This window comes from Corythoichthys intestinalis, chromosome 3 (assembly GCF_030265065.1).
Source record: "Corythoichthys intestinalis isolate RoL2023-P3 chromosome 3, ASM3026506v1, whole genome shotgun sequence".
In the NCBI taxonomy this organism is placed as follows: Eukaryota; Metazoa; Chordata; class Actinopteri; order Syngnathiformes; family Syngnathidae; genus Corythoichthys; species Corythoichthys intestinalis.
In genome coordinates, this window is record NC_080397.1 from 62795281 (window position 1) to 62937368 (window position 142088).

Sequence of the window (142088 nt, forward strand, 5' to 3'; positions counted from 1 at the left end):
CAGAGAAGATATATCCATTGGTAGAACGACGCACGGTCATGGTTCCACTTCCCATCATGGTTCCACTTCCCATCATGCATTGGGGCATGGCTGCAGTATCACTTCCTGAAAGCTCAACAAATAGACCCTACCCACGTGACGTCACAACTCCTTCCTCCTGACTGGTGCCGCCCACTTGTCCGTCAACATATCATGTTTCCCTGTTACGGCTACGTACATTCCTCCTATTTACGACGTGTTTTTCTGCTCGTTAACATTAATAATCAAAATGGTGAAGGCGTGTGTGGCGGTCGGTTGCAATAACAGAGAAGATAGACGGAGAGACTTGAAGTTCTACCGGATTCCGAGAGACCCGGAGAGAAGAGAGCGAGATGGGCTGCTGCAATTCGACGAGAAAACTGGGCTCCAAACGATTACCACAGATTATGTAGTAGTCATTTTATATCTGGTAAGATGCATTTAATATATATTTAGAGGGTTTTGGGCTGACAACCACAATTAAGATCATTGCTAGGCTAATCGCCGACAACATACACGTATGTATGTAGTGAGAGTGCTATCGCTAAACCATATAAACATTAAAAGCCCTAACTCCATTGACAAACGACATGAAATACATTAGACTTGACAGTGGATGTTAGCAATAACAAAAGATTTTGAATTGAAAATTTCGTAACTCACCTTTCCAAGCACAAGATAGATTCCTGCCGAATTTTCGTGGACGAGGACCTGTTTCACCCAACCGGCAACAAAGTATTTATAAGCCTCCAAGCTCTTAAAGTTTTTCAAACTTTCGTGAGAATAGGCTGATTTTGTGTGGACAAGATAGTTGTACAGTTCAGGGTAGCTAGCAGATGTCAGGCAAATACGGCGGAGACAGCGGGTGGAAAAACATCGATTTAGGCATCAAATATGGATCTGGCGAATGGATAAACTGAAGCTTTTCCACATATCGCCTTTTAAGCAACGCATCAAGTGAGTTTACGGCATCCGAAAGCACCGGGGCTTCCACGAAATGCATTATAAATTGCTCGATCAATTGAGACCATTGATAATACAGACACAAAATGATGGACATGTGGGCGGAACCATACAGCGAGCACGTGATTTTGTGACGTCGGTGGGTAGGGTCTATACACTAGATGGCAATATTTAGTCACAATACACAAAATCACAAGTCTTTCTATCCGTGGATACCTCTCACAGAAATAATGTTAATAATGTAAATGCCATCTTGAGGATTTATTGTCATAATTAACAAATACAGTACTTATGTACTGTATGTTGAATGTATATATTCGTCCAAGTTTTATTCATTTTTTTCTTAATGCATTGCCAAAATGTATATGATTGGGAAGAATTATCGGGAATGATTGGAATTGAATTGGGAGCAAAAAAAAGCAATTGGATCGGGAAATATCGGGATCGGCACATACTCAAACTAAAACGATCGGGATCGGATCGGGAGCAAAAAAACATGATCGGAACAACCCTAGTTATAGCCCTTATCTGCTCATTGTCTTGGCGCTGCAAATTCCAATCACTTGAAGTCCAACTACTCATACTTCAAATATATTCTACATGTTTTCTTAAACTATGATTTAAATGCTATTTATGTTATATTGGGTGTGTTAGAGAGATAAAAACAGTCAAACATTAAATATGGAAAAAGGTACTTTTCCCTTCAGACAAAAAAAACCCAAAAAACGACTCAAGACAAAATGGTGGACGCAACTGCGGCGGCGTGAATTCGAAATCGCGTAAGTCAAGAACGTCGTAACTACCTGTACTTCAACCTCCACTGTTCCTAGATTGCGTTGTTATTAATTTACTGTGAAGACGTGGGAAGTGACATTGAGGAAACCCTGACTTTAAAAAGGAGCTGAGAGGAATGCGGACAGGTTGAGTTCTTTAAAAAAAGGAGAATACATGGCTCAATCGGTCATGCGTACGGCGAAGCGGTCATTTCGTAAATGTGTGCCAGAGCAAGAAAGATCATCCCCGGTTTAATTCCCGTTTGACGGCTGTGAGAACAAATTCTTCTAATCACCTGGCAGGCAACCGGTTCAGCTTGCCCTCCTTCATCTCATCCCTCTTCCTTTCATCCCCTCTAACTCAGCACTGTAAAAACGTCTCTTTTTTCCCCCCCGAATCGGGGTGACGTTTCAACCGAGACGGATCCCAGAAGGTTCTGCGGCGGTGAGGGAAGAACCTTGCGGGGAGCGCGCGAGTGCCGCGGTCTGTTGTTTGTTTATTTTGAAGTTCAAACATTCAATAGGGGAGTCGGAAGGAAAACACTGCGGTTCTGCGGCCTTCTTAAAGGATCGTGCCTCCTGCGCCGCTAAATGCCGTGCAATTTAAAAACGGAAAAAAGAAGCCGTGTTGTAAAAACAAAGTCAAAATTTTGATATTATGAATGAGAGTCAAGGCTTCGGTGAACTCATTCGATGCCTTTGACGGCGTTGGACGTCCGAATCTTGTGTACTGGGAGGTAGCGGTGTGACAATATATAAAACAGGTGATATATCGCGATGCTTTGTAGCCCAAAAGGTTATCGATAGGCTATGACGGAATCCGACCAGATTGCCGGAATCACGCTAGCTGAACCGCCGGACCCGCGCTGGCACAGCTCCAACAAAACTGACAACCCGGCCAAAAGGCCAAACTCCGCGTGTTCACCTTAGTCTTAACTCCTTGTACTGACTCTATTTTGAAAGCTGGAAAAATGCTATAACAAAAACACTTACAATGAGTGTTTTTGGATAGTTTAAAAAAATTTTTTTTTTTTTTAGAGGGTGTTTAGAGGAATTTAAAGGGTTACTTCTGACACACGCAGAAATTCAGGTTGCATCCCCAACGAAGGAACGGAACTCACTATCCCTCCTGCTGCTTTTCTTGCTCACCACGCAGCTGCTGGTTAAAGTTAATGATGAGTGACAGCTTTGAAGCTTTGATCTTGCCAGAGGAGCTTAGGAGCGCTACCTTGAAAGGCGCCGAATTTATAAGCTCGTTGAGATTGCTGTGGCAACTCATTGTGTTAGTGAGGTTTTCTCAGCAACATGAATGAATGTGAGTGGATTCAGTCAATGAAGCTAAATAAAGACCAGCATTTTTCTGAGTTATAAGTAAGTATATATACTACAGACGTACCAATAGCAAAATTCTTGGCCGAAACCGAAAACCCCCCTCAAAAAAGACAGTCGCTAGCATTGTAGTACTTCAGCTAGTAAAAAAGTAACAGCCTGCAGTGTCTTAGAGGAGAAAGGACAGCAGGACCTAGGAGTAGGAACCTCTTGGTACCTCACAATACCATACGATTTGCGATACAAACGATATCTGAAGATGAAGATGATCTGAAGATATAGCGATACAACGATTATCGATACATTGGTCAGGAAATCATTCTAGGATATTCTACAATCAACTAATAAGCAGAAAAACAAGCTTTTGCTGTGAATTGGAATGAGTTTATCACTAGTAGACGTCCATTCGTTTGAATCCGTTTGAAGTGGGAGGGTTCGCTGCCACCCTCCCACTTCAAACGGATTGAACGTCTGTGGCCGGTAGTGGCAGCCAATGCCAGGCAATGAGGTAATTTTGGGCCATTTAAGGTCATTTACCTGGTGATTTTCAGTTACTTCCTGTTGCTTTTGGGGTCTTTTATGGGTCACTTCCTGTTTATTTTGAGTTACAGAACAGGAAGTGACCTGTAAATGCCCTAAAATGAACAGCAAGTGACCTGTAAATGTCCTGAAAATCAGACAGAATGACTGTGAATCAGGGGTGAAAGTGAGCCAGAACGGTCAGGAACGCAGTATTAGATTCAGGGCCAGAACGCAGTTCCGGTATAAGATTCAAGGCTGGAATGCTGTTCCGGTACATGGTGCTTTCCGAAAATATGACGGCAACTATCAAAACGCTATGTAAAAAAGAAAAATGTTAAGCTGCCACACATGCATTTCATCTCCAAGAAGAAAACAATCCACCAACATCAGATTTACATACACAAGTGTTAACAACAAGCATGATAAAGTGTTTGTGTAGCTTAATCAGGTTCCACCAATATTTATTATTTATTTTATTCCACGGACGGCATGGAGGTTTCCCCAGCTGCTGCAGTTGTATGAGTCTGACGATGATGAGTCTGTCACACCGTGGTGAGGTTTGTCGTGTCATGGTCATTTCCTGCTTTATTTTGTAAGTCTTTCCCTCCTTGTTTCAGAGCACTTGCCCTTCCTCATGTCCTCCCTAATCACTAATAGGTTCCACCTGTCCCCGATTACCTTCTGTGTGTATATATAGTCACTCTCCCCTTTGTTTTGTGCCAGAGTGTCTTCGTCCGCTGACGTGTCACCCAAGCCTGCTATAGTCCACAGCCAAAGGTCACCACGTGAATCAAGTCCTGAAGAATTTAGTAAGGCTTTTGAGTTCGTTTGCTACTTTGTTTTTGATGGTATTTTTACCTTCCTTGTGAAGTGAATTTTTGTTGGAGAACCTGATTGTGAATATTTTGTAAGCATTTCTGAGTTTGTTTGGTACTTTGTGTTTCTGATAACGTTTTTGCCTTCCTTGATGAAGTGAATTTTTGTTGAAGAACCTGCCTTGTTTGTTTTCACCTTAAGAGAGACTGTTAAATAAATCCTTTTTGTTAACCAAGATAACTCTGCATTTGGGTCCTCCTTTGAGCCCAGTTCTGACAGTCACGTCAATGTGCGAATGCACGCAGCAAAGCAAAACGCCTCGACTTATTTATCCGTTCAATTGGCTGACATACTGACATGTAATCAGCAGATAGTTTGCTCTGATTGGTTCAAATGTCCATGTTTTCTGGAACAGCAAAAAAAAAAAAAAAAAAAGGGCAATGCAACACAATGTGGATCAAATCTTTAAGAGCAATGAAAGAGTTGAGTTGAGTTGAGGAGGCTTATTTATTATTTATCATTTCCTTATGATTTTAAAAGTCAATGCGCGATCTTAAAAATATATTCCATTTCTCGCTGCATAGTAGAAGTCATTTGTACCTATTTTTCTGAATGTATGTTACTTACAGTATATCTTTATTATTTAAAAAAAAAAAAAAAAGTTAAAATTAATTTCAATTTCAATATACATCTTATGTTCTTAAGTAGTTAAAACTGAAATTTGGCATTTAGTTTGTGAGAAAATGGGGGGAAAATAAAAATTAGGAGATGGAGGTTGGGGTTATTTTATTTTCGAATCATTGAAAAAATGCAATTTTGAATGAAAATCAGTTGTTGTATGTGTTGTAGAAATAACTTGGCTGAAAGTTTTCTTTGCATTATAGTAGTTTAAGCAGTTTGACACCCATCCACCCCCCACAAAAAATGAAAGGAAATTATATATATATACATTTTATATATATATTAGGGCTGTCAAACGATTGAAATTTTTAATCAAGTTAATTACAGCTTAAAAATTAATTAATCGTAATTAATCGCAATTCAAACCATCTATAAAATATGCCATATTTTTCTGTAAATTATTGTTGGAATGGAAAGATAAGACACAAGACGGATATATACATTCAACATACGGTACATAAGGACTGTATTTGTTTATTATAACAATAAATCAACAAGATGGCATTAACATTATTATCATTCTGTTAAGGCGATCCATGGATAGAAAGACTTGTAGATCTTAAAAGTAAAATGTTAGTACAATTTATAGAAATGTTATATTAAAACCCCTCTTAATGTTTTCGTTTTAATGAAATTTGTAAAATTTTCAATCAAAAAATAGACTAATAGCCCGCCATTGTTGATGTCAATAATTACTTACACAATGCTCATGGTTGCTGAAGCCTATAAAATCAGTCGCACCCAAGCGCCAGCAGAGGGTGGCAAAACTCCATATAAAACACAATTAGCAAGTGAGCGTTTCACTGTACCGTCATTTAAATTTGTCTGAGCGGGGCATTTGCGTTAATTGCGTCAAATATTTTAACGTGATTAATTTTAAAAGATTAATTAACGCCCGTTAACGCGATAATTTTGACAGCCCTAATATATATATATATATATATATATATATATTTCATGCTCCGTGGCGACCTTCACGTCGAGGAGTTTCGGTAAGAAATTCTAGCCACTTTCACCCCTGCTGTGAATGCTCTGGTTTCGAATGAACGAACATTCCCAGTCTGAATGGATTGGGTGTTGAGCACAGTCAATGTAGCCTTAAGCCTGAGTTAAGCTCCTGCATTGCGGTGACGGCGAAGTGACTACGGCGTCAATGAGCATTCGATAGTTCTGCGGTGAGGGAACGCGTTGCTCTGTAATTCACCGCCAAGCCACTAGAGGTGTGTGGCGTAATGTTTTACGGTTTTAGGGCATGTTTGTGGACTTCCTCTAGTCTAGTTTAATGGAGAAAAGAATAAACAATGCAAGATAGAACACTTGAATGTGGATCTTCAGCTCATCAACATTGAATAAATGTTGAACATACAAATGTTGAGAAACAGGTTTCGAGGCGGTCTGTCCGACGTTTGATGTCGCATAGAGAGTTCTAGTCTCGGGTGGAAACCAGCAAGCTGTGGCGGCTAGCTTCAAACTGGCGTCGAGCACTGCGTCCAGCGTTTTGTTCGGTATCTGCAAAGCCCTCTAGCGCCATTTTTGTTTGCCATGTCCTACAGCCAGCCAGTGGGAAGCCATAGCCATACAGGGGAGGGTCGGAAATCTGGTCTTCCTTGACGGCGCAGTTCTGACGCTGAAGCATAACTGGGCCTTTGGAGTTAACTGAGACACTATTATGGTGGAAGATTTTGGTAGCAACTTGTTGGATAATTTGTTTTTTGTTTTTAGTAGGGCTGTCAAAATTATCGTTTTAACGGACAGTAATTAATTTTTTTAATTCATCACGTTAAAATATTTGACGCAATTAACGCACATGCCCCGCTCAAACAGATTAAAATGACAGCACAGTGACATGTCCATTTGTTACTTGTGTTCTTTGTCTCCCTCTGTTGGCGCTTTGGTGCGACTGAATTTATGGGTTTAAGCATAATGAGCATTGTGTAATTATTGACATCAACAATGGTGAGCTACTAGTTTATTTTTTGATTGAAAATTTTACAAATTCTTTTTAAACGAAAACATTAAGAGGGGTTTTAATATAAAATTTCTATAACTTGGACTAACATTTATCCTTTAAGAACTACAAGTCTTTCTATCCATGGATCGCTTTAACAGAATGTTAATGTTAAAGCCATCTTGTTGATTTATTGTTATAATAAACAAATACAGTACTTATGTACAGTATGTTTAATGCACTGTATATATCCGTCTCGTGTCTTTCCATTCCAACAATAATTTACAGAAAAATATGGCATGTTTTAGAGATGGTTTGAATTGCGATTAATTACGATTAATTAATTTTTAAGCTGTGATTAACTCGATAAAAATTTTTAATTGTTTGACAGCTCTAGTTTTTAGACATTGACACCTTTTCAAAACAATATCTTGTTTCTTGGCAGGAGCATATCGATAACCTTTTAGGATACAAAGTATCACGATATATCACCATTCCGATATTTTGTCACCCCCTGTTTTCTGAGATTTCCAGGTTCGCGGTGAATCAGTAACAGGCACAGTTTTGCTCAAAAGACTATGTTTATTGATTAGAAAATGCAGAATAAATGAGATTTATCGATTACAATCCCACAAGAGCAAGCAAACAAGTATCAACAAGTGTCAACGATGACGCTACACTTGAGCTTGTCAACCCCAGAATCCCCGCGTTACCGTTACAGCAAAACAAAATGTCCCTTTAGCAATGAAAATCGCTTACCGTGGCAAGTGAGTGGGAAGCCAGCAACACTCCAGTAACGCGGCAAAGGGACAAAGTCAGGCGATCCGTACGTGACCCGCTGGCAGACCTCATGGGTCGCCCGGAAATGTCCGGTTTTGTAAGGACGCATCCCTCGGAGGGGGAGAGGCCAACTTTCGCCCCTGAGCGGCGTGGCCTCGTCCAATCACAAACATTTAAGCTACTTTTGGTTCAGACCCCTTGAAAAAGGGCTTTTCACATGGGACAAATGAGCTGTGCTGCAACAGATGCCAACAAATGGTAAATATTATGGGTGCAAAACAAGTTATCTCTATGGGACCCAGGCATGTAACTATGGGACCCAGGCGTGTAGTAAAACAATACTATGGTGCAAAACAAGTTACAGTATCTCGTGAGATTCGCAAGCGCGTCTCCTAACTATGGGAACAAGGTGAAAAACAATAGAAGTTGTTACAATCTATGTCACAGAAGCAATCATACATCACAAAAGCATAATGTAATATTTTCCCCAATCACCCCCCTAGCAGGACCTCCAACATGGTTTCACATTTACGTGAACATCATCCGTCACTTTACACAAAATTTAAGGTAAGTAAACGCTGTCATGAGTTTCCCACCAGCTACGAGAGTCCACTCCAGCGTGTTTAGTGTGTCTAGCGATGGTAAAACAAATACTACAACGAAAGCTTGTTAACGAGGCAGTTAACTTAGCTAGTTAGCATGCTAGGACGGCTAAATAGTTTTCTCTCTACCATTAGCCTACTTTTGTAAAGTCTTTTGCCATTGTCAACATCTGTTCAAAATGACATTTTCATAATAAAGCCTCTGGTTTTTCTCCCTGGCGACTGTCTGTGTTGAGGGAAGGTGTGTGTGTGTGTATAATGTATAAATAATGTTACGAGTCATACACAACAACAACAATCAACAGGAAGTGATCCCCAAGGGGTTTACCTGCTAAAGCCATGCTAACACCGCAATTCCTCCAGAATGTGCATTTTCTAGTTTATTTTAAGGTTTTGCTCTAATGCCGGCTACTATTTTCAAGTGTTCATAATCCTTTCCACTTTTTCTAAGGCTGTCGACCCAAGGTGTGGCAGGATTATGATAATACTGTACAGTAGCTGACAATAGTCCACTGTGTGTTCTTGTGTAAAAATGTTTATTTCAAAACGTGTCATAATGAGCTGCCTGCGTTTTGGTAACGTACTTAAGTGGGATCATGTTAATCTCTACACATTCAGACAGATACTTTAAATAACAGTACAGGTTAAAGCCATTTTTATTTATGAAAGCATGACGGCGGAGGTTGCTAAGCCTGACAAGTCAGTTTGGTAAATTTTCAGTCCTGTAGTAAATGGCTTCACAATTGCGAGGAAATAGCTGCCATTGACGGTGATGGACGTCCAAGCCATTTGAACTGGAAGGGTTGGCAGCAATCATTCAAAGTCATTCTTATCAGTGAATATGGTGCCTTTCTTCTCCCCCCCGCCCCCCCCCCCCCCCCATGAACGCATATTACACTTATTTAGTGCTGCAACGATGAATCGATTAAATCGGGTACCGTAATTTTCGGACTATAAGCCACTACTTTTTTCCTTCATTTTGAATGCTGCAGCTAATAGTCCAGTGCGGCTTATTCGTTGATTTATTTGGGTTAATACAGAGGGGCAAATAAGTATTTAGTCAACCACTAATTGTGCAAGTTCTCCACTTGGAAATATTAGAGAGGCCTGTAATTGTCAATATGGGTAAACCTCAACCATGAGAGACAGAATGTGGGGAAAAGAAACAGAAAATCACATTATTTGATTTGTAAAGAATTTATTTGCAAATCATGGTGGAAAATAAGTATTTGGTCTATACCAAAAGTTCATCTCAATACTTTGTTATGTACCCTTTATAAGCAATAACGGAGGCCAACCATTTTCTGTAACTCTTCACAAGCTTTTCACACACTGTTGCTGATATTTTGGCCCATTCCTCCATGCAGATCTCCTCTAGAGCAGTGATGTTTTGGGGCTGTCGTTGGGCAACATGGACTTTCAACTCCCCCCTCACCCCGTGGCGTCAAAATGGTAACAAGAACGGGGAGCAAAAATCCAAGAACCTAGTGAATGACCTACAGAGAGCTGGCACCACAGTAACAAAGGCTACTATCAGTAACACAATGCGCCGCCAGAGGCTCAAATCCTGCACTGCCAGACGTGTCCCCCTGCTGAAGAAAGTACACGTCCAGGCCCGTCTGCGGTTCACTAGAGAGCGTTTGGATGATCCAGAAGAGGACTGGGAGAATGTGTTATGGTCAGATGAAACCAAAATAGAACTTTTTGGTAGAAACACAGGTTCTCTTGTTTGGAGGAAAAAGAATACTGAATTGCACCATAGCCACTGTGAAGCATGTGGGTGGAAACATCATGCTTTGGGGCTGTTTTTCTGCAAAGGGACCAGGAAGACTGCTCTGTGTAAAAGAAAGCATGAACGGGGCCATGTATCAAGAGATTTTGAGTGAAAATCTCTTTCCATCAGCAAGGGCATTGAAGATGAGACGTGGCTGGGTCTTTCAGCATGACAATAATCCTAAACACACAGCCAGGGCAACAAAGGAGTGGCTATGTAAGAAGGATTTCAAGGTCCTGGAGTGGCGTAGCCAGTCTCCAGATCTCAAACCCATAGAAAATCTGTGGAAGGAGTTGAAAGTCCGTGTTGCCCAACGACAGCCCCAATACATCACTGCTCTAGAGGAGATCTGCATGGAGGAATGGGCCAAAATACCAGCAACAGTGTGAGAATGAATGCTTGTGAAGAGTTACAGAAAACATTTGGCCTCCGTTATTGCCAACAAAGGGTACATAACAAAGTATTGAGATGAACTTTTGGTATTGACCAAATACTTATTTTCCACCATGATTTGCAAATAAATTCTTTAAAATCAAACAATTAGTGGTTGACTATATACTTATTTGCCCCACTGTAGGTAACACTTCATTTGACAGCGCGTCATAAGACCGTCATAATTATGAGATGGCACTTTCATGGGCATTACTGAATTCTTATGACAGATGTCATTTAGTGTCATCCGGCAGATGATGTCACTATCTCCATTTATGTCCAGCTCGGCTCTTTTACATCCATTCAAAAGTAAGATCATTTGCTGGATAACACAAAATGACATCTGTTATAAGCATTCATTAATGCTCATTACAGTGTAATGTCATAATTATGATTGTCTTATGGCACCACTGTCAAATAAAGTGTTACCACATACGATAACTAGCAATTAATGAAACAACTGGAACAATAACTGAAGAAATAATTGGCACAGAACATGAATTTTGATTGTTATTTATATCTGTAGCGCTGCAATGCATGCTAGGAGGCATGTTGGGTAACAGCAGTGTTGACAGCAGGTGGCAGCAGAGGTTGACTGTCTCCGTCAAGGGGAGCGGTAATGGCCAAATGAAGCTTCTTGAAGCAATGAAGCTTTGCAGCCAATTGGTTCAAAGCTTCGTGGTGGTTCATTTGGTCTTTAAAGTGTTACCGGTTAATATCTTTGGTGTAAATATCACATATTACAGTGAGGACAGCTGCGGTTTATAGTCCTATGTCCTATAGTAGCTATGAACAAATGTCGTATCGTATCGAGTTTATCACTAATAGACGTCTAATAGATGCCATTTGAATTTGGAACGTTCGTTTGCTGCCATCCCTCCCATTTTGAATGGATTAGACATCTAATTTCGTCAGTGACAGACAATGAGTTAAGCAGTGTCTGACAAAGTCATGATCACAATTACTTTACAGTCAATTGAAGGAATCTGACCTTTTAGCCAGATTGCCGGAATCACGCCAGCCGAACCGGTGGACCCACGCTGGCACAGTTCCGGCGACCCCACAACCCGGCCAAAATGCCAAACTCTGCGCGTTCACCAAAGTCTTAACTAGTGCTGCAACAATTAATCGATTAACTCGAGTATTCGATTAGAAAAAAAGGATTCGAATTAAATTTTGCTGCTTCGAGTATTCGTTTGATTAAAGTGGCAATGTAATGGTTTGTTTTGAAAGTGTTTTTAGTTTCTTTTTATTTGGGTGGATACAGTGCCCTCTAGTCTGCCTCATTTCACGTGACTGAATCCAGCGCCTACCTGTTAAGACCAACATATGCCGAGTTTTTGTTTGGGTTGTTTTTTTTTAATGCATTCGTGAAGTAGTTTATTTGTATATTTAGCAGTTTTTTGTGGAAATATGTGTCTGAACCATTTGTTAAGAGCATTGTAAAAAAAAAAAAAAAAAAAAATTTTTACGATAGCGGTTTATAGCATTTAAGCTAGCGGACTTTTGCTATGCAGGTTAGCTAATTTTTGTTGTTGTTGTACATCAGTGTTGTTAATCTTACTGAAAAAAAATCTTACTGAAAAAAAGTAATTAATTATAGTTACAAATTACTTCTCCCAAAAAGTAATTGCGTTAGTAACTCAATTACCTGAATGTAAGAGTAATTAGTTACTTGGCAAAGTAACTGGTGATAATTACTTCCCCCCCCCAAAAAAAAAAAAACATTGGCCACACTATGTGAAGTTTTTTGTGAAGGTTTTTGGTACAATTGGCCCGAGCCCAATTCTTTACCCTAATTTACCCTTTACCCTGAATCAACTGTTAAAAGTTGTTAAAATTGCTCCCATTATTGCATTAGTTCCCTTCTCTCTACTTTCGACATATGAAAGTTTTAAAACTTTTTCATCATTTAAAGATAGATTCAAGTCAAGATTTTGAGATAAAAAGTTACTTAGGTTTGCTAGGAAGGTTCTCTACAACAGAGCCGTCCTAAAAAGTCTACTGCTTTAAGATGGCGGCTGTCTACTAACTCATTTAGTGCCATATCTGTCATTTTGCATCTAGTTATATCTATGTACAGTACATGTGATATCTACCATATCTACCATAACATGCGGGTGTAGTTTGTAGGCTATCGGCTACAACATGTATTATTGGAGCTACCTAGCATCGCGTTTGCTCGGCGTCACAACTTTCTTGCCTCCTCCCTACTCCTGCTCTGCTCTGTCATCTCGGTGAGTCCGTCTCCCTCAGACTTTTCGACCAATATAGTAACGCATAGTAACGCATGCCTTTCCATCCTCAGTAACGGTAACGGCGTTGCCAAGATGAGAAAAGTAATTAATTAGATTACCCACTACTGAAAAAAATAACGCCGTTAGTTACGCCGTTATATTGTAACGCCGTTATTAACAACACTGTTGTACATACATCCTCATTTAAATTTTTTTTTTATATAGATAAATTTGCCTTGCCTTACTAAAATAATCGATAGCTGCAGCCCTAGTCTTAACCCTTTGAACTGACTCCATTTTGAAAGCTGGAAAAAATGCTTTGAAGCACAAGTTGGCAATTTATTCAGGTTGACAGCGATCATACAGCAAAGAGGGTCCTAGGCGAGGATTCAGGGTCACCATATCACAAGTCAACAAAAGGTTCCCGAGAAAAAATGACAACAATTATGTCACGGGGGGCATACACGGCTGGACTCAAATGCAAGAGACGATGAGAGAAATGCAGTTTCCAATGAGTTTTATTTTACTGGCATGTAACACAGGCCAACTTCAAAGTACAAAATAAATCAAAGTAACAACATAAGATCTTCGGCAATGTAAACTTGGGACAAAAACAATCAAAGTAACAACATAAGATCTTCGGCAATGTAGACTTGGGACAAAAACATGACAACAACAAACTTACTGAAGACAGCGTATTAAACACCTGCAGGTGTTCTCACAAGAAAGACGCAGTGGCACAAGACAAGGTAAAAGAGGGGAATTTAAGGCCTAGGGCTAATGATACACAGGTGTGGGCACTCAGGTGATTAAGGGGAAGGCAAGACAAGACTGACAAAGGTGAACACTGAGCAACAAAAGGGAACCCACCAAAATAAAACAGGATATGAACTGACATGATTCAACGCTTCCGACAGCGGCGTGTAACAGATTAGATAAACATTCAGTCTTTTTGAAGGCTCTTGCGAGGCGGGCTGTGGGCAGAAGAGGGGTGTGTTTGGGCGTTGTTTAGGATTATTGTCTGTTTGTGGATTGGACATGAAGATTCCGGAGTTACTGTTGTCAGGGCAATAAGGGTTGTGGATTTTGCCACCTCACCGTCAAAGGGGCTCTTGGAGTCTTGTCAGTCGCGTTATCTGTTGGATATCAGGTGTTCTCTGGAGTTCCTTAAGCAGGACGTCCCGCCATTTGTTCTGGACTGTCCGTAAGAACTGATTGCGGGACTTTGTGCATCAATCTTGCTCAGTCAGTTGCATGAGGCACGCGTTGGGCTTCCGTGATAAGAAGGCATCATGTATCTCTCATGCCCTATATTCTGCTTGTTTTCCTTAAACTATTGTATAAGTGCTATTTATTTTATATTAGGTGTGTTAGAGTCATACAAACAGTAACAGTATTATTCCCTGATTGATTATATTAAGTGTGTTAGATTAATACAAACAGTTAGACGGTGAATACGAGAAAAGGTACTTCTTCACAAGTGAATACCGTAATTTCTGGACTACAAGGCACACCTGACTATAAGCCGCCAGCCACCAAATTTGACATGAAAACGGCATTTGTTCATAGATAAGCCGCACTGGACTATAAGCCGCATTTGTCCTCATTGTATTATAGAATATTTACACCAAAAGATATTAACTGGTAACACTTCATTTGACAAAGGCATTTTAGGACTGTCATGAAACCAAATGAACCACCATGAAGCTTTGAACCAATTAGCAGCAAAGCCTTATTGTTTCAAAAATCTTCATTTGGCCATCACTGCTCCCTTGGGGAGACAGTCAACCTCTGCTGCCACCTGGTGCCAACACGGTTGCCATCCAACATTCCTCCTAGCATGCATTGCGGCACTACAGATGTAAATAACAATCAAAATTCATGTTCTTTGTTAATTATTTCTTCAGTTACTGTTCCAGTTGTTTCATTAATTGCTATCTATTGTATTTGGTAACATTTTCTTGGATAGTGGTGCCATAATACTGTCATAATTATTACATGACACTGTCATAAGCATTATCGAATGCTTATAATAGATGTCGGTGAGTGTCATCCAGCAAATTATCTCACTTTTGAATGAACGTAAAAGATCTGAGCTGGACATAAATGGAGTTAGTGAAATAATATGCCACATGACACATATTGACATCTGTCATAAGCATTCAGTAATACCCATGATAGTGTCATGTCATAATTATGACGTTCTTATGACAGTCGTATGATGCCACTGTCAAATAAAGTGTTACCTATTAACCCAAATAAATCATCAAATAAGCCGCACTGGACTATAAGCCGCAGGATTCAAAATGAGGGAAAAAAGTAGCGGCTTATAGTCCGAAAATTAGGGTATATAGTATTTATGTACAGTACTGTGCAAAAGTTTTAGGCACGACACCTGCCTAAAACTTTTGCACGGTACTGTATATTTTTATCATATTATGTATATACAGGATATACTGTATGTATATATTTTCCCCAAGTGGAAGCTTCCATGATCCTAATAAATGTAATAATTACAAAAATATATATACAGTACTGTGCAAAAGTTTTGGGCAGGTGTCCTGCCTAAAACTTTTGCACAGTACTGTATATTTATTTATATATTTGTATATAGCATTGGTGTAGTGTCAGAATCTGTATTGGCATGGCAAAAAAAAAACAATTTTATTCATCTTACATGTTTACAAACATCTCATAACCACAAATGACAATTTGATAGAAACCTACAGATGCATACAATACAAAACATTAGCAATACAAAATAAAAGACAGTCATAAAAATAATAAACACAGCATAACATATTTCTATGTTATGGATTTTTTTGGTTTGCATTTGCATTCAAATCAACAAATACTACTACGACATCAACCGGATGCGGTTACACATCCTGAACATCACCTGAGCCAAAACCCCAATGGCACACCGGTTCACACCGCAGGCCACGCCCCTTTCTCACCCTTCCCAAACATCCCCTCTGATAAGTCCAAGTCAAACCTGTTCCTCTCGTGAAGAAAAAAAAATCCCAAATGTCATAGGAGACACCGGCAAAGGGCCTAGCATTGTTCGCCTCGACGGCGTATATCAAAGCGTACAGCACGGGCGGGAACCCTATTCTCCTCACAAAGGTTTTTGTTACCACAGTGTCTTGTTAAGAATTTGGGCAGGGAACAAAGGCAGAGTCTGATTCAGCATAGATACTGTAGACATATTTATTACCGTATATTTTTGGTCATTGAAGGTTGAACGTACAGTTAAACAAAAATTTGCCAGAAACATACCCATTCATTTCTCATGGCCAAATTTGCCAATCATTTCCAATGCCCTAATTGCCCATCATTCATTTCAGTAGCACAAAAAACTTCACTCGTTTAGCTTTCCAACCCAAATGACCCCATATAAACAGGAAGTAAATGTAGGGTTTCCCGTTCATATAAGAGATAGCTTATAAAAGTCCAAGGGGAAACCCTGGTATGGTAAATGTTGATACACTTGTATAGAGCCTTTCCACCTTTAAAGTGCCTCCGACAGGATGAAAAAAAGTCTTGAATGGCATTATTATGTGAATTAGAATCATATTTTGAGACGATTCGACCATATGCAACAACTTGGCAAAGGGCAGATGACGAGAAATTACTGCAAAAAGTATCTTTAAGGCAATGAAAAACTAAATAAAAATAAAAATAGTGAGTACTCGTTGCCTAGAATTGATAAAGGTCAACTTACTGGGTGACTTTATGAGGTACCGTAATTTCTGGACTATAAAGCGCACCTGACTATAAGCCGCCACCCACCAAATTTGACATGAAAACGGCATTTGTTCATAGATAAGATGCACTGGATTATAAGCCGCAGTTGTCCTCATTATATTATGGGATATTTACACCAAAAGATATGAACTGGTAACACTTCATTTGACATTGGTATCATAAGACTGTCATGAGACCAAATGAATCACCATGAAGCTCTGAACCAATTGGCTGCAAAGCCTTATTGTTTCTAAAAACTTCATTTGGACATCACTGCTCCCTTGGGGGAGACAGTCAACCTCTGCTGCCACCTGCTGTCAACACTGTTGTCATCCAACATTCCTCCTAGCATGCATTGCGGTTCTACAGATGTAAATAACAATCATGTTCTGTGCTAATTATTTCTTCAGTTACTGTTCCGGTTGTTTCATTAATTGCTAGTTATGGTATTTGGTAACATTTTCTTGGATTGTGGTGCCATAATAATGTCATAAGACAGTCATAATTATTACATGACACTGTCATAAGCATTAATTAATGCTTATAATATATCGGTTAGTGTCATCCAGCAAATTATCTCACTTTTGAATGGCCGTAAAAGATCTGAGCTGGACATAAATGAAGTTAGTGACACAATATGCAACATGACACATATTGACATCCGTCATAAGCATTCATTACTGCCCATGATAGTGTCATGTCATAATTATGATGTCCTTATGACAGTCTTATGATGCCGCTGTCAAATAAAGTGAGTGCTGTCAGCATTGCTGCAGTGATTGAAGAGGTGGGGGGTCAGCCTGTTAGTGCTCAGACCAAACTCCGCACTCTACATCAAATTGGTGTGCATGGCTGTCACCCCAGAAGGAAGCCTCTTCTGAAGACGGTACACAAGAAAGCCAGCAAACAGTTCGCTGAAGACATGTCAACAAAGCACATGGATTACTGGAACCATGTTCTATGGTCTGATGAAACGGGCGGGGTGGGGAACACATGACTAATTTTGCTACTGAAAGTCCGCCCTGCATCAGAGTTAGCATAACATGAAACTGTGTGAACTTACTAACCTGCAAAACTCGAGTTTTCAAAATGTTTCTTTAGTAGTTTTTGAAACGAAGGTTTGAATCGAACGGTATATCACCTGGACCAATACACACGAAAGTTAGTAAAGGTCAATACAGATTTTTTTTGCATTGATCATATAGCCTATCAATTAATTAGGTTCATATTCTTGAGAAATGTAGCCCTGACCCCCGTTCACCCAAACTGTTTGTTTTATTACTGTCCCCTCCCCAGCAAGAACCATGCAGGTTATGCTGTAATATCATCCCTACCAATGTTGAGACCAAACCTACGCCCTTGAATTTAAATGATCATTGCTTTCTTTTTTTCCCTAATTGTGTGTAGTCATCTCCTGTTCATTAAGAGAATTAAAGAACCAATGAAAAGAGAAAATCAGCTTCTTCAAGAACGAGCCAGAAAATAGTGAGGTGAAGGTTTAACCATTATTTATGCTGGAATTACACACAAATTCTTCCTGTGGAATCTACTAAATACATTGGATTTCTGAAAAACAAAAGAGCATTTATGTATGCAAGATACAGTATGGAGTATTCGATACCGCTAAACTGTGGAAAGAATGTTAGCCGCGGACGCCGCTCGCTCAGAGCTGTAAAGCAAACAAAAGGTGCTGAATTGAAAAATTCGTATGCCATTTTACAGTGGTTTGGAGCGTGCCATGCCTTCAAAAAATAATCCCTTTGTTTTACACACCCATGTGATGGACAGATGTGCATTTCACGATTTTCCTTATCCTGACGTTACAACATCACATTAAGGCAAAAAAAGCTGCCAAAATGATAAAAATACATAAATGAATGAATAAATAAATACAAGTTAAACAAAAAAATATGTATACAAAATCAAAAATAAGATTAAAAGTTTATGTGGAAAAAAAGTGCACAAACTAATCAAAGTAAAAAAAAAATAATATGAGAAAAAGATTTTTAAAAAATAAATAAATAAATCCAAAATTAAATTAAATATCTGTTTTAAAAAATTCTCATGTTTACTTATTTTCCTATGTGCGCCTTAGGTTGAACTGTTCACCTATTATTTGGTTATGTACAGCGGGGCAAACAAGTATTTAGTCAACCACCAATTGTGCAAGTCCTCCTACTAAAGATTAGAGAGGCCTGTAAACCTCAGCCATGAGAGAGAATATGGGAAAAAAAAAAACAAAGTCACATTGTTTGATTTTTAAATAATTTATTTCCAAATTAAAATGGAAAATAAGTATTTGGTCACCTACAAACAAGCAAGATTTCTGGCTGTCATAGAGGTCTAACTTCTTCTAACGAGGTCTAACGAGGATCCACTCGTTACCTGTATTAATGGCACCTCTTTTAACTCGTTATCGGTATAAAATACACCTGTCCACAACCCTCAGACAGTCACACTCCAAACTCCACTATGGCCAAGACCAAAGAGCTGTCGAAGGACACCAGAGACAAAATTGTAGACCTGCACCAGGCTGGGAAGACTGAATCTGCAATAGGTAAAACGTTTGGTGTAAAGAAATCAAGCTCGGGAGCAATTATGAGAAAATGGAAGACACACAAGACCACTGATAATCTCCCTCGATCTGGGGCTCCATGCAAGATCTCACCCCGTGGCGTCAAAATGATAACAAGAACGGTGAGCAAAAATTCCAGAACCACACGGGGGACCTAGTGAATGACCTACAGAGAGCTGGAACCACAGTAACAAAGGCTACTATCAGTAACACAATGCGCCGCCAGGGACTCAAATCCCGCACTGCCAGACGTATCCCCCCTGCTGAAGAAAGTACACGTCCAGGCCCGTCTGCGGTTCGCTAGAGAGCATTTGGATGATCCAGAAGAGGACTGGGAGAATGTGTTATGGTCAGATGAAACCAAAATAGATATTTTTGGTAGAAACACAGGTTCTCGTGTTTGGGGGAGAAAGAATACTGAATTGCATCCGAAGAACACCATACCCACTGTGAAGCATAGTGGTGGAAACATCATGCTTTGGGGCTGTTTTTCTGCTAAGGGACCGGGACGACTGATCTGTGTAAAGGAAAGAATGAATGGGGCCATGTATCGAGAGATTTTGAGTGAAAATCTTCTGTCAGCAAGGGCATTGAAGATGAGACGTGGCTGGGTCTTTCAGCATGACAATGATCCCAAACGCACAGCCATGGCAACAAAGGAGTGGCTTCGTAAGAAGCATTTCAAGGTCCTGGAGTGGCCTAGCCACTCTCCAGATCTCAACCCCATAGAAAATCTGTGGAGGGAGTCGAAGGTCCGTGTTGCCCAACGCCAGCCCCAAAACATCACTGCTCTAGAGGAGATCTACATGGAGGAATGGGCCAAAAGCCAGCAACAGTGTGTGAAAAGCTTGTGAAGAGTTACAGAAAACGTTTGGCCTCCGTTATTGCCAACAAAAGGTACATAACAACGTATTGAGATGAACTTTTGGTATTGACCAAATACTTATTTTCCATCATGATTTGCGAATAAATTCTTTAAAAATCAAACAATGTGATTTTTCGTTTTTTTTTTTTTTCACATTCTGTCTTTCATGGTTGAGGTTTACCCATATTGACAAATACAGGCATCCGTAATATTTTCAAGTGGGAAAACTTACACAATTAGTGGTTGACTAAATACTTATTTGCCCCACTGTCGATGGTAATGCTACATAGATGCTAACAGCTAGCGCATAACCCTAACCCAGCCGATAGCTGCTACAAACTACTGCCATGTGATGCTACGTTGCTACAAGCTACGCCCACATGATACATACATCTGATGCGTCTCATAGATATCACATGTATACAGAACTAGATGCGAAATGACAGAGTCGGCAACATTAGTAAACACTTGCCATCTTAAAGCAGCTTCATTTATTTTGCTTGCAATGGAAAAACACAAAAGAGAACGAAAAAAAAATCATAATTTTACACAAAACTCAGGCCGGACAAAAGTATTGGCACCCTCAGCCTAATACTTGGGAGCACAACCTTGAGACAAAATAACTGCTAACAACCATCTATGAGTTTCCTACAATGCTCTGCTGGAATTTTAGACCATTCTTCTTTGATCAACTGCTCCAGGTCACTGAGATTCGAAGAAGGCCTTCTCCAAACTGCCATTTTCAGATCTCTGCACGGGTGTTCTTTGGGATTCAGGTCTGGACTCATTGCTGGCCACTTTAAGAGTCTCCAGTGCTTTCTCTCAGGCCATTTTCTAGTGTGTTTTGGGTCATTGTCCTGCTGAAAGACCCATGACCTCGAAGGAGACCCAGCTTTCTCACACATTATGCTGCAAAATTTGTTGGTCGTCTTCAGACTTCACAATGCCATGCACACCGTCAAGCAGTCCAGTGCCAGAGGCAGCAAAGCAAACCCCAAAACATCAGGGAAGCTCCGCCATGTTTGACTGCAGGGACAGTGTTCTTTTCTTTGAAGGCCTCGTTTTTTTCCTGTAAACTCTATGTTCATGCCTTTTCCCAAAAAGCTCAACTTTTGTCTCATCTGACCAGAGAACATTCTTCTAAAACATTTTTGGCTTTCTCAGATAAGTTTTGGCAAACTCCAGCCTGGTTTTTTTATGTCTATGGGTATCCTACCATAGAGTCCCTTTTCATTCACACGCCGACGGATAGTACGTGTTGACACTGTTGTACCCTCAGACTGCAGGACAGCTTGAACTTATTTGGATGTTAGTCGAGGTTCTTTATCCATCAATTTTTCTTTTCTGTCCACATCTAGGGAGGTTAGTTCCAGTGCCATGGGCTTTACACTTCCTGATGACACTGCGCACGGTAGACACAGGAACAGTCAGATCTTTGGAGATGGACTTGTAGTCTTCAGATTGCCCATGCTTCCTCACAATTTTGCTTCTCAAGTCCTCAGACAGTTCTTTGGTTTTCTTTTCTCCAAGCTCAATGTGGTACACACAAGGACACAGGACAACGGTTGAGTCCACTTTAATCCATTTTAACTGGCTGCAAATGTGATTTAGTTATTGCCACCGTCTGTTATGTGCCACAGGTAAGTAACAAGTGTTGTTAATTACACAAATTAGAGAATCTTCACATGATTTTTCAAAGGGTGCCAATAGTTTTGTACGGCCCATTTTTGGAGTTTTGTGTTAAATGATTTGTTTTTTTTTTTTCATTCTCTTTTGTGTTTTTTCTTTGCAAGCAAAATCAATAAAGATATTACTCCCAAAGCATTTGTAATTGCAATCATTTTGTGGGAGAAATTCAGCATTATCTGACAGAATTGCAGGGGTGCCAATACTTTTGGCCAGCAGTGTATCCGGTGACCAGCCTAGCGCCCTCTACTGACATGCCACCACTGATCTCTTTATTTAGTCTGAGTCCTCTGCAGGTATAGAATTGCAGTGCGTCATGTCTCTTTCCAGTGGGTCAAATGATGTCTCCGTCCAATGGGATGCCCTCCTTTAAAATGTACTGATGCATGACTGCAACTCGTGAGATAAACGACACCCTATCTGTGCGTGCAAACTCAACACCAGAGGTGTCACCGTCATTTTGGTTGGCGGACCAAATTTATGGCAATTCGAAGGACAAGTTTATTTTTGGCCAAATAAGTGAACTCACTGGCTGCCATTGACGTCACTCGACTTATCCCACTCGGATGGTACCGGTTGCGACCTCAAAGTTTTCCGAGCAGATGTAAACAGCAAAGATGGTTGATCGCGACAAGTTTTTTTTTTTTTTGTGGCCGTAAAGACATTTTGACCTTCGGCAAACCCTCCATCTCGTAAGCGATCCAATAGTGAAGGAAAAATGACGGCTGAGTTAAACAGCGCGCACACTGTAAACTGAGTTATAATAAATACAGATAAAAATACGGGTAGTCTCACGTGTTACGAACGAGTTCCATTCCTACGCTGGCGACGTAACCCAAATTTCTGCGTGAGTTGGGATTAGCCCTTTAACCCTTTATTGCCAGCAATATGAAGCAATTATCAGAGAATCCCAAAAATTTGAAAAATAAGGTCCTAATGAAACCTTTTTTTTCAAATTTTAAAAAGAAAAGTCGAAATGAATATGTAATAAGCGCTCAGATATCTATAACTCTTGCTAAATCCTGTTTGTTTTTCTCATGGAACCTGCAGATGCATGCGTTGACTTGCATCCATCATTTTTTTTTTTTTTTTTTTAAAAAGAAATGTCAAAATTTTGAATTAGTCTCATAATCATGAAATTTTAGGTGTATCAAATGTGATACATTTGGCAATATAGGGTTAAGTACCCCTGAATACCTCCTAAATCTCAAAGTCACTGTTTGCTTGAAAGTACTATATTGTATTTCATTTTCAAATGTAAGATACACTGCCCTCTGGTGGCAGCGTTGGGTCTGGCTGGACTGTCGCCTTGTACTGACTGAGGAGTAGACTCATCTGTCATTGCTTATAGACTTCATAACCTATTGACATGACACGGGAAATGGGGCCGATTCGTATGGGGCCTATTTTCAAAAACTTCAAATTTTAAAAACCAAAGCTGCTACAGACCTAAAACCAAAACAGGCACCTACCTAAGCCATATATGAGTCTCCATTAGCAGCGGCTTCAAAAAATTCCCTTATAAAATCCCAATTAATTATTTTTTATATAAGTATAATATAACTTAAAACGGCTGTAAAAGTCTCAGATTTTACACTGGATGCACAAAACTCACCAAATGCAAAGATAATCACCAATATTTTCAGGATCAATAGCAATATTTAACATATATGGCGGAAAACCAGGGCCATTTGGGGGCCCTAAGCAAAATAATGCAAAAGGGCCCATATTTTTGGCCCACCATTTCGTCACAGTGTACTGTGAAACCCATTCATGCAATCCAAGCCATACGTCCATATTTTTTTTAATTAATCAGATTATGTTGCACTGCACCCCATTTCTCACCCCAAATGATTGTCAGTACTTACAGTAGATAGCGCCAAACCTTTTTCTAAAAGAGGAAAGAAAGAAGTTAAGGAAGAACTTACATTTTTTAAAGCTTGTAATCATGTATCAAAACTCACAAAAGTCAAATAAAGCAAACTGTAGTAAACAAAATAGAATATAAATTAAACAATTGCCCGATTGGGGGCCCCTTAGTGGTCAGGGGCCCTAAGCAGCTCCATAGTCTGCATATAGGCTGGGCCGGCCCTGCGGAAAACACAGACAAGACTAAAAAAGAAGTTTCTGCTCTTGCACTCCTCTTTAAAAGAAACTGCTGTATTTTAAGCCAAAACTGTTGTGTTTGATAGAACAATATGTCTATATGCTTCCATAGAAGATTCATGGCACATTAAGCCCCTGAACTGTTTTTAATTTGTCCGTTTTACACTAGAAACCCCCGTTTACAGACGTCGCGCAACCGGTTTTGTTTCAACCCAGCCATAGAACGAAGGTAATTAATTGTATTTATTATTCAAAATGTCTGTCATTTTTAAATTAGAATCATTCAGTGATGTCTAATATTTCGTTTTAAAAAAAACTTAAAATTATTCTCTGGCATATTTTAAACTTTTAAACAAATTACGTCACCATGAAAACAATGGTCTGTAAAAAAAGTCACGGATATCTACCTCATAACTATCGCTTAATTGTATTTTTTTTGTTACTGTCGCATTTTCCCCCAATATTTTAGATGATAAATAACTGATCTAGACAAAAAATAATTTGAAAAAAAAAAACATTTAAAAGGGTAAATATTAGAAAAAAAATCTCAACCACTCCTTGATGTCTACGATTTCTGCATTGCAACCCATGTTATATTCCCATGTTTCACCCATAAAATCCTCCAAAAATTCAGCTGCGGCCATTCACAGCTGTGTCTTCACACTCATTGATACATGGAGTTTTTGGATCGAAACAAGTGATAATATCTCGTTAAAATCATGGCGTATTTAATTCTGCTCTCGCGTGCTCTCACCTCCAGATAGGGTTTTGCTGTTTAAAATTTTTTTTTTTTTTTTTAAAAAGCCCTCCTGCTCAAAATTTTTATTACTCCTGAAAATTGAGATTTTAAGCTTTCCGATGATGTATCACACATGCATATCTGACCATTTTGAAAGTTGGCCAAATTGGGTGTCTCAGAGCGGAACTTCAATTCACCTGAGTGTTTTCTGCCATATACGACGGATATTCAAAAAGTAATGCATCCAACTTTATTATGTACAAACAAAATATAATAGTAACATGTATTATACATCAAAAGAAAGGTACAAGTGTGAGGATTACATTTTTACTTCCCCACATAGTCTCCACCTCTCTCAAGAGCTACAGTCCACCTATGAACGAGGGCATGTATACCAGTGTTGTAGAACTTAGCCGGTTGATCTCTAAGCCAATTCTTGACAGCAGTCTTCACTTCATCATCATTGCCATATCGCTTGCCCCGGAGTCTTTCCTTCATTGGATGAAAGAGGAGGTAGTCTGACGGTGCCAAATCAGTAGAATATGGCTGATGTGGTATCAGTCCATCCAAGTGATGACCTCCATGGTCCTGATGCTTGTGTGAGGACGTGCATTCACATACTGGAGGAGCACATTTGCCATGTCCAAGTTGGGCCCAACAAGTCGAATTCCTGCTTTGAACTTCCTAAGAGTCTCAATGTATACCTCAGAGTTAATTGTTTCCCCCTTCGGCAAAAAATTGAGAATCCCAAAAAACAGTGGCCATAATTTTGCCAACTGACTTTTGCGCCTTGAACTTTTTGGTCCTTGGTGAATTTGGGTGACGCCATTCCACTGATTTTTTCGGGTTGAAAATGATATACCCATGTTTCATCTCCAGGAATGAGGGATCAGGGGTGAGAGGGGTTTCTCCCTCTGCAACAATGACTTCGATCACAGCTCTGTTTCTGATGAGCTTCAAGAGGGGCAGCCATTTTGGAAGCTAGTTTAAGTGTCAAGTTCCTGCTTTAAGTCCCCGTGCAGCTCCCAACTTGAAAAAGGTATTTGGCGTTAACCCAGAGTAGAGTGGGATTCACTCGAATGAATGAACAGTTTTTCTTTTCTCTTTTTTTTATTGAGCATTGTGGAAACCATTTCCATTAGGTGAAAAACCTTAAACAATCAAAAGAAAACATCAATAGTTGCCTTTTACTTTAACAATTCAACAATAAAATTTTATATTTTATATCTAACACAAACTACAACTATTTAGAACAGTCAATTACCTCTTATTTTAAATTACACAGTCAGTTAACTCTCACTTCTAAATAATTAAACTTTTATACTATACTTTTGGACTTTTATACCAAAAGACAAATTCATTAAATTACATTTTTCCAATCAACAAAAATGATAACAGTGAAACCTATAATACTTCAAATGTCAATACTAGACCAGTGACTCAAACTCAAATGACCCCCTAAACAAAACTACAAGAGTCCAAACATTTCAACTGGTGAGTCGTGCCATGTGCTAATGGCCACCGCTGGCACATTGCAACTTAAAGTTTTGCTGCTTACCGGCTGCCTCTCTGGTTAGTTTTTTGCCAACGCCGCCAGCTGCACGGGACTGCAAGTGTCACTAGCCAAAACCAGGCTGGCATCTTCTTCCCAGCTTTTATAGCTTTGGATTACTCACCTGGTTGATTGGCCAATCTGTTCCAGCTGTGAGCCGTTGCCATGTTGCTTGGCTGGTGATTTTCCAGTTCTAGGCCTGGTTGCCAGCTCACTGCTTTTTGCTGATGTTTCTCAGAGTTTGACTTGACATTAAGCGTTAAAAATCTGAAAATAAGAAAAAAACATATAAAAATCGCAAGAAGGTGTGTCCTATCATGTTTGTGCCAAATATAAACAAGATTGGTAAAATCCTGTATGATCAATGCACTTGAGTGCATTACTTTTTGAATGCCCCTCTCTCAGGGTGCAGACAATTAAAAAAAAAAAAAAAAAACGTGGCATTTGGCAAGGCCCACAGCCTGTCAAAAGGATGGCCGCTGAAAAATTGGCAAAAGGTGGATTTTTCAGATGAATCTTCCATTGAATTACACCACAGTTGCCGCAAATATTGCAGGAGACCTACTGGAGCCCGCATGGATCTGACATTCACTCAGAAAACAGTGGAAGTTTGGTGGTGGCAAAATCACGGTCTGGGGTTACATCCACAATGGGGGTGTGCGAGAGATCTGCAGGGTGGAGGGCAACATAGATAGTCTGAAATATCAACAAATCTTAGCTGCCTCTTACATTCCTAACCATAAAAAGGGACACATTCTGCAGCAAGATGGTGCTCCATCGCATACTTCAATCTCTACCTCAAGGCAAAGAAGATCAAGATCCTCCAGGACGGGCCAGCCCAGTCACCAGACATGAACATGATTGAGCATGTCTGGGGTAGGATGAAAGAGGAAGCATGGAAGACGAAACTCAAGAATGTTGATGAACTCTGGGAGGCACGCAAGACTGCTTTCTTTGATGTTCCTGATGACTTCATCAATAAATTGTATGAATCCTTGCCGAAGCCCATGGAAGTCATACAAAATATTAAATTTGGATCTGACAGCACCACTACTTAATTCGCTTATGTTATGTAACATATTTTTGTATTTGAAGTACATTTTTGCTCAATTTTCATACTACTTTCTGTAGGCGACAAAACAAAAATTGACCTTTATGTCTTCATTAAATGATCAATCTTTTTTTCAGTGAAACAAATATATTTTTCTACATTCAACATCATTTGAGAGGGTCTTAGCTTTCATATGAGCCATTTTTGAAACCAATTGAATCATTAAAAGTCAGGTTATTAGCAATTGTTTTTACAAAATAGATAAGACTTGTCAGGGACTGTACACAAGAAGGTGAAGGGTGCCTTTTTGCTTATTTTTGCATGGACACCCAACCATTCCTAAAGGAAGAGGCTAATGTGACAGGTTATTAATAGAATAAAACAGAGGCTCCGTCTATATTAGGTGACGTGATCATGACTCCTTACCTAAACAGAACAGGTCTTCTTTGTGCACTCACTCGGCTCTGACGTTAAGGAAGAAATGTGGATTCCCGCCTATTATGAATATTCAAAACAATGGTCATTGGAAATATCGCGCCAGTCAAATTCTCATGAAAATACAGCCTTTGTTCATTGAGTTTCAGGCCGACCACCAGCGCGAGCAGACGGGAATTTTATAGACGTATGAGAATTTGCCATCATCTCCGCTTTACAGGCATGACCGGTCCTGTGCGGCAGCTGAACTTGTTTCTCTTTTTATGTCGTTTAACTGGTCGCCTGCCATTTACTACAACGACGTCCGATTTATTAATCGAATTAATTGAACGGGGAGGACTGGCTTTGAATGCTCATGTTTCAGAGCTATTGACGTCCAATCTGTTTCAACTGTGAGGGTGCGAATGAACATGAAAGACCGTAAAACACACACACACAGAAACATTTGGGCTGTCAAATTTATCGCGTTAACGGGCGGTAATTATATTTTTTAAATTAATCACGTTAAAATATTTGACGCAATTAACGCACGCGCGGAATGACCCGTTCATGCGTTGCCTCAAACAGTTTACAATGGCGCCGTTTTAGCACACTGAGAGCAAAAAGGCAGAGAACTGCGAGTGGACACAGGCGTTCATTGGACCGCACCTTTTATTGGCTTAAGCTTTGACAGCCACTGCTAACAGTCATGGTTGCCCAACTTCCCATCATGCATTTGGGCGGAGCAAGAGACAATCGTCTTCTTAACACGTTTAATTGAACACAACACAGAACACATTGTATACCACTGGCAGCCACTGCTAACAGTCATGGTTGCCCAACTTCCCATCATGCATTTGGGCGGAGCAGGAGATGATCTTTCTCTTAACACACCTAATTGAACACAACACAGAACATACTGTATACCATTTGCAGCCCCCACTGACAGTCATGGTTGCCCAACTTCCCAGCATGCATTTGGGCGGAGTAGGAGACATTCTTTTGCTTAACACGACTAATTGAACAGAACACAGAACATACTGAATACCATTTGCAGCCACCACTGACAGTCATGGTTGCCCAACTTCCCATCATGCATTTGGGCGGCGCAAGAGACGTTCTTTTTCTTAATATAAATTTACTATAACTTGTTCTCAAATGTATCTTTTAAGAGCTACAAGTCTTTCTATCCGTGGATCCCTTTAACAGAAAGAATGTTAATAATGTTAATGCCATCTTGTGGATTTATTGTTATTATAAACAAATACATTACTTATGTACAGTATGTTGAATGTTCATGTCCGTCTAGTGTCTTATCTTTCCATTCCAACAATAATTTACAGAAAAATATGGCATATTTTAGAGATGGTTTGAATTGCGATTAATTAATTTCTAAGCTGTGATTAACTCGATTAAAAAATTTTATCGTTTGACAGCCCTAAAAAAAATTAGGACTAAAAATAAATGAATAAAAGTCTAAATGAAAATACTTGTAAATACATGAATAAGAAAAGAGATTCGAAGATTAAAAATGACTAGAAAATGGTAGCTTTGCTGTGAGGCTTGGTAGATCGGGTTAGCTCCAGTTTATTTTGGGGTATTACAGGTTCACTTCCTGTTCATGTTGTCATTTCCTGTTGATTTGGAGGAAATATCAAGAGCACTTCCTGGTACTTTGGGGGGCAATCGAATTTCTGTCGAACTTCCTGTAAATATTGGGTCACTTCCTGTCAATTTGGGGGGAATTTCAAGGGGACATCCTGGTGCTTTTGGGGGCATTTCAGGGCGACATCGTGTAAATATTGGATCACTTCCTGTTGACTTTGAGGCATTTCAGGGTCACTTCCTGTTGATTTTCAGGCATCTCTGACTTCCTGTTAATATCGGGTCACTTCGTGTCAATTTTAGGGCAGTTCAGGGTCGCTTACTGTTTATATTGGGTCACTTTCTGTTGATTTTGAGGCATCCTGGACTTCCTGTAGATATGGGATCACTTCCTGTCAATTTTGGGGCACTTACAGTACTGTTCATATGGGGTCACTTCCTGTTGATATTGGGGAATTTCAGGGGCACTTCCTGTACATATTTGGGCACTTCCTGATGATTTTGAGGAAATTTCAGGATCACTTTCTGTTGATAATGAGGCATCTCAGACTTTCTGTAGATATCAGGTCACTTCCTGTCAATTTTGGGGCACTTCAGGGTCACTTCCTGTACATATTGGATCACTTGCTGTTGATTTTGAGGCATTTCAGGTTCACTTCCTATAGCTGTAGGGTCACTTCCGGTCAATTTTGGGGCACTTCAGGATCACTTCTTGTTCTTATTGGGTCACTTCCTCTTGATTTTGAGTTCTCTCTGACTTCCTGTAGATATGGGGTTACTTCCTGTCAATTTTGGGGCACTTCAGGGTCACTTCCTGTTCATATGGGGTCACTTTCTGTTGATTTGAGGGGAATTACGGGGTCACTTCCTGTTGATTTTGGGGCATCTCAGACTTCCTGTAGATATGGGGTCACTTACTGTCAATATTGCGGCACTTCCTGTCGACTTTGGGGAATTTCAGGGTCACTTGCTGTCAATTTGGGGGGAATTTCGGGGTCACGTCCTGTCCATATTGGGTCACATCCTGTTGTGTATGAGGGAATTTTAGTGTCACTTTTTGTTGATTTTGAGGCATTTCAGGGTCCCTTCCTGTTGATTTTGGGGGAACTTTGGGTTTGCTTCTTGCACATACTGAGGCACCTCCCGGTGATTTTGAGGGAATTTTAGTATCGGCAGATTCTCAAAATCAGGTGACTCGTGTGCAAAAATACACGGTTGACACATCCCTAATAGTTATAGTAATAGTAAATGGTAAATGGAGTTACACATGTATAGCATTTTGACACTATATCCTCATTCACCTACCGATGACACAGCACCAGGAGAAACGTGATCACTAACATGTAAAAACGTGATACGGAATTTTTTTGTGTATGGCAGACTTTAAAAAAATAATTTTTCAAAAAACTATCGGACAACTGGACATTCATGGGAGAATCCTTCAGGATTATAGACATGATCCCCTCCCAGCTGTGACTCACCTTGAGTGTTGAACAGATACTTCCAAGAAAGGTGTGTATGAGATCCTTTAGATTAAATAAAATGGGTGCCACCAATAGCAAAGAGATGACTCATATATAAACATAACAGAAGTTGGCATGTCTAGAGTTGCAGGACAGGAAGAATTGTATAATTCTGAAGTTATGTTATCAGGCCTTCTCTCAGGACTTCTTATGTGTGTTCTCTTCAGTCTTAACCCCTTATAGGGCGTAAACTTAACTCATTGGCTGGCATGGACGGCGCTCGACGTCCAATCCATTTGGACCGGTACGGGCAAATTAATGTTCATTATTTTTGGTACAAGTGGAAGATGAGCATTCACAGCTAATTCTTCCAGTATAAGTGAATTGGACGTCTATCATTGTCAATAGCAGGCAATTGGTTCATTTTGCGTCAATTCCATGTTATTTCAAGATATTTGTGGGTCACTTTCGTATTGATTTTGTTGTTAAGATCGAAATAATATGTTTTTCTTTGAGCTAATATGTTTTTTATGGATTTTTTTGCTTAGTTTATAGGTATATTTAGCCGTTTTTTTGCGGGAATATGTGTTTGAACGATTTGTTCAGAGCATTGTAAACAAACTAGGGCTGTCAAATGATTAAAATTTTTAATCGGGTTAATTACAGCTTTAAAATTAATTAATCGTAATTAATCACAATTCAAACCATCTATAAAATATGCCATATTTTTCTGTAAATTATTGTTGGAATGGAAAGATAAGACACAAGACGGATATATACATTCAACATACGGTACATAAGTACTGTATTTGTTTATTATAACAATAAATCAACAAGATGGCATTAACATTATTAACAGTCTCTTATAGCGATCCATGGATAGAAAGAGTTGTAGTTCTTAAAAGATAAATGTTATTACAAGTTATAGAAATTTTATACTAAAACCTCTCTTAATGTTTTCGTTTGAATAAAATTTGTAAAATTTTCAATCAAAAAATAAACTAGTGGCTCGCCATTGTTGATGTCAATAATTACACCATGCTCACTCATGGTACTAACCCATAAAATCAGTTGGACCCAAGCGCCAGCAGAAGGCGCCAAACACCAAAAAACAAGTAACAAACGGACATTACACTGTACTGTCATTTTAATCTGTTGAGCGCGGCATGTGCGTTAATTGCGTCAAATATTTTAACGTGATTAATTATAAAAATTCATTACCGCCCGTTAACGCGATATTTTGGCAGCCCTAAAACAAACAATTTTTTTTAGCACTTTATAGCATTTAAGCTAGCGGACTTTTGCTCTGCAAGTTAACAAGTTCTTTTGTTGTACTAAGATCCTCATAACTCATTTCACATGGCTGAATTCAGCTGCTCCCCGTTAAGACCGAAATAAGCTAAGTTTTTGTTTGGGCTAATATGTTTTTGTTTATGCGTTTTTAATTTAGTTTATAAGTACATTTAGCCCTTTTTGTGGGAATATGTGTTTGAACGATTTGTTAAGAGCATTGTAAAAAAAAAAAAAAATTGTTAGCATTTTATAGCATTTAAGGTAGCAGACTTTTGCTATGCAAGTTAGCCAATTTTTCTGTTCTTGTGCTTATATCCTCATAACTCATTTAACATGGACGAATCCAGTTGCTCCCTGTTAAGACCAAAATAGGCTAAGTTTTTGTTTGAGCTGATATGTTTTTTATGCATTTTTAATTTAGTTTATAGGTATATGTAGCCATTTTTGTGGGAATATGTGGTTGAACCATTTCTTAAGAGCATTGTAAAAAAAAAAAGTTTTTAGCATTTTATAGCATTTAAGCCAGGGGTCAGCAACCCTGGTCCTCGAGTACCACTATCCAGCTTGTTTTCCATGTCTCCCTCCTTTAACACACCTGAATCAAATAATCACAATTGTTATCAGGCTCCTGCAGAGCTTGTTGATGAGTTGATCATTTGATTCAGGTGTGTAAAAGGAGGGAGACATGGAAAACAAGCTGGATAATGGCACTCGAGGACCAGGGTTGCTGACCCCTGATTTAGGCTAGCGGACTTTTGCTATGCAAGTTAGTCAATTTTTCTCTTGTTGTACTTATATTCTATTAACTTATTTAACATGGTTGAATCCAGCTGCTCCCTGTGAAAACCAAAATAAGCTACGTTTATGTTTGAGCTAATATGTTTTTGTTTATGCATTTTTAATTTAGTTTACGGGTATATTGAGCCATTTTTTGCGGGAATATGTGTTTGCATTGTAAAAAAAAAAAAGTTAGCAGTTTATAGCATTTAAGCTAGCGGACATTTGCTATGCAAGTTAGCCAATTTTTCTCTCGTTGTACTTACACATAACTCATTTCACATGGCTGAATCCAGCTGCTCCCCGTTCAGACCGAAATAAGCAAAGTTTTTGTTTGGGCTAATATGTTTTTGTTTATGCGTTTTTAATTTAGTTTATAGGTACATTTAGCCCTTTTTGTTGGAATATGTGTTTGAACGATTTGTTAAGAGCATTGTGAAAAAAAAAAAAAAGTTAGCATTTTATAGCATTTAAGGTAGCGGACTTTTGCTATGCAAGTTAACCAGTTATTTTGTCATACTTCGATCCTCATAACTCATTTAACATGGCTGAATCCAGCTGCTCCCCGTTAAGACCGAAATAAGCTAATGGTTTTTTTAAATGCTTTTTTTTTTTTTTTTTTTTAGTTTATAGCTATGTTTAGCTGTTTTTTGTGGGAATATGTGTTTGAACCATTTCTTAAGAGCATTTTTTTTTTAAGTTAGCTACCGGACTTTTGCTATGCAAGTTAGCCAATTCTTCTCTTGTACTTATATCCTCATAACTTATTGCGACACACCGGCGTCCAGCAAGCAACCTGCGCCCTGGAGGAATTAATGAGTGTGTAGGTGCCAGGGTGAAAGGTATTTACAGTGCAAAGTGAGGAGTGCGTGGATTAAGAGGCAGGCTTCCGCAGGCGTGGCCCCGTCCGCCAGAACCACCGGCCGCAGGGTAGTGGAAGCGCCAGGGCCCCGAGCAACCCCCGCCCCAGACCATCCCCAGCGCCCCCGCATCCACGCATCCCTCTCCCTGCCGCCCGAGCACCCTCTCCCACACCAAGCTCCAGAGACCAAGGGATATCCACCTCACTGGCGGGGGACAACAAGACCCACCCAATGCCCCACCGACCAGAGGCGTCGCGTCCCATTAAGCAAACCAGGCAATTGCCTAGGGCCCCCAGCCAGCAGGGGCCCCCAGAGGGCCAACAGATTTAGCACACGCAGCTTTACTGCAGTACGACAGTGCCAGTGAAAGCCTTGTGTCTGCGTTCCCTGAAGGGGCCCCTTCACTCACTCTACACCGCCCCCTCTTCCCCCCCGCCTCACGTGACTCAGAGTGAGAGTGAGCGGTGATTTAGCTTTTTTAAATTGGCGTATAACCAAAATGAAGAGAAGTTATCCTTCTGGAAGCGACAAAAGAAAGAAAAAAAAGCAGAAAAAGAGAAAAGGAAGCAAGACAGCAGTGAGTGTACTATGTTACTGTACTTTTATGTCCTAATGTAGTAGAAGCCGGGCACTTTGAGTGTCCTAAAAAGCGCTTTATGAGACCGAGGTGTTATTATACTTGTCAGGAATTGCTGGGCGGGTAGGTGTGTGTGGACCCAAACGCAGGAAAAGTCAAGCGAGGCAAAAAAGGCGGTGCAAAAAATGATTTAATTAAGGCCGACAGAAAAAACAAAGTACAAACCAAAACTGAGGTGATCCCAAAAAACACAGTGGCAAACAAAAACCCTAACAAAACCCTAACCCTAACAAAAGGCTAGGTATCAAAAAACTTACTTGGAACACAAGGGCTTGGATAGACATCGACTTTGACACTGACAAAGACATTGACGATGACGCAGCAAGGACTGAAAAGAACCTGGGAGCTTATATACACACGCAGACAAAGGGTAACGAGACAATGAGGAACAGATGGGTGACACAGGTGGGCGCAGATTGGAGGATACACAAGGAGCGGTACACCAGGTGAAATCAATGGCAATTACAAGGACACACTAGGAGGGAATCAACACAAAACCTAACAATACTTTTATTAAATATGCTATTGCTCCAAGTCCAACTGTCCCCCTTACTTGCACACGTTCGAAGGGCCCCATGTTGCTTGTTGCCTGGGGCCCCCGGGGACCCTTGCTACGCCTCTGCCGCCGCCGACCCCTCTGACAGAAGGACAGCGGCAGCCGGCGTGGTCCCAGGGAGGCAGACAGGGCCGGAGACAGACCAAGGGGACGGAGGCGCGACCTCCAACCCCGCCCCCGGGCTGGGAGGGTTGCGCAGTATGACACCAGGGAGCACCTCCCCGGTACCCGGTATGACCCGGTACAGCTCAGGCTGGGCCGACCCGGGACGGAACCGTGACAGTGGTCAATTGGCTGCCTTTAACGGCGCCATTTTGACTGGGAGGGGACAAATAAACGAATGTAACTGCAGACATGAAAGTGAGCCATGTAGCGCACGCACTCGGATCACAAGGCGCCGATGTCAAAATAAAAGCATGTGATTTAATATGTACGGCATGAATAAGCTACAACGTGCCTGTCAGGTAGAATATATAGTATATAGTATATTTGACACCCCATCTAGAAACGATTAATCAATCGATCAACCACCATCCCTAGATTACCCTTAACATCGTTAATGACAGGTTATAATTTGTACGCACTGGTGTGTTTACTTCCTGCCGCAAACTGTGACCTACTCCCCCAAGCTCTTAACCGCCGCATGGCGCCGAGCCAAGTACTGAGAAACGTCGCTTCTGTGTTTCCTCTTCCACCCGGCACAACTCGAGCTGGCCTCGTAGTGTAAAGCGGCTGTCAGTGGGCCCGAGACCACCGGGATACAGAGCCATCTTTTCACGCGAGCTTCGCAAACACACACTAGACTCAGAGAGGAGCTCCCTTTGATTCTTGGGGGGGATACCATGGAAACTGGCAATGACCGCAAGGCCCGGTTTCTAGGCATCCCGATGCCCGGAATCGCACCCAGACGGAGTAGTTGTGAGGGTAATGCGGTTTTTCATGGGGGCCCTGTGATTGATTCAAGGGAGACAGAGATGCCATTGAGATGTACAGGGTGAATACCAACAAGCCGGTGAGGATGTTCAAGCGCGCAGGAGAAAGGAGGGGACTCCGATAAGAGAGTCGGTGGGAAAAGGGCTTGAGCAAATACAGAAAAATGATGACTCAATGGTTTTGCAGGTTCGTATGGACCTCGTTTTACTGCATTGTTGTTGACGAAAATATTTCGTCGACGTATAATTCTTCATAACTGTGACATGACGATGAGCTAAATATGTGTCTTGGGAGAATAATACTGTTCTGATTAAGCCCTGTCCACAGTCAACATTTTATCCAAATAAAATAAACCCAAAAAATATCCACAATGGAACAAACAAAATGAGCACATTCCTTTCGTGCACACTGCACTAAGCCAAAGTCAAAAACTGTTTTTGCCCTCTAACCACCAGCACCTGTGTTGTGATTAGCTGTCATTTGATGCCTGGGATGAGTCCAGGTCAGTTAAAGACATGATTTACAACCCCTAGTGGCAAGGTATAAAATTACAAATAGTAACACAAATCAGGAATATGGTTCATCCAAATACACAGGGAGGTCACCAGGCTTTAAGAACAGGTGGGGCTTAGCCCCCAGGAGTTGCACAGGATGTCAGTGAATGTAGCATACAAGCAGAGGACACAGGACAGAGTCAACTTTAATCCATTTTAACAGGCTGCAAGTGTGATTTAGGCTACGTTCATACTACAGGTCTTAATGCACGAATCCGATTTTTTCGTGTTTTTCCGACTCGAGTGAGGCATTAACTTGACGGTCTGAACGTGACAAGTCGCATAGAACTGGACCATTTCAAATCCGATCTGGGTCACTTTCGTATGTGGTTCAAATCCGATGTGGGCCACATTTTTCCAGACTGTCGCGGCGGCCTGTACTGTCCATTCTCCGGAATCGGAATTCATGCACTAATTACGTCAGCAAACAGCAAGAGGCACGAAGGACGGCAGCGATGCAGGCATTAGCGCCTAGCTTGAACTCTGCTGTTAAGCACGAAGCGGGCTTGAGCACAGTCATAAAAAAATAAAATGAAGAAAAGGATAACCCTGTCAATTTTCGATTTTAATTCTGTGCGCCGAATGAGCAATATTTCATTATTGAACACATTGCTGAGTCGGGGCAAACTGACGCACCCACGTCATTTCACGCACACACGTCAAGGCTTATGTGTGTGCGTGTATGCGTTCTATCAGTCCATATAAACTTTGAAAATAAAACTAAACGTGGATAATAAATGTCTGTTATTTGTATCCTCTTTTTAACAAGAAAAATATGATAATCCCTGGAATGACAGCCAACATGTGTGGTCATTTGTTTTGATGCTTCTGCGCTTGCTCAGCGTGTGTCGGACTGCAAATTAGTGCGCATGCGTAATACTTGAATGGTCTCAATGGACAAAGTCAGTCTGAACGGGCACGCCAAAAAAACGGATATGACAAAAAATCGGATTCGTGCATTAAGACCTGTAGTATGAACGTAGCCTTTGTTATCGCCACCACCTGTTATGTGCCACAGGTAAGTAACAGGTGCCGTTAATTACACAACCCTAACCCTAGTTACAGTGGGGAGAACAAGTATTTGATACACTGAAGCAGTGTATCAAATACTTGTTCTCCCCACTGTATTAGTAGTGTTGCACCGATACCATTTTTTGGCCCCAATACCGATACCTGGCTGTGCAGTATCGGCCGATACGATACCATACCGATACCACCCAGTTTATATATATACAGTGCCTTGCAAAAGTATTCGGCCCCCTTGAATCTTGCAACCTTTCGCCACATTTCAGGCTTCAAACATAAAGATATGAAATTTAATTTTTTTGTCAAGAATCAACAACAAGTGGGACACAATCGTGAAGTGGAACAACATTTATTGGATAATTTCAACTTTTTTAACAAATAAAAAACAGAAAATTGGGGCGTGCAATATTATTCGGCCCCTTTACTTTCAGTGCAGCAAACTCACTCCAGAAGTTCAGTGAGGATCTCTGAATGATCCAATGTTGTCCTAAATGACCGATGATGATAAATAGAATCCACCTGTGTGTAATCAAGTCTCCGTATAAATGCACCTGCTCTGTGATAGTCTCAGGGTTCTGTTTAAAGTGCAGAGAGCATTATGAAAACCAAGGAACACACCAGGCAGGTCCGAGATACTGTTGTGGAGAAGTTTAAAGCCGGATTTGGATACAAAAAGATTTCGCAAGATTTAAACATCTCAAGGAGCACTGTGCAAGCCATCATATTGAAATGGAAGGAGCATCAGACCACTGCAAATCTACCAAGACCCGGCCGTCCTTCCAAACTTTCTTCTCAAACAAGAAGAAAACTGATCAGAGATGCAGCCAAGAGGCCCATGATCACTCTGGATGAACTGCAGAGATCTACAGCTGAGGTGGGAGAGTCTGTCCATAGGACAACAATCAGTCGTACACTGCACAAATCTGGCCTCTATGGAAGAGTGGCAAGAAGAAAGCCATTTCTCAAAGATATCCATAAAAAGTCTCGGTTAAAGTTTGCCACAAGCCACCTGGGAGACACACCAAACATGTGGAAGAAGGTGCTCTGGTCAGATGAAACCAAAATTGAACTTTTTGGCCACAATGCAAAACGATATGTTTGGCGTAAAAGCAACACAGCTCATCACCCTGAACACACCATCCCCACTGTCAAACATGGTGGTGGCAGCATCATGGTTTGGGCCTGCTTTTCTTCAGCAGGGACAGGGAAGATGGTTAAAATTGACAGGAAGATGGATGCAACCAAATACAGGAACATTCTGGAAGAAAACCTGTTGGTATCTGCATAAGACCTGAGACTGGGACGGAGATTTATCTTCCAACAGGACAATGATCCAAAACATAAAGCCAAATCTACAATGGAATGGTTCAAAAATAAATGTATCCAGGTGTTAGAATGGCCAAGTCAAAGTCCAGACCTGAATCCAATCGAGAATCTGTGGAAAGAGCTGAAGACTGCTGTTCACAAACACTCTCCATCCAACCTCACTGAACTCGAGCTGTTTTGCAAGGAAGAATGGGCAAGAATGTCAGTCTCTCGATGTGCAAAACTGATAGAAACATACCCCAAGCGACTTGCAGCTGTAATTGGAGCAAAAGATATTAATATACTGTATAATAATATTGCACGCCACACTTTTCAGTTTTTTATTTGTTAAAAAAGTTGAAATTATCCAATAAATTTTGTTCCACTTCACGATTGTGTCCCACTTGTTGTTGATTCTTGACAAAAAATTAAAATTTTATATCTTTATGTTTGAAGCCTGAAATGTGGCGAAAGGTTGCAAGGTTCAAGGGGGCCGAATACTTTTGCAAGGCACTGTATATATATATATATATATATATATATATATATATATATATATATATATATATATTTTTTTTTTTTTTTTTACTTTTTTTTTTTCCCCCAAAGAGCTACATAATTGGATGTGAAATCATTGCTATCAAGGCTTTGTCAGGCTGTTGCTTACCTTTGCAAAATAGAAAAAAGACTAGTACAAAGTATAATACTAGCCCAACAGTAAGAAAGTAAAAATAAATTCATAATAATAAACTCTGAATGAACTGTGCAACTTTCAGGAAATTATTGTCACATTCTGCTGCTGGTTAGATTGTGTTTTGTTGCTGGGCTGTTAGTGGGGGCGTTCCTGACGTGGCACCTGAATCCAATGCGGGCTCATCAACGCAGCATTTAAGCACGGGTGATCTCAGAGAAGGCTGCCGAGATATTTGCCTTGCTGATCGCCATTTGACATCTCGCACTATAGTCTCGCTACATTTGCTTGTTACGCCCCTGCATTGGGTTTTTTCTGTTAGTGTGCTGCACTCGTTTGTAACCTCTACCCTGTGCAGGTAATAGAGTGTTTTTATTTTGGCTTTTTGGCTCGCTGCCTATCGTCTTAGTAACCTTCGAGTTTGTAGTATTGAGCTCCGTCGACCTGCTGTCACGGACTCCTTTTGTTATTTCTACTATCCCGCGTGTTATTTTTTGTTTGCAATCATTAAACCCTTGTACGTATCCCCCGCTTGTTGTCTGCTTCGAGTTCCAACCTTGTTTCCGCATTTGCGGACGCTAACAATTATAAGTAATAATAATTGACCACAGCATCCCGTCTCTCTATTAGCCTCCTTTTTTCGGGATGGGGGAGTCCCTTATTTCTATTTCTGAAAGGTGGCAACCCTACTTTGGAAACAGTTCCCAAATTACTGCAGCATTTCTTTAAGTAAAAGACAAAATAAAGTTGACCTTACCAGAGATTGTTGCACCGGTCCAGCGCCCTTCCTCTGGATAGCAGTCCTGCTCTTGCAGGCTCAAACTCGTTGTGTTCGTTCACGTTTCGTCTTCAAATGTTTTATCAGGTTCGAGGTATTGAAACTGGCCGATTTAACTCCACATCTCCAAACTTTCAGGCCGCAAATCTTGCATGCAGCCATTGATTTTAATCGACGGGATTTGTATTTTGAAATATTTCCCGACCGCCGCCATTTCTCCTGGTTTATTTTTCCTTCATATGAAAAAGCGCCCTTGTCATTGGTCGGGAGTGGCTATTGGCCCGTTCTCATTGGTCTGGAGCAGGCCCATAGCGATAGCTGCTTGGTGTTCACGTGTCATCACACAACACAGAGACAGAGTGTAGTGAGCGCCAGGAGAAAAAAAAGGCTGCGGTCAAATGTTATAATAATGGACCGGTAAATGGTATCGGCGCCGTCTTTGTTGGTACTCGCCGATACCACCATTTCGGGCCGGCAACAAGACTTTTGTCAGGGACTGTACTCTTACTTTGTTATATTCCACCACTGTTTTCTGACAGTGCTTTTCCTATCTCTTGTCGACGATTAACTGTAGATAACAGGAGCGTTAAAAGGATCGAGATGACGCATTTTTCAACGTTGCACCACAGAATCGTTGAAAGGGATTTTTCCACAATGGCAACCAGTACTAGAAACCTTTCCAGTTGAGCAATCACACATCAAGTTCTCAGAAAATTGGAAAAAAGTTCAAGTGCAAGGAGTTCCCGTCAGAAACTCATTTACACCACCGCCACCCCCCGTGATTATTATTCTTCACTTTACAACTAACTCGATTCTTCAATCGAGGCCACTTTTTTTTTTCTCTCTCTCTCCACGTTTCAAGGGCTCGCGGCGTACGGTACCGACACACAACGTAGCTTTGTTCTCAGTTATTATCTTAGCACCGCTGTGAATACAAAAATTCCGCTCAGGATGGTATCATTCCTAAACAAGCACGAGGCAACCGTTGTTAAATCGGACCGCCGAATTGAAAAGGGGCTGACTCGGCTTTTAGGCTGTCAGGCTAAAGCCTGACTTCGCACTATATATATATACATGGCAAGTTGATTTCTATTGTGGCGTTTGAAAAAAGCACCTGGGACTCCCCACATCGTGGCAACCGCACACCCACTCAGGTTTTGGAGGCTTCGCTCCAAGGGGCCAAACATAACAATAACCTTTGGGTTGGTACTGCGTTTGGTAAAGGTTCCATGTTACGAGGCCAATGAAAGCATACAAGAACCGCATTATAAATGTTGGAAGTTAAAGATAGTCATTTGTTAATGTAATATGAGGGGTCAAAGAAATGTGACCCTGTCATACGTGGACTTTTTGAATGACAGCTCAACAAGCAGGCTGTGCAAAAGAGTCAGAACTCATTATTTTGAACCCTTTGTAGGACACGCGTTGGCTGCCATTGACAGTGCTAGACGTCCAATCCATTTTAGGGCTGGATTTGGATATTTTCCCATTTCGTTTTAAAAAATGTTTAGTTTTTCATTTTAAAATATGTAGTATTAAAAAAGTAGTTTAAAAAATACTATTCGACGGAGCGCCTAAAGAGACATCGACTAAAATTCAGTAAAATTAAACCATCTAGTGCGCACCAGATATTATGTGGTATAATTTTGAATAATTTAAAACGTTTTCAACAAAGGAGTAAGAAAAAAACACTCAATATTCTCTTAAATATATATTTTTTAAAAGTTTCATTAAACAAAACAAAAAATTAAAATTAAATATATTTTTTATTGTTTCTTTTTACTTTACTTTTTAAAGATTGGTTTAAAAAAAAAAACATTTTTTTTCTTTTCCTGATTTTGTTTTAAATAAAGAAAAGGTAAATAATAATAATAATAATAATAATCATAAGAAAGAATTTTTTGGTGCTTTTTTTTTCAACATTTTTAAAAACATTGTATTAAAAACATGTTTTCAATAAGAGTAAGAAAAAACACGATTCTCTCATTTATATTTATAATGTTTAATTTAAAAAATTAACAACAAATGATAACATTTGATTTTTTAGTTTCTTTTACTTTTTTTGTTTAAAAAAAATCTTTTCCTGATTTCCTGAAAAAAGAATGAAAGATAACACAAAATATTCTGTATTTGAAAAATGTTTATTTGAAAAATAATGATTAAAAAAAAAAATAACAAAAATGTTTTGTGTATTTATTTATTTTACTATTTCTAAAATTTCATTTTAAATTATACATTTAAAACTGTAAAACATGAAACAAGTAAAGGGTTAAAATTTGAACCACTCTTTGGACAAAGGCATTAGCAAAATGACCAATACTATAGCGTAAAGCCTTTTATGAAATTTTGCCATATACTAATATACAGTCCTTTTTCCCCCTCTGCTGGACAAAGAGCTCTCTACACCCTCTTTGTTTACAATATATTCCAACGGATGAAACATTTCCCCCCTATATGTTATAATCCACATTTATATGATCGTAAAACAAGAAGGTGTCGTTTAAAATATGGTTATTATCGACGTCTGGCTTATCACGAGAAGTCAAGATCTTACTTCCGGGTTATTACCAAAGCGGATACCTTCTAGCCAAGATAGTAATCGTCTCACACGCGAACGAAAACGCATTAAAAAACCGCGGTAAACCTGACAACGTCAATTCAACTGTTGGAAATTAGAAATATGTGGTTATTGTATTTTAGTGTACGGCTGAAACTACACAAACGACGCTTTTCTCCCAGGTTCTTAAAAAACTTTACATTTAACATTCCTCGTGTTAAACCCGGAAGTAAAGTCCCGTAGTTCTCACGTGTTCTCGTGTGTTCTCTGTTGACGTCAAGTACAGTTACAGTACCCGAATGACTTCTCGAGGACAAGGAGTGCAAAATAATTAACTGCGAATTTCCACGTGCATTCGGAGGACTGGTACTTTAATTGTGACCGTAGTAATGTATGTTATTTTATTGTTGTACTTATCTGTGTTTTTGACCATTTGAAAACTAGCAACCTGACATCTCGAAACATGAAGCATTGCCTTGATGACCTAGTTAAGGAATTTATAATTGTTGCACTTAAAATATCGGGATACTGCACAATTATTGTATTTAAAACGTGGGTTGTGTCGCTACTAACTGTGTTTAATAGACGAATGATATGTTTTTGCTTTTATTATTATTATTATTAGCAAGAGTATTGTAAACTATGAGTAATTAGTAATTCCTGGATATAGTTTAGTAATCTGTACCCACAGTTTAGCAATCTGTACCCACAGATTACTAAATTGTGGGTATATTACTAAACTATATCCACAGTTCACTAATCTGTACCCACAAATTGTGAGTAATTAGTAAACTGCGAATTTAGTTTAGTAATCTGTACCCACATATTATGAAACTGTACCCGCATATTACCAAAATGTTTAAGTGCATTTTACCAAACTGGGCACATTTAGTAATCTACCCATTGTTTAGTAATCTGTGGGTACATATTACTAAATTGTGGGTCCAGATTACTAAACTATGGGTAGATTAATAAAATATGCCTTGTTTACTGATATGTACAGTACCTACAGATGACTAAACTGTGAGTAATTAGTAAACTGTGAATTTAGTTTAGTAATCTGTACCCACAGATTATGAAATTGTACCCACATATTACAAAAATGTGAGTACATTTTACCAAACTGGGCACAGTTTAGTAATCTACCCATTGTATAGTAATCTGTGGGTACATATGACTAAATTGCGGGTCCAGATTACTAAACTATGGGTAGATTAATAAAATATGCCTTGTTTACTGATATGTACCTACCGATTAGTAAAGTGTGAGTAAGTAGTAAACTGTGAATATAGTTTAATAATCTGTACCCACAGATTATGAAACTGTACCCCCATATTACAAAAATGTTTAAGTACATTTTACCAAACTGGGCACATTTAGTAATCTACCCATTGACTAGTAATCTGTGGGTACATATGACTAAATTGCGGGTCCAGATTACTAAACTATGGGTAGATTAATAAAATATGCCTTGTTTACTGATATGTACCTACAGATTAGTAAACTGTGAGTAATTAGTAAACTGTGAATTTAGTTTAGTAATCTGTACCCACAGATTATGAAACTGTACCCACAGATTACAAAAATGTGAGTACATTTTACTAAACTGGGCACCGTTTAGTAATCTACCCATTGTTTAGTAATCTGTGGGTACATATTACTAAATCGTGGGTCCAGATTACTAAACTGTGGGTAGATTACAAAAATGTGCCTTGTTTACTGATTTGTATCTACAGATTACTAAACTGTGAGTAATTAGTAAACTGTGAATATAGTTTTGTAATCTGTACCCACAGTTTAGTAATCTGTGCCCACACATTACTAAAATGTTAGTACAGTTTACTCAATTGTGGGCACAGTTTCGTAATCTGTTGGTACAGATTAGTAAACTGTGGATATAGTTTAGTACCCACGGTTTAGTATTCTGTGGGTACATATTACTAAATTCTGGATACAGATTAATAATATGCAGGTAGAGTTTAGTAATCTGTTTGTACAGGTTAGTAATCAGTGGGTACAGATTAATACACTAAATGTGGATCTAGTTTAGTAATATACTCACAGTTTAGTCATATGTAGGTACATATGACTAAACTGTACCCAATTTACTAAATTGTGCGTACAGTTTACTAAACTGCAGGTACAGATTAACTATGAAAAATATTTTTTTCCTACCCCGGCACCCGAGGGGCTCCATGTATTACTGTACTTGAATAGAGGCGGTTAAAAAGAATTCTCTTTTCCGCGCTTATATAACAAATAACATTTCAAATCCAACCTGATTTGAGTTGGACTCGACTACCATTACTTTGTCTTTTCAAGGTCAGGGTTTAAATACCACTTGTGGTTGCCAGCGGCTGTGGGCATCTTGTTTGTGGGTGTTCCGTACTCTGTCTCCCTGGCTGCCCAGTTGATGCTTGGCTTGCCCAGCAAACCTGGCTATAAAAAGTATTTAGAAGCTGTAAAACCAAGGTAACTTGCTAAATGATGTTTGCTCTAAGGAAAGAAAAAACATTGACTGACACTTTCCATTTCACCCAGACGGATTTACGGTATTACAAAAGCTGTGTTGGAGTCCCTCAAATGCCTGCAGTATGGAAGACTTTACTTACAGCTGAAGTCATGGTACGAGAATGACAAGAACAGAGCGCATTATGAAAAGGTGTGTTTCCTTTACATTTTTTTTTTGGGGGGGGGGGGGGTATTCTTTAAATGTAGCATATTTTAATGCAATTGCTGAAGGATGGCAATGAATAATTTTGTTTCGGTGCCGTTAACGGCGATAGACGTCCAATCCATTTGAACAATGGCAAGCAATGAGTTAAAAGTGTGAGGATCCTGGCAGTTTAGAAAACATCAAGGGGGGGAAATTCACTCATTTACTTTGGTATTGTAAAACCTCCAAGTGGCCACTAGGAGGAGACACATGTTCACAAATTAATTGACCCATATTTTCGATCTCACTATCCTTCTGCTGTGAATTGGAATGAGTAGAGATGCACGATAATATCGGTCACCGATAATTATCGGCCGATAATGGCAATTATGACGTCACACAGATAATCCAGATAATAAAAAAATTCAACCGATAATGCAATCCGATAATTATATACTTGATTTAGCCTCCAAATGTGCGCAATCAACAGTTTTGTCCAATTCTGCTAGTTTAAGGAGGTGTTTTTTCAGTGTAGTAATGTGATATATGTTAGGAATGGCTTACTTTTAAAGGCATTTTTGTGCAACTTGGGTGTTTACTCTCTAAGTAATTGTTGCCAAAAGCTTACCATTACACAACGCCATTGCCATTGTTTAGTTGTTGGAATTTACTACTTGTTCACATTTGATGTGGAAAAAAATAGCACTAAATTACATTTTTGCACAGTAACATTTGATCCTTGTATACTTTAAATTTTACATACATATTTGAATAGAAGTATCGGCGTGACATTATCTGTTATCGGGTGGAAGGGGCAGGAAATTATCGGTTATCGATATCGGTTGAAAAATGCATTATCGTGCATCACTAGGAATGAGTTTATCACTAGTAAAAGGTACAAGGAAGGAATGGCAGCGAATGAACGTGAATTCGCTGCCACCCTCCCACTTCAAACGGATTGGACATCTATGGCTGTCAGTGGCAGCCAATGCCAGGCGACGATTTTGCAACATTTCATGTGTTGATTTTTTGTCATCCCCTTAATTCGTTCGTTTGCTGCCGTCTAGGGAGCAGCTATCGATTATTTTAGTTGTCGATTAATCGATTAAATAGTTAGTTGGAATAATCGAGTAATCGGATAAGGAACATGAAAAATTAAAATACCGTATGGCCTGAATATAAGACGGCCCTGATTATAAGATGACCCCACCCCCCTTTTTCATGACTCAAGTTTGTAAAAAGACTTTTTGAACACCAAATTAATTTTTTATACAGAAAATAATTGCAGTACATCCGAAACAAATGATTAGAACAATATATTTGAGAGAAAAAGCATGTTTTTTTGCCTCATTCCAATCTTAATATCTGAACATTTAAATGTGTAAAGTAGAGCTGTCCCGACTAGTCGACATAGTCAACGTCATCGATGACGTAAATCCGTCGACGAGCACAACATCCCGTCGACGGTTAATGAAGGGTTAAAAAAATATATGCGCGGAAAATTCAGAATGTCGGATGCTCTGTATGCAAGCGGGGAAAGCGGCACAAAGCCAAAAAAAGCGCACCAGAGTGTCCAAAACATTGACTTATTTCAAAGAAACAAAGGAGCGTACACTCTTCCGTCCTGTCTCTTCAATGCCAAGCTTGGCTGCACGTCGGCCGTGAATAAACACCTCAAGCGCCGTAACCCAGTTTGTAAATTTTTTTTTTCTTCATTTTTTGTACACCAGAGGGTGCTGTTGCCTTACTAAATAATAATGTTTCATTGACAATGGGCGTATAAGTGCTATTAGTATTGTTCTTAATGCTAACTGAAAGATTTCATGTTATGGTTTATTTTATGGTATAGAAAATTATATAAGGTTAAAAGGTCATAAATATATACAGTATATACAGTGATTGCACTCAAGGGAGAGATTGTTTAAGGTAATAAGGTAAAGGCAATTCATATAGGCAATTCATTGATATATAAATAAGGTTTAAAAGGAAAAGGGTGAAAAGTTTTCGTTAATTTCTAATTGTGTTGTTTTATTTGTGTGCACCGTAGCTTTTACAGTGTGATTACATCAAGGATGGAATAAAAGTTGTAAACCATCAGTTTAAGAGACCATCTTTTCAATCGGGATGCTACACTAGTTAATTCTATCAGCATTTGAACTCATTGTTTATTTTTGATTTATTATTGTTATTTACGTGTTTATTTGTACTTTAATAAATAATTTAAGTGTTCCAATATGTTTTTTGTGAATTGATAAGCGTCAACAAAAATTTTATTACTAAATTAGAAAAAAAAAAAAAACTTTTTTTTTTTTTTTTAATTATTAGATTAGTCGACTAATCGTAAAAATAGTCGGCTGACTAATCGGGAGAAAATTAGTCGTTTGGGACAGCCCTAGTGTAAAGTAAAGTGCAATCACATTCGTAAATGAATGGCTTCTGGTTTTTGAAATGTAAATAAACCAATCTATTGTGATAAAACAACAAAATTGCAATAACTGCATTAACCATCAAAGTGGAGTCTAACTGTAACTAGCCTTGAAACAATTCTGAATAAGGAAAAACATTGCAATAAAATAATGCAAACTGGTTAAACTAGTAGCTGAGATCTGTCATGACAGATCATCGCTTCAATGATATCTGGCGCCATCTAGCGTCGTAAATGGGGAGAGTAGCTGAGATCCGTCATGACAGAACATCGCTTCAATGATATCTGGAGCCATCTAGCGTCGTGAATGGGTATAATGTCTAGACCGCGAATATAAGACGACCCCCCTCTTTTTATTTATTTATTTTTTAAATTATCTTATTTCAATGCAAAAAACACCGTCTCATATTCAGGCCAATACGGTACCTGAGCTGAGCCTCAAATGGTATAAAAAAAATTAAAGAAATGAGGATCTACTGTATGTACAACAAAAGAACAATTGGATAACCTACATAGCAAAAGTCTGGTAGCTTAAATGCTATAAAATGCTAACGTTTTTATTTTACAATGCTCCTTAGAAATGGTTCAGACACATATTCCTACAAAAAACGCCTAAATATATCTATAAAGTAATTTACGAATTCATTAAAAACATTCGCTCAAACAAAAACTTAGCTTACGTTGGTCTTAACAGGGATTAGTTGGATTCAGCCATGTGAAATGAGGCAGAACAGAGAGCAGTGAATCCACCCTAATCAATAAAACGAAATGCAAATACTTTACATTACAACGCCACTTTAATTAAACGAATACTCAAAGCAACAAAATTTAATTCAAATTTTTTTTTTTCTATTCGAATACTCGAGTTAATCGATTAATCGTTGCAGCACTACTGCCATCCCTCCCACTTCAAATGTATTGGACGTGATGAGTTCATTTTGGGGGCATTTCAGGTCATTTCCTATTGTTTTTTTGGTCACTTCCTATTGATTTTGAGGCATTTATAGGTCACTTCCTAATGATTTTTGTGAGTTAATGAACAGGAAGTGACCCGGGAATGCCCTAAATAAAAAGTAAGTGACTCCAAATTGTTAATATCTCAAAAACGTTGGCAGCACAAATGAACATTTTTTCCCAAATCCCGCTTAATGTTTTCATTTTTATAAAATTTGACAATTTTGTTTAACTAGTAGGTTGCCATTGTTGTTAAAAGAAAGTGAGGCTGGTTTGATCACGGAATTAAAAAATGTGGCTCACTTCAGACAGCAAGCGGACAACAATAACAGGGATTGCGTGTAAGGATTTATTTAACACACACAAAAACCACGGAAAAACGGTTTGTGACAGTCGGTCGGGATCAATAAAAAAAAACGATGGAAGACCGCGGTAAGAGGCTGTCAAATGGCAGCAAGTCAATATCTCAGCAAGCCGCCTAGGATCGGTTTAAAGACAAGGTGACAAGGTTTTCAGGTACGAAGTCAGGTACGAAGTCGGGAACTCATCCCTCATCTCTGTAACAAAACAATCCGACCAGAGGCAGAATGTGACAAAATCATGCCAGTTGTCATACTAGCTTGCTTTGCTAGCTAACACAACTCCTCTCCCAGTCCAGGCCAACCGCGTCATCACCCCCAGCGTGCATTGCGCGTGTAAAACATGGCGCCCTCTGTAGGTTAAAACATGTACTAAATATTAGAGATTTTTAAATCAATGGCAATAATATATGTGTTTCAAATAACTTAACAAGAGAACAAATGTGGCTTATTAGAGCCTACAAGTCTTTAAGTCCGAGGTTCCATTTAATAGAGTACTATTTTGCCTGTTAAAAACATTAGAATATTTGGTCTTTTGGGGAATTAGTATGATATGTCCCTTATTTGTTCACTGTGAAACTATGCTTTTGTCTTGACACTTGAAAGGGCATCACATTCGGTCGCCGTGGGAACAAGCTTGACTTGTACCACCCTCCCGGATTTGGAGATAAGACAGCACCACCACCGCTGGTGGTATTTGTCTACGGTGGTGGTTGGTCGTCCGGGGAACGACGCGTTTACTGTTTGCTGGCCCGGCAGCTGACTGAAGAACTCAATGCGACTGTCATTTGTCCTGACTACACCACATATCCAAAGGTTCATTGCATCAACCTCTCTCTCCAATACAGAACAAAAATTCTGATTCTACACCTTAAAATTTGCAATGGATCATTTTTAATAAGGTGGCATTTGTGTCCCCAATATAAATGAAGCTGTATTCTCACTAAAGTTGGACAAATACTCATTCAACTTATTTATTTTGTGTGTGTGTGTATTATTAACTGCCATCTATTAAAAATTCAAGGGTACAGACTCCTAAATTATATTTTTTAATTGACTTCTTGTAAAAGGTTGATGTGGAATTTTGCTATTTCCACAGTGTGTTTCATTCAAATTCAGTCAATAAAATAACTAGGGTTGTCCCAATCCCATATTTTTGCACCCGAGTCCGAGTCACCTGATTTTGAGAATTTGTCAAAACCGAGTCTTAATCCGATACCCCCAAAAAAAGTGTTGTTAAAAAAAAATTTAAATTCAAACTGACTAAATTAACTTTAAATAAATACAAATTAACTCCAGGGCACTGTTGACCAAGAAAACCAGCAGGAGGGAGATTCTGATCCTCTTAAAAATCGATTTTCGATTATGTGATCGGATTGGGACATCCCTATAAATAACTAATACAAGTAGGAAAAAAAAAATCCAAAATAATTGTTAGAATGTTATTGTCCTGCATAAACTTTTATTTATTTATTTATTTATTTATTTATTTATTTATTTATTTGTTATATTTTATCATTTGTTGTTTTAGAATTAAAAGATATTACAAGAAGAAGAAAAAAAGTTTTTTCTTTCATCGCACCGGTGGTGGGAATTTTTTTTTTTTTTTTTTTTTTTTAAATATATAAAAAAAAAATTAAAAAGAGAATTTTATTTTGCCGTTTTAGGAAGTACGTTCAGTGCGGTTGATCATAAAAATTCCTGGAATTGAATCTTTTCAAAAGGTTTATTCGTAAAATGATAAGATTTCACATCAACTATCTTCAGTCATGTTAGCTATTATGCTAGGATGAGGGCTAACTTTAGCATAAAATGTCCCCTCTGTTATTTCTAAATGGCACCCTATTTGGAAAAAATGACCCTTACAAACAGCTGTCAGACCTAACTCAACAAAAAAAGTTTCCCCATTGTTATCAAGGTGGCTAATCACAGTGTTTTCCTTTCCCATTTGCAGATGAACGTTTTAGGGATGATACAAGATATTGCAGATTGCTTAATTTGGACTCAAGAGAGTGGCTCAAAGTTCAACTTTGACAAAGTAAGAAAAATATAAAAATACTTTTTAAACTCTAAGGTGCACATGACTAGAGGAATGTCCCGATGCTTATTTATGACTTCCAATCTGATTTAAATTGTTCAAATGTCTTCTGCACAAAAAAACTAGAAATCCAATGTTTTACTGCTTGACATCAGCAGTCATCGTGGTTGTATACTGATGTCTTAAGGGACTCCCCCCCCCCCCCCCCACTTTGCAGTCTCATCAAACTCTATTAGTTGTACAGTTGCGACTCGGCCAGCCCCTGTCAAAGCAAATCATCATGAGCTCGCAAATTGGGCTGGTTTTCAGAGTCGCTTTTAGCATAACTGGCTTCTTAAAACTTCCAAACGGGAACCCTGTTATCTGATTTGTCTTTAACGTTTACCTTTTTGTCATTTGCAGGATAATATCATATTGATTGGCCATTCAGCAGGTGCGCATTTGTGTGTACTGACCACACTGTTTCTCATCGACGCTAGGGAAGAGCTTTTCATCGAAGCAAGCAAACAGCGGGATTTAGTTTCGGTGATCAAAGGCATCATCGGTAAGAATTTAGTGTATGCTGGGTTGTAAATTAATGTACAAGACTCTAACCTTTGTGCATGGGCTAGTCGTAGCTGAACATATCAATTATGTCTAGAATGACAACTAGATGTCTCCAAATCCAAAGCTGCTTAGGATTTGTGAACTGTGGGAAAGACCCTAATCGCTCATGGTGCACAAATACAGTGAACAATAAATGAAAAATAATGATTTATAAATTTATGTACACAATATGTACGCACAGATGACTAAACTGCACCCGCAGTTTAGTAATCTGCACCAACAGTTTAGTCATATGTACCCACAGTTGACTAAACTGTACCCACGGTTTAGTAATCTGTACCCACAGTTCAGTAATCTATACCAACATTTACGTAAAATGTACCCACAGATGACTAAACAGTACTCACAGTTTAGTAATCTGTACCCACAGTTTACTAAACTGTACCCAGGGTTTAGTCATGTTTTCCCACAGTTTAGTAATCTGTACACACAGTTTACTAAACTGTACCCATGGTTTAGTAATGTTTTCCTACAGTTTAGTAATCTGTACCCACAGTTTAGTAATCTGTACCCACAGGTTACTAAACTGTACTGACAGTTTACTAAACTGTGGGTACAGATTACTAAACTGTGGGAAAACAGTTAGTTTAGTAATCTGTACCAACAGTTTACGAAACTGTACCCACAGTTTAGTAATGTATTTACTGTTTACCGTTTATTTAACTGTACCCACGGTTTAGTAATCTGTATTTACAGTTTAGTAATCTGTACCAACATTTTCGTAAAATGTACCCACATATTACTAAACTGTACACACAGTTTACTAAACTGTACCCACAGTTTAGTAATCTGTTTACCGTTTACAGTTGACCTAACTGTACCCACAGTTTAGTAATCTGTGCCCACAGTTTTCTGAACTGTACCCACGGTTTAGTAATGTGTTCCCACAGTTAAGTAATCTGTACCCACAGTTTAGTAATCTGTACCCAGAGTTTACTAAACTGTACCCACGGTTTAGTAATGTGTTCCCACAGTTTAGTCATCTGATCCCACAGTTTACTGAACTGTACCCACAGTTTACTGTTTACTAAACTATGGGAACAGTTTAGTAATTTGTGGGTATAGATTACCACACTGCTAAACTGTGGGCACAGTTTAGTACACAAAACAATTGGTACACAAAACATTAGGTATTCAATGTCCATCCAATCTGATCAATATGTAAATTTAGTAGATTAAATTTGCCTAATTTTCCGAACAAAAGTCTGCTACCTTAAATACTAGGAATGCTAACGTATTTACAATTCTCATAGCAACTCCTTCACACATAACTCCACAAACTATAGCGCTAAACTTAATTAGAAATGCATACACAAACATATATTAGCTGAAACAAACCAGAGCGCAGCTGTCGTTTATCCATGTCAGGCAAGAGTCTGCTCCTTAGTCATAAGGCGACAGTCCAGCTAGACCCAACACTGCCACCAGAGGGCAATGTATCCTCCATCATTAAACAAAATACAATACTTTTGGACTTTTTGGATAGTTGTTTTGTAGTGGTACCTAATCCGACTTACGTGGAAATTCGGGTTACGTAGCCATAGTAGGAACGAAACTCGTTTGTAACCCGGGGACTACCTGTATATCGGTACCGGTTTGATATCGATATTAGATTGTTGGAGTTGGACAACATCAGGATATCGGTTATCTGTTAAAGAGTAATTATTGGACAACTCTAATCAGGAAACATCATGCTTCTGTTCCTTTTTAAAAAGTCTAAATTGTTCAGCAGTTTACCCATTAGCTGCCATTTTTTGTTTAGGTCTCAGTGGTGTGTACAACATCATGGAGCATTACAAATATGAGCAGGAACGAGGAGTGGAATACGTCTCGGCTATGCATAAAGCCATGAACGGAGTGGAGAACTTCCCGTATTACTCACCCACTTACTGGCTGGAGAAGTTTGACCAGGACAAACTGAAAAGGTGATGCCAAAAATGAAGCGAATACTCCGTGCTAACAACTATTTGTAATAACTAGTTTGTCTTTCTCCTAGAGTGCCTCCACTCACTTTGATCCACGGGACCTGTGACATCATGGTTCCGGCGGACGCTTCCACCAAGTTCTCCGAGCTGCTCACCTCGCTGTCCTTGAAGGCGTCGCTCTACTTGTTGCCTGCCTTAGATCACACGGAGATGGTCACCGACCTCATGTCGGCCGAGCGACGCTTTTACCATGCGGTTTTCAGCTGCATTAAACAGGAGTACCGGAAACTTGTGATCTAGGAGATTGAAACACAATTTTCAATGAGGCCTGCAAGCAGGACTGAACGGACCCAACTCCGACGTCATGCAACGCGGACGTCAAGCAGCTGAAGCTGGTGGCAGATTGTCCCCCACTAATCATCTAATGAAAGCTGGAAGCTTTTTTTTGTGTGGAACCTCTTTCGTGTTGTGGGCATGGCTGACAGAGATGTTTTTGTATATCCTGAGATGAGAAATGCATTCACACACCGAGGTGAAAAAAACCCTATTGAAGAGGGTCCTACACAAAAGGAGGCGGTACCAGGGCTGGAGTGGGACTCATTTTCAGTCGTGGAGTTTCATGCCACAGACCGGCCCACTTTATATGATGAGCTACTGTATTGAAATAATGTACTTATCATCGTGCTGTCAAGCAATTAAAATTTGAATCATGATTATTCGCATGCTGTCCAGACTTAACTTTTTTGTTTCCTAAATGCAAAAATTACAGTGTTATATACTGTATATCACAATAATATATACCCCAAGAAAGTCTGAATGTAAGTTTTTTTTCAATATCGTTCAGCCATAGACTTTATAATATATTGACATGACACGGGGCACACGGCTGATCCGTAGGGGGCCTATTTTCAAAAACTTCAAGTTCAAATATTTTCAAAACCAAAGCTGCGACCGACCTAAAACCAAAACAGGCACCTACCTTAGCCATATATGAGTCTCCATGAGCAGCGGCATAAAAAAATTCAAAGTCGTTCCCAATTAAATCCTGGTTAATTATTTTTTATATAAGTATAATAAAACTTAAAAAGGCTATAAAATTCTCAGATTTTACACTAGATACACAAAAATCACCAAATGCAGAGATAATCACCTATATTTTCAGGATTAATAGCAATATTTAACATATCATGTGTGTTTTTGCCCAAAATAGCAACTTATTTTTTTTCAACAGCTAATAAATCACTTAATTTTTCACATCAGGAACTTAATACTTGAGGAAAACATGCAGAATAAATTATAAATAATTTATAAATAGATTATTAAAAAATTCAAAATACAATCACAACTTATTATAGAATAGAATAGCCCCTTATTGTCATTATACAGTTGCATAGTTAGTTATATAGTTGTCGTGAATGAGGCTAGCAGCCGCCTGATGTAAACAGAGCTTTCTGGTAAAAATTCTTGTGAATAAATGCTTAAATCCCCAAATTCTTCATAGATATGGACGTAAAACAGTCTCAGTTCATGGTTAAAAGCAAAGAAACTGTGCAGTTAGTGTTTATTTTACGTAAATATGTCGAAGTACAATGCTACTCTGTTAGCTAATTAGGCTAGCAGCTGCCTGACGTAAACAGAGCTTTTAAGGTGAAAATTCTTGCGAATAAATGTTTAAATCCTCGAATTCTTAATAGATATGGAAGTAAAACAGTCTCGATTCATGGTTAAAAGCAAAGAAACCGTGCAGTTAGCATTTATTTTATGTAAATATTTCGAATTACAATGCTACTATGTTCGCGAATGAGGCTAGCGGCCACCTGACGTAAATAAAGCTTCTCTGGTGAAAATTCTAGTGAATAAAAGCTTAAATCCCCGAATTCTTCATAGATATGGACGTAAAACAGTCTCGATTCTTGGTTAAAAGCAAAAAAAAAAAAAAAAAAAAAAACGTGCAGTTAGCGTTCATTTTACGTAAATATGTCGAATTACAATGCTACTCTGTTTGCGAATGAGGCTAGCAGCCGCCTGATGTAAACAGAGCTTTCTGGTAAAAATTCTTGTGAATAAATGCTTAAATCCCCGAATTCTTCATAGATATGGACGTAAAACAGTCTCGATTCTTGGTTAAAAGCAAAGAAACTGTGCAGTTAGTGTTTATTTTACGTAAATATGTCGAAGTACAATGCTACTCTGTTAGCGAATGAGGCTAGCAGCTGCCTGACATAAACAGAGTTTTCAGGTGAAAATTCTTGCGAATAAATGTTTAAATCCTCGAATTCTTAATAGATATGGAAGTAAAACAGTCTCAATTCTTGGTTAAAAGCAAAGTAACCGTGCAGTTAGCGTTTATTTTACATAAATATGTCGAATTACAATGATACTCTGTTCGCGAATGAGGCTAGCGGCCGCCTGATGTAAACAAAGCTTTTCTGGTGAAAATTCTAGTGAACAAAAGCTTAAATCCCCGAATTCTTCATAGATATGGACGTAAAACAGTCTCGATTCTTGGTTAAAAGCAAAAAAAAAAAAAAAAAAAAAAATGTGCAGTTAGCGTTCATTATACGTAAATATGTCGAATTACAATGCTACTCTGTTTGCGAATGAGGCTAGCAGCCGCCTGATGTAAACAGAGCTTTCTGGTAAAAATTCTAGTGAATAAAAGCTTAAATCCCCGAATTCTTCATAGATATGGACGTAAAACAGTCTCGATTCTTGGTTAAAAGCAAAAAAAAACAAAAAAAAAACGTGCAGTTAGCGTTTATTTTACATAAATATGTCGAAGTACAATGCTACTCTGTTAGCGAATGAGGCTAGCAGCTGCCTGACGTAAACAGAGCTTTTCAGGTGAAAATTCTTGCGAATAAATGTTTAAATCCTCGAATTCTTAATAGATATGGAAGTAAAACAGTCTCAATTCTTGGTTAAAAGCAAAGTAACCGTGCAGTTAGCATTTATTTTATGTAAATATGTCGAATTACAATGCTACTATGTTCGCGAATGAGGCTAGCGGCCACCTGACGTAAACAAAGCTTTTCTGGTGAAACTTCTAGTGAATAAAAGCTTAAATCCCCGAATTCTTCATAGATATGGACGTAAAACAGTGTCGATTCTTGGTTAAAAGCAAAAAAAAAAAAAAAAAAAAACGTACAGTTAGCGTTCATTTTACGTAAATATGTCGAATTACAATGCTACTCTGTTTGTGAATGAGGCTAGCGGCCACCTGGCGTACACAGAGTTTTTCTGGTGAAAATTCTTGTGAATAAATGCTTAAATCCTCGAATTCTTCATAGATATGTATGTAAAACAGTCTCAATTCTTGGTTAAAAACAAAAAAAAAATCGTGCAGTTAGTCTTTATTTTACGTAAATATGACGAACTACGATGCCAATGCAGTTGCAGCTGATTTATCCCATTGATTTTTTTCACAATGTTTAAAAATGCATGCATGGTAAGGAAAATATAACAATTACCTTGAATCCTCGAACAAATTACTCCTGAGACAATCCTTCCTGTTTGTGTGCGGTACAGCTTTTGTACTTCTTCAAAAATCCAAGCTTAAATCCGGCTTGGACATGAGCGTGTGCTGTCTTCGAATGACTATTACTAAATTAAGCTCAGCCCGCTACGGTAAGGCTAACGTAAAGAATGACGAAGTGTCCCGTCAATAGAGTATTGAAGTCTATGGTTCCGCCCTAATTTACAGTATAAATGAGCTACAAGGTGCCTGTCAGGCAGAACAGCACCCACTAGCGGGCCGCTTCCGGCCCGCGAACCATGGCTTGGACATCCCTGTAAACATGCCTGGGATAAAAAAAAAAAAAGAATAAAATTAAAGCTTAGTTTTTACTATTGCTGTGTTAAATTAAATATGATCATTTTTAAAAGTTGAATATATACAAAGCATACTTTACGTTTCTCAGTGCTGTTATTTTGGTACGCGCGTTCACGTGAGCAGCACTTGCACGCTCACGAGGCGGAGTTTCTCGAGTCGCGAGTTGGTGGGCTCGCTCGGTGGTCTGTTCGCCAACGCCGCTTTCTCTCAAAGAACCGAACCGTAACGCCATGTCGGACCGAGTGCCGAAGACGTTTGCGAGCATGTGAAATGTCCACCTAGCGAAGGAAGATGTTCTCCTTTGGGAAGAAGTTGCTGATCTTGTGGGTCGCCGGACTGCTTTGGTGCTCGCTGCTGGTCGAGTTTGCGTCGGGAGGTAACTTTATAACTCTTTTACTCGATTAAAAAACACATAACCTGAATCTATTCTGCATATTAACTGTATAATGCCATCTTCTGGGTTGGTGTTACGTTCATTCATTGTTCAAAGGCAGAGTAGTTCAAGCGAACACTACTGAGAAATGCCTAAAAAGGTCAAAAGTGGTGTTAGCTGTTGCTAACTTTTATTTCAAGTGACAATAGTGCTGAAATTATTCAAATATTGAAGTAGTAAGCCACCCATGTTCACTATGCTGTGATTACTGATCATGTCCACTCGCTGTCCAATTTATTAGGGACACCTGTACATTCCTATGTAATGAAATCAAATGTAAAAGCCGTATGAACGTGGTTTATTTTACGTAAAATATTATTTATGATACAGATTTTTGCATACATTTTCTTTTGGTGCTACTGCTTCTACCCACTTTCCATTTTAAGTCACTAAATAAATGGTCCGTAGTTGATGGTAGCTTTGCATCTATGATGATCCTCGTTTTTAGTAGAGGCGGAGCTTATTTACATTACAAAAAATATATTTTTGTTGGTGTGTGTTTAATGTAGTCATTTAGATTTAATAACATTGTAAAGAAATACATATGACATGTTTAATAAAGTATTTTTAAAAAATTATATGTATATATATTTTAATAAATGGTTTTCAAGCACTGCAAATGTCATAATTATGACATAAATGAGAGCTATTTATGTACAATATGTAAACGTATACATGCATATATCTTAACATTTTTGAATAAAATACTGTATTTATGTATTTATTTGTCATTGAAATAGATCCACAATGGACAGAGGGTGCGAAGTTTGAAGCGCGAAGTAGCAGAGGATCACTACCATCTACAGTGCCCTCCATAATTATTGGATTTATAATAATTATGTGTTTTTTAGCTTCTAATATTTTTTTTTCTAAATAATATGGGACCTTAATGGAAAAAAGAGAAAAATCCAACCTTCAATACAAGTGCATTTATTCAGTGGGGGAAAAATCCCACATAAAGAAATAATTATTTGACATCAAATAATGTGTGTCACAATTATTAGCACCCCTGGTGTTAATACTTTGTACAACCCCCTTTTGCCAACAAAACAGCACCTAGTCTTCTCCTATAATGTTTCACAAGATGGGAAAAGACAGAAAGAGGGATCTTCAGCCATTCCTCTTTGCAGAATCTCTCTAAATCATCCAGAGACCTGGGTCCTCTCCTCTGTACGCTCCTCTTCAGCTCACCCCACAGGTTTTCAATGGGGTTGAGGTCTGGGGACTGAGATGGCCATGGGAGGAGCTTGATTTTGTGTCTGGTGAACCATTTCTGTGTAGATTTGGACATATGTTTAGGGTCATTGTTTTGCTGAAAGACCCAGTGACGACGCATCCTCAGCTTTCGGGCAGAGGGCAACAGATTTTGATTTAAAATGTCCTGGTATTTCAAAGCATTCATGATGCCATGCACCCTAACAAGGTTCCCAGGGCCTTTGGAAGCCAAACAGCCCCACAGCATCACTGACCCTCCCCCATACTTCACAGTGGGTATGAGGTGCTGTCTACACGCCAACAAGCTGTTTGGGAGGCATGCACAGAGAAAACCTTTCCTCACTCGCAATCATAAACGCAAACGTCTGGAGTTCGCCAAGCGGTATTGGGGCTTCAACTGGGACCGTGTGCTTTGGTCAGATGAGACCAAGATTGAGCTTTTTGGCAACAAACACTCTAAGTGGGTCTGGCGTGCCACGAAAGATGCGCATGCTGAAAAGCACCTCATACCCACTGTGAAGTATGGTTGTGGGTCAGTGATGCTTTGGGGCTGATTCGCTTCCAAAGGCCCTGGGAACCTTGTTAGGGTGCATGGCATCATGAATGCTTTAAAATACCAGGACATTTGAAATCAAAATCTGTTGCCCGAAAGCTGAAGATGGGTCGTCACTGGGTCTTTCAGCAAGACAATGACCCTAAACATATGGCCAAATCTACACAGAAATGGTTTGCCTGACACAAAATCAAGCTCCTCCCATGGCCATCTCAGTCCCCAGACCTTGTTTTGTTGGCAAAAGGGGGTTGTACAAATTATTAACACCAGCGGTGCTAATAATTGTGACACACATTATTTGATGTCAAATATTTTTTTCTTTATGTGGGATCTTTTCCCCACTGAATAAATGCACTTGTATTGAAGGTTGGATTTTTCTCTTTTTTTCCATTAAGGTCCCATATTATTTAGAAGAAAAAAAATATTAGAAGCTAAAAAACACATCTTAACCAGGGGTGCCAATAATTATGGAGGGCACTGTATAACTTTTTTTAACCTTTTTTTCCAATGGCGTTTTTTCCCCAGACAAAACAGTTTGACCCACCTACACCACTCAAACAACAAAACCACCGCAATTCTCATGCGACGCAGGCTCTTTAATTTGACACCCAGAAATGACCGTACGCCCTAAAACGCGGTTTTTGGGGGGGGGGGGGGTTGGGTCGATTTAAAAAAAAAAAAAAGGAAAAAGTGAAATTTTAAAACTACTTGTCATAGAGCTTTTGTCCAAATCACATCATTTATACATCAAAAAGTCAAGACATGAAGGGGTAGAAAAGTTCTATAGTTTTTGCCAAAAGCATAGGTTTGGCCAAAATTAGCTAAAAACATTCATTTATTTCTATTAACCAAACTTTGACCCCAAAAAATGCCTTAAAATCAACAGAAAGTGACCCTGAGATGTCCCCAAATCAAATTAAAAAAAAACATTGAGTCGTGTTTTCAATTTTTTTCTAGCGGTGTGACTAATTTATATAACTTGTATATAACTTATATACTTGAAGGCGTTGTGCAATGGCTGACGGATGTGACCCGTCAATACAATTATCAAGTCTGTTTCATTCTTCTGGCATATGTCCAAAATAAAGCATTCATTTAGATGTGAATATTCTCTGGAAAAACACATTTATTTCCTTTTCAAAACAAAATTGAACATAAAAAATTCACCCTAAAGTTAAAGTGCAATTTCAGGATTGTTTTTTTTTTCTTCAGAGTACTATTCCCTTTAACCCTTTCATGCACGAATTATTTCATGATTCAGAACATTTTTATATCCGACAGTCGTCTCAAATGTGCGCCCCAGCGGCCAATTGTGGCCCCCAGGACAATATTTTGTGGCCCCCATTTAAAATCCAATTTTAGTGTTGGATAACTTACAAAAATGGATTTAATTTAACGAAGGATCAATTTTTAAAGATATATTTTTTAGGGCTGTCAAACGATTAAAACTTTTAATCAAGTTAATCACAGCTTAAAAATTAATTAATCGTAATTAATCACAATTCAGACCATCTATAAAATATGCCATATTTTTCTGTATATTATTGTTGGAATGGAAAGATAAGACACAAGACGGATATATACATTCAACATACGGTACATAGGTACTGTATTTGTTTGTTATAACAATAATTCTACAAAATCGCATTAACATTATTAACATTCCGTTAAAGTGATCCATGGATAGAAAGACTTGTAGTTCTTAAAAGATAAATGTTAGTACAAGTGATAGAAATGTTATATTAAAACCCCTCTTAATGTTTTCGTTTTAATAAAATTTGTAAAATTTTCAATCAAAAAATAAACTAGTAGCTCGCCATTGTTGATGTCAATAATTACACAATGCTCATGGGTGCTGAAACCCATAAAATCAGTCGCACCCAAGCGCCAGCAGAGAGCGACAAAACACACAAAAAAAACAAGTGACAAGTAGACATTACACTGTGCTGTCATTTTAATCTGTGCGGGGCATGTGCGTTAAATGTGTCAAATATTTTAACGTGATTAATTTTAAAAAATTAATTAACGCCCGTTAACGCGATACTTTTGACAGCCCTAATATTTTTATATAAATTAATAAAAAATAGCCATGAGTAATATTTCAAATTTGATTTATTTTTTTAAATTAAAAGTTCCCTAAAAGTAAATTAAATTAGTGTAAAATAAATTGAATAAAAGAAGAAGAAGGCAAGACATTCTTCTGATAAGTGTGGCTTGTGTGTATTTCTCTTTAGGAATACTGTTTATTTTTGTTTTGTGACCTCACATAGCTTAAACTCCTCGACTGCCATTGGCGGCAAGAGGCGTCCTATCCATTTTAACTAGGAGTTGAAATGGATTGGACATTTATTGTCAAGCATAGGTGTTTTCAATACCAATTTCCCTCTTTTACGAACTACTACAACACATATGACCTGGGCTAATGCTAACTTTTGAATAGAAAAAATTAAATGCTAAAAATAACATAGTCATAAAATTCCCATTTAAAAAAAAAAAACATGGTAAATTTAATATATTATAATCATAATTCATGCACGAATGTCCCAAATTCTCTGTCATTTATAACATTTACATTAAATAAATAAAAAACTGGAGACCTATGAAAAATTTTTGATGCAATTCTTGTATTGGGTTGTATGTTTTTTTTTTTTTTTTTAATTATTATTTGAACATTTAACAGTAACGTAACATGCATGTGTCATTAAAATGGCTTCTTTGAAACTTTTCCACACAGTTAGGATGTGCAACAAAGCGCACGAGGAACAGTCTGGTGATGACAATAGTACGCTCAAGTGACTTCTTTTCCAAAGGGACCGGGCTGTGCTTGTGTGTTATTTTTATGGCTATATATGTTGTTAACACTCATATGTCTATCCATTAACCTCATCTGCTTGATTTCATCCTGGGCATGTGTCACATAAATTCATTGTGCTTCACTCATCTCGGCCGCGCCGGTGGGGATAATCAGGAATCATTTCACAGTGACTCACTCACTCCATCTTGCATTGAAAATAGTAACCGTAGCCAGTGTTGAAAACGATTAATGTGTTGAAGAGTCAATTTTAGGAGATGGCTAAGATTGCACTTTCAAAGAGCATTAAATTGAAATACACAACAAAATTCCCAATTCCCAATGAAACTATGCAGAATTGCACTTTCATTTAACAATAAATTAAAATACCCAAGCTTAGCCTCAAACAGTGTCAAAAATAAATAAATAAATGAGGAACTAAGTACAACAAAAGAACAATTGGCTACCTTGCATGGCAATTGTTCGCGAGCTTAAATGCCATCAGTGGCGCCTCCAGAAATTTTTCATAGGGGTGGCCAGATGGGGCCACTTAAAATCTTGGGGTGGCCAAGACTAAAAGCCATAATTTCAGGTTTTCATTATATTATTGCAGTAAAAAGGTCAGGGGAGAACTATCAGAAAGACGTCAGGACACAACTACTGATATATTTTGGTGTATTGTGTAGTATTTGATGTTACTAATGATTTGATGTGCATAGTCCGTAACTCTCCAGTCAACATTTTGAGTTCCAATTCTGTTTTATTGTGTTATGTATATATTAGGCATAAGGTGTACATTTAACTAGGGCTGTCAAACGATTAAAAATTTTAATCGAGTTAATCACGGCTTAAAAATGAAGTAATTGTAATTAATTGCAATTCAAACCATCTCTAAAATATGCCATATTTTTCTGTAAATTATTGTTGAAATGGAAAGATAAGACAAGACGGATATATACATTCTGTACATAAGTACTGTATTTGTTTATTATAACAATAAATCCACAAGATGGCATTAACATTATTAACATTCTTTCTGTGAAAGGGCTCCACGGATAGAAAGACTTGTAATTCTTAAAGGAAAAATGTGAGTTTGTATATTGTGACTAAATATTGCCATCTAGTGTATTTGTTGAGCTTTCAGTAAATGTTACTGTAGCGACTTAACTGTTCTGCCCAAATGCATGATGGGAAGTGGTGCAACCATGACTGTGTGTGGTGGCTGCAAATGCTATATTTTCTCTGCATTGGGTACACTACAGGGTGTTAAGAAAAAGATCAACTCCTGTCATTCTTCCCCACATCGCTTCCCACAATATTTATAGTTGCTGTGGGAGAGATGACAAAGCTTTTGCCAATTAAAAGCACAGCCCCAATGAATGCGTTTATCTACTCCACTCACATGACACTGCCTCTTATCTCTGTATAGAAGTAAAATGACGCCATTGTAGGCTGTTTGCGGCAATGCGTGAATGAGTCGTACTCCGAATGCGTTAATTGCGATAAATATTTTCACGTTATTAATTTTAAAAAAATAATTACCGCCCGTTAACGCGATAAATTTGACAGCCCTACATTTAACAAAACAAAATGAATGCATTCATTTGGGATGAAATGCATAACTGATGCTTCAACAATCTAACGATATACTGGCAAGCGGGGTGGCCAGTGGGGTGGCCAACCAATTTATAGGGGTGGCCGTGGCCACCCCTGGCCACCCCCTGGTGGCGCCATTGAATGCCATAAAATGCAAGAGTTGTTTTACAGTGGTCTTAACAAATCGTTCAAACACATTTTCCCACAAAAAGACAGCTAAATATACCTATAAATTAAATAATGAATGCATAAAAAACTTATTAGCTCAAACAAAAACTTACCTTATTTCGGTCTTAACAGGGAGCATCTAGATTCAGCCATGTTAAATGAGTTACAGTGGTATGAAAAAGTATCTGAACTTTTTGGAAAGCCTCACATTTCTGCATAAAATCACCATCAAATGTGATCTGGTCTTTGTCAAAATGACACAGATGTGAAAATGGTGTCTGCTTTAACTAAAACCACCCAAACATTGATAGGTTTTCATATTTTCATGAGGATAGCATGCAAACAATGACAGAAAGGGGAAAAATAAGTAAGTGAACCGTCCGCCTAAGGAGACTTAAAGAGCAATTGAAACCAATTTTTACCAAACAATTTAAGTCAGGTGTGTGCTCAATCACTAATGAGTAGAGACGTGCAAAATTTCCGATTCTTGCGTTATTCGCGATTCGGCCTTGGAAGATTGGAGAACGATTCACAAACATCCAAATTCCGATTATTGAATTATACCAGGTAAAGTGGAAATAAAACACAGTCAGCGCGGTCTTCGGGACGCAATGAGGAACGGACCGAGAGTAAATATCATGTGCAGCTAATGCTGCTAGGTTAAAAAAAAAAAAAAACTGACTGCGGCCGTCAGCCGCTATAAACAGCGCCCAGTTGCTAGTTGCTACTACAAACATACGGCAACATACGGCTATGGTAGATATCACATTTCTAGACTAGATGTGAAATGACAGACTTTCCCGCGCTAGTAAACAGGCGCCATCTTAAAGCAGTAGACTTCTCTACAAGGCTCTGTTGTAGAGAACCTAATTACTTTTTATCTAAAATACCCCTAATTTGGCAAAATCTTGATTTGAATCTATCTTTAAATGATGAAACAATTTCACATGTTTCACAAGTATACATGAGGGAAATTATGGAATAACAGGCGCAATTTTAACAGCTTTAACGGTTGATTCACAACATTAAATTAATTAAATGTAGTTTAAAGCTGCTGATACAGAATGGGGACTTGAGTATTTTATTTACTGTTTTTAACCGGTAACTTGATACTAAAATAGTAGTTTGGTTTATTTAGCCTGAGAGTATTTTTGAACAATTTTGGAACAAATATACAAAACATAAAAATAAAAATAAAAAATGGGGGAGGGGGCATCAATAATCGATTTATAATCGATTCAGAGTCTCTGAATCTTAATTGTAATCGAATCGTTAGGTGCCCAAGATTCCCACCTCTACTAATGAATGTTTTAAAGCTGCCCTGCCCACTATAAAACACACACCTGTTAAGAAATGTTTTGATGAGAAGCATTGTCTGATGTCCATCATGGCTCGGTCAAAAGAGCTGTCTGAAGGCTTGCGATCAAGGATTGTTGCTTTTTATAAAGCTGGGAAAGGATACAAAACCATCTCTAAAAGTGTGGCTGTTCATCAATTGACAGTCAGAGAAGTTGTCTACAAATGGAGAGAGTTTGGCACCATTGCTTCTCTGCCGAGGAGTGGCCGTCCACCAAAGATGACGCCAAGAGTTCAGTGCAGAATACTCAGAGAGGTAAAAAAAGAACCCTAGAGTGTCTGCTAAAGACTTACAGAAATCACTGGCACAGTCCAAAATCTCCGTGCACACATCAACTAAATGTAAAACTATGGCCAAGAATGGTGTTAATGGGAGGACTCCACGGAGGAAGCCACTGCCGTCTAAAAAAAAACCAAAACATTGTTGCTGGTTTAATGTTCGCAAAAAGGCACTTGGACACTCCACAAAGTTTTGGCAAAATTCTTTTTGGACTGATGAAACCAAAGTTGAATTCTTTGGGAGTTACACACAACATCATGTGTGGAGGAAAAATGAAACCACTCGCCAATAGAGCTGGGAATCTTTGAGCACCTAACGATTCGATTACGATTCAGAGGCTCCGATTCGATTATAAAACGATTATTGATGCACCCCCCCCTTTTTTTTTTTTTTTTTATGTTTTGTACATTAGTTCCAAAATTGTTCAAAAATACTCTCAGAGTAAACCAAACTACTATTTCAGTATCAAGTTAACATCTAGCAGTAAACAAATATACAAAAAGAACAGTAAATAAAAAAACTCCAGTCCCCATTCTGTATCAGCAGCTTTAAACTACATTCAATTAATTTAATGTTGTGAATCAACCGTTAAAGTTGTTAAAATTGCTCCCGTTATTCCATAATTTCCCTAAAGTTTTAAAACTATTTTAAAGATAGATTCAAGTCAATATTTTACCGATTTAGGAGTATTTTAGATAAAAAGTTAATTAGGTTTGCTTGGAAGGTTCGCTAGAACAGCCTTGCAGGGAAGTGTACTGCTTTAAGATGGCGGCCGTTTATAACGCACGCATCTAGCTTTTTGTAGATGTGCTGCTAACGCTACCAAATCCATATAGCATCTAGTCCTATATAAATGATATCTACCGTAACATTATGTGGATGGACTTTTGTAACAGCTTTTCGGCAGCAGTCAGGTATGTTGTGTCTTTTTATCTCGTGGCATGAGTTGAGCTAGAGCCATGAGTTGAGCATTTGCGTTACCCAAGGAACCGGGTAATGAGAAGCATGATGTTTAGCTACTCTCGCTCCGTTCATTGCGTCCCGAAGACCGCGCGGCGCGCTGAGCGTGTTGTACTTCCGCTTTACTTGGCATATTTCAATAATCGGAATTTGGATGTTTTTGAATCGTTCTTGAATCTTCCACGGCCGAATCGCGAATAATCTAAGAATCGGAAATTTTGCACACCTCTACTCGCCAACATCAACACCTCATCCCCACCGTGAAGCACGGTGGGGGCATCATGATTTGGGGCTGTTTTGCTGCCTCACGGCCTGGACAACTTGCAATAATTAATGGAAGAATGAATTCAAAAGTTTTGCAGGAAAAACTGAGGCCGTCTGTCAGACAGTTGAAACTAAAAAAAAAAAAAATAAGGGATGAATGCTGCAACAAGACAATGATCCAAAACACAGAAGTAAATCAACTTCAGAATGGTTTCAGAAGAACAAAATACACGTTCTGAAGTGGCCAAGTCAAAGTCCAGACTTGAACCCCATTGAGATGCTGTGACATGACCTCAAGACAGCGATTCATGCCAGACATCCCAGGAATCTGACTGAACTACAGCAGTTTTGTAGAGAACATTAGTCCTAATCAATGTGCCAGACTGATCTGCAGCTACAGGAAGTGTCTGGTTAAAGTTATTGCTGCCAAAGGGGGGGGGGCACAAAACACTGCCTTCTGTCATTGTTTGCATAGTATCCTCATTAAAATATGAAAAACTATCAATTTTTGGATGGTGTTAGTTAAAGCAGACAGTTTTTTCATCTGTGTGATTTTGACAACGATCAGGTCACATTGGATGGTGATTTTATGCAGAAATTCCAAAAAGTTCAGACACTTTTTCATACCACTTTAAGTATGATGAACACTAAAAAGTATTTCAAAATCGTCTCAGTGAACAAGGAATAAGTAGCGTATACTGCTATATTTTACTTCAAGGTGTGTCTGGACCAGATTTTCCTTCGGTGATATCACAGCAAAATTGTGTTTCATGATGCAGTACTTGCATCCCTTTGTGCCTATACAGATTACTGGAGTATTGTAAGAAGCTTGTTCCCGGTGTAGAGCTTTGACAAACACAAAGAGACACTTGAGTCAAGTTGTATCTCCGATTTGTTGGATAAACTTTAGCACACAAGCAGTGACAAGCTCTGGTTTTGCCTCTCTAATTAACAATAAAGACCGGCTTTGTTGTGAGCTGAGCTGACAGAACATGCTTCTTTTTATTGCTACAGTTTGTCTTCTCACTCATTGGCGTCATTTCCAAAATGTACTTGTTTCAAGAGTTTGTCGCAATATAGCCACTAGCATCTTTTTTTTTCACCAAAAAGGTTTGGGCTTTAAAAAATTAATTATGATTAGTTTATTAGAAAAGATTTTAAAAGGTTACATTTTCAAAAAATGGGTGATTCTCATGAAAGCTATGCATTACAGTAATGAAGTAGATTTACCAACTAGCTTAAAATAGCAGAACGCAATGATGACTCAGCCATTTTTTGTCATCAACAGTTTGAGCTACCCAATATTTTTTCCAGTAAAATCATTGTATATACTACAGGTTGACCGATATGGGATTTGCTGGTACCGCTATTCAAAGCTGATATTAGTCCCCGAGTTACGTTTTTTTTTTTTAAATATCTCGTCCGCCACATCTCAGCATTGATGGTAAGTACAGCAACTCGAGTAACTCGAGTTTTAAAACTGATCCGAGTAATTTTATTCGCCTCGAGGAATCATTGAATTTTGGCAGCTCTAAGCATCACATTTTGCCCGGACTACTTTTAATGCGGGACAACGCACTGACGTCACTTGCATTGAGAAAGAAGCAATAATACCTGACTGCAGCCGACAGCTGCCACAAATGATGCCGATGTTGCTAAAAACTGCGCCCGAATGATGCTACGGTGGTAACAGGTAGCGTCTGATTCAGCTCATAGATATCACATGTATATAGAACTAGATGCGAAATAACACTCGCCGGCGTTAGTAAATAGCCACCATCTTAAAGCAGTATACTTCTCAGCGCTAATAAATAAGATTAACGTTACTATACCCTGCTAACATAATGTTAGCCCTGCAGAGGGCTAGGTTTCTATTAATTATGACTATTGTCGAAGCGTGGCTAACGTGTCTTACATACAGTATTTATTTAATCTGTAAAAATACGGCGCTGTAGAGTAATGAGGGTATAAAATGAAAACATAATAAAGCTAACTGTCAATGTTAGCTCAGTCGTCATTTCTTGATAAAACACCAAGTAGCACTGGTGCCTAATGTGCTCTAATACAGCAGGTATCATACATTTATTTTGAACACTGCAAAAACTCAAAATCCTATCAGGACTTACAATTTACAACTTAAAACTTAACTAAAACTTCAAAATACCTTGACACAAGTGGAAAATCAATTGAAACGTGGGAAAAACACCAAATTTTAAGTGATGTGTGTAAGCGTAATGACATTTTTAGGTAAGAAATGAGATTTATTTTTTCTAAAGCTCTAAGTGTTTTTTTTAGTGAAACCTGTGTTTTTTTTTTCCTAGTCACATCTGAGATGTTTTCAGCAATGTACACCAAAAATAAAGACATTGATTGTCTAAAAATGGTTGAATATGAGTTGAAATGTCTTGTTTTCTCATGTATATGGCGGAAAACACAGACAAGACTGAAAAAGCAGTTTCTGCTCATTCACTCCTCTTTAAAAGAAACTGCTGCATTTTAAGCCAAAACAACTGTTGTGTTTGATAGAACAATATGTCTGTATGCTACCATAGCAGATTCATGGCGCATGAAGCCCCCGAACTATTTTTAATTTGCCCGTTTTACACTGAAAACTTGCGTTTACAGACGTCACACAGCCACTTTTGTTTCAACCCAGCCATAAAACGAAGGCAATTAATTATATTTATTATTCAAAATGTCTGTCATTTTTAGATTAGAATCATTAATTGATGTCTAATAGTTCGTTTAAAAAAAAAATTTAAAAAAAAACGACTTTAAAAAATTATTCACTCGCATATTTTAAACTTTTAAACAAATTACATCACAATGAAAAAAATGGCGTCTGTAAAAAAGTCTCGGATCTTTATCTCATAACTATCGCTTAATTGTATTTTATTTGTTTCGGTCGCATTTTTCCGATATCTCAGATGATAAATAATTGATCCAAAGAAAGAAAAATTGGAAAAAAATATTTAAAAAGGTAAATATATGAAAAAGAAAATCTCGACCACTCCTTGATGTCTGCGATTTCTGCATCGCGATCCTTGTTATATTACCATGTTTCACCCCTAAAATCCCCCAAAAATCCAGCTTTGGCCATTCACAGCTGTGTCTTGACACTCAGTGATACATGCTACATAGAGGTTTTGGATCGAAACAAGGTAAGTACTCGATAATATCTCGTTAAAGTCATGGCGTCTGTAATTCTGCTCTCGCGTGCTCTCGCCTCCAGATAGGGTTTTGCTGTTTAAATTTTTTTTTTTTTTAAATGCCCTCCTGTTCAAAATTTTTCTTCTCCCAGAAAATTGAGATTTTATGCTTTCCAATGATGTGTCACACATGCATATCGGACAATTTTGAAAGTTGGCTAAATTGGGGGTCTCAGAGCAGAACTTCAATTCACCTGAGTGTTTTCCGCCAAATTTATAATTGCTCTTTACCTTTGAAAACGTTTTATCCGATTACTCGATTAATCGATAGAATTTTCAGTCGAATACTCGATTACTAAAATATTCAAAAGCTGCAACCATAACTCGGTCATTTTTTTCATCAGCAATATTTTATGTACATTGATTCATTGTACTGTATATACTACAGGTCGACACACATGGGATTTCCTGGTACCGATATTTTTAAAAAATTCCGATATACAAAGCTGATTTTGTAAGCCAATATTTGAGGCCGTGTAATTAATTATTTTAAGCACGTAGATGATAGAGGCAATGATGACCTAAAGGATTAATTCGGTCTAATGCTACCAAACCAACGAACATAGCAGTTCTTTTTATGAGTATTGTTGAAATTCGCCTCCCCAGACAAGCCGCACGGAAACAGCGACAGCTGAACAAAGTGCCGCTCTGCCGATGCTGCCTCCGCGCGCGCCAACCGGGAAGGCGGAACTTCGCATGTTCATCTCTGATATTAACCCTTTGTACTTACTCCATGTTCCAAAAGTTTGAAAAAGACTCACTGAAAGCAGGTTGACAATGTATTCGTCGACAATGGTCAAAAACAAGGCAAAAACAGACGACGGAGGGACTATTCTGGATCCAAAACAAGGCTACATGTTTCCGAGCAGCAAATCTGTCTCATCTCAGTGTCCAGTGTTTTTTTAAGTCCGTGGGCCGGCCGAAGGTGTGTCCAGGCGTTGCTTTGGGATCATCCCTCTCTGGCCGGTTTCGGGCTGTTTAGGTTCGCGCGTGGATGGAATGTGGTTGCCACAGCGACCGACGCTGGTCTTGACGTCACAAGCGCCTGCTATCAACTTTCTTATCCGGGCTGGCACTACTTGTTTTAGGACAAAGCGCGCTGGTCTTTGTCCTTGTTCGTTTGTCGGGAGGACTGATTGCCAGAGTTTGGTGCGTCAATCTTGCTCGTGGCACACACGTTTTGGGCTTTTGTGATAAGATGGCGTTGTGTATCTATTCTGTTTCTTTAAACTATGGTGTGCTATTTATTTTACATTAGGTGTGTTAGAGTAGTGCAGTCCTACAGTGAATATGAGAAATGATACTATTCCCTGATTGATTATATTACGTGTGTTCGAGTAATGCAAACAGTTAGACGGTGCCTACGAGAAACGGTACCATTTTTCCTTTTCCCCCTCATGAGCGCCGATAAGGTGATTCACTTTACTGTGTTCAAGGCCACTGAGTGGAATCTGCCTAAACTATAGTTAAATGTATGAGTTATACTAATGTAAACAATTATATGGTGTGTGCGCGAACGGTACCTTTTCCCTTCAGTATACACGCTGAGCAAGAACAGTACATTTTTTTCGATTTATTAAATCCACTGGGACGTCACAGCGAGATGTAAACAAGTGAGAGTTGAAGAGCTTGCTGTGCTAATGCTAATTCAAATGCTATGCTAATGCTACAAGTTACATTTAGAGTGTAAGGATCACTCAGTAAACACCTTAAAAGGCTGAAGCAACATTGCATATTCTCTCATGCAAGATAAAAAAATCGTACAATATTGACAAAATAGAGGAGCTTGAAGCTTCCTTTAGCAGCCGGCCTTCAAGCTGCTGCGGGGTCCTTCCGGTGTCCTACCATCGGTCAGCAGCAGCCACAGTTGCCCACACAAATGCCTGAAAAAAAATCATTTTTTTCCCGGCTTATTTTCTTTGTTAATCCATATATCGACCTCTAATGTTTAGCATCGTCAATGGCACAGAAAATATTCAGCATTTTTCTTGCATTTGTTACATATGCAAACTAGGTTGGATGATTTATTCTCTGTGGAAGTATTTGCTCCACTGAGTGCTTTCCTCTTTATCGCTCCTATTTGGTTGTGATTGTTAATTAAACCGTCATTACCTGACTGTCCTAGATTTGAACTCCCAGTCAGTCAGACGCAAGGACATTGTGTCCGTTAGGGAATTATCAAATGAAGCCATCATAATTCTACAGAAAGTGAATTCACTGTTCATCCCTCTCAGTGAGGAGATAGAAAAAAATCTGTGACATTTTGCCCTTTTACTGGACTGACGAGGATGGACATGCACGCTCAGATGCATTTTGGTGTGATCACAATGACGTTTAATATGTCTGACTGAGTGTCACGCTCGCTTAAAAACACAGGTCTCCCCTCAAAATGCACTTTGCTTGGCAGAGCTGCGTTCTTGGACAGTGGCCGAAAAGACATTAGGCATATACTAGGGTGTGAATGGAATACTATCTTTTCTCGTATTTACTGTTTGCATATGAAAGCTAAGACCCTCCCTCTCAAATGATTTTGAATGTACAAAAATATATTTTTTTCACTGAAGAAAGATTTATCATTTAATGAAGACATAAAGATCGTATTTTGGCAAGACAAAAGTTTTGTCGCCAACAAAAAGTAGTGTGAAAATTGAACAAACAATGTACTTCAAATACAAAAATATGTTACATAACATTAGCAAATTAAGTAGTGGTGCTGTGAGATCCAAATTTAATATTTTGTATGACTTCCATGGGCTTGAAGGACTGCGTCCATGCGGTTTGGCAAGGATTCATACAATTTATTGATGAAGTCATCAGGAACATCAAAGAAGGCAGTCTTGCATGCCTCCCTGAGTTCATCAACATTCTTGGGTTGTGTCTTCCATGCTTCCTTTTTCATCCTGTTCATGTCTGGTGACTGGACTGGTCAGTCCTGGAGGATCTTGATCTTCTTTGCCTTGAGGAACTTTGAGGTTGAAGTATGCGATGGAGCACCATCCTGCTGCAGAATTTGTCCCTTTTTATGGTCAGGAATGTAAGAGGCAGCTAAGATTTGTTAATATTTCAGACTATTTATGGTTCCTTCCACCCTGGAGATCTCTCAGGGTGGAAGGAACCATAAATAGTCTGAAATATTATAATATTATAATTATAATTATTATAATATTATAATATATATAAATACTGTGTGGCATTTGCCAAGGCCCACAGCCTGTCAAAAGGATGGACGCTGGAAAAGTGGCAAAAGGTGGATTTTTTTTCAGATGAATCTTCCATTAAATTATACCACAGTCGCCGCAAATATTGCAGAAGACCTACTGGAGCCCGCATGGATCCGAGATTCACTCAGAAAACAGTGAAGTTTGGTGGTGGCAAAATCACGGTCTGGGGTTACATTCAGTATGGGGGTGTGCAAGAGATCTGCAGGGTGGAAGGCAACATAAATAGTCTGAAATATCAACAAATCTTAGCTGCCTCTTACATTCCTAACCATAAAAAGGGACAAATTCTGCAGCAGGATGGTGCTCCATCGCATACGTCAATCTCTACCTCAAAGTTCCTCAAGGCAAAGAAGATCGAGATCCTCCAGGACTGGCCAGCCCAGTCACCAGACATGAACAGGATGAAAGAGGAAGCATGGAAGACAAAACCCAAGAATGTTGATGAACTGTAGGAGGCATGCAAGACTGCTTTCTTTGATATTCCTGATGACTTCATCAATAAATTGTATGAATCCTTGCCGAAGCCCATGGAAGTCATACAAAATATTAAATTTGGATCTCACAGCGCTACTACTTAATTCGCTTATGTTATGTAACATATTTTTGTATTTGAAGTACATTTTTTGTTCAATTTACACACTACTTTCTGTAGGCATCAAAACTTTTGTCTTGCCAAAATTGGACCTTTTATGTCTTCATTAAATGATAAATCTTTTTTCAGTGAAACAAATATATTTTGTACATTCAACATCATTTGGGAGGGTCTTCGCTTTCATATGAGCCATTTCTGAAACCAATTAAATAATTAAAAGTCAAGTTATTAGCAATTATTTCAACAAAATGGATAAGCGACAAGACTTTTGTCAGGGACTACAAAGTAAATAGCATTTCTGTCATAGTTTAGGATAATCAAGCAGAATATATTTGATATTATGAATAGTTGGACATGAAATGATTAGAATTTGCAGCGCCAAGACAAAGGGCAGATAAGGGCAGAACAGATACAGGACGCCTTCTGATTACGGAAGCCCAACGCGGGTGTCATGCAGCTGACTGAGCAAGATTGACGCTGACGAGCAGGTGATAGGCAAGACATCTACAAGCCTACGTCTGCACCACCAAATTACGCAACCAGCTCTTCTGAATGGTCCAGAACAAATGGCGGGACATCTTGTCTTGCCACAAGGAACATGTGGACAAGCCGCGACAAGGAAATGAACACTCAGCACTCACGTGGCGCTGAGGATGGCAAAATCCTTAACTCTTGTTGCCCTGACAACGGTAACGCATGAATTCTCCTGTCCAACAGACAATAATTCTGAAAACCGTCCAAACACCCTTCTTCCGGACAACAGTCTGCCTCACAACAAGCTTGAAAAGACTGAATATTTAACTAATTGTTTTCATTTTTCACGGGAATCTGATGTTGACTTGTCATATGGTGACACTGGATCCAGTTTGCCTCCTCGCCTGGGTCTCTCTGTGCGGTATGATTGCTGCAGGCTTGGAATAAATTGTCAACTTGTGTTTCGAAGCCTTTTTCCAGCTTTTAAAATGGGATTAGTGCAAAGGGTTAAGACTAAGGTGGTTGGAGTTTGGCCTTTTGGCCGGGTTGTCAGGGTTCCGCCGGCCCGGGTCGTTGGAATTGCGCTAGCGCGGTTCCAGCAATCTGGCTAAAAGGTCAGATTCCTTCAGGTGGGACATGATTAGTCAGTGGAGTTGATTTCAACAAATTCCGTGCAGACTCCGGAGTGCCTAAGCTAGCGCGAGTCAGTAGTGCCTCCTTAACATACCAATAATAGCATACTAAATTGAAAACTAATGTACTCGAGGTTTTATAATATATACTCTTGTGTCATCCGTTGTTAATGACTGTCGACTGTGATGGCTGTAGGATTCATTAACGTGGTTCAGTGGTTTTCCACGCTAATGTGCTCTGAGGGTAAAAAACCAAGAAACCATTGGCTGTCATTTAGTTCATCCATCGTTTCATTGGCATCGGTTGGGTTGAAGAAACGAAATCTCTTGTGACTTGAAAAGCAAACATGTCTGTTGATCTTTGAACTACGTGTGCAGGAGCCGATTGAAAAGCGGTAGCGGAATGAGACGTCTTGAGAGCACGTCAGAGCAGATTACAGGCCGATGCCAAACGGCAGGGAGGAAAGGTGGAAGAAACAGATGGACCGGTCCTCGTTTGATGGCCGTCTCGGGGACGCGACCTTCCAAAATGTGAGAATGTCGGAAGCTTTCATGTTTTCGGGTTGGAGGTTTCTATCAGGGAAGGACAAGTCGAAACGTGTCTGACTCATCCGGACGTTGCTCTTGTCGCGTTAAAATCAAATACCTGCTGAATTCAAACATGCTTTTATTTTCCTTTGCAAGCGCACACACAAATGCTGGAATTTCTTTCTTTCTAAAGGCAATAATAACTTAGAATTTGAAAATCAAATTTCAATGGTAGCTTTGCTGTTATGGTTATAATATTCTGTCAATTCCTATTGATTTGGAGGCATTTCTTGGTCACTTTCTGTTAAGTTCAGGTCACTTCCTGTTGATATGGGTGCATTTCAGAGTCACTTCCTGTTAGTACCGAGTATATTCCTGTTGATTTTCATTCATTTTAGGGTGTTGCTTCCCAAATCAAAGGCTCGCTAAGGGCGCAACATAAAATGAGCCACAACTTTACAGATGGACAAAAATTTACACAAGCCAAATAACAATGAATACAAAATACGAAAGAAGCTTGCCTTCAGGTTAAGCCCAGGCCAAAACAACAAACAGAAGGAAACTACACTTAAACCCCACCCACTACTTAAACCCTGATCGTTAAAAAAAAGAAAGAACAAAAAAACAATAAACAAAACTGAAAAAAACAGGTTGAACATAAATGGCAGCTTACCCCTACTGCTTCGGTGTTCTAGGCTAGGTTCATACCGAAGGTTTTAATGCACAAATCCGAATTTTTGTCATATGTTTTTTTTGGCGTGCCCGTTCGGACTGCTTTTGTCCATTAAGCCCGTTCAAGTGTCACGCCTGCGCACTAATTCGCAGTCGGAGATGCGATGAAGAAACTGACCCGCATCCGCAGGTGCATCAAAACAAATGACCACACATGCTGGCTAAATGTCATTCAAAGGTGATCATATTTTGATTTCCAGAAAGGACACAAATTACAGACAAAAATAATCCCTGTTTAGTTTTATATCAAATGTTTATATGGATCGATAGCATGCACGCATTGTCCGTGCATGACGCACACACATACGGACACATTGCCCCGACTCTCGGCCTTGTAAGCAATCTTGAAATATTGCTCATATGGAGCAGAGAGAAAACCGAGCATTCTCAAGCTTATCCTCAACCCATTTTATTTTTTTGTGACTGTTGTCAAGCCAGACCCTTTACCAAAAGCCGTGTTCAAGGCAAGCTACAGTGCTGGCCAAAAGTATTGGCACCCCTGCAATTCTGTCAGGTAATGCTCAATTTCTCCCAGAAAATGATTGCAATTACAAATGCTTTGGTAGTAATATCTTCATTTATTGCTTGCATTGAAAAAACACTAAAGAGAATGGGAAAAGAAAAAAACCATTATCATTTTACACAAAACTCCAAAAATGGGCCAGACAAAAGTATTGGCACTCTAAGCCTTATACTTGGTAGTACAACCTTTAGACAAAATAACAGCGAACAAACGCTTCTGGTATCCATCAATGAATTTCTTACAATGCTCTGCTGGAATTTGAGACCATTCTTCTTTGGCCAACTGCTCCAAGTCTCTGAGATTTGAAGGGTGCCATTTTCAGATCTCTCCACAGGCGTTCCATGGTAATCAGGTCTGGCCACTTTAGAAGTCTCCAGTGCTTTCTCTCAAACCGTTTTCTAGTGCTTTTGGGTCATTGTCCTGCTGCAAGACCCATGGCCTTTGAGGGAGACCCAGCTTTTTCACACTGCTGCAAAATTTGTTGGTAGTCTTCAGACTTCATAATGTCATGCACGCGGTCAAGCAGTCCAGTGCCAGAGGAAGCAAAGCAACCCCAAAACATCAGGGAACCTTTGCCATGTTTGACTCTGGGGACCGTGTTCTTTTCTTTGTAGGCCTCGTTTTTTGCGCTGTAAACTCTGTTGATGCCGTTTCCCAAAAAGCGCTAACATTCTTCCAAAACATATTTGGCTTTCTCAGGTAAGTTTTGGCAAACTCCAGCCTGGCTTTTTTATGTCTCTGAGTCAAAAGTTGGGTCTTCATGGGTATCTAACCATAGAGTCTCTTTTCATTCAGACGCCGACGGATAGTACGGTTTGGTACTGTTGTACCCTCGGACTGTGGGACAGCTTGAACTTGTTTGGATTTTAGTGAAGGTTCTTTATCCACCATCCGCTCAATCTCTCGTCAATTTTTCTTTTCCGTCCACATCTGTCAGGTATGCGGGCAGGCAGGTGGTGTGGACACAAATGCAGGGAAAGGGAGGCGAGGCAGATAGACGGTGCAAAAAGTATTTAATTAAAGCCAACAAAAAGCAGACAAAACGACCGCGGAATTCAACAACTCTTAAGGCAAACAAAAGTCAGGATACTAACAAAAGACTAGTATAAAAAACTTACTTAAGCTGAGGAACACGAGGGCTGTGACGTAGGAACGGGCAAGAATCGACGCTGACGTGTACATGCACATTGACATTGACAATGACGCAACAAGAAGTGAAAAGGAACTGGGAGCTTATTTACACACCCAGACAAGGGGTAACGAGACAACGAGGAACAGGTGGGTGACACAGGAGGTTGCAGGTTGGAGGATACACTTGGAGCAGGCACAACAGGTGAAATCAATGGGCAATCACAGGGACACACTAGGAGGGAACCAAGACAATACCTAACAACATCGGGGGGGGGGGGGGGGGTAGCCAAAATGCCATGGGCTTTACACGTATTGATAACAATGCACACGGTAGACACAGGAACATTCAGGTCTTTGGAGATGGACTCGTAGCCTTGAGATTGCCCATGCTTCCTCACAATTTTGCTTCTCAAGTCCTCAGACAGTTCTTTGGTCTTTTTTCTTTTATCCATGCTCAACATGGTACACACAGGACAGAGGTTGAGTCCACTTTAATCCATTTTAACTGGCTTCAGGTGTGATTTAGATATTGCCATCACCTGTCATGTGCTGCAGGTAAGTAACAGTTGCTGTTAATTACACAAATTAGAGAAGCATGACATGATTTTTCAAAGGGTGCCAATACTTTTGTCCGGCCCATTTTTGTGTAAAATGTAGGGCTGTCAAACGATTAAAAATTTTAATTGAGTAAATTACAGCTTAAAAATTAATTAATCGTAATCAATCGCAATTCAAACCATCTATAAAATATGCCATATTTTTCTGTAAATTATTGTTGGAATGGAAAGATAAGACACAAGATGGATATATACATTCAACACACTGTACATAGGTACTGTATTTGTTTATTATAACAATAAATCAACAAGATGGCATTAACATTATTAACATTCTGTTAAAGCGATCCATGGATAGAAAGACTTGTAGTTCTTAAAAGATAAATGTTAGTACAAGTTATAGAAATGTTATATTAAAACCCCTCTTAATGTTTTCGTTTTAATAAAATTTGTAAAAATTTTCAATCAAAAAATAAACTAGTAGACCGCCATTGTTGATGTCAATAATTACACAATGCTCATGGGTGCTTAAACCCATAAAATCAGTCGCACCCAAGTGCCAGCAGAGGGCGACAAAAATGCAAAAAACACAAGTAACAAGTTGGCATTGCACTGTGCTGTCATTTTAATCTGTTTGAGCGGGGCATGTGTGTTAATTAACGGGATAATTTTCACAGCCCTAGTAAAATGATAATGATTTAATTTTTTTTTCATTCTCTTTTGTGTTTTTTCATTGCAGGCAAAATAAATGAAGATATTACTACCAAAGGATTTGTAATTGCAATCATTTTCTGGGAGAAATTGAGCATTATCTGTCTAAATTACATTGGTGCCAGTACTTTTTGCCAGCACTGTATCTGGTCACTTCCCGTTGACCTGGAGTCATTTTGGGCTCACTTCCTGTTGATTAGTTGGCAAAAAAGGATTATTATTCATCGTAGCTATGCATGTAACGCAACAGCTTCCATATATAATAACTTCAATTTCTGACTGTGCTGCTGTTGGACACGAGTGTGAATGATCTCTGCACAAAATGGTCCAACAAAGATGCAAAGTAAAGCAGATTTATGATGTAGCGGCTTACGCTGTCAGCACGGTTTCCTTTTGTGCATGAAAAGCAACTTTGGATTCTATAAAATATAAGTTTTTGGAGAAGGTCAAAGAAAGTTAAGGTTAAGGTCAGACCCTCCGGGAAGAAATGTTATGCACTTTGAAATCCTTTGTGTGTGTGTGCGCACTCTTCTAAGATCAACTGGAATGCTAATTAGCCTGCTGCTTTTATATCTAAATGTCAAATGTGTGCTATATAAAGACCGCAATGCTTGCTCTTGATTTTCTGTATTTAAGCTCTTATTCTTTGCTTCTCATTAAGACACAATGAACACAATTTTTGTGAAATAGATGAACAAAAGTCACTAGTGAGGAATATATATTTTATGTGTCTTTCTGTCCTTAACACCATTTTTTTTTTCTCCAGCGTCCTTTTATGGCGACGGCTTTGTACAGCTGAAGGCAACAGAGTCGTCGGACCATAATAAGCTCCGCGTCCGCTTCCGAACTTCTAGTACCGATGGCCTGCTGTTTCTCGCCGGCAGCCAGAGCGCCTACTTTCTGCTAGAACTCAATGCCGCTCGCCTGCAGGTGGGTACATCCGTGGCCCCCGTGCATGAGCATATGTACTCAAGCATGCATTGCATGAGCACACACATGCACGCCTACAAAAAAACGCCATCGCCGACCGACCCCGAGCGATGACTCCGGCTCCGCTGACAGTGTCAGTCTCGAGCCGGTAACGCGAGCGGACAAGTCTGCGTGATGTGAGCTCAGTGCTAGCGCCATACCAGTCCCTTTATGTCACAGCTGCACATTCAGTGTTTTCTTTGTATTAATTACGATTTACTGTACCATCCAATCCAAATTCCATTCTAAATCCCAACCTCATGCTTGTGGTAATTGGAAAAGAATTGCAAAATAATAACAGCGATCCCTCGCTACTTCGTGGCTCAACTTTCACAACATCAATGGATTGCAGATTTTTAAATCTTGTGACAGTGCCCTCCATAATTATTGGCACCCCTGAAAAAGATGTGTTTTTTAGCTTCTAATAATTTTTTTAATTCAAATAATATGGGACCTTAATGGAAAGACAGAAAAATCCAACCTTCAATACAAGTGCATTCATTCAGTGGGGAAAAAATCCCACATTAAAAAAAAATATTTGACATCAAATAATGTGTGTCACAATTATTAGCACCCCTGGTGTTAATACCTTGTACAACCCCCTTTTGCCAACAAAACAAGGTCTGGGGACTGAGATGGCCATGGGAGGAGCTTGATTTTGTGTCTGGTTCACCATTTCTGTGTAGATTTGGCCATATGTTTAGGGTCATTGTCTTGCTGAAATCATATAAATCATATAAAACGTTTTTGATGTGAAAAATATGAGATTGAAAAATTTGCATTAGAACACAAAGTTTTCATTGAAAACGTTTTCTTTGATTAAAGCAATCCTTTTTGTGTTTGGGCCATATTATGGGTGGGACATTTGTTTCTGAATCATTCAATCTGCCCAAAAAGTTGCTTCAATAGGAAAAAATATTTTCAATCCCGAAAAAAAAAAAAAAAAACATTTGAAAAATAAAACTGCCCTCCCCTAATTTTTTTGTTTTTGTTTTGAAAATTATATGCAAAGCAAATGACAGTCTAAGGCAGGGGTCCCCAAACTTTTTCCTGTGAGGGCCACATAACTTTTCCCTTCTCTGATGAGGGGCCGGGGTCAGTTTGTAACGGAAAAGGTGTGACGATTGCAGGAGTGCCAAAATGTAAAGATTTATTGTTTTTCAGAAAGCCACAATCAAATAACCCTTTCTGGATTCTTCACGGAACAAAAGTAAATAAAATAATAATATAATATAATATAATAATAACACTATTAATTAAATAGATAATAACCAAATAACCCTCTCTGGGTTCTTCACAGAAAAAAAAGCCAGGAAATAAATAACACTATTGAAAAAAATAAATAATTAATTTTTTTGTTTGTTTAGGGGGCCGGACCAAATGTGGAGGCGGGCTGTATGCGGCCCGCGGGTCGTAGTTTGGTCTAAGGTGCTAGTCGCATTATCTGTTCGAAAAAAGACATTTAAAATGTCCTGGTATTTCAAAGCATGCCATGCACCCTAACAAGGTTCCCAGGGCCTTTGGAAGCGAAACAGCCCCACAGCATCACTCACCCACCCCCATACTTCACAGTGGGTATGAGGTGCTTTTCAGCATGCGCATCTTTCGTGGCACGCCAGACCCACTTAGAGTGTTTGTTGCCAAAAAGCTCAATCTTGGTCTCATCTGACCAAAGCACACGGTCCCAGTTGAAGCCTGGGACCGTGTGTATTTTTGTGTGAGACCAAGATTGAGCTTTTTGGCAACAAACACTCTGAGACATTGACATTTTAAATCAAAATCTGTTGCCCTCTGCTCGAAAGCTGAAGATGGGTCGTCACAGGGTCTTTCAGCAAGGCAATGACCCTAAACATGTGGCCAAATCTACACAGAAATGGTTCACCAGAAACAAAATCAAGCTCCTCCCATGGCCATCTCAGTCCCCAGACCTTGTTTTGTTGGCAAAAGGGGGTTGTACAAAGTATTAACACCATGGGTGCTAATAATTGTGACACACATTATTTGATGTCAAATAATTTTTTTCTTTATGTGGGATTTTTTCCCCACTGAATGAATGCACTTGTATTGAAGGTTGGATTTTTCTCTTTTTTTCCCATTAAGGTCCCATATTATTTGAATTTTAAAAAAATATTAGAAGCTTAAAAACACATCTTTTTCAGTGGTGCCAATAATTATGGAGGGCACTGCATAAGTGTATTTTTATAAGAATATAAGAGTTCTAAAAACATTTCTGTACACTTTATTTACATACTTTTCATACTACTGTACTTATGTGTATCTGAACCTTTCTCACATTTCTATATAAAATCCCATCAAATTTGAACTGATCTTTGTCAAAATCACACAGATGATAATACAGTGTTTGCCTGTACTAAAACCACCCAAACATTTATAGGTTTTCATATTTTAATGAGGATAGTATGCAAACAATGACAGAAGGGGGAAAATAAGTATGTGAACCATAACATTTAATATTTTGTGGTGGCCCCTTTGGCAGCAATAACTTCAACCAGACGCTTCCTGTAACTGCAGATCAGCCTGGCACATCGATCAGGACTAATGTTCTCTACAAAACTACTGTAGTTCAGTCAAATTCCTGGGATGTCTGGCATGAATCGCTGTCTTTAGGTCATGCCACTGCATCTTTATGGGGTTCAAGTCTGGACTTTGACTTGGCCACTCCAGAACGTGTACTTTGTTCTTCTGAAACCATTCAGAAGTTGATTACTTCTGTGTTTTGGATCATTGTCTTGTTGCAGCAAGAATACCCCCCCCCCCCCCCCCCCCACTATACAAATGGACACTTTAGACATTGATTAGTAGAGGCGTGCAAAATTTCCGATTCTTAGATTATTCGTGATTCGGCCGTGGAAGATCCGAGAACGATTCACAAACATCCAAATTCCGATTATTGAAATATGCCAGGTAAAGCGGAACTAAAACACAGTCATCACGTTCTTCAGGACACAATGAGGAACGGACCGAGAGTAGATATCATGTTCAACTCAAGCCGCTAGATTAAAAAAAACGATAATACCTGACTGCGGCCGACAGCCGCTACAAACAACGCCCAGTTGCTAGTTGCTACAAACATACAGCCATGTAATGCTACGGTAGATATCGCATATATGTAGAACTAGATGCAAAATGACAGACGACGGCAGCGTTACATCATGTATAGAGAACTACATGCGAAATGACAGACTTGCCGGCGTGAGGAAGCAGCCGCCATCTTAAAGCAGTAGACTTCTCTAGAACACTCTGTTGTAGCGAACCTAATTAACTTTTTATGTAAAATACTCCTAAATCGGCAAAATCTTGACTTGAATCTATCTTTAAATGATGAAACAGTTTTAAAACTTTCACATTTCGCAAGAAGACAGAAGGGAAATTATGGAATAACGGGAGCAATTTGAACAACTTTAACGGTTGATTCACAACATTAAATTATTTGAATGTAGTTTAAAGCTGCTGATACAGCATGGGGACTTGTGTATTTTATTTACTGTTAACTGTTAACTTGATACTGAAATAGTTGTTTGGTTTAGCCTGAGAGGATTTTTTTGAACAATGTTAGAACTAATGTACGAAACGTTAAAAGCCGGGGGGGGTTGGGGCGGCGGGGGGTGCATCAATAATCGATTTATAATCGAATCGTAGCCTCTGAATCGTAATCGTTAGGTGCCCCAAGATTCTCACCTCTACTGATTAGCATCATCGCTAACTAGCTTAGCGCTGGCTCTGTGCTAAGTAGTAACATCCACTGGCGTCAGTCACTTATTTGACTGAATTGATTGATTTTAAATGCGTACAGTAGTAAGAAAAGTATCTGAACCTTTTGGAATTTCTCACATTTCTGCATAAAATCACCATCAAATGTGATATGATCTTTGTCAAAATCACACAGGTGTAAAAACAGTGTCTGCTTTAACTAAAACCATCCAAACATTTATAGGTTTTCATATTTTAATGAGAATAGCATGCAAACAATGACAGAAGGGGGGAAAATAATTACCGTATTGGCCCGAATATAAGACGGTGTTTTTTGCATTGAAATAAGACCGAAAAAGTGGGGGTCGTCTTATATTCGCTGTCTAGACATTATACCCATTCACGACGCTAGATGGCGTCAGATATCATTGAAGCGATGTTCTGTCATGACAGATCTCAGCTAATCTCAAATTTAACCAGTTTGCATTATTTTATTGCAATGTTTTTCCTTATTCAGATTAGTTTCAAGACTACAGTTACAGTTAGACTTCACTTTGATGGTGAATGCAGTTATTGCAATTTTGTTGTTTGATCACAATAGATTGGTTTATTTACATTTCAAAAACCAGAAGCCATTCATTTACGAATGTGATTGCACTTTAGTTTACATATTTAAATGTTCAGATATTAAGATTTGAATAAGGCAAAATGACATGCTTTTTCTTTCAAATATATTGTTATAATCATTTGTTTCAGATATACTGTAATTATTTTCTGTATAAAAATTAATTTGGTGTTCAAAAAGTCTTTTCTCAAACTTGAGTCTTGAAAAAGAGGGGGTCGTCTTATAATCAGAGCCGTCTTATATTCAGGCCAATACGGTAAGTGAACCCTCGACGTAAGGAGACTTAAAGAGCGATAGAAACCAATTTTTACCAAACAATTTAAGTCGGGTGTGTGTCCAATCACTGATGAGTGGTTTAAAGCTGCCCTGCCCACTATAAAACACACACCTGGTAAGCATTGTCTGATGTGCATCATGGCTCGGTCAAAAGAGCTGTCTGAAAACCTGTGATCAAGGATTGTTGATTTGTATAAATGTGGGAAAGGATACAAAACCATCTCTAAAAGTCTGGATGTTCATCAAACGACAGTCAGAGGAGTTGTCTACAAATGGAGAGAGTTTGGCACTGTTGCTTCTCTCCCAAGGAGTGGACATGCACCAAAAATGACGCCAAGAGTTCAGAGCGGAATATTCAGAGAGGTAAAAAAAAGAACCCTAGAGTGTCTGCTTAAGACTTACAGAAATCACTGGCACAGTCCAATATCTCTGTGCACTAGGCCTGAACGATATTGGAAAAAACTACTGCTGCGATTTTTTTGGGGTTTGCGATATTATATTGCGATATTAATATATATTGTTTTTTTTTTTTTTAAAGGAATTTTCACTAGATGACTTGAATAGCTGTTTGGAAAGACTTTGGATGACTCACAATGACCAGTGTACAGTGATCCATCGTTTTTCACGGTTAATGGGGACCAGAACCCGCCGCGATAAGTGAAAAACCGCGAAGTTGGGCACCCCGCCCCCCCAAATTTGTATTTTTTTTGTGTGTGTGCTCAATGTATTTAAGCAGATTTAGCATTGGAAAGAGATACATATAAGGCATGTTTTTCTCTCACTTTTTCCCCAAAGTATGATTTTTAAAAAAATTTATGTATATATATTATATATTTTATATATATAATGTATATATATATATATATATATATATATTAATAAATGGTTTTAAGCACTTCAAATGTAATAATTATGATCAGTTTAAAAACATACCTGTCCAACCAAATCATTTTTGAACAAGAATAAAGTACTGTAGTTGAAAAATGCTTGGCTTTATTAAATACTTCTGTTCATCTACCTTAGCTGTGACTCTTGGTGGACATGTAGAAATTACAAACTCCGCATGATCACTTCTGGCATTTAATTTATATGTCTCAAACGTCTCCACACATTCATTCCAAAGCGGCTTCCTTGCAGAAACTGTTTAACAAGTTAAACAATGATTGACAGCTGCTGCGCTGTGATGTCCGCTTCGTTGGCAAGATCAAAGATACCAGCGTCGTTAACTTTAATAAGCAAGTGCTGCAGTGACTGTGAGGTTCAAAGAGCTGGGAGAGGTAGGGTATGAGGCTCTGCCAGAGCAGAAAGCAGGGCGTATGTGGATTAAAAAAAATAAAAACTAGCGCACGTCCTTGCAATGGGACTATCGCGCACGCACACATCGCGATGGCGATGTTTAAACGATATATCGTTCAGGCTTACTGTGCACACATCAACTATATGTAATACTATGGCCAAGAATGGTGTTGATGCGAGGACTCCAAGGAGGAAGCCACGTCTGTCTAAAAAAACATTATTGCTCGTTTAATGTTCGCAAAAAGGCACTTGGACACCGTACAGAAGTTTTGGCTCAATATTTTGTGGACTGATGAAACCAAAGTGGAAGTGTTTGGGAGTGACACACAGCGTTATGTGTGGAGGACAAATGGAACAGCTCACCAACATCAACACCTCATCCCCGCTGTGACGCATGGTGGAGGGAGCATCATGATTTGGGGCTGTTTTGCTACCTCAGGACCTGGACAATTTGCAATCATTAATGGACGAATGAATTCAAAAGGATGTTTTGCCGGAAAAGCTCAGGCCGTCTGTCAGACAGTTGAAGCTAAAAAGAGGATGGGTGCTGCAACAAGACAATGATCCAAAACAGAGAAGTAAATCAACTTCAGAAGAACAAAATACAGTTCTGTAGTGGCCAAGTCAAAGTCCAGACTTGAACCCCATTGAGATGCTGTGGCATGACCTAAAGACAGCGATTCATGCCAGACATCCCAGGAATCTGACTGAACTACAACAGTTTTATAGAGAAGAATGGGCCAAGATTAGTCCTGATTGATGTGCCAAGACTGATCTGCAGCTACAGGAAGCGTCTGGTTGAATTTATTGCTGCCAAAGGGGTGGGGCACAAAATATTAAATGTGATGGTTCACTTATTTTTCCTCCTTCTTTCATTGTTTGCATACTATTCCTATTAAAATATAAAAAACCTATCAATGTTTGGGTGGTTTTAGTTAAAGCAGACACTGTTTTTTCATCTGTGTGATTTTGACAAAAGGTCAGCTCACATTTGATGCTGATTTTATGCAGGTTCAAATACTTTTTCATACCATTGTATTTCTCACTGAAAAGTTAGGCATAGTTCGATTAGTACTACCTCAATGGCCTTTGAACAGAAGCAAATTCCAAAATAAAATGTAAAAGATGTAATGTCTGCCATACTAGGATGAAGTATTTTTAGCCCTGTGTGCATTGAAGGAAAGATTCATAACAGAATAAAATGACCGCTGCAAAATGAAATCTGAATACAGAGTGAAAAAGTATGACGAGCAGAAGGAAACGCGAAGGAAAATTCCCGAGGAATGCATTTTAGCATTTCCTGTCAAAATCAAGTGATTGTTTTGACCAAGCGACTGCGAAAGAGCACAAAGTGAATCACACTGTTTATTGCCGTACTTGAGTGAGCATGAGTAGTGCCCGCTCAGCCGCTCTTCCTTCAGCAGGCTCAGGACACCAAATAATTGTTGTGTTCACTGGCACAAGTGAACAATTGTGAGTCAGGCTTGAGCATCTCTTTGGAAGCCTGCGCGCGATTAGCAGGGACTCCGCTGCAAGCCTTGACAAGCTTGTCATCAGAATTAGTTGGAGAAGGTGACACGATGCTCTCAGGGTATGGCTCAAGGCAAAGAGATAATCGCGCTCTTCCGGCTTAGAATCTCAAATTCCCCCAACAGGTGACATGGAATGTGTCACTTTTGTAGCTCCCATCTATACCCTTCTTTATGTATAAAATAGGAGCTGTGTTCTAGGTTAGACTTAAAGGGGAAGTTCAGAACTTTTGACATCAGGCTTAAACTTTGAGTTAACGAGGGTTTAATTATTCGTTGGACTTCAACAAATTCCATGTAGTTTGTCCGTTGATTGTTAGTTTCAGGGCTCTGGAGTGGCTAAGCTAGCGCGAGTCAATTGGACTGACTACGCATGCCAATAAAAAAACAACATAAGCACACACGAAGATCATCGATGACCCATAGCACCATGACCAATAGCAGGTGACTATGCACCTGATCCGGCCTCAGCTCGCCAGATCCACACAGCAATCACGCTCACTGAACGTCAGTGCGCCAGATGCGGCGGGGATCATCAATCTGACAGTCCAAACCCAATAGACCCTACCCACATGACGTCACAACTCCTTCCTCCTGACTGGTGCCGCCCAATTGTCCGTCAACACATCATGTTTCCCTGTTACGGCTACGTACATTCCTCCTATTTACGACGTGTTTTTCTGCTCGTTAGCATTAATAATCAAAATGGTAAAGGCGTGTGTGGCGGTTGGTTGCAATAACAGAGAAGATAGACGGAGAAAACGGAGAGACTTGAAGTTCTACCGGATTCCGAGAGACCCGGAGAGAAGAGAGCGAGATGGGCTGCTGCAATTCGACAAGAAAACTGGGCTCCAAACGATTACCACAGATTATGTAGTAGTCATTTTATATCTGGTAAGATGCATTTAATATATATTTAGAGGTTTTTGGGCTGACAACCACAATTAAGATCATTGCTAGGCTAATCGCCGACAACATACACGTATGTATGTAGTGAGAGTGCTATCGCTAAACCATATAAACATTAAAAGCCCTAACTCCATTGACAAACGACATGAAATACATTAGACTTGACAGTGGATGTTAGCAATAGCAAAAGATTTTGAATTGAAAATTTCGTAACTCACCTTTCCAAGCACAAGATAGATTCCTGCCGAATTTTCGTGGACGAGGACCTGTTTCACCCAACCGGCAACGAAGTATTTATAAGCCTCCAAGCTCTTAAAGTTTTTCAAACTTTCGTGAGAATAGGCTGATTTTGTGTGGACAAGATAGTTTTACAGTTCAGGGTAGCTAGCAGATGTCAGGCAAATACGGCGGAGACAGCGGGTGGAAAAACATCGATTTAGGCATCAAATATGGATCTGGCGAATGGATAAACTGAAGCTTTTCCACATAACGCCTTTTATGCAACGCATCAAGTGAGTTTACGGCATCCGAAAGCACCGGGTCTACCATGAAATGCATTATAAATTGCTCGATCAATTGAGACCATTGATAATACAGACACAAAATGACGGACAAGTGGGCGGAACCATACAGCGAGCACGTGATTTTGTGACGTCGGTGGGTAGGGTGAGTGCCAGCTCGCCAGGTTCACATTAGACATGTGTCGGTTACCGGATTCAAGGTTTACCGTGGTATAAAAACGCCACGGTTTCAAAACCACTAAAATTTTCCGTCATACCGCAGCACAGTATTCGCTATTTTACATGTCCCAAAAATGCAGCCAGAAGTGTCTTGGAGCATGAGCGCTCACTCCTCCCTCTCCTCCGGTTGTTGTTGTGTGTGTGTGTGTCAGTAACGCTATTCTGCTAGACATCGAGCGAACCAAAAAAGAAACACTCCAAACAAAAGGCGTACTTTTCTTGAATTTATGAAGGTCTCATATCATGGTAACTTAAACATACAAAATGTATACATTTAGTATTTTTAACACGTGTGAATAGCTTCATTAGCACAAACAACAGATTGTGAGGAAGTTATATTCATGAACTCCATGAAAAAGTTAGCTAAAAATAAAACACATTTTCCTTTCAAATTCAAAATAGAAACTAACCAAAATCTTACAAAGACGAATGTTAGCCAAGTCTTAGCTGGGAGAGCAACTTCGTCGAGGTTATAGCCGCTGAGAAACGAGCTTGAACGAAGGGGAAAAGAATAGCGCCAAAGATGACCCCAAGCACAAATCCACGTCCGCTGGACAAGGAGAGTTCTCACTCCGAATGTTTTTTTAAGATGAAACCTTTACACAACAATATTTACATTTTGACTAACTTATACATTTTTAACTAATTTAATAACTTATGAATTCTTTATGTGTTTTTAACAAAAAGGCATGACATGTAGACTAGAGTTGACACAATGGCTAAAAATGGTGAAACTTGAGCCCCCCCCCTAAAAAAACAATAAAATTGTGCAGTGTATATTTTTTAATTTTATTTAGAAATGTTTTTACTTTTTTATAGCAATTATTTTTGTTCTTGCTCTAATCTTGAGCAACCTGAGCTGTGGGTAGTCTACAAGTGCTATTTATTTTAATTTTATTTAAAATATTTGTTATTTTTTGTTAATTAATTTATCGATTTTAACATTATATTCATTGACCAATTTGCAAATATGTTCTGAAAATTAAAAAAAAATCAAAAATCAAAAGTTTTTTTTAACCCATACATCTCAAAATAACACATTTTGGAACTATAATTGCAATACCGTGATACCGTGAAACCGCGGTATTTTTGCTCAAGGTTATTACACTACTACACCATTACACGACGAAACTTTTTTTTGTTTTTGTTTTTTTTTTAATAATTGAAGGTTTGTCTGCGAGCCAGATGCAGCCGTCAAAAGAGCCATATCTGGCTCACGAACCATAGGCTCCCGACCTCTGTTTTAAAAGGAAGTGCGCGTGCGCTGACTTCAGCCGCGATGATTTCAAATGTTGCTCATTCCCTGTAGTGTTGTTATTGGGTATAACAGTTCCATATTTTTCTCTGGGCTATACTTGTAACATGTTTTGTCTTTCTTTTCCCAGCTGAAACTGGACTTTGGATCCGGGGAGCAAGTATTGCAGTCTGACAGAGCCACGCAACTCAACGACCTCGCCTGGCATTCGGTGGACATCATCCATTTTAAGCGCAACGTCAATCTGACAGTGGACAAAAACTCCCACACAAGCGCAAAGATCCCGGGCTCTCATCATGTTCTCAACATCTTAGATGGTATCTACGTGGGAGGTTCGGGTGGCCTTGACAGACTTTACCTCCCTAGAGACCAGACAAGCTTTCGAGGCTGCATGGAGGACGTCATCTTCAATGAACACGACTTGCTGTCATCCTTGAGGCCTTACACAGGATTCAAGACTGTTCATGAAGTATCGCTAGGTTGTAGTCCCCAGTTTTTTGCCACCGAAGCGGACCCCGTTAGCTTCTTTAGCTCCAGAGCCTACATTTCTCTTCCTCTTTTAAATGGTCAGCAAGAAACTGTGTTCGAATGTGCTGTACATACCTCAGCCAGCGAGGGTATAGTCCTCTATTACTCTGCCAAAGAGGGCGACTTTGCGGCATTGGAGATTAAAGACGGCTCGCTGGTGGCTATCGTCGGAAGAGGCGGGAGCAAAATCGAGCTTCGTTCACTTACGTTTATCAATGACCGGAAATGGCACGCTATCAAGATGCGCTTGAATTCCAAAACGCTCGAGCTAACGGTCGATGGAGAAAATGTGAAAAGCAGCGTCGGCTCTCGATCAAAGGGACTGCAGTTTAAAGGCTACGCTTTTATAGGAGGCATCGATGACAGCACCAGATCAGAAGTCCGAAAGGTCGGGTTGGTGTCTTTGTCAGGAAAACGAATGCGTGGAGGCTCTTTCAAAGGATGTATGAAGAACATCCAAGCGAACGGAGTGAAGGTGGGGCTCGTCAATGCAATCGTCACAAAGGATATCTCAGTTGGCTGCGAACCTGAGAAAGAACCAGCGTTATTGACCACCGCGAGTCCAACAAATGCCCTGGAATCCCTGTTTTTCTTGGTAACTCCAACACCGTCTCTGCACATGTCAACGCTTGCGAGGGGTTTGGACAGAAGGTACGGCTCCAATTTTGTGAGGTTAAAACCCCTTACGGTTGAAGAAGGAGGTCGAGCGTCTCTTGACGCCAAACACATCAAGATACTCTTGGATTTCAAGACGCTCGGTATTCGTCAGTCTCAGATCGTATTCCAAATTCAAGACCAGCCAATACGCGGTCAGATCAGGCTCGACGTGGATCCGGACCAACCTCAGAATACTTTCAGCATGTTAGACCTTTGGCACGAACGAGTAATGTACATCCACGGAGGTTCCGAAGATCCGGATGACTTCTTCACGTTTTCGATATTTTCCAGCAGTCGGAAAGAAGTTCCGGAGTATCTCAAAGGTGAGAAATTGTATCGCTTCAACATTACAGTAACGCCAACCAATGATGCCCCTGAGTTGAGTCTCCCTGAGGGAAATCTTTTTGTCTTGTTGGAAAACTCCAAAAAACGCCTCACCACAGATGTTCTGAAGGCTACGGACATCGACAGCAACTATAGCAATCTTGTTTTTACCGTGCTTGGGAACCTGAACGCAGACGCGGGGTATTTAGAACTCGAGAACAACCCAGGAACGTCGGTGACCTCGTTCTTTCACTCAGACCTGCAAGAATCGAGAGTGTATTATGTTCACACGGGCGTTAAAAACTCAAGGATAGTCCTAAGAGTAAGTGACGGGGAGAAGGTTAGCAACACTGTGGTTTTAAGGGTAATAGCTGTAGCGCTTGAGTATAAAATTGCCAACAACACAGGTCTGAATATTAGTCAAGGAGAGATGGCTGTGATTGGTTCCGAACAACTGTCTGTGGAAACTAACGCTGTGAAACAATTGATTGACATCCGTTACGACGTCACTGAACAACCGCAGTACGGAGAGCTCCAGAGACTTCACTCAAGTGGCGAATGGAGGCCTATTGACTCGTTTTCTCAGAGGCTTCTAGAAAAAGGACGGTTGAGGTATGTAAGCACATACCACGAGATACAGACATCCAATGTTTCTGATCACTTCAAATGTAAAGTTCACGTAGCTGCAAGGGCTACCACGGAAATACTTTTCCCAATCACCGTGCAATGGGTGCAGTATAATTTGGTGAGGAACGTCGTTATAAACTTGGATAAAGCTAGGAAAGCAACACTAGACTCGGAGCATCTGTTAGCTGTAGCAAAAGGTGTGATTGTCCCCGATGAAGACCTTTATTTTCGGGTTCTCACCACACCAAAAAAAGGAAAACTGCTCCTGGACACTACTGTTTTGGCGAAGAACTCAACTTTTAGTCAAAGAGACGTCACAGATCAAAAGGTCCACTATGAACTAGTCGACCGGCCTCACGAAGACACGCACGACAGATTCAAGTTCCACTTGTTTTCCAAACACGCTCAGTCCCAGAACTACGATTTCCAGTTCGCGATTAAAGCCGACGTCAACAATGTTTTCATCAGGCTTGCCGGACTGCTTCTACAAGAGGGGGAGAGTAAGCTGATCACCAAAAATGAGCTGTTCGCAGAAACCTTGCTCACTCAAGATATGTACTACACTGTGATAAGCAGTCCTAAACATGGAAAACTCGCTCGCATTACTCAGTCAAATTCAAACTCCAGCTATGACAACATCTTAACCTTCAGCAATCAAGATCTCCTAGAAGACCGGATTCTGTACGTCCACGACGATAGTGAAACCATTCAAGATGAATTTACTTTCATCGCCTCGACCACTAGAGGCTTCAAATCTTTCGTCGCAGAGGACGAAATTGGCTCCAAGGAAGGAACCTTTAACATATCTATTCAACTCGTCAATGATCAGAAACCGGTACGGGTCATTGATAAAGTTTTCCACGTCGTAAGAGAGGGACAGAGATTGCTCACCGTGGACGATTTGCTTTACCACGACCCGGATTCTGATTTCGACGACGGCCAGTTGATCTACATCCGTCGCGGAATCCCTTTGGGAGATTTAGTCCTAGCAAACGACACCAGTCATCGTCTGTTTGAGTTCCGCCAAAAGGATTTAGAGGACAAGAAAGTGTTGTTTATTCACAGAGGCGCAAGCGTTGGCAGGTTTGTGCTTTTTGTGTCCGATGGCAAAAACTTTGTTTCGAGTCTTCTTGATATCAACGCCCAGGAACCTTTCTTGAAAGTTGCCAACAATACTGGTTTAATGGTGCAGAAAGGACAGTCTGTTTCCATTTCCGCGAGCAATTTTACCGTCACGTCTAATCTGGACGTTCGAAGTGACGAAGAAGTCGCTATTAAGTTGAACGACACGCCTAAGCACGGGAGACTTTACCGGGACGAAATAGCGGTGGAGTCTTTCACGCTATCTGATCTCAAGAACGGATTCATCTCGTATCGACACGATGACAGTAAACAGCTGTCGGACCATTTCGACTTGACGGTAACGGCTAAAGATATCAACCTTGTGGCGAGGATCAATGTGAAGGTTTACCTGGAGAGTCATCAGAGGCCGCCCATTTTGCAGCACCGCAACAATCTCCTGGTAGAAGAAGGAAAACCAGTCAAGATTGATGAGACGAAACTTGAAGTAAGTGTTAAGACATTCCGAGTAGAGTTGTTCGATAATGGATATCCCGATGTTTTCCAACTGCAAAAATCTGATACCGATATCAAACCAATACGGATATAAGCGGTCATGGACTTAACATATTATTGCTAATTGGATTGTGGTGCTTTAGTAATGATTAGAGATGTGACGAAAAATTTGGCACTGAAAGCATTGGCCGGAAATAGCTAAAATTGCATTTTCAGTTTTCGGTTAAAAGTGAAAGTTTACAGTAGCTGAAAGTTTACCTCCGAAAAGTGTGAAGAACCTTAGTCTCTCTTGTAATGACTAGAGCTGAAACGAATACTCGAGCAACTCGAGTTAAAAAAGTGATCCGAGTAATTTTATTCTCCTCCAGTAATCGTTTATTTTGACAGTTCTAAGCATCACGTTTTGCTCGGACTACTTTATATATTTATGGATTTTATTACATTTTTTTGTGACTATTTCTGGTGCTGCAGTAATTATATGTGATGAGTTTAATATTCATTATTTTTCATTTATTGTTCATTTTATTTGTGCACCATTAGTGATTTGGCTCTTTCCCTCAGTTAAAAAATCAGAGGAATCTTACTTTGGAGATATCTAGAGGTCACCCTAAACACAGCTGCTGAGCTAAACTGTGACCAGCCCATGCACAAAGGCTTCAGGGTTATACATTACCTTATAAACCCAGCACCAGAGGTTGCGCTAGACTTTTTCGTTGTCTGTCATTTTGACTGACAGGGTCATAAAAATCCGGTCATAGTCTATTTTAACCCGTCACTTAAACTTTTAAAATGATAATAATGACATATTCAATAGCAGTGTTGGTCAAAAGTGGTGCGTTACTTACTCAACTCTGAATAAATTGAAGAAACTACCAGCCATGTGGTGTCTACTCTCTGCTCTGTTGATTTGTCATCCAAGACTCGGGGTGCGTTCAGGTTTTAGAATAGCGCACGTACTTCTGACTCCAAGCCGTTTGTCCCTGCTCATTTAATTAGGCTATGTTCATACTACAGGTCTTAATGCACAAATCCGATTTTTTGGTCATGTCCGTTTTTTTGGCGTGCCCGTTCAGACTGCCTTTGTCCATTGAGACCATTCAAGTATTACGCATGCGCTCTAATTCGCAGTCCGACACGCGTCGGTGCGCAGAAGCATCAAAACAAATGACAAGTCATCCGTCATTCCAAGGCTATCATATTTTGCTTTTCAAAGGGACACAAATAACAGACATAAATAATCCCCGTTTAGGCTTATATTCACAGTTTATATGGATCGATCGCATGCACGCACTGTCCGTGCATGTCACACACACACACACATACGGGCAGACACACACATACCTGACTCTCCAAGACGGGCTGCAGCCAGACCCCTCTCCCGACTCTCGGCCGTGTAGGAAATGTTGAAATATAGCTCACATAGAGCAGAGAGAAAACCGATCATTCTCATGCTTATCCTCAACCCATTTTTATCTTTTTATGACTGTTGTCAAGCCCGGCCCTTCCCCAAAAGCCGTGTTCACTGCAAGCTAGGCGCTAATAACGCACAACTGAAATCGGATTTGGGACACTGGACGGTACAGACCGCCGCCACAGTCTGGAAAAATGTGGCCCAGATCGGATTTGAACCACATAAAAAAATGACCCAGATCGGATTTGAAATGGTCCACTTCTATGCGACTTGTCCCGTTCAGACCGTCAAGTTAATGCCTGACTCGAGTCGGAAAAACACGAAAAAATTGGATTCGTGCATTAAACCTGTAGAATGAACGTAGCCTTAGACAATGCTCTCCAAAGCTTCCTAACGTTTCCGTGTTTGCTACACCTGAATGCTAGTTCGGACATTTTTCCGAGTAAGGCCAGCGACCTCATGCATCAAGAGAGACAATAGCTTATTAATATTGTAGCGTTTGCTAAGCGGAAGTTTGGCCGCGAAAACAACACACGAGCCTTTTTCCTCTTTTCCTTTATTAACTTCCCGCCACCTCACCAATGCAAAAACAACAACAACTATATACACTGACACAATCTAGTCCACCAATCGGAGCGTCACGCTGGTGCACCAGCACACCAATGACAGCCCCGCGTTGGTGCATAAATTAACCCATTGATGACAGCCCCGGCGACGCTACAATATGCTCACTCGCTATCCTGTGGTCTGGGGTGTGAATTGCAACCTGTCAAAATGACGGATGGACTTCAGTTTTTTCCGTCACCGTTTTAAAAAAACGGTCAACGACGAAAATATTCGGTTAACGCGACCCCTGCCCAGCACACATACTATTTTGTAATATTACATGCTTTTGTTGGCCCATATTACCGGACAACTCTAGTTTTTTCTTATCTTGTCGTGATAGTTCAAAATCTTAACACTGACTAATGTTGTCCAACTGACACGCAGGTGACTCATGAAGACAACGTGCCATCTGAGATTGTGTTCACAGTCAAGGCCGGCCCCTATCACGGCTTTCTAAGACATTTTGTGGAACCGGACGAGCGTTACGTCGGAAGCGAGGAGTCTCCTGTCAAGACGTTTACACAAAAGGATGTTAACAGCGGAAACATCCAGTACGTGCAGGTGGAACCCGACAAAGTTAACGACACCTTCATTCTGGAAGCCACCAATGGAGTCACCGACGTCGGCGACATTAGCATATTGATTGATATCGTACCTCGCCTCATCCCACTTCAGGTGTCCAATTTCACAGTGGATGAGGGCGGCTACAAGGCCCTGACGATGGAAATACTTGAAGTCAAAAACCGACATTTTACTGGAATCAACTTCCTTTTTAATGTGACTGAGCCCCCAAATCACGGGCACATCGAGCACTCCCGACACCCCGGAGTGCCCTTGACGTCCTTCACCAGGAGGCAGGTATGATACTCCAAGGACAAATTGGAGTTTGATACATTGTCTTTTGACTTGAGCGGTTCCACTGTATAAGCAGTTTACTGAACTCCGATTGACTCTTTGAACATCATTTTATTGTTTTATTTCTTATCCGAAGATTTATTCAAGTGTTGTTTTTGGCAGCACTTTTAAGTCTTTTGGATGAAATACTTAAAAGTCATATTTTAGTCATGTCAAAGTGTGTTTTCATCTAGTTTCCGTCGACGATTCTCAAAATGTTTTCATCTGTAAAAATTTAAAGGTTTTCATTCAATAGTAAATAGAAAAAAAATTTGGGTTTTCAACAATCTAGAATGAAGATTAAGAGGTGAGCACATATTGTAGCATCTACAAGGACAACGCGCCTTTGGTGAGGGTTTTCCAATGGTTTTGAAATGGGAAGCACAGAGCATGATGACTGTAAGCCATAGCCGACGCCAACAAAGCGAAAACAACACAATAAGAGTTTAAGAGTACACTCCCTGCACTAAAGTCAAGGCTAACACTAACGGGAATGTTATGCTAACGTTATGAGTTACATTTAGTCCGTGATGGTCACTCGGCACAAACCAGTAAAGGCTAAAGCAATGTTGTAGAGGTGCAACAATTAATCGACAACTAATGCATTAGCAAATTAATGGACAACTATTTTGATAACCGATTAATCATTATGAATCGACCTTCTTCACCTTAAAGTTGTCTAGATTCTTGAAAGTATAACATATATATAACAGACAACGGATGATGGACCACAATTTCATCGAAGCCGTCTGGAAGTCATTTTCCATGGCCTCGCCAAACTCCTCCCATGTCCAATTTTTTGCCTCGGCGACCGTCGAAGCTGCAGTCCGCTTGGCCAGCCGGTACCTGTCAGCTGCCTCCGGAGTCCCACAGACCAAAAACGCCCGGTAGGCCTCCATCAGCTTGACGGCATCCCTTACCGCTGGTATCCATCAGCGGGTTTGGGGATTGCCGCCACGACAGGCACCAACCACCTAACGGCCACAGCTCCGATCGGCAGCCTCAACAATGAAGGTGCGGAACACGACCTACTCGGACTCAATGTCCCCCACCTCCCCCGGGACAAGGGAGAAGTTCTGCCGGAGGTGGGTGTTGAAGCTCTTTCTGACAGGGGATTCTGCCAGACGTTCCCAGCAGACCCTCACAATACGTTTGGACCAGCATCTTCCCCCGCCGTCAGGGCCAACACACCACCAGGTGGTGATCAGTTGACAGCTCCGCCCCTCTCTTCACCCGAGTGTCCAAAGCATGCAGCTGCAAGTCCGATGACACAATTACAAAGTCCATCATCGAATTGCGGCCCAGGGTGTCCTGGTGCCAAGTGCACATATGGACACCCCTATGTTTGAACATGGTGTTCGTTATAGACAAACGTGACAAGGACAGAAGTCCAATAACAGAACACTGCTCGGGTTCTGATCGGGGGGGGGCGTTCCTCCCGATCACGCCCCTCCAGGTCTTGGTTGTCCCACAGGAGAACGAGGGAGTCCTCTCTCCAGCACACCCTTCAAGGACTCCAAACAGGGTGGGTACTCTGAGCTGCTGTTCGGTGCATAAGCACAAACAACCTTCAGAACCCGTCCCCCCACCAGAAGGTGGAGTGAGGCTACCCTCTCTTCTACCAGGGTAAAGCCCGACGTACAGGGGCCAAGCCGGGGGCATTAAGTATGCCCACACCTGTTCGTGGAAGAGAGTTCAACACCTCTCGAGAGGATTGGTACAAGAACCCAAATTCTGTGTGCAGGAGAGTCCGACTATATCTAGTTGGAACGTCACTGCCTCACACACCAGCTTGGGCTCCTTCCCCGCCAGAGAGGTGACATTCCATGTCCCAAGAGTTAACTTCTGCAGCTAGGGGTCAGACCTTTGGCTGCCGCCCAACTCCCTACGCATCCGACCCCTTTGGCCCATCCCACAGGTGGTGAGCCCATGGGAAGGAGAACCCACATTGCCTTTTCGGGCTGTGCCCGGCTGGGCCCCACGGGGACAGGCCCGGCCACCAGACGCTTGCCTTCGATCCCCACCTCCAGGCCTGGCTCTAGAGGGTGGCCCCCCCGGTAACCCGCGTCCGGGCAAGGGAAACCTGAGTCCATTTATTTTATTCATCATAAAGGGTCATGTTGAGTCATGCTTTGTCTGGCCCCTCACCTAGGACCTGTTTGCCATGGGTGACCCTGCCAGGGGCTTAAAGCCCCAGACAACATAGCTCCTAGGATCATTGGGAACGCAAACCCCTTCACCATGATAAGGTGATGACTCAAAGTCATGCATTTAAAACTGTAAAATTTGTTAAACATACAAAGTACTAGGGCTGCAGTTATCGATTATTTTAGTAGTCGATTAATCGATGAACTAGTTCGAATAATCGAGTAATCGGATAAGGAACATAAAAAATTAAAATACCTGGGCTGAGCCTCAAACTGTATAGAAAAATTAATAAATGAGGATCTAAGTACAACAAAAGAACAATTGGCAAACTTACATAGCAAAAGTCCTCTAGCTTAAATGCTCTAAAGTGCTAACTTTTTTTTTTTTAACAATGCTCCTAAGAAATGTTTCGAACACGTATAACCACAAAAAAACGGCTAAATCTACCTATACTTACACATGCATTAAAAACATTAGCGCAAACAAAAACTTAGCTTATGTTGATCTTAATAGGGAGCAGGTGGATTCAGACATGTAAAATGAGTTATCCTATACTCACTGTTGCCACTAGAGGGCAGTGTATCCACCCAAATCAATAAAACTAAATGCAAACATTTTCAAAACAAACTATTACGACAGCACTTTAATTAAACGAATACTTGAAGCAGCGAAATTTAATTTGAATATTTTTTCTAATCAAATTACTCGAGTTAATCGATTAATCGTTGCAGCACTACAAAATACTACTTTGAGCCACATAATAGACCGTCTTTCAAGTCAAAAAGAACTATTTCAGGTTTCCATGACTTTATCCCTAAAACCTTCAAAGAAATAATTTAGCTTAGCTTCATGAGAATCACCCATATGATGGAAACTGTGACGCATTTTGGTCTCGTCTCGTCTTTTTTTTTTTTCCCTCTCCCAAGACAGGTTTTTAGCTCGTTATCGGCGAAACATTTTGGTTATCGTTGACAGAAACAAACAACAGTTGTTTCTAATCATTTGCTTAACTTTAACCAGGTGGAGCACGAATTCATCTACTACGTCCATGACAGCAGCGAAACCTTAGAAGACAACTTTACAGTGGTTGCTAATGACACAGGCCTGAGGAAACAAAGTGATGCTCGCACAGTGTTCATTCAAGTTACAGCTGTCAACGACGAGCCCCCTGTTATTACTGCCAACAGGGTCCTGAGGGTGAGTCCATACCGCTGCTCTATATTTTAACTTCATTTTGTCTGGGAACCAGACTAGCGGTTGGCTTTTTCAAGATTGATGTATTTGTTATATTGAAGAAAAGTTTATACGGCCTGGAAATTTTGGTGAATGCAGTACTACCAAGTTTTGCAAGAGATGTTTTCCACAAGGTGGCTCTCTTGCACTTCATGTCACATCATAGCTTAATGTAAATTTCTAATGGTATTAGTTCAGGCCATTAGTATTGTTGAAACAATGTGTTAGAAAACAGAGAGGTTTGCTTTAAAATTACTGTCTATATTTGATTAAATCAAAAATACGTAGGCTTTGTTGTAAACCAATGTTTATCACCATTTAAGTTTGCAATCAAGTTTGATTATTATGGGGAAAAAATGTAAACGTTGAAATTCTTTTATTATTAAGATTAACTAAAAACATCAAAATGGATATTATTCATAAAAAAATGTAAAAAATTATTGACAGCCTAGTTAGCAGCTAACAAAAATGTACAACATTATAATGTTTAATTCCAAACTATTTCCACTGTCCACAGAAACTAAGTTGAAATTGGGCTTCTGAAAATGGTTTCCCTTTGTATTGAATTTTTGTTTTTTTATTTTATTTTATCCAATTTAACTTCTGTAATACGTTGGTATGAAAATGCATGTGAACTAAAGATGCCGATCGATCGGGTCCGATCACGTCATTTTCAAAGTATCGGAATCGGCAAAAAAATATCGGACATGCCTTTTTTTAATATATAAATATATTTTATTTACCGTAAATCGCTTTCTAATTGTATTTAAGGTTACAGACAAAATGTCTTACACTCATCCAGAGTAGTTTTGGCATTAAGTAGGGCTATCAAACTTATTGCGTTAACGGCGGTAATTAATTTTTTAAAATTAATCTCGTTAAATAATTAACGCATGCGCTGCACGACCCACTCACGCATTGTCGCGTTCAATCTATAATGGCGGCATTTTGCCCATACAGTATATAGCGCTAAAAGGCAGCGAAAAATGAGTAGAGTGAATTTTGGCAGCCTTTGGAGCCTTTTTTTAAATGGCTATAGCCTTACAATCCCTCTCCCAACAATTAGAATAATCGTGGGAAAGCAATGTGGGGAAGAAAGGTAATAGTTGATCTTTTTTTTAACGCCCTATGTTATTTCCCAACGCAGAGAAGATATATCAATTGGTACCACGACGCACAGTCATGGTTGCACTTCCCATCATGCATTTGGGCAGAAGTTAAATGGCTGCAGTATCATTTACTGAAAGCTCAACAAATACACTAGATGGCAATATTTAGTCACAATATACAAAGTCACATTTATCCTTTAAGAATTACAAGTCTTTCTATCCGTGGATCCCTCTCACAGAAAGAATGTTAATAATGTAAATGCCATATTGAGGATTTATTGTCATAATAAACAAATACAGTACTTATCTACTGTATGTTGAATGTATATATTCGTCCGAGTTTTATTCATTTTTTTCTTAGTGCATTGCCAAAATGTATATGATCGGGAAAAATTATCGGGAATGATTGGAATTGAATCGGGAGCAAAAAAAAAAAAGCAATCGGATCGGGAAATATCGGGATCGGCAGATACTCAAACTAAAAGGATCGGGAGCAAAATAACATGATCGGAACAACCCTAATGTGAACCTTATGGAATTTCTCACATTTCTGCATAAAATCCCCATCAGATGTGATCTGATCTTTGTCAAAATCACACGAGAGAAAAAAATGTAACGACTACTGTAGCCCAAATTAGCGGTCCTTCTTCACAAATCTACTCAAGCAAAATTAAATGGCTTAATAAAACTACTCTTACAACTACATTTTTCTCAAAAGGTTACTCAAATAAATGTAACTGAGTAAATGTAACACAATACTACCCACCTCTGGATCGATGTTACATAGAAATATTTGATTGATCAAAAATATATCTATTAACCAAATAAATACGCATCCGCATCGCCAACTTGTGTTGTCTGAGTGCTTAAAAAAGAGGTCACATTTGCAAAGATACACAATCCACTTTAACTTGCCTTCTAAACTTGAAGTGGATAAAATCCTCTTAAAAATGGTTAACATCTAGCGCTAGCCCTTATATAGAGGCTTTTTTGTAGCATACTGTTGCAACAAAGTCCTCCGAATGCCAGTTGAAAACGGCTAATCCACGCTAGCATCACGTTCTCTTTTAGCAAATAGTGGATGCTCAGCCATTTAAAATTGCTCTTTTTTAGTAGCATATAGTATCATATGGAGCCATATTCATCTATAAAAGTTTTTGAGCAAGTCTGACAAGCTTCTGGCAAGCTTTATTTGTGCTAGTGTAGCAGCTGAGAGCTATGCCATGGCAAAATTTGGAAAGCCATTCTTTTAAAATATGTCTAATTAACCATAAAAAAAAAATTCAACAGGAAAATATGAAGCTCGTTTGTAAAAAAAAAAAATCTGCTTCCTTATAAAAGCCGCAGGGTAGAAATGGCGAGACAAAAGTAGTGGTTTATAGTCCAAAAAATACTGTATATTCTAATTTATCTAGATTATCTTTTGTTCTTAGTTGGTTATCTTGTTAAATTTCACAGCATGCTTTACCCAGGCCCCCTTGTTCGACTGGTTGCTGCCTGTAAAAAAAAATTTCCATTAGCACTACCCCATCAGCTGATCATCTTGAAGGGCCCGGTGCCCACCATTTATCTTCCCCTGGAACCCCCACCCACTGGACGTTTACCGCGGGGGTCCCGTTTTTACTCGTCACACCCGTGCCCCGTTCACATTTGTTCCACCACTGGGTCAAACGGTTTGGTAACTTTTCTATTACATGCAAATCTACCATCAATTAGAAGATTGCGAGTTTTGAAGTAAGGTCCAGGAAACCTAATTGATATCATGTGTCTTTGAATTGAGTGAGTCAACGCTGACGTCATCTGATCCCCGCTGCGACTCAATGCTAAGTGGGGGAGTTTGCTATTCCCTTTGGAGGGATGCTGATTAGCATGCACATATGGAGGCTGTCTGTGGCGGTGCTGATGGGAAGTGTGAGCGTCCTGTTTGGGTGGCTTATAGTGTAGGTGCTAATTGAAAAAGGACCCTGCTTGTGTTCAAGGAAGAGCAGTCTACACCCAGCCTGTAATTTTAACACCATTTCATCTCCAGTTAAAACCTGCCTTTTGAACACTACTTGACTGAGTCATGAAAACCAGACCAAAGAAGGACAAAAAATACAAGTTCTCATTAGGGCTGAACAATATTGTAAAAAACTGACATTGTGCACCAGAAACTATCTGGTAAACATTAGCATTATGTAGCATTTGAGATAGCGGACTTTTGCTATGCACGTTACCCAATTGTCGTGAACATTAGCATTATATAGCATTTAAGCTAGCGGACTTTAGCTACGCAAGTTAGCCAATTGTTGTAAATATTAGCATTATATGGCATTGAAGCTAGTGTAGGGTGACCATATTTTGACTTCCAAAAAAAGAGGACACTCAGCCCGGCCTCAAAATACTTGAATTTTACTCGAAGTTCACTCAAAGATGCCTATATCACTTTAATATATTTAAAGTTTGTCCCCTCACTCCGAATGGAAAAATCCATTTTGAAAAAAATAATAAAATAAAATAATGACTAATGCATATAATATATCAAATCCAGACCCATGAAAATGTAGTCCAGTCAAAAAACATACACACAGTAGGCTATGTGCCAACTAAACATTTTATAAATTACTATAGCAACATGTTATTCCCATTCAGTTGATATTCTCATTCAATGTTCTAGATTGCACACAAGCAAAACCCGAAATAAACTGACAAACTATTCAACCAGCATGTTTCCAAACGTAGCAGTTCAAAACTACGTTTCCCATAATGCCTAGCGCGGTTTAGCTTACTGATAGCTCGCTGAGGCAAAAATCAAACTTTGCTATAAAAGTTTACAATCATCGGCAGCGCAACGATGCGACACCAAATGGGATTTTACAGTCAAAGCTCCGACAGAAGTCAACAGTTGCCATTATATACGTATTTATCGTAAAAAACTTCAGGCATTGTGGCCAAATCGTCAACCCAGTAGATGGCGGTAATGCCTCATGATAGAGGTAAACTGCCAACAAAAACAAGAAGAACTATTCCTTCCCTCCCTACTACTAAGAGCCATGTCATCGCAGGCAGGCGCTGCCACCCAGCGGCCGGAGGGATTCTCTTCAAATTAGTCCCGTGAAAAATCATAAAAAACGGACATTTTTATGAATTTATAAAACCCGCCTGGACCACGAGGATACTACGTGAAAGTAGGACTTGTCCGGGCAAAAGAGGACGTTTGGTCACCCTATTATACAGCATTTAAGCCAGCGGACTTTTGCTACGCAAGTTAGCCAATTGTTGTAAATATTAGCATTATATGGCATTGAAGCTAGTGGACTTTTGCTATGCAAGCTAGTCAGTTGTTGTAAATATTAGCATTGTATAGCATTTAAGCTAGTGGACTTTTGCTATGCAAGTTAGTCAGTTGTTGTAAATATTAGCATTGTATTACATTTAAGCTAGAGGACTTTTGCTATGCACGTTACCCAATTGTCGTGAACATTAGCATTATATAGCATTTAAGCTAGCGTTCTTTTGTTATGCAAGTTAGCCAATTGTTGTAAACATTAGCATTATACAGCATTTAAGGTAGCGGACTTTTGCTACGCAAGTTAGCCAATTGTTGTAAATATTAGCATTATATGGCATTGAAGTTAGTGGACTTTTGCTATGCAAGTTAGTCAGTTGTTGTAAATATTAGCATTGTATAGCATTTAAGCCAGTGGACTTTTGCTATGCAAGTTAGCCAATTGTTGTAAATATTAGCATTATATGACATTGAAGCTAGTGGACTTTTGCAATGCAAGTAAGCCAATTGTCGTGAACATTAGCATTATATAGCATAGAAGCTAGCGTGCTTTTGCAATGCAAGTTAGCCAATTGTTGTAATCATTAGCATTATACAGCATTTAAAATAGCGGACTTTTGCTACGCAAGTCGGCCAATTGTTGTAAATATTAGCATTATATAATATTAGCATTATATGGCATTGAAGTTAGTGGACTTTTGCTATGCAAGTTAGTCAGTTGTTGTAAATATTAGCATTGTATAGCATTTAAGCTAGTGGACTTTTGTTATGCAAGTTAGCCAATTGTTGTAAATATTAGCATTATATGACATTGAAGCTAGGGGACTTTTGCAATGCAAGTTAGCCAGTTGTTTCAAACATTAGCATTATATAGCATTTAAGCTAGCTGACTTTTGCTATGCACGTTAGCCAATTGTCGTGAACATTAGCATTATATAGCATATAAGCTAGCGTGCTTTTGCAATGCAAGTTAGCCAATTTTTGTAAATATTAGCATTATATGGCATTGAAGCTAGTGGACTTTTGCTATGCAAGTTAGACATTTTTTGTAAATATTAGCATTATATGGCATTGAAGCTAGTGGACTTTTGCAATGCAAGTTAGCCCATTGTTGTAAATATTATCATTATATGACATTGGAGCTAGTGGACTTTTGCAAATCCAAGTTAGCCAATTGTTTCAAACATTAGCATTATATAGCATTTAAGCTAGCGGACTTTTGCTATGCAAGTTAGCCATTTTTTGGAAACATTAGCATTATATAGCATTTATGCTAGCAGACTTTTGCTATGCAAGTTAGCCAATTGTTGTAAATATTAGCACTATATGGCATTGAAGCTAGTGGGCTTTTGCTATGCAAGTTAGCCAATTGTTGTAAATATAAGCATTATAGAGGAAGTTGGCGCGATGTCACGATGACATCACCTCGGTAAGCAACATGTCGCCATTATACGAAGGGGGCACGCACAGCTAAACATTCCGTAGACAAACGTCTGAAATTCGTCTTTTTTTCATAAAAACATCTTAAACATGGCTTACTATTATCACGAGTCACTGCCGACAGATGCGAGGAGGGGATACAATTTAAAATTACCGTGTATTGGCTTTCAAGTCTGCCCATACAAAGTCGCAGCTGATAGCTGGATGAACAATCCAAAGGAATGGCCTGCCATGGAGTTTGGAAACATTTACAACTACCTCATAAAGTCACCCAGTAAGTTGACCTTTATCAATTACGTGGAATTACTGTGTGGAACTAAGAAAACGGGTAGTATATACGGAGTGATTATTTCTGCCGTAACCGGTAATTCGCCTCCAAGCGTTATTTAGCCGTGAACAAGTCACAGCAAAATAACCAATTCCCACCAGGCCAATAATATACCGATTGACTGATCAGAGCAGTTCACGGCAAAAGAAAGACAACGCTTTGCGAGTTGCCGGTTACGGTAATAAAAACCACTGCCTAGTCTATTGAATCCCAGCAGCTAATTGGGGCAAAAAAAAATCAATTGAATTTTACTCACCAGTAATGAAATGTCGGCTGCAAATGTAAATGTGCTTGGATTTAGGTTCCCACAGGCGAGAATAGTCCACGAAACCGTCTTCTTTTACTGTTCCTCGATTAATTGCTTTCAGCCATTTCTTTCTGCTTTTCTTCTCACGAGGAAGAATGAAGAACTTCAAATGCGGCTCCGAACTCTTCCTTGTGTGACAACCCGCAACACGGCAACTTTTAGTCATTCCGACGGAAAAAAAGACCGCAAATAAGACGAAAGTTCAACGCGTTTGTATTACAGTGCACGACAGAGCAACTGCTTGTGGCTTGTCTTTTGCCCCGTTTTCAATATGGCGACGCTTTGTTGTGGCTGGTGACGTCATTAATCCCCGAATGTCCGACTGCCTCTATATGGCATTTGAAAGGAATAGGTACCGTTCTCGCACACACCATATAATTGTTTGCATTAGTCTAACACATTCATCTAACTATGGTTTAGGCAGACTTCACTCCATGCCCTTGAACGCAGTAAAGAAAATCACCTTATCGGGGCTCCTGAGGGGGAGATGGAAAAATGGTACCGTTTCTCGTAGGCACCGTCTAACTGTTTGCATTACTCGAACACACGTAATATAATTAATCAGGGAATAGTATCATTTCTCATATTTACCATAGGACTGAACTACTCTAAACACACCTAATATAAAATAAATAGCACACCATAGTTTAATGAAAAGCAGAATAGCTACACAACGCCATCTTATCATAGAAGCCCAACATGAGCGTCACGAGTAAGATTGATGCACCAAACTCTTGCAATCAGTTCTGCAAGGACAATGAGCAGCGCGCTTTGTCCCAAAACAAGTAGAACCAGCCCGGATAACAAAGATGATAGCGGGTGCTTGGGACGTCAAGACCAGCGTCGGTCGCTGTGGCAACCACGTCCCATCCATGGACGAACCTAACCGCCCAAAACCGGCCTCAGAGGGATGGTCCCGAAACAACACTCAGCCACACCTTCGGCCTGGCCTACTCCACCACGGACTTAAAAAAACACTGGACACTGAGATAACACAGATTTTGCTGCTCGGAAACATTTTCTGTGTAGCCTTGTTTTGGATCCAGACTTGTCCCTCTGTCGTCTGTTTTTGCCTTGTTTTTTTACTATTGTCGACGAATAAATTGTCAACCTGCTTTCGGTGAGTCTTCTTCAAACTTTTGGAACATGGAGTCAGTTCAAAAGGTTAACATAGGAGGTGAACGCGCGGAATTTCCGCCTTCCCGGTTGGCGCTCGGGCTGTTGCGTTTCCCTGCGGAGGCGAATTCCAACACATTGAAGCTAGTGGACTTTTGCTATGAAAGTTCGCCAATTGTTGTAAATATTAGCATTATATGGCATTGAAGCTAGTGGACTTTTGCAATGCAAGTTCGCCAATTGTTGTAAACATTGGCATTATATAGCATTTAAGGTTGTGGACTTTTGCTATCCAAGTTAGCCAATTGCAACAGTGCAACAATTGGCTTACCAGATCTGGTTTGTGCGCACCAGATTGCTAATTGTTGTAAACATTAGCATTATATAGCATTTAAGCTAGCTGACTTTTGCTATGCAGTTGGCTAACTTGCATAGCAAAAGACCACCAGCTTAAGTGCTATATAATGCTAATGTTTACCAGGTAGTTTCTAGTGTGCACCGAAGTGCTTACATTTATTTTTTTTCTGTCGATGTCCCTCTAGGGCAGGGGTGTCCAAACTTTTTGCAAAGGGGGCCAGATTTGGTGTGGTAAAAATTTGGGGGGGCCGACCTTGGCTGACGTGCTTTACGTAGAACAATATATTGAAGCAAATTTTAGCAAGCCATTCCGTGTGTCACATTTGCTTTATTATTTTTTTTAATTAATAATTTCAACAATCTCGCAACTAGCCTTTGTGTCGTTCTCTTTCGACTCTCGGGCTCTTGCAAAATACTGCTGCTGTAAAATTAAACTAGCTTCAAGTTGCTTTAATTTCTCACTACGTATCTTCCCTGTAATCTTATCGTACATGTTGGCGTGTCTTGTTTGGTAGTATCACCTCACATCGAACTCTTTAAAAACAGCGACTGTCTCTTTGCAAATGAGGCAGACACAGTTGTTGCGTATTTTAGTAAAGAAATAGTCGAATTTCCACCAATCCTTGAATCGTCGGCAGTCAACTTTTTTTTGTTGATTGTCGCCGTTTTAGATTTTAAATTGGGAGTAAAGGGTCACACGGGGTAATGTTGCTTGAGTGCTGCTGCCTTTTAATGGGTAAATAAGGAGCAGCATTTAGTGTGTAAGCCACTTCATATGCTGGTAGCAGTACTGCTGACCAATTTCTTAAGTGTATGTGTGGGCCAGACATTATTGATTTTATGACAGAGGCTGGGGGCCAGATGAAATTTGACCAAGGGCCGCATTTGGCCCCCGGGCCGGACTTTGGACATGTCTGCTCTAGGGGCTCCGTATAAAAGCATAAAGACCCCAACTTTTATTTCGGTATCGGATCGGGACTCTGTATCGGCATATTCTCAAAATCAGGTGACTCGAACTTGGGTGAAAAAAAATTTGCGATTGGGACATCCCGAGTGTTCATATAATACAGTTTAATACAGGCTAAGGGGTTTGATCTGTGAATGATGAAGATCGGTGTATCGAAAGGGATACAGGAAGCTATGTCTCTGCACAATTGCTGCTTTTATGAAGAAAAACAAACGCTTACATCAAAAACAAAAAAACTGTTTCACGTCCCCGCGATGGGACTATTGAGCATGTGCACATTGCGATGATGTTCAAACGATATATTATGCAGGCCTAGTTCTTACTACATTATTTCCTAGAATGGCGAGATAAGTCTTCACCTTTATTTAGAACAAGGTGACATCCATTTACGTCTCTTGTAAACTCCAACGAGCCAGAACTGACAGACTGGCAACAACAAAAGCGAAGCGCTGTCATCGTTCCTCACTGCAGAACTGTCTGTGGGAATTACGACCTGTCTTGGCGGCGGCGGCGTTACGCAATAGCCGCTCTGGCACTTCGCGTAGAAGCTCATCCTTTGTTGTCAACTCTTTGCACAAGTCACTAGTTTTGCCTCGGGATTACACTTGCAATCAACATGAGGCTTTTGGAATTTCATTGTCTTCCGTGCTTTAGTTTGATGCCTTTTTTTAACAGCCGTTCTGCTTCATTGGATGATGTTGCCTGGAAAAGGGCTAAAGGAGATTTAAAAAAATAAAAATAAAAAAAAAATGAATAGCCTAGGAGCTGAACATCCACAGCATTCTGTAGCGGTAGAGTAAAGGGCACAGCTGCTTCCACTGGCCTTCAGCTATGTCATATTAATGTCGTGTCAATGTAATTGCAGTTGTGTTGTGATCCAGTTAATCAGTGCATAGCATACAGACAATATATATTGCCTTTAGGATCTCATATTGTCACATTTTTAATAAGTTGGGCAGAAAATAAATGGATAAGCCTGCAGCCCCTATGCATTAACCGGTCACAGCATAGCATGTCAGGTATGCTTTAAGTGACCTCTAGATGTCTCTATATATTATGTTCCCCTCACCTCAGGTCATTAAATCAAATGCCATTCAAAGTCATGGTTTTAAAACGAAACTCAAATGGTCACGTCACAATAAAACTAAATAGCATAACTAGCAAGTAGGGGTGGGAACCTCTTGGTACCTCACGATACGATACGATTTGCAATACAAAGCTCACGATAACGAGGATATCACGATATATACCATACCACATATAGCATACAATTAGCAATAGCACGTTAAATGTAAGCTTGAGAACAATAAACCGATACGACCGGATATCCGGTTTTACAGGTGAGAGATACAGCTGTATCGATAGTAAACTTACCATTCGACAGTAATTAGCCATTAAATATTCAATGAACCGATAGTAGAGATAGAATTCGGCTATCGCGAGCACAAGAATCGGCTTCTAATGCCTAGTTCAATGCATTGTTTAATATGATAATAATTTAGCTTTTACCTCACATGCTGCGCTTGTGTCATTCACCACACAGCGCACTTAGATTGTGACCGCCGTCGTGGTTGCCTCAACTTCCCATTCATTTTGGCAGAACCGCTAGTAGTCGCCGTCGTCACCCGATCGTCACGGGCGTGTCATAACAACGCGAGAGCTAACAAAACCACTGTAACGCATGCTCCGTAGCGTTTTCTTCACAGCCCAAAACAAAACAAGTCGTGGCAACGAAACAACATGCTAAAACAATGGACAGTTTGCACACCACGCCAGCGACGTGCAGCGATTGAATTTCAACGCACCCCGGAAAACAAAAGTCGGACTTTGAAGTGATGAAGGCAGCCAGATCTGTTCGCATGGGACAGAGCTAGTGTGAAGCGGTACATAGATCGTGAGTTTTTAACCCTGAAAAATAACCCACTACAATGGTGGAAAGGGCGGCATATTGTTTCCATGAAACGCAGTGTACTTAAACATGAACATGTGGATCTGTTGATCTTCCTCAAGAAAAATCTGCCCTTCAAAAAAGATATAGACAGTGATGAGGAATAAAAAAATGTGGAAGCACAGGCATAAGTGAATGACTTTGCTGTGTATAAGGTTAAAGTAATGATTATAGACCTGTGTGTCTAAAATGCCATGTTTTTATTCCCCCAGTTATACCAGTGGTAAAGCATAATTTATTATTTATTTATGATAGCACTAGCAGGTTTAATTTTTTTCTAGAGCTGCTGCATATAATTAATATTTTTTGCTTGTAAGATGTTTACGTTGAAAGTTTGCACTTAAATTACTTACCTCTTGTGTTCAAAAGACCAGGAAATACAGTAATAAAATTACTGCACTTTATTGTTGTCTGTCACTGGAGTTTTATTTTATTATCAATCCCACCCAACAAAATGACGGTCGTATAGTAAGCTTTTTTTTTTTTTTTTTTTCATTAAAAAAATTAGGGCTGTCAAAATTATCGCGTTAACGGGTGTTAATTAATTTTTATAATTAATCACGTTGAAATATTTGACGCAATTAACGCAGATGCCCCGCTCAGACAGATTTAAATGACAGTACAGTGAAACGCTCACTTGTTGTGTTTTATGGAGTTTTGCCGCCCTCTGCTGGCGCTTGGGTGCGACTGATTTTATAGGCTTCAGCGCCCATGAGCATTGTGTAAGTAATTATTGACATCAACAATGGCGGGCTACTAGTTTATTTTTTGATTGAAAATTTTACAAATTTTATTAAAACGAAAACATTAAGAGAGGTTTTAATACAAAACTTCTATAACTTGTACTAACATTTTTCTTTTAAGAACTACAAGTATTTCTATCCATGGATCGCTTTAACAATGTTAATAATGTTACTGCCATCTTGTTGATCTTTTGTTATAATAAACAAATACAGTCCTTATGTACCGTATGTTGAATGTATATATCCATCTTGTGTCTTATCTTTCCATTCCAACAATTTTTTACAGAAAAATATGGCATATTTTATAGATGGTTTGAATTGCGATTAATTACGATTAATTAATTTTAAGCTGTAATTAACTCGATTAAAAACTTTAATCGTTTGACAGCCCTAAAAAAAATAAAACATAACATTGGTATGAAATTTTGTTGTTTAATCTTTTTTATATGTTTAAAATACTGTACGAACACACACAACAAATGTTTACTATCGTATCGTTTTCACTCTCTATCGAACCGTATCGTTCTTAAACTGTATCGAATTGTATCAAGCGCTTGGCCTTAAAAATATATCGTTTTTTTTTTTTTTTTTTATCGAATCGTAACCTGTGTATCTAGATACACAGGTTACGATTCGACAGCATATAACAGTATCAATTTGATCGGTATCAGATTTTTGGAGTTAGAAAATATCGGGATAATGGTTATTGGTAAAAAGTAATTATCGGACAACTGTATTTTAAAATATTATTGAAATATTTTTAGTGCTGCAACGTTTAATCGATTAACTCGAGTATTCGATTAGAAAAAAATGTTCGAGTTAAATTTTATTGCTTCGAGTATTCGTTTAATTAATGTGGTGTTGTAATGGTTTATTTTGAAAGTGTTTGCATTTAGTTTTATTGATTAGGGTGGATACACTGCCCTGTGGTCTGCCTCATTTCACATGGCTGAATCCAACTGCTCCATGTTAAGACCAACATAAGCTAAGTTTTGTTTGAGCTAATGTTTTTTAATGCATTCGTAATTTTGTTTATAGATATATTTAGCCGTTTTCTGTGGGAATATGTGTTTGAACCTTTTGTTAAGAGCATTGCCAAAAAAAAAAAAAAAAAACGTTAGCATTTTATAGGATTTAAGATAGCGGACTTTTGCTATGCAAGTTAGCCAATTGCCTTTTTTTTTTTTTACCGTTTGAGGCTCAGCTCAGGTATTTTAATTGTTCATGTTCCTTATCCGATTACTCAGTTATTCGAACTAACTACTTCACCGATTAATCGACTACTAAAATAATCGATAGCTGCAGCCCTAAATATTTTGTATCGCAGCCATTTGGGTCAAAGCTTCATGTTGTTTCATTTGCTGTATGGTACCATCAAGTGGTCTTGAAGCCAAAGTACATTCTATTGTGGCATATCGCTGTCGTGATATAAAATAGCCCATGTCGTGATGGAGGGTTTTTCCCATATTCCACACCACGACTGCATATCATTTTAATCCATATGATCTTAATCTGATTATTTTAACCTCATGTTTTCAGGTATGGGTGTCATCAGTGACAGAGATCAGCCTGGACGACTTGAGGGCGCAGGACCTCGACACGCCGCCGGAGGAACTCCACTTCTCGGTGACCCCGCCCAGCAATGGTCACCTGGCCCTAAAGAGTGCCCCCATGACAGCGGTGCTGAACTTCACCCAAGCCCACATAGACCAGGGACAGCTGCTGTTTGTACACAAAGGTAAGATAAGTTTGGCTAACAGCTGGAAGTAGCTGTTGTTTCTCCTGTTCTCCCACTAGAAGGTGCTGTTGATACATTTACTTGGGATGTCCTGATCACATATTTTTGAATAGGAGTCAGACTCACCTGATTTTGAGTTCAAATGCCTAGGAAATGTATTGAGGAGGGGGACAAAAAGACATCTAAATGTTTTTTTTCCCCAATTTGAACAAACCTATCCCAACATTTTAGAAACCTAAAAGGGTTATTAGTACAGGATTCATGTGCGAACCCAGTCCGATGTGTGAAAAGTGGAAATGCTGTGGCAGCACTGTCCCTGTCAACCAGAGGGTATTACGCGCGCAATGCCACACCCATCCCTAGCAGCTCCAGCAAATGGGCCGCCACCATCCCCCTGGGACCCAGGGCGGTCTCCTGTACCATCCGTGTCCCCAACAACCATACTTCAGGGAGATGAAGGGAGAGAGCGAGCACCACCACTGCCCCCTTCTGGACCCCCAGCCAATGGCGCAACCCCTCGCCCGATGCGCGACCCCAATGGCCTACTAGGCCCAGGGCAGGAGAGGACCCCCACCTACAGGGGGTGACACCTCACAACTCCATGGTCTGATTTTATTCTAAATCACAAGCTTAAATAACAATGTTTTTAAAGTACATTTATTAAACTCCAGGCCCGGGGGGTCGGCCCGGGCCGCCGCATCATTTTGTCTGGCCCGTGAAAGCTAATCAACTTCATGTTTCTTGCTGAAATATCAAAATTGAACACCGTTGCTACAATTAAAAACAGGATATTCGTCGTTGTCTCCCGCTTATCCGAATCTGGGTCGCGGGGGCAGCAGCCTCAGCAAAGAGGCCCAGACAGCCCTCTCCCCAGCCACTTCCATCATCTCGTCTGAGAGATTCCCAAGGCGTTCCCAGGCCAGCCGAGAGAGTTAATCCCGCCAGCGTGTCCTGGGCCGGCCACGGGGTCTCCTCCAAGTCGGAGATGCCTGAAACAGCTCCTGAGAGAGGCGTCCTCAACTGGCTCCTCTAGACATTAACCCTTCTCTGAGTCGCTTCCGGATTACCAATCTGCGATCTTGTTCTTTTGGTCATTACCCAAAGTTCATGGCCATAGAAGAGGGTAGGAACATAGATTGACCAGTAAATCGAGAACTGAACCTTCAGCTCAGCTCCCTCTTTACCACGACAGACCATTTAAACATTTGCAACACTGTGGATGCTGCCCCAATCTGCCTGTCGATGTCACGTGCTGACCTACCCTCACTCGTAATCAAGATCGAGAGCTACTTGAACTCCTCCACCTGGGGTTGGCAATCACCCCAGACCTGGCGCGAGCAATCCACCCTTTTCCGGCTGAGAACCAAGGCCTCAGACTTGGAGTTGCTGATCCTCAGCCCAACCGCTTCACAATCACCTGTGAACCGCCCTAGCAAGAGCAGGAGGTTGCCGTGTGATGGAGCCAAGAGGACCACATCATCTGTGAAAAGCAGAGAGGAAATCCCCCCATGGGACGTGGTTGCCCCAGCGACCGACGCCGGTCTTGACGTCCCAAGCGCCTGCTATTAACTTGTTATCCGGGCTGGGCGAGACGCTACTTGTTTTAAGACAGAGCCCCCTGCTCTTTGTCCTTGGAGTGGCCGGGAGAACTGATTGCAAGAGTTGGTGCGTCAATCTTGCTCATGACGCACACGTTGGGCTTCTGTGATAAGATCGCGTTCTGTCTCTTTTCTACTTCTTTTCATTAAACTATGGTGTGCTATTTATTTTAGGTGTGTTAGAGTAGTACAAACAATCCTACAGTACATATGAGAAACAGTACTATTCCCCGATTGATTATATTAAGTGTGTTAGAGTAATGCAAACAGTTATATGGTGTGTGTGAGAAAGGTAACTATTCCCTTCAGTCGACATGTAGGATTTTGTAGAAAATATTTGGACCAATTTTTGACATGTTAATATGTCGAATGTCCAATTCGTGCTGTTTTGCTTGAACGTCCAGGTGCCATGTCTGGAGGCTTAAACTTCCAAGTCAACGATGGTGTGAACTATACTCCCAGGCAAATCTTCAGTATCACCGCCAGAGCCTTGGTCCTCAACTTGCTGAAAAATCGCCCGCTTAAAGTCTTTCCAGGTAAGGTAAACTTTTGGTTCATCTTGGAAAACATTCACTGCCATCGAGGGTGAAAGGCCTCTAATCTATTTGAACGGGTTGGGCTAATGATAGTGATGCTATTCTTGTACAGTTGCGCTAAAAATAAAATGCTTACTGTGCCAGCTGGCGCAATCTGCTAAACTTCACAGAGTGGGCACTTGAAGAGTTTGCATTTTTCTCGATGCATTTGTATATTTCTCACACTGCTTCACTCTCTTGGGTTGGCCTTGGGTAAATCCTCTCCTCACTAATTGGTTGCATATGACTCATAATGGCTTCACAAAGTTTCCACGAAGTTGTCTGTACCATCCCCAAGACAGACATGGCTACTGGCAGTTCAAATACAAAAGAAAAACGCCTTTGGTAAAAATCTTGAAGCACATAAACTTTTAGTCATACCCGACTAAACCGGATCCCGCAACAAATGTTTGTTAAACAACTTTTTTTTGTTCAGGGTCTTCAACGCCAGTTACAAATGAGGACTTGCAAGTAATGACCAATGATGTCAGCGGTACTTCTAATCGCACAATTACATTTAGTGTAATCCGACATCCTAAAATGGGACGCCTGGTGAGGAAGCTGTCTGAAAATTCTTCAGTTGACATATCCTCGTTTACGCAAGATATGGTGAAGAAACTGCAATCATTCATTTTGATGACAGTCCGTTTCTGGAGCAAGACAAATTAAGACTTTGGGATGCATGGTTTGTGATCTTTTTACATCAGGTGGATCGCAAAGAGGTGCTTTACATCCAAACCCCTATTGAGTCAGTGGGTTGGGAGGCCATGGACTCGCTGACATTCTCCGTCGCATCACCGCCGTCGTCTCTGGAGAGTCAGACTTTCAAGATTGATATCTCCTACGAGAATACGGGACCTGAACAGAGAACAGTTCTTTTGGCTAACACAGGTTTGTTAGCAACACTCTTCTGTGCGCTATGTGAATTTACTGTATTTTCGTGACCATAAGCCGCACATTTAGTTGCGTGTTCAATTTCTGTATTTAACACATACAAAAGGTGCTCAGTATTGTTAGGCGCAACATACAGTGAGGAGAATAAGTATTTGAACACCCAGCGATTTTGAAAGTTGTCCGACTTAGAAATAATTGGCATGTTTGAAATTTTCATGGTCGGTGCTTGTCCACTGTGAGAGACAATCTAAAAAAAATCCAGAAATGGCATTGTATGATTTTCAAAACAATTTATTTGTTTTATACTGCTGTAAAATACGTTTTTGAACACCTGAGAAAATCAGTGTTAATATTTGGTACAGTACCCTCTGTTTACAATAACAGGGGTTTATTGTAACTTTTCACCAGCTTTGCACACACTCCATCAGGGATTTTGCACCACTACTTCACATAGATCTTCTCGAGATCAATCAGGGTTCTGGACTGTCACTGAGAAACAAGGAGTTTGAGCTTCCTCCAAAGATTTTCTATTGGATTTAGGTCTGGGGACTGGCTAGGCCCCTCCAGGACCTTGATATGTTTCTTCAAAGCCACTCCTTGATTATTCTGGCTGTCTGCTTCGGGCCATTGTCATGTTGGAAGACCTAGTCACGACCCATTTTCATTGCTCTAACTGAGAGAAGGAGGCTATTCCCCCAAAATCTCGCAATACATGCCCCTGGTCATCCCCTCCTTAAAACATGCAGTCATCTAGTCTGATATGCAGAAAAACACCCCCAAATCATGATGCTACCACCCCCATGCTTCACAGTAGGGATGGTGTTCTTGGGATGGTACTCATCATTCTTCTTTCCCCAAACGCTATGAGTGGAATTAAGACCAAAAGGTTCAATTTTGATCTCATATGACCTCATGACTTTCTCCCATGACTCCTCTGGATCAGCCAAACAAACTTAAAACTGGCCTGGGCATGTGCTGGTTTGAGCAGGGAAACCTTCCGTTCCATGCATGGTGGTCATAGCTTCTTCAGGTCATTGACCAGCTCCTGCTGTGTAGTTCTTGGCTGATTCCTCACCATTCTTAGGATCATTGAGACCCTACGAGGTAGATCTTGCATGGAGCCCCAGTCCGAGGGAGATTGACAGTCATGTTTAGCTTTCTAATAATTGCTCCAACCGTGGCTCTCATACCACCAAGCTACTTGGCAATTGCCCCGTAACCCTTTCGAGCTTTGTAGAGGTCTACAATTCTGTCTCTGGTGTCTTTGGACAGCTCTTTGGTCTAGACCATGTTAGGGATTAGAGTCTTCCTGATTACATGGGGTGGGCAGGTGTTTATATGCAGCTAACTGCCTCAAACAGGTCAAAAAGTCAGACATAAAAAGTCCATCTCCATTCCACGTATTCATTGGACTTTTTAAAGGCGACTAACAGGTCTTTGAGTTTGAGTGAAAATTTCAAACCCGACCATCATTTCTAAGTGGGAGAACTTTCAAAACTCAGGGTGTTCAAATACTTATTTTCTTTACTGTAAGTATTTACATCCAGAAGACTAAGAAGAAGATGAAAATTGAAAGGGCTGCCAAAAACAACACTGTATAGAAAACAGGATGGATAGGTGACCTCGACAGCCAGACTTAGCCACCTCTGCTCAAGCGGAGAAATGATTGAAATCCCGACATCAACGGATTTTTAAAATTTGATGCACAAGCAAAGCAATATAAAGCACCTCCTGTCCAATTAGGAGAACATTAACTTTTAAGTGCGCCTTATGGCCATGAAAATGCAGTAAATGTTTTATCTTACAGTCATCTTCGGTTAAATAATGTCATATATTTTGTGTCAGGTGCCGAAGTGACAGAGGGAGAAAGCGTCATTATTGACAAGTCCAAGCTGGACGCCACGAACCTAATGTCTAAGCTGCCGTTGCCTCAGCGGAGCGCCAACGAGGTCTGGTTTCAGGTGACGTCGCTTCCACGACACGGCGTCATCGTCGTCGGTGAGAGAAACCTCACCGAGGAGAAACCCAATTTCTCTCAATTTATCATCAACAAATACGGCATCACGTACAAGCACGACAACTCCGAAACGACCCGCGATTCGTTCGCCTTCAGTGCGTGGGTAAACCCGAAGGGCAAAACGGCTCAAAGGCCGGTAGACGACATTGACGTCGTTGAGGATTTTTTTAACATTACCGTAGCTCCTGTGAACGATCAACCGCCTGTCTTAAAGACGAAAGCGCCGAGTCTCACCGTGGTGCAAGGAGATACAGTTGCCATTAAGACAGAGAACCTCAAAGTGGAAGACATGGACAATCCACCCGATGATATTGTCTTCTCTGTGATTAGCAAGCCAAACGACGGTTACCTAGCTCTTATCGGAAGACTGAACGAATCGATTAGCACCTTCACCCAAGCGCAGATCAATAACGGTAGTGTTTATTTCATCCATGACGGTAGCCCTACCTCGGGGGTGTTTTACTTCAGTGTCACGGATGGCCACCATAAGCCAATTTACAAACTTTTCAACCTCGATGTGACAAAGTTCACCATCTCTCTGGTTAACCACACAGGATTGACGCTTGAGCAAGGCAGTACTGCGGTTTGGCTGAATCAAGACAACCTCTCTGCCAAGACGAACGGCAGGAACACCACGATTCACTACCAGGTTACCAGACCTCCAAAATTTGGAAAACTCTTACTCAACAACCAAGAGGTGTCACAGTTTGAACAAAACGACATACAGAATGGACATCTAGCTTACCACATGACCAATCTTTCGTCGCCGGAAGACAGTTTCGAGTTCAGCGCCTTCACTTCCGAAGCTGATCTAAAGGCACAAGTGTTAAACATCACTGTCAGTCCTTTGATCCAATTTGGCAAAAGCGTAAGGATGCCCAGTGGAATTTCTGTCAAATTGACCTCTGCATCCCTCGACGCTTCCAAACTAGCCGATATTTGCAGTTGCGACCCTGTATTCGAAATTATCTCCCATCCCGTTTACGGGAAAGCTGTTCGGCCTAAGGCTAAAAAGTGGCGGAAATCAGAACCGGTGGAGTCCTTCACGTTCCTGGATGTTACTCAAGAAAAGATCGCCTTGGAGTTGAAAGCCAACATGACAGGAGTTGAAGAATTAAATGACTCTCTGGTATTTTTCCTGAAAGCTGATAGCATCCAACCTGCTAGAGGGGAGTTCCATTTTACCATAGTGCCGTTGGCTGAAAAAAATCCCTTGGCGACAACATTATCTCCCTCTCAGACAACAATCCAGACTTCTGGAAATGGAACTTCTTCACCAGAACGTTCCACAGCTGTTGTTCACACCCAGCAACCAAGTAAAAACCAACAGCGCTTCAAAGGACGCAACCGCTGGGGGAAGTCCAACAGAACAAGCATTTTCAGCACGACTCTCGGCAAACCCACGGCAGGAACCGATTACTTCCCCTTTTTGAACACCCCAGTCCGTGTGGAATCCTACCCGCAAAAAAGCTCCAGCCCTCTTCTGGTGATCTTACCGCTGCTCGCCCTGCTGCTCCTGGTGATCATTTTCGTGGTGCTCGTCGTTTTTCTTCGACACCACCGGCGACGGAAGCAACGAACGCCGAAGGAGGCGCCTCCCGCCGGTTTTCCAGACGGTTATTCGTACCAGGGTCAGACTCAGAGGAGCGCCACCGTTCCCACGGTCACCGTTACCCCGTTAAACCCCACCAGCACAGGCAGCCCCGCTCTCAGTCACTTACTGGTACGGAATCAGCAGTCATACAACTACAACGGTGTCGATTCAAACATTCTTATAAGCTCTTGGAGTAGCGATTCTCCAACTACGTCCTTGCGGATGATACAAACTCCCACTCCTTCTCTTCAGAGGAATCAGTATTGGGTTTGAACGCAAAACTGTTGGAGAGAACTGTCCAAAACGTCTTGAAAGTTGAAGCTTCGGTAGAAACCCAAGATTGTTCATGAGTAGAGGTCGACCGATAGGGGATTTTCAAAGACTGATACCGATTTCAAATATTTTTTGGGTTACAATTTATTTGAAATCTGTGTCATAATGATGGCGTGACACCTGTTGTGAATATGAATGAGGGCTTACGACGAGGGCCGCAGCTATCGAATTTTTAAGTACCATATTTTCCGCACTGTAGGTTGCAACTAAAAGCCTTCAATTTTCTCGAAAGCAGTAACAGTGAACATAGGGTTTTCCTAGTATACCTGCTATTTATTGGCTGTTATTGTTAGGTTTTGTGTTGGTTTGCGAGCAGCAAACTTGACAGAATGACGCAACAAGGAGTGAAAAGAAACTGGGAGCTTATATACACACACACAGACAAGGGGTAACGACACAACGAGGAACAGGTGAGCACAGGAGGATGCAGGTTGGAGGATAGACTAGGAGGGACAGCAGGTGAAATCAATGGGCAATCACAGTGACAAGTCACACTCAGAGAAAACCAACACAAAACCTAACAGTTATCGGCCAATCTTAAAAAAAAAAAAAAAAAAAAAAAAAAGCAAACACTGCTGGCCAGAAGTATTGGCACCCCTGCAATTCTTTCAGATAATGCTCAATTTCTCCCAGAAAATGATTGCAATTACAAATGCTTTGGAAGTAATATCTGCATTTATTTTGTTTGCAATGAAAAAACTAGATCAAAAGATAATGGGAAAAAAATTACATCATTATGCGCACGGTAGATGCAGGAACATTCAGGTCTTTGGAGATGAACTTGTAGCCTTGAGGTTGCTTCCTCACAATTTTGCTTCTCAAGTCCTCAGACAGTTTTTTGGTCTTCTTTCATTTCTCCATGCTCAATTTGGTACACACAAGGACACAGGACAGAGGTTGAGTCAACTGTAATCCATTTTAACTGGCTGCAAGTGTGATTTAGTTAGCCACCACCTGTTATGTGCCACAGGTAAGTAACAGGTGCTGTTAATTACAGAAATTAGAGAAGCATCAGATGATTTTTCAAAGAGTGCCAATAGTTTTGTCCTGCCCATTTTTGGAGTTTTGTGTAAAATGATAATTATTTGTAAAGTCTATTCAGGGGTGCTGGAGAGGAAGGTCCGTCGGGAAGTCGAATCTCGGATTCAGGAGGAGCAGTGTGGTTTTCGTCCCGGCCGTGGAACAGTGGACCAGCTCTACACCCTCAGCAGGGTCCTCGAGGGTGCATGGGAGTTCGCCCAACCAGTCTACATGTGTTTTGTGGATTTGAAGAAGGCGTTCGGCCGTGTGCCTAGGGGAGTCCTGTGGAGGGTGCTCCGGGAGTACGGGGTACCGAGCCCCTTGGTAAGGGCTGTTCGGTCCCTCTACGACCGGTGTCAGAGTCTGGTCCGCATTGCCGGCAGTAAGTCGAATTCGTTCCCTGTGAGGATTGGACTCCGCCAAGGCTGCCCTTTGTCACCGATTCTGTTCATAATTTTTATGGACAGAATTTCTAGGCACAGCCGAAGCGTTGAGGGTGTCCGGTTTGGTGGCCTCAGCATTGCATCTCTGCTTTTTGCAGACGATGTGGTGCTGTTGGCTTCATCAAGCCGTGACCTCCAACTCTCACTGGGGCGGTTTGCAGCTGAGTGTGAAGCGGTTGGGATGAAGATCAGCACCTCCAAATCCGAGACCATGGTCCTCAGCCGGTAAAGGGTGGCATGCCCTCTCCGGGTCGGGGATGAGATCCTGCCCCAAGTGGAGGAGTTCAAGTATCTTGGGGTCTTGTTCACGAGTGAGGGTAGGAGGGGCGGGAGATTGATAGGCGGATCGGTGCAGCGTCCGCAGTGATGCGGACTCTGCACCGGTTCCGTTGTGGTGAAGAAGGAGCTGAGCCAAAAGGCGAAGCTCTCGATTTACCGGTCGATCTACGTTCCTACCCTCACCTATGGTCACGAGCTGTGGGTCGTGACCGAAAGAACAAGATCACGGATACAAGCGGCCGAAATGAGTTTCCTCCGCAGGGTGTCCGGGCTCTCCCTTAGAGATCGGGTGAGAAGCTCGGTCATCCGGGAGGGGCTTGGTGTCGAGCCGCTACTCCTCCGCGTTGAGAGGAGCCAGTTGAGGTGGCTCGGGCATCTGGTTCGGATGCCTCCCTGGAGAGGTGTTCCGGGCATGTCCCACCGGCGGGAGGCCCCGGGGTCGACCCAGGACACGCTGGAGAGACTATGTCACTCGGCTGGCCTGGGAACGCTTTGGAATCCCGCCGGAGGAGCAGGCTGAAGTGGCTGGGGAGAGGGAAGTCTGGGCTTCCCTGCTGAAGCTGCTGCCCCCGCGACCCGACCCCGGAATAAGCGGAAGATAATGGATGGATGGATGGATGGATAATTATTTGATTTTTTCAACCCATTCTCCTTTGTGTTATTTCATTGCAAGCAAAATAAATTGAGATATTACTACCAAAGCATTTGCAATTGCAATCATTTTCTGGGAGAAATTGAGCATTATCTGACAGAATTGAAGGGGTGCCAATACTTTTGGCCAGCATTATATGTCTGTAGTCCTCAATGAAAGATCAATTACAACAGAAATCTATTTGCTGCCCCTCCTCCCCATTTTTTTGTTTGTTTTATAAAAAACAAAAATTTATCAAATTTTGAAAAAAAATAATAAAAGGGAAAAATGTTTTTTTTTTTTTTTTTTTTTTTTTGTTAAAAACAAAAAATTGTAAATGTAAAATATTTTAAATATATAATCTAATATATATATTATTTAAAAAAAAAAAAAAAAAAAACAATACAAAAAAACACTTTTAACACTAGAACTACCGAGGTTGGATCAGTTGATACAAATTCCTTTTGTATACAGAGAAGAGTCATCTGACCCTAATCAGCATATCTTTGTGAGCATTGAGGTCCTCATTAATCATTCCCATTCACACTCGCAAAACCAAAGGGTTGGATTGCTCCAATTAGCATCTTGAGTGTTTATAGGCCAGGGCTGCCTTGGCCTTGTCGAACAGTGGACCGCTCAGGAAGGCAATTGGGTGGACAACCTTTTTACGTATTCCAAAAGCTGCAGTTTGGCTACTGTACAAGGGACGGTGTAATAAAAAACAAAACATTTTTTATTTGGTGACATAGTGTTGTCAGTAACGCGTTAGTTAGTAACGCGTTAGTTAGTACTGTAATCTGATTACTTTTTTCAGTAACGAGTAATCTAACGCGTTCATTTTTCTACACCAGTAATCTGATTAAAGTTAGTTTCCTTAGTGTCTCTGCGTTACTATTTTTTCATTGCCTCATAACGTATGTAGAATGAAGAATATTGTGGTCATGTACGAAGAGCATTTTGAATAGAAAATGCTAAAATAAATGGTTCCCGGTACGTGTTTCCATGACAACCTCTTAACTATTTCCTGTTTTGGTCTCGCGTTACGTGTTGTGGGACTGAGGCGGGTGGACATTCGCGCCCAGTGTTGAGACGTTGCGAGGGAATGTTGATCTGTGGATATCCATGAATAAAGGTGAGTATTTTTCCTTCATTCTAGAGGGTATCAGCAAAAGGTTGGACCCCCTACATGCGCGGCTGTTTCGTAGCTTTGCCGTAGCAACGACGGACAGTCATCGCTCCAAGTTGGAAAGCTTTGTTCACATGATATGCGTGTTGCACATTTATGCCGTGAGGTGATGTGTTCGTTTAGCATCTGTGGGATGTGTTGTAAGTCCGATTGAGTGTAAAGTGCTTAGTTACCACCACGTTTTGTGGCCCAATTGACCGCGTGTGTGTTGAGAGGAGTACTTCCGGGTTGTGCACGCGCATCCGCACCCGCCACCACCTTTGCAATTTTGTGCAGTCAGTTTGCATTGTTTTACATTGGCACTGATATGCTGTTAACCATAACCCGAAATTCAGATGTTTTGACATTAGGCTTAATCTTAGCGGGGTTTAATTGGTCGGTGGAGTTGATTTCAACAAATTCCAAGCAGTTTGTTAGATATTTGTTAGTTTCAGGGCTCCGGAGTGGCTAAGCTAGCGCGAAATTCTAATATTCCCCTTTAAATTCAATCATTGGAAAGTCAATTACATGTGATGACATTTTTCTGTTGTCATTCTTATGTTGAGGCGGCAGAGGGAGAAAAATGGGTAAAAAGTAACTGATAGATTACTTTTAAAGTAACGTAGTTACTTTGATAATGAAGTAATCAGTAAAGTAAGTAGATTACTTTTTTGAGGCGTAATCAGTAATTAAATTAGTTTTTCAAGTAATCTGTGACAACACTGGTGACATATGACACTTTGCCCTTTTCTAGGGGCTAGGTGTTGGAGGTTTTTGCTGTAGCATTTTTTTCCTTCTGCACCTTCTTTGCGCCCACATGAGAGTGAGCCATGCCTTTGCAAGACCCACGAAGAAGTCCACCCGTCTCTCTTGTATTCAAGATGCTAATTGCAGCTATCCAGAGTGAAACCCCACCCCTTCACACCTAGGTAGTGACTCCACAGGAGTGTGTGGGGGGGTTGTCTGCTGGATTGCTTGTTTGAATGGTCTATTGTTTGACACGGCCAAGTAGTAGTAAGTTTGGTATCGGGGTCATTTGACGCCTTTCTGGTCTTTCTTTATAGCCCAAAAAACCCGGGACTTCCAGTGATAAGAAGCCCAAAAAGATTTGAAAAATTTGTAAGCCAACAATGTCTCTAAAAATTGATCAATCGACTATAAAAATAGCTGTTGATTCTTTGCTAATCGTATATTTGTCGATTAATTGAGGCAGCCCAGTTGTTTATACTAGCTGGCTATATTATTGCTGTCGTGCAGAATTCTTGAATCCGCCAATGGCAATGAAACACAAAGGCCACCAGGGGGTGCGCTACAATCACTTCATTTACTGAACAGTTATCAACGAAGTATATATGATGCCTGAATTATGGGAATTTCTGACATTGATGCAAGTTTAAAAAAAAAAATAATAATTTTTTTTTAAGTCTTCTGACTTCATATATATTTTGGAAACTCAGGTATTTTTTTTCCAATTATATTCTAATATCAAGTGAGCTCTAACAAAAAGCCAATAGGTCCGATCACTGATTGAACATTCAACAGCAATATTTTACTGAATAATGTTTTTTACCACTAGCATGCATGAATAAGAAATGAACACTGTATAATGCTCACTCTCATTTATTCTAATGGGAATGCGCCGTTGTCATTGGGACTCATCGAGAGTCTTTTTATGCACAGAAAATGACTGAAATGTATATTAGTTTGAAAGAAAAGCTGCTGTCAAAGGAAGGTACTGGAAAAACCACTGGAAATGTTATTTAATACAAGACTGATTCAAATCGTGTGTATTTTAATCTCAATGTAACCGACACGATGTCAAATTTTATTTATACAATGTTTTTATTAAACCACTTTAAATGATTTGCAAATCTCATTCTTTTAAGTTTCTTCAACCTGTCCTTTAATTTGTCTTCCTTAATTCAACTTTCAGGACTTGTGAGGACCTGACAAACAAACAAAAGAAAAAGCCTTACGATTATTACTATCAATTACCTCTTTACTTCCTCATGTACATGTCACAGAAGACAATATAATGATGCCTTTTTCACAGCCAGGCGATTCTGATGAAAGCTACAAATTACGGTAATAAAGGTCGTTTACCAAAGATAGCTTAAATTAGCAGAATGCTATGACGACTCCCTAATATTCTGTATTGACAGAAAAATACTGCCTAGAATTTTTGGAGGACCAGGAGTGCCAAAATGAAACAAATGCGTCATTAAAATGCTCCTATTTCAATGTTTATTCAATTTTTTACAGATTTCAATTTAGATTTATTTAAATTTTTATTTATATACTTCACTTTTTATTTCTTCAATTTATATTTAAACATTTATTTCAATTTTAATTTGATTATTTCAACTTTTTTTTAAAAATTTGAAATAAATATTGGAATAAATAAATAAATGTTGAAATTAATAAACAAAAATGGAAATAAAAGTTGAAGTAATTAAAAGTTGAAATAAATAAAAATTGAGATATAAATTGAAATTAAAAGTGAAATATATGAATGAAAATTGAAATATAAATTGAAACAAATAATAATCATGTTGAAATAAATAAAAATTGAAATATAAATTGAAATAAATAAAAAGCAAAATATATCAATAGAAATTTAAATAAAAATCGAAATAAACATTGAAATAAATATTGAAAGCTAGCTTAAAATAGCAGAATGCTATGATGACTCCCTAATATTTTGTATTGACAGTAAAATATTGCCTATAAACGTGATGGTTATGATCAGCTATGGTTAGTGGGGAAGTAGGCATATTAACTATTAACAATATCGAATCAGATTTTGGACACTAGATTGACCTTCAATATTTTTTTATGCAATGTAAAAATAAGTTCTACCTTACCATAATCCTTTAAATTATATCGTTTTAAACAAATATACCGTAATTTTCGCACTATAAAGCACACCCGACTATAAGCCGCTACCCACCAAATTTGGCACAGAAACGGCATTTCTTTATAGGTAAGCCGCACTGGACTATAAACTGCAGCTGTCCTTACTGTATTATGGGATATTTACATAAAAAGATATTACCCGGTAACATTTTATTTGACAGCGGCATCATACGACTGTCATAAGACCAAATGAACCACCATGAAGCTTTGCAGCCAATTGGTTCAAAGCTTCATGGTAGTTCAAGACGCTTCATTTGGCCATCACTGCTCCCTTGGGGGATTCAGTCAACCTCTGCTGGCAACACTGTTGCTGTCCGACATGTCCCCTAGCATACATTGCAGCGCTACAGATGTAAATAACAATCAAAATTCATGTTCTGTGCTTTTTATTTCTTTAGTTACTGTTCCAGTTGTTTCATTAATTGCTAGTTATTGTATTTGGTAACACTTTATTTGACAGTGGCGCCATAACACCGCCATTAGACAATCAAAATTATGACATGACACGGTCCTCATGACAGTGTTATGAGCATTAATGAATGCTTATAAACTATGTCATTTCGTGTTATCCGAAAAATTATCTCACTTTTGATTGGATGTAAACGATGCAAGCTGGACCTATATTGAGTTAGTGACCTTATTTGCCCAATGACAATGACATAAGCATTTATTAATTCACATGATAGTGTCATTACATAATTATGAAGGTCTTATGACGGTCTTATGACGCCACTCTCAAATAAAGTGTTTCCAAATGACCCAAATAAATCACCGAATAAACCGCACTGGATTATAAGCCGCAGGATTCAAAATGAAGGAAATAATTAGCGGCTTATAGTCTGAAAATTACGGTACTTTTTTTTTTTTTTTTTTTAATGAAAAATTGAGGTAACTCTAAAATCGGTTAAAGCAGAACAGCAAATTTTTCGGTATTAGGACTTGTAATACAGATAGAAGATTACCCCACCCCCGGACATTTTATCGGCTGAAACGTGGCACCATGTACAGTTGACATTCTATGAATCTCAACTAGTTTGCACCCTTCAGGGTCCAAAAACTTGATATTTGACCGCTGTTCAATCCTGGACCATGTTTCTTGATCGTCCATCTTTGTTAATCGCCAAAAATCGTAGGTTTTTTTTTTTTTTTATCTGCAAAAGAAATTTAAATCCAGGTGAAAAAGAAATAAAACCAAAAATAAGTAAGCTATCTGTATTAGAAGGCAAAAAATTAACCTTATTTATTGATTGACCTTCGTATTTTGGTAACTGGGCCACATAGACATAATAATGACCTTTCAACTATCTCTAAAAATCTTCAAAGGCATACTTTAGCCTAGCTTCATCTCCCACTTGAGTTGTGTTTTTTGCAGTTTCCTGCTTAACGTTGAACCGATACGATTGGACTCAGGGCCGGCCCAGCCTATACGCAGACTATGCAGCTGCTTAGGGCCCCTGACAACTAGGGGGCCCCCAATCTGGCAATTGTTTAATTTATATTCTATTTTGTTTACTACAGTTTGCTTTATTTGTCTTTTGTGAGTTTTGATACTTGATTACAAGCCTAAAAAAAACAAAAGTTCTTCCTTAACTTCTTTTATTACTCTTTTCGAAAAAGGTTTGGCGCTATACTGTAAGAACTGGGGTGAGAAGTTTGAAGTATGCAGTGCAACAAAATCTGATTAATATACAAAATATGGACGTATGGCTTGGATTGCATGTATGAGTTTCAACAGTACACTGTGACGAAATGGTGGGCCAAAAATATGGGCCCCTTTGCATTATTTTGCTTTGGGCCCCCAAATGGCCTGGGCCGGCCCTGATTGGACTCATCACTGGCATCTGGTTCTGCACGTTCGCCTTGGCTGTGTTCTGCCAGCACTGGATTTTAGACACCGTAATTTAACGGTTGGCAATTGTAGGCGCTCTCCAAGACGAGACGTCGCAAAGAGCTCTTCCTCTCTCACTTTAATGAGCTTTCACACCGATCCTTTATTGAACTTGCACGCTTGCTCAATTTGATTTCTTAAGAGACCTCGCCGCCCTCTTAAACACACCATTAGAAGCCAATCAAGGCATGTAAAATACTGCAGAGGCGTACAGAATCTAGCATGTGAGTGTTGAGGTCGGCGCGCGTTCGAAGCAGTGTAAACGTAGCCGTCAAGTTCTTCACTGCCCTCCATAATTATTGGCACCCCTGAAAAAGATGTGTTTTTTAGCTAATAATATATATATTTTTTTAATTCAAATAATATGGGACCTTAATGGAAAAAAAGAGAAAAATCCAACCTTCAATACAAGTGTATTCATTCAGTGGGGAAAAAAATCCCACATAAAGAAATAGTTATTTGACATCAAATAATGTGTGTCACAATTATTAGCACCCCTGGTGTTAATACTTTGTACAACCCCCTTTTGCCAACAAAACTGGGGACTGAGATGGCCATGGGAGGAGCTTGATTTTGTGTCTGGTGAACCATTTTTGTGTAGATTTGGCCATATTTTTCGGGTCATTGTCTTGCTGAAAGACCCAGTGACGACCCATCTTCAGCTTTCGGGCAGAGGGCAACAGATTTTGATTTAAAATGTCCTGGTTTTTCAAAGCATTCATGATGCCCTGCACCCTAACAAGGTTCCCAGGGCCTTTGACCCAGGGACCCACCCCCATACTTCACAGTTGGTATGAGGTGCTTTTCAGCATGCGCATCTTTCGTGGCACGTCAGACCCACTTAGAGTGTTTGTTGCCAAAAAGCTCAATCTTTTTGGCAACAAAGCTGAAGATAGGTCGTCACTGGGTCTTTCAGCAAGACAATGACCCTAATGGCCAAATCTACACAAAAATGGTTCACTAGACACAAAATCAAGCTCCTCCCATGGCCATCTCGGTCCACAGACCTTGTTTTGTTGGCAAAAGGGGGTTGTACAAAGTATTAACACCAGGGGTGCTAATAATTGTGACACACATTATTTGATGCCAAATAATTATTTCTTTATGTGGGATTTTTTCCCCACTGAATGAATTCACTTGTATTGAAGGTTGGATTTTTCTCTTTTTTTCCATTAAGGTCCCATATTATTTGAATAAAAAAAATATTAGAAGCTAAAAAACACATCTTAACCAGGGGTGCCAATAATTATGGAGGGCACTGACTGTATGTTTATGGACTCCTCAACATTAGGGCTTGTTTTGATTGAAACTAGACTGGTCTGATTATGACTTTTTAACCCATACGTAGATGTTGTTAAACTACAAAAGTACCGAAATGCGGGTGTGGACTTAACATAAAATGAGCCAAACTGTCCGTAATTAAATGAAAGGAATACTGTAATTCACAAAACACGTTCAGACTAGCTACTCCAAGGACACACTAGGGGGCAAATAAAAGCATTCCAAAGCAGGCAGGCAATCGTTGGACCAGAGTCCAGACAATAACAATGAGTAACAACTCCCAAAATACGTTTAGCTGGGCTTTTGCACAGATTTTTAATGATAAATGATGTATTTTATTACTTTTCTTAGTGACTATTTCTTTCTGGTAATGCCGTTGTTATATGTGATGAGTTTATAACTCATTATTGTTCATTTTATTTGTGCGTCGTGAATGCAAATGGTCTTTGCTTACTTAACAAATCCCTAGCATTGTAGTCTAGTGACATCTATAGGTCATTCTAAGCACAACTGCTATGCTAAACTGTGACCAGCTCAACTCGGATGAGTCTAATGTTGATAGTTCAGCCGACTGCAAGGCAATGCTGCCGCACGCTGAGTACTACTGGGCAGGAGTAGAAGTGCAGTCACTGAATTGTTTATGTGCACCAAAAACGTGGAAGGATTCAAGTTGACTAATATATCGGCCGGCCAATATATGTGACTTTTTTTCTAACATCGGCAGATTAACAAAGAAAATAAACTGATAAAAAAAGGAATTTGATCGGGCATCTTTCTGGGCAGCAGTGGTCACCGTTGGCTGATGGTCGGACCCCGCAGCAGCTTGAACGCAGGCTGCGATTGGAAGCTTCAGGCTTAACAAGTTTTGTGTTATTTTTTGTTTTTTTCTTGTTAATCTTGCATGGAAGAATATGCAATGTTGCTTTAGCCTTTCGAGGCGTTTACTGGCTGATCCTTACACTCTAAATGTAACTCGTAGCATTAGCGTAGCATTCCCTTTAGCATGGTGAGGTTCCTCTTCAACTCTCACTTGTTTACATCTCGTCATGACGTCCTGGTGTGCTTAATCATTTGAAAATAATGTAATGTTCTTGCTGAGTGTGTAGTCATAAAACAAAGTGCTGCGTTCGTTGGTTTGGTAGCAGTAGACCGAGTTAATCCTTTAAAGGGGAACTGAAGAGCTTTTCAGATTTCGCTCTTAAGTGTTTTACTCAGTTGAATTGTATTAAATGCGTCATTCGCTCTCTCAAAAAGTCACATAAAAAAAATAATAATAATAATTGACCGCGTAGTTTTTGAGTTATGGCCATAGCAACACCATAGCAACGAGGGACGCGCCGTCCTGCCGACCCCTACCTCGTGACGTAACTTCCAGGAAGCCTCGCCACCACTCTGAACACGGAAATATAGCACCACGCTATCCTCGCCATATATTGCAAACATTTTCTGGGTTTTACTCGCGGGATTCGTCATGCCATCTCGATGTGTAGCGATATGAATTACTCACAGGAAGACTCGAGACTCTAGGAGTGGTCCAAAAAAAACTTCTGCAAAGGTTTGGACCGTTTTTGTTAGCATGCATACAGGTCCCCATTCGGCTCATTGTTTTCATCATTTCAGCCACGACAGCTTTGAAAACCTACAACAATGCAACCTTGGTTTTCCAAAGACGTAAGTAGAACATTAATGGCTTTTTTTTTTTTTTTTATAAACGAGGGGGACTCCTACTGCCAGTTTGTTGAAGTGCGACATTTTTTTTTTTTTTTTTTTTTTTTGCTGTTGGCCTGTCATAAGTAGATAGGTTGGCTGACATGTCGTCTACTCATGTGATTTTATTACTATATCAATAGGTGTTATGTAAATTCAAATGTCCCCAGCACCAAATAGGTCCTTGGCTCGTTGTTTTTTATATTTCAACATAAAGGTCTGCCTATTTGAAGAAGGAACAATAGCATCAAATAGATGCTGCTATGACTGGGGCATTATTATTTGATCACCAAGAAATTATTATCAAATTAAAATTGGGATTCATCCAATATTTTCATGCTGCTGTGATTTTTTTTCCCCTCCAGGAAGCCAAACATAAAAAATTAAGTGGCGGAAACCCTCAACACGATGAAAAAAGCGTTGCAAGTCAGTTGCCACCCAGTTTCCCAAAATCAAGAGAGAGTGGGTCGAGTCATATGATGACCGAAGTGATGCGGTGTCCAGCGATGACGACTGAAGAGATCCTATGAGGCCTGCCAGATGCTGAATTTCTTCCGTCTGCGACATCAGATGACGATGATTTAGGAGAAATAAATGTAGCAAATTTTGATATGAAATCATAAACTAGTCATATATACAGTACACATTTTTTAAAAGAAAAATCAAGTTACCTTCATGTTTTAATGATAATGCATTATCTTTGTATAGAGAACACTTCATGCTACAGAAAAGAGTAAATACATATTTCCCACTGCCATTATCATTTTTCAATGTTGCGCTAGTCCGTTGCTATCCTAACTTTGTGTTGCTTACTAAAATTATGCTCTTTGATGTGTGCCGTTGTGTGCTTGGTATAACATGTTGTGTCACAATCTGACAACGAAAGCTAATGCTGATTCAACATCAGTGTTTCCCCTAGGATTTTTTGAAGCTGTGGTGGTGGGCTGCATCGGAGTCGGACAGCCTCACCATGTCGTGCCACAGCGAATTTTTTTTTCTTCATTTTTTCCCCCAAGAAGAACCATAACAAAGATATATTTGAAATATTTCATTAGCCAGGCTAATGTTGTACCTCTCAGCTACAGTACATGTATGTAAAATGCGTAGCTGATTACAGCTACGTTACCCGATGTACTAATGCGACTTTTTTTCTCGTGGCAATAGTACGACTTACATCTCGTAGTGACTCAGGGTTGGCAACCCAAACTGTTGAAAGAGCCATATTTGACCCCCAAAAACACACAAAAAAAAACTGATACAGTATGTCTGGAGCCACAAAAAATTAAAAGCCTTTTACAAGCCTTATAATTATCGATACTAGCTATATTAGCCTACTATAGAAATACGTAATTAGCCTTCATGATTAAATGTTTGTTTTCCCTGCAGTGGATCCTATAGAGAATGACGCACCACGTGACTACTCTGTTGTACTATGCCACCACAAGTTTAACTTCATTACAATATTAATGAATTGAAAGAATGTTTGTGTCATGTTTGTCCTCCTAGAAATCCTATTAAAACAAAAAAATATATTTCCCTCCCCCATCTTTTTCCATTTAAAAAAAAAAAAAAAAAGCTCCGAAGCATCGCTAAAGAGCCGCATGCGGCCCGAGAGCCGCGGGTTGCAGACCACCGTCGTAGTCCTCCTTTTTCCTTTTATTTGACCCTCATAAGTACTACATTACCACAACAATAACAGTCCTTCTGTCAACTGACCCATTTAGAGCACTGGGGGAATTCTAATAGCCGTGTAAAGAGTTTTACTTGATTCGGTGAGAAGGTGAATAGTTTTTTCCCCGTTGTTCGTAAACTAAATTTCCACACAAAGGCACGTCGAGGTACCATTAACTTAGCAAGGAGAGGTATGAGAGTCATTTTTCGAGTGTCCCAGAGCTCGCGAAATTTGGGTGGGGGGGCGCATTTATCAAAGTTTCGTCAGCCGTAATTGTCTGAAGTTGGCGCGCCGGTGTTGTGCCGAAAAATAGCCACTCCACGTGAAATGTCCCCCCTGACGGGAGCGCCCACACGTCACTCGTACAAACAGCCTTTTCTTACCAATCGATGGACACAGAAACGACGTTCTTGTACCGTGAATATGTATCATTTTACTCTGCTTGAACTGATAAATCGTTTACTGTGACCAACGCTCTGAAAATAGAGCAAGGCTTTATTTTGGGCCCCGCCTCTCCGCGCAAGTTCAATCAAAGTTTGCTTTCCGTCCAAGACGGCCGTCCACCGCTCACTTTCGCCGAAAAGTCCGATCCAAATTATTGTAATGCCCCGGATATGGGCAAGAAGGAGAGAAGTCTGTATTTGCTTACCCACTTTATTGTGGTAACAATAATAAAGAAAAACAATAACAAAATAACAGCGGGCTGCTACAACATGCGACCGCTATCTCTCGCTATCTCGCTCGTTCTCCCATTCTTCCTACTCGTTCCCCTTGCGTCTCTTAAGGGGGGGCCTGCATAGTTACGAACATTAGGCTACAATACACAATGAATAGGTGTCCGCTGAACTCCTCCCACTCGGCTGCCGCTAGTTTGAAGCGGCCTTAAAAAATTTTTTTTTATTTAAATAAATAAATAAATAAAATAAATCTCATTTGCCAGGCGTGGCGGCTTTCATTTTAGTGTGGCGGTGCGCCACAATCTGTTGAATATAGGGGAATCCCTGAACATAAACCTGGTATCATTTATTATTGCGGCCTATTGAATATTTTTTCAGAATGTAATATAATTACAATATATTATATACCAATAGAATACATTAAACAGTCAACAAAATGTGTCAATGTTGTTAACAATTTATGGTTTTATTTTTTTAATGAAATTCATGCCCCTGTTAGTTCTTCAGCCTCCGCAAGTTTGGCTCTCACGTCTGGGATCTCCTGATGACACAGGCATACTCTTGGAAGGGTAATCACTTGACGGTTTACAGCAACACCTGGAAAATAAAATGGTTTTGTCATTTATTTTGAAATATCAATAACATATCATTCATTTAGCCACATTTGGGCTAGCTTTATCATATTTAGATCGGTAGGAGCTGTCCCATTACCTAATATCCAGTTTTAGCTATGTGTAGAGCATTCATTTAGCCACATTTGGGCTAGCTTTATCATATTTAGATCGGTAGGAGCTGTCCCATTACCTAATATCCAGTTTTAGCTATGTGTAGAGCATTCATTTAGCCACATTTGGGCTAGCTTTATCATATTTAGATCGGTAGGAGCTGTCCCATTACCTAATATCCAGTTTTAGCTATGTGTAGAGCATGGAAAAATATACAACCATGTAATCGCATTCTAATAAAAAAATCACGATGCTGGATTTACCACTCACTCTCCCGTTCGTGAAGTGTCGAGCTGTCAATTGGCGTCATGACGCCATCTGCTGTGTCAAGTAAATCGCCGTCATCTGACGCCTCAGGTTCAAACATGTAGGGATTAATTGTAGTTCATCTTTCCTGGGAGCCTTTGCCATCGGTAGCGTCACGAAAGAGCGATCCTGAATGGTTACCTTTGGTGGAAATATCACTGACATCGTTGTTGCTGCTATGTTAGCTGTGAGTAGTCTTCTGTTGCCTACGTCACACTTTCGGGTTTGCGAAGGGACCATTAACGGAGTGCAAAAAAACTAAAAAAACGCAAATTATCCTTACAATTACGTGTTGATAATGTCATGGTTGTTTTGACGAACTTGTCCCAAGTTTATATTCATAAAATTACACCAAAATCCGGAAAGGTCTTCAGTTCCCCTTTAAGTTTCAGGTCATTTTTGTAAATTTCAAGCTGTTGAAGCATTTTTTAATGCCTTTCATAATCTATGTGCTTTAAAAAAATCAGCTAGTGCTGCAAGAATTAATCGATTAACTCAAATATTCGATTAGAAAAAAAGATTTGAATTAAATTTTGCTGCTTTGAGCATTCGTTCAATTAAAGTGCCGTTGTAATGGTTTATTTTGAAAGTGTATTTAGTTTTATCGATTTGGGTGGATACACTGCCCTCTATTCTGCCTCATTTCATATTGCTGAATCCAGCTGCTCCCTGTAAAGACCAACGTAAGCCAAGATTTTGTTTGAGCTAATGTTTTTAAAAAAAAAAAATTATGCATTCGTAATTTAGTTTTTGGGTATATTTAGCCGTTTTTGTGTTTTTTTTGGGGGGGGGGGATATGTGTCTGACCATTTGTGAAGAGCATTGTTAAAAAATAAATAAAAAAAAGCGTTAGCGTTTTATAGCATTTAAGTTAGCGGACTTTTGCTATGTAAGTTAGCCATTGTTCTTTTCTTTCTTTTCCGTTTAAAAAAAAAAAAAATTTATAACGTTTGAGGCTCATTTCAGGTATTTAATTTCTGATGTAACTTATCCGATTACTCGATTATTCGAACGAACTCGTTCAACGATTAATCGACGACTAAAATAATCGATAGCTGCGGCCCTAAGATCGTCTGAAATTTTTTTTAGATATCGCTATTGGCATCGGCATTTGAAAATCCCATATCGGTCGACCTCTAGTCACGATCGTGAAAGACGGATTTTGAATCAATATTAGAATTATGTGACATAATATTGTGGTATATCTCAGAATTGATTTTTTAAACACCCCTAATGGTGGTGTGAGCCCTGCTGTAACAGGCCGTACAGGCACTGGTTAAAAAAGTAGAATGTTATAGAAAAAGCTGATATATTTCAGTGACTGATGAGACGACGCTTCTGATGCTGTCTGTCGTTCAAGAGTGGTTTGACTCAAGCAATGCGACCACTGAAACCCCAATGCATGTCACGCAAACATCTTTGCATGGCGTTGCTGCACCGACTCGAGCTGCAGTCGTTTCTACCACAGTTTCGGACGGGTTTTGTCTCACCATCTGCGGTTTTCCCTATTGCTTGTGAACCTATTTCTACCAGTCACTCAGAAACTGTGAGATGAAGAATGTGAGAAGGTTCTGTGAGGAGCGGAACTCTGTTGTCACCTGAATTGAACCGTAGTGACATACATCTGTAATTCTGTCAGACAGTGCTTCATTTCTCCCAGAAAATGATTGCAAGTACAAATGCTTTGGTAGTAATATCTTCATTTATTTTGCTTGCAATGAAAAAACACAAAAGAGAATGAAAAAAAAGTTAAATCATGATCATTTAACTCAAAACTCCAAAAATGGGTCGGCTGGCCGAAAAGTATTGGCGCCCTCAGCATAATACTTGGTAGCACAACCTTTAAACAAAATAACTGCTAACAACCGCTTCTGGTATCCATCGATGAGTTAATTCCAATGCTCTGCTGGAATTCTAGACCATTCTTCTTTGGCTAACTGCTCCAGGTTTCTGAGAATTTGAAGGGTGCCATTTTCAGATCTCTCCACAGGTGTTCTATGGGATTCAGGTCTGGACTCTTTGCTGGCCAAGTCTCCAGTGCTTTCTCTCAAACCATTTTCTAGTGCTTTTTGGTCGTTGTCCTGCTGGAAGACCCATGACCTCTGAGGGAGACCCAGCTTTCTCACACTGGGCCTTACATTATGCTGCAAAATTTGTTGATAGTCTTCAGACTTCACAATGCCATGCACACGGTCAAGCAGTCCAGTGCCAGAGGTAGCAACTCAGCCCCAAAAGATCAGGGAACCTCCACCATGTTTGACTGAGGGGACAGTGTTCTTTTGATATGTTGATGCCTTTTCCCAAAAAGCTCTACTTTTGTCTCATCTGACCATAGAACATTCTTCCAAAACATTTTTGGCTTTTCAGGTAAGTTTTGACAAACTCCAGCCTGGCTTTTTTATGGGTCAGAAATGGGGTCTTCCTGGGTATCCCACCCAGAGGTTGCGCTAGACTTTTTCGTTGTCTGTCATTTTGACTGACAGGGTCATAAAAATCCGGTCATAATCTATTTTTACCCGTCACTTAAATTTTTAAAATGACTGTATCTTGATGCGGTCACTATATGTATATACACAATAATACAATACAATATAAAGTAACAAACATTAGTGCAGTCATGGATTACAGTAAGCAGGCCAGTACTGTGTTTCCATATACATTTTTATTATATTATGTATATATAGGATATATATATATATATATATATATATATATATATATATTTTCCCCCCCAAGTGGGACCTTCCATGATCCTAATACATTTAATAATAATAAAATATTATATAATTCTATTATATATATATATATATATATATATATATATATATTTGTTTTAATGTATTATTATTATTAAATAAAAATGCACGTTGATACGACGCACATAAAGGCAACTTCCAATTTTTTAAAAAATCGTTAGAAAGTTGTATGGATTTACAATCCGCTAGTTTGTTGTTTCCTGTTGTCTTCCGAAATACACCTGGGTGACGGCGCGTCAAGTGTTCGTTCATAGCCGACGTGCTACCGTGGTATGCGAGCTCAGTTTAGCAAAAAGAGTACACACAGTGGTGGCACCCTCCTACGGAGTCCCCCGGGTGCCAGGGTAGAAAACAATTAAAAAATCATAGCTAATCTGTACCCACAGATTACTAATCTGTACCCACAGATTAGTAAACTGTACCCACAGATTACTAAACTGTACCCACAGTTTAGCAATCTGTACCCACATATTACTAATCTGTACCCACAGTTTACTAAACTGTACTACGGAGCCCCCCCGGGTGCCAGGGTAGAAAACAATTTAAAAAATCATAGCTAATCTGTACCCACAGATTACTAATCTGTACCCACAGATTAGTAAACTGTACCCACAGATTACTAAACTGTACCCACAGTTTAGCAATCTGTACCCACATATTACTAATCTGTACCCACAGTTTACTAAACTGTACCCACAGATTACTAAACTGTACCCACAGTTTACTAAACTGTGCCCACAGTTTACTAAACTGTGCCCCCAGTTTACTAATCTGTACCCACAGTTTTGCAATGACCCGGAAACAGTAGTCACCAATGTTTGGCGGGGACTCAGAGTCCAAACGCCGAGGGACCGACCGAGCAAGCATTTGCACCATTTGCCCTCGGCGAACAAAGGGGTTTTAAAAGGTAACTATTGCACGTTTTCTTTGGTAGGCATCTTTCAGGTGTCATCAATCAATATGGCACGTTGCGTTTGCACATTTTCTGTGCTGCTGTCGTGTCCGTGCGTGCTTAATTCAAGTAGTGTTCATTTGTCAGTTAGCTATTTTTAGTAGCCGGGCTACTAACAAACAATATGCCATATTGATTGATGACACCTGAAAATGTAGACAGCTACCAAAGAAAATGTGCAATAGTTACCTTTTAAAACCCCTTTGTTCGCCGAGGGCAAAAGGTGCAGGTGCTTGCTCGGTCGGTCCCTCGGCGTTTGGAGTCCCCGCCAAACATTGGTGACTACTGTTTCCGGGTCATTTGCTAAACTGTGGGTACAGATTAGTAATCTGTGGGTACAGTTTAGTAATCTGTGGGTACAGATTTAGTAATCTGTGGGTACAGTTTAGTAAACTGTGGGTACAGATTGCTAAACTGTGGGTACAGTTTAGTAATCTGTGGGTACAGATTAGTAAACTGTGGGTACAGATTAGTAATCTGTAGGTACAGATTAGCTATGATTTTTTTTTTCCTACCCTGGCACCCGGAGGGCTCCGTACCCTCCATATTTTCCTTGAAATAATTTCAGGCTCTGGCTAGTCTGGTCCGCTTTTTTGGCTTTAAGCAGCTTTTACCGTGTTACCAATTCTGCCCTTCTTGGTAATTGGCGGCGTTTTCAACTGCCCGCCGCAGTGAGGAGTGAACCGGCGATTCACTTGATTCGTTGTCATCCTTCACTGCATCAGTCCCTCTTTTTTCACCTCTTTTATCAACACCATCGTCGTTATGGGGCTTTTTGAAGAAACTTCGGACACTCAATTGCCTTGACATTTTTCCGAGTAAGGCCAACGACGTCATGCATCAAGAGAGACAATAGCTAATTAATATGCTCACTCGCCACCCTGTGGTCTGGGGTGTTAATTGCGACCTGTCAAAATGACAGATGGACTTCAGTTTTTTCCGTCACCGTTGTAAAAAACCGGTCAACGACGGAAAATATTCGGTTAACGCGACCCCTGATCCCACCATAGCGTCCCTTTTCGTTCAGACGCCGACAGACAGTACAGGTTGACGCTGTTGTACTCGCGGACCGCAGGACAGCTTGAACTTGTTTGGATGTTAGTCGAGGTTCTTTATTCACCATCTGCACAATCTTTCGTTGAAATTTCTCGTCAAGTTTTCTTTTCCGTCCATATCTAGGGAGGTTAGCCACAGTGCTGTAAGCTTTAGACTTATTTATGACACTGCACACGGTAGACACAGGAACATTCAGGTCTTTGGAGATGGACTTGTAGCCTTGAGATTGCCTATGCTTCCATACAATTTTGATTCTCAAGTCCTCAGACAGTTTTTTGGTCTTCTTTCTTTTCTCCATGCCCAATGTGGTACACACAAGGACAGAGGTTGAATCAACTTTAATCCATTTTAACTGGCTGCACGTGTAATTTAGTTATTGCCACCACCTGTTATGTGCCACAGGTAAGGAGCAGGGAATGTTAATTGCACAAATTAGAGAAGCATCACATGACTTTTAAAAGAATGCCAATACTTTTGTCCGGCCCATTTTTGGAGATTTGAGTAAAATGATAATGGTTTAAATTTTTCCCCTTTCTCTTTTGTGTTTTTTCATTCCAAACAAAATTAATGAAAATATTAGTACCAAAGCATTTGTAATTACAATCATTTTCTGGGAGAAACGGAGCATTATCTGACAGAATTGCAGAGGTGCCAATACTTTTGGCTAGCAGTGTATTTGTTGCTATTCAAAACAGAGACTAAGACTTGTGTGACAGGAATATTAACATTTCATTTGCCTGTGCAATGAACACACGTTTCATCACGCCCTCAATCCATTTAAATCGATTCCCATTTTAAAATGAGAACGCTTGGTTCTTGTCTTGCCGGGTTAAGTTTGTTTTAGGCCAAATAAGTTAACTCATTAGCTGCCATCGACGTCCAATCCATTTTGACCGGGAGGGAAGGGGCACGCCCAATGAACAAACATGGGAAAGATAAGCATTTGCAGTTAGTCCGCTGTCTGCCATTGATGGTGGTGGACATCCAATCCTTTCTTGTAATCTTAGTAGTACTAAAGGGTCCATTTCTGTACATTTTGGCACATTCTGGGTCACTTTCTGTACATTTTGGATGTAGAGAATGAATGAGCTACAAAGCGCCTGTCAGGCAACCCCGCCAAGGGGTTTGATCCGGCCCCTTGGCGAGCTGCACATTTGACACCCGTGATATAAACCATGAAATAATTGGCAGCAAGGCCCAAGGGCTTCCCTTCTGATTGTTCACACTCATTTATTTCAATGAGTGTGTTTAATGAAGCTCTGTGATGGAGGCCAGGGGGATGTACTGCATGTACAAAGGTCCAAAATAACAGAAAGCAAACAAGAGCGACTTATATATCTTGGAGAATTTCCAGGGAGGTGGAGGCTTATTTCAGTCAGCGTTTTGTCAGACAACATGAATGGATCCAAACCCCCACCAGCGACAGACAGCTAGCTTCCTGTGCGAGGGCTGGAAAGACAAAAGCGGGACACAACATTCCAGAAGCTTCTGCCAGGTACAGAAAGGACAAACTTCCCGTGATGCATTGCTTGTGATCCAAAACAAAAACAATCTATTTGAAAGGTTGCACCAAGACTAAATCATCTAGGACTGCAACATA

The 142088-nt window shown here is 39.9% G+C and overlaps 2 protein-coding genes across 3 annotated transcripts; both read left to right on the forward strand.

Annotated features, from left to right (window-relative positions):
* Positions 1 to 42912: 42912 nt before the first annotated feature.
* si:dkey-193c22.1 (uncharacterized protein LOC567837 homolog) lies at positions 42913 to 54318 on the forward strand. Of its 2 annotated transcripts, none has more exons than XM_057832393.1 (8): positions 42913 to 43039; positions 44971 to 45120; positions 45190 to 45310; positions 49649 to 49858; positions 50997 to 51080; positions 51483 to 51624; positions 53449 to 53611; positions 53683 to 54318. In XM_057832393.1, coding segments are annotated over exons 1-8 (1101 nt in total). In that variant the 5' UTR covers positions 42913 to 43037; the 3' UTR covers positions 53912 to 54318. The 2 variants fall into 2 exon arrangements, with proteins under 2 accessions (XP_057688376.1, XP_057688377.1); XM_057832394.1 differs by having other exon boundaries at positions 42952 to 43039; positions 44976 to 45120.
* Positions 54319 to 57595: 3277 nt separating this feature from the next.
* cspg4ba (chondroitin sulfate proteoglycan 4ba) lies at positions 57596 to 121584 on the forward strand. The gene is made up of 10 exons (XM_057832593.1): positions 57596 to 57819; positions 80136 to 80299; positions 90810 to 94382; positions 96792 to 97265; positions 100470 to 100646; positions 113805 to 114003; positions 116006 to 116137; positions 116613 to 116785; positions 116884 to 117067; positions 118916 to 121584. Exons 1-10 carry the CDS (start codon positions 57735 to 57737, stop codon positions 120952 to 120954), a joined length of 7200 nt encoding a protein of 2399 aa, XP_057688576.1. The 5' UTR covers positions 57596 to 57734; the 3' UTR covers positions 120955 to 121584.
* Positions 121585 to 142088: the final 20504 nt, after the last annotated feature.

Bases quoted from the DNA above. Each gene is read 5' to 3' on its own strand.
- si:dkey-193c22.1 (XM_057832393.1), top strand. The intron at 51,625-53,448 runs GTAAGAATTTAG...TTTTTTGTTTAG, and splicing joins GGTGATCAAAGGCATCATCG to GTCTCAGTGGTGTGTACAAC. The intron at 53,612-53,682 runs GTGATGCCAAAA...TCTTTCTCCTAG, and splicing joins GACCAGGACAAACTGAAAAG to AGTGCCTCCACTCACTTTGA.
- cspg4ba (XM_057832593.1), top strand. From the start codon at position 57,735: ATGTTCTCCTTTGGGAAGAAGTTGCTGATCTTGTGGGTCGCCGGACTG. The intron at 116,138-116,612 runs GTAAGGTAAACT...TTTTTTGTTCAG, and splicing joins CCCGCTTAAAGTCTTTCCAG to GGTCTTCAACGCCAGTTACA. The intron at 117,068-118,915 runs GTTTGTTAGCAA...ATTTTGTGTCAG, and splicing joins AGTTCTTTTGGCTAACACAG to GTGCCGAAGTGACAGAGGGA.